Source organism: Paramormyrops kingsleyae, chromosome 22, assembly GCF_048594095.1.
Source record: "Paramormyrops kingsleyae isolate MSU_618 chromosome 22, PKINGS_0.4, whole genome shotgun sequence".
Classification (NCBI taxonomy): domain Eukaryota; kingdom Metazoa; phylum Chordata; class Actinopteri; order Osteoglossiformes; family Mormyridae; genus Paramormyrops; species Paramormyrops kingsleyae.
Window position 1 is genome coordinate 3,399,223 of NC_132818.1, and position 139,191 is coordinate 3,538,413.

General features: G+C 40.6%; 4 protein-coding genes and 1 long non-coding RNA gene across 11 annotated transcripts; 3 read left to right on the top strand and 2 right to left on the bottom strand.

The window, feature by feature from the left end:
* The first annotated feature begins 23,440 nt into the window (after window positions 1–23,440).
* LOC111859745 (oxysterol-binding protein-related protein 6-like) lies at window positions 23,441–44,990 on the top strand. 2 transcript variants are annotated; one of them, XM_023842714.2, is made up of 22 exons: window positions 23,441–23,763; window positions 31,853–31,970; window positions 32,930–33,070; window positions 33,150–33,203; window positions 33,340–33,453; window positions 33,722–33,898; window positions 33,985–34,099; window positions 34,252–34,367; window positions 35,740–35,814; window positions 36,301–36,451; window positions 36,553–36,686; window positions 37,125–37,217; window positions 37,355–37,523; window positions 37,648–37,934; window positions 38,699–38,836; window positions 40,825–40,888; window positions 40,979–41,057; window positions 41,203–41,347; window positions 41,764–41,914; window positions 42,692–42,818; window positions 43,310–43,432; window positions 44,105–44,990. In XM_023842714.2, the coding sequence occupies exons 2-22, from the start codon at window positions 31,884–31,886 to the stop codon at window positions 44,211–44,213; spliced, it is 2,649 nt and encodes an 882-aa protein (XP_023698482.2). In that variant the 5' UTR covers window positions 23,441–23,763; window positions 31,853–31,883; the 3' UTR covers window positions 44,214–44,990. The 2 variants fall into 2 exon arrangements, with proteins under 2 accessions (XP_023698482.2, XP_023698485.2); XM_023842717.2 differs by having other exon boundaries at window positions 23,442–23,763; window positions 36,379–36,451.
* An 8,376-nt stretch (window positions 44,991–53,366) lies between these two features.
* On the bottom strand, window positions 53,367–86,527 carry LOC111859761 (chromobox protein homolog 1). The gene is made up of 6 exons (XM_023842730.2): window positions 86,335–86,527; window positions 72,670–72,755; window positions 67,542–67,713; window positions 55,039–55,222; window positions 54,860–54,954; window positions 53,367–54,774 (listed from the first exon to the last, which is right to left on the bottom strand). Exons 2-6 carry the CDS (start codon window positions 72,701–72,703, stop codon window positions 54,630–54,632), a joined length of 630 nt encoding a protein of 209 aa, XP_023698498.1. The 5' UTR covers window positions 72,704–72,755; window positions 86,335–86,527; the 3' UTR covers window positions 53,367–54,629.
* A 12,059-nt stretch (window positions 86,528–98,586) lies between these two features.
* On the top strand, window positions 98,587–104,516 carry nr1d1 (nuclear receptor subfamily 1, group d, member 1). Its single transcript, XM_023842723.2, has 8 exons — window positions 98,587–98,985; window positions 101,234–101,542; window positions 101,714–101,802; window positions 101,895–102,039; window positions 102,124–102,752; window positions 102,896–103,081; window positions 103,227–103,437; window positions 103,563–104,516. The coding sequence occupies exons 1-8, from the start codon at window positions 98,928–98,930 to the stop codon at window positions 103,757–103,759; spliced, it is 1,824 nt and encodes a 607-aa protein (XP_023698491.1). The 5' UTR covers window positions 98,587–98,927; the 3' UTR covers window positions 103,760–104,516.
* A 1,478-nt stretch (window positions 104,517–105,994) lies between these two features.
* Window positions 105,995–115,207, bottom strand: si:dkey-225f5.4 (uncharacterized). The gene is made up of 10 exons (XM_023842724.1): window positions 115,059–115,207; window positions 114,777–114,885; window positions 113,951–114,074; window positions 113,611–113,768; window positions 113,327–113,383; window positions 112,821–112,972; window positions 108,497–108,671; window positions 106,794–106,933; window positions 106,424–106,586; window positions 105,995–106,182 (listed from the first exon to the last, which is right to left on the bottom strand). Exons 1-10 carry the CDS (start codon window positions 115,079–115,081, stop codon window positions 106,117–106,119), a joined length of 1,167 nt encoding a protein of 388 aa, XP_023698492.1. The 5' UTR covers window positions 115,082–115,207; the 3' UTR covers window positions 105,995–106,116.
* A 67-nt stretch (window positions 115,208–115,274) lies between these two features.
* Window positions 115,275–118,249, top strand: LOC111859757 (uncharacterized). 6 transcript variants are annotated; one of them, XR_011984751.1, is made up of 4 exons: window positions 115,353–115,549; window positions 116,431–116,786; window positions 116,874–116,929; window positions 117,243–117,816. It is a non-coding gene; the product is annotated as an uncharacterized lncRNA (long non-coding RNA). The 6 variants fall into 6 exon arrangements; XR_011984750.1 differs by having other exon boundaries at window positions 116,431–116,929; XR_002841888.2 differs by having other exon boundaries at window positions 116,874–117,816.
* The last annotated feature ends 20,942 nt before the right edge of the window (window positions 118,250–139,191 follow it).

Consider the following 139,191-nt stretch of genomic DNA (forward strand, 5'->3'; position numbering starts at 1 on the left):
AGTTTGGCCCTTTTCAAAGTTTCTCAGATCCATACGCTTGCCCATTTTTCCTGTTTCCAAAATCAACTTCATGAGTTGACTGTTCACTTGCTGCCTAATATATTACACCCCTTGACTGGTGCCATTTTAACAAGATAATGTTATTCACTTCACTTGTTAGTGGTTTCAATATTGTGGCTGATTGGTGTATGTACCATTACCTATTAAATGATTTATGCAATGAATTGCTCACCTTTATACCATCTCCAGCATACTGGATTCTAACTTTTGAGACTCCAGATTGATGACATGAAAGTAGTCCAAAAAGACAGTGAAGGCACCTGGGAAGTCATATAGCTGGTTCCCCTCAATGCTAATCATCCACTGGGTGGCAGACAAACTATTCCCTATAACAAAGGCATATTCATCTTATTTGCAGCGTGTCATGGAATACCACAACATACATTGCTTCTAAAATGTCCTCCTCTGCTTGAAACTATTTCTCGTACCTAGCATGATTGCCCTTGGTGTGGTGGGCAGTGTCACTTTCTGCTCAGTGAAAATATTTGTCGAGGATGCCTGAAAACCAAAAAAGAGAAGTCTCTCAGATATTGCAAGTACAGTGGTACTTCAGTTCTCTAACTCATTAGAACTCGACTTTCTTAAAAGTCGAACCAACCAGTTCGTAGACTTGTAGTCAAGACCGCCTACACCAAGACCAAGACCAAACCAATTAATTGGTTTTCCATTATTTCTTATGGGGAAAATTTGATCACAACTCGATTTTTTTAGGATTCAATCCGGAGTTCTGAACGGATTAAATTCGAGTTCTGAGGTACCACTGTATTTTCTATTTAATTGTATACACCCTTTGAAAAGAGAGGCTGACCTCAACTATGTCGACCTTTTAGTGATCAAGTTTTGGTTTTTCCCATGTTAATTATTATTCTTGGATTGGTCCTTGCTTTTGTACTTTGTTTCTGATCATTGCTGCTCATGTCTAGTTTTGTATAATAAAACATTTTATTTATATAGCGCTTTTACAAGAACTCAAAGACGCCTTACAGAGAAAGTTCACAGAAAACATATTACACATTATGCATAAGGAAAGTTAAATGCCTTAGCAAAAAGAAAGGTTTTTAGCTTGATTTTAAAATCTGAAACAGAGGTTGATAAACGGATGGCAGTAGGTAGTGAGTTCCAAAAGCGGGGAGCTAAACGGGAGAATGCACGGTCACTATAGCTATTAGGGATGAGCGAGTACAGCATTATCTGTATCTGTATCCGTATCTGTTAACCATATGAATTATCTGTATCTGTATCTGTACTCGGAATGGGCGGGACCTAACCCGGAAGTGGGCGGGGTTTGACCTGGAAGTGGGTCGGGTTGTCTTTAAATGGGTGGGGCTTTAACCGGTATGTTATTTTAAGCATGCAATTGATATGGGTTGATCAGAAATTGTTATATTTATTGCTGATTAGAAAACTATTTACATGACAGCATCAGCATTGAGCTTCAGATCAGTGGTTTTGATCACGATAACAAACGAACTATATACAGAACAAGTTTTGCAACAATGAATACAACACATGCGATTGCAATTATGAAGTAAAATGTAATGAACAAGAGTTTTCATCTCAACATAACTTTCTTTTTTTAACTTTTAATTTTTTTACGATCAGTGTGATTTCTTTTTTTTTGGTTCTTTTTTATTTTTTTTTATTTCCACACCAGGTATGTGTGAGTGTGTGTGAGTGAGTGAGTGAGTGAGTGAGTAAGAGAGAGACAGAGAGAGAGAGAAAGAGAGAGGGGGGGGAGTGTGTCTGTGTGTGTGTGTGTGTTTGTGTGTGTAGCTTAATTTGTAATATTAATTATACCACAACTACCTTTATTTTTTTTTATAAAATACAGCAAGAAAGTGTCAGACACTCAGTGCGTGAAGTAAAAAAAAAACTGGCTAGAGCCAGCTGACGGTTTAAAAAAGAAAAAAAAAACTCCGACAGGCAGAGACGCGAGACGCATTCTACAAACAAACCTGAAGCTGAAGAAACCCTAAACGTTAACGGAAAAAAACCCGCGATCCTGAGTGACTGAGGGAGCGACAGAGAGAGAGAGAGCGCTGTTCTCTTCTCTTCGCAGTGTTCTGTGTGTGAGTGAGCAGAGCGGGACACAGCAACACAATAAATCTGTATGTGTGTAGGGGAGGGGCGCTGTGACTAGTCTATCACAGAACGCAGACACAGTCAGCTACCCAATGAGAATTTTTATTCAATCCGAGCACAGATATTGACTTGTATTACTCGTATGATACTCGTACTCGTCAAAAGTGCGTTATCCGTACCGGATACTCGTTTCAGCCGAGTATCCGGCTCAACTCTAATAGCTATGTAATTTGGAAGGGGGGGTGAGGAGAGAGCCAGTAGAGGAAGATCTAAGACTGTGGGGAGGCTGGTAGGGTAGAAGCAAATCAATAAGATATGGAGGACCTTGATTATTAAGAGCTTTAAATGTCAGAAGCAGCATTTTGAAATGAATGCGCTCTTTTATGGGGAGCCAGTGCAGGCTCTGCAGAATGGGTGTGATGTGTTGATAGGAACGGGTGTGAGTAAGGAGGCAGGCAGCAGAGTTCTGCACTATCTGAAGTTTATGAAGAGATTTAGCGGAGATACCAGCAAGTAGTGAGTTGCAGTAGTCAAGACGGCTAGAGATAAAGGCCTGAATCAGGGACTCGGCAGCAGAGTTTGAGAGGTGTGGCCTGATACGGGCAATGTTACGGAGGTGAAAGTAAGCTGTTTTTACTATGGCACGAAGGTGTGCGTCAAATGAGAGGGTTGGGTCAAAGGTGACACCAACATTTCGGACCAGAGTAGATGGAGAGATGGTAGTGTGATCCAATTTGAGGGTTATTGGGCTAGTTTTGTGAAGTGTGGATTTTGTCCCAAAGACAATTAGTTCAGTCTTATCGCTATTAAGTTTAAATTTTTTTTGGCTCATCCATAATTTGGTTTCAGATAGGCAGGTTTCTATGTGTGCAAGTGGAAGGGTGTTTATGGAGCTGGAGCTAACATAGATCTGGGTGTCATTGGCATAAAGATGAAAATTTAGATTAAAGCGGCGAATGATCTGACCTAGAGGGTGAATGTAAATGATGAAGAAAAGTGGCCTCAGGACAGATCCCTGGGGAATGGCACATGTGACAGCTGATATGTCTGCTGTCTGACCGGATAGGGTAATAAAATGTTTTCTGTCTGTGAGATAGGAAATAAACCAGTTGAGCGCTGCCCCACAAACTCCTAGATTTTGGAGTCTCAAAGGCTGCGCTTAAATTGAGCAAAAGAAGGAGGCTTATGGCACCAGTATCAGTTGCAACTAGTAGATCATTTAAAACTTTAACTAAAGCGGTTTCTGTGCTGTTGAATTGGCGAAAACCAGACTGAAGTGGTTCAAGGAGACTATTGCTTTGCAAGAAGGAAAGGAGCAGAGAGTAAACTAAACGTTCTAGTGTTTTAGAGAAGAAAGGAAGAGTAGAGATCGGGCGATAGTTAGCAAGGTTAGATGGGTCAAGGCCGGGCTTTTTAAGCCCCTGGACATCAAGGTCCAGGCTATCACTTCCTTCCCTGTTCCCCAGTCGCCTCGCGAGTTACGACGATTCTTAGGAATGGCTGGTTATTACCGTTGTTTTTGTAAAAACTTCTCCGATGTTGTTGCACCCCTGACCCAGCTGTTACGAAAAGGGGTGCCTTTCGTTTGGTCCCCAGCCTGCCAAGCCGCCTTCGATTCCGTGAAGATGCTACTCAGCAGCTCCCCCGTCTTAGCGGCCCCAGACTTCTCTAAGCCTTTCAAACTGGAGGTGGATGCCAGTGGGATCGGTGCTGGTGCTGTCCTTTTGCAGGAGGACAACCGTGGACTCGACCACCCCGTTTGTTACTTTTCTCGGAAATTTGTGAAGCATCAATTAGCCTATAGTACCATCGAGAAGGAGGCCCTCGCTCTCTTATTTGCGTTGCAACATTTTGAGGTATATGTGGGGGAGACTCCCCAGCCGGTGATAGTCTACACTGATCATAATCCTTTGGTTTTCCTGTCCCGCATGTGTAATTCGAACCAGCGCCTCATGCGTTGGGCACTAATCGTACAAGCCTTCAATATAGAGATCAGGCATAAGAAAGGTGCTAGCAATCTTGTGGCCGATGCCCTCTCGAGATCCTGACTACTGTGGTTATGTGACATGTTCTGTTTGTTTTCTTATGTTTATTTTGTGGTTTTTGTTGTTTTCTATTTGGGATCTGTGTATATTGGTGACCCGTGTGGGTTCACTCTTGTGTGGGGGGGTGTTACGTGCCGTAAGTTTTGGTTACGTGCCGTAAGGGATATGTGCCGTAAGTTTCGGGTACGTGCCGTAAGTGTTACGTGCCGTAAGTTCAGGAGGATGCCTGCAGGTCCTTCGGACGTCCTGCCCACTCGCCGATTGGTCGCCCGCCCCCTCGACTCCGCCCTCAGGACCTGACCCCGCCTCCCTTGCCCTCGGAGCCGTTTCCGATTCGCCGGCTGAAGAGTTCGCCGCTTCGTCCCTTCGTCTGCCCGCTACTTGCTTCTCGCCTGCTAGCTCGCTCTCTGTTCGCTTTTGCTTTGTTTGATTGATCGTGTATGACTGTTTTGCCCTTGACTTCCGATTCTCGCCTCGCCCTTATTTGTACTTTCGCCTTGGTTTCTGATTGCTTGATTGGTTTTGGACTTTCGCCTGTGTTTCGACTTCGCCTCTCGGTTTTCCCTTTTGATACCTTTGCCTCGGCTTGGTGTTTCGTGTTTCACTAGGTGTGTAGGGAGTGTCTGCCTTTTTGTTTATTCGTTAACGTGGGGATTATTGTTTGTTTGGTCAGGGAGATAGATTAGGCATTGTTGTTTCGTTTCACCATTTTCTTTGTGTTCACTTAGGTAGCTCAGCTTGGGTTACTCGGTAGATGTGCTTTTGTTTGTTTCTTTGGCCTTTGTCACTCCTGACGTTCGTTACACCTAGTGTTTGTACTGTGTTTGTGAAAAACTATAAAAAAAACTATAAAAAAAGACTCCCTCTGTGTCCCGTGTTCCCTTCTCCTAGCCCTAGTTGTGCTGTCCTCCCCAATCCCTCCTTCCCTTTCACTTTGTTGCGGTCCAACCCTAGACTGGATCGTAACAGTGACTACTCAAGAACACTCACCTTTCTGTCCATGCTGAAGCATACAAAGAACATATGGCCTGTTACAAGGATGCCTTACAAAATGCTAAATTTGTTTACTATTCTAGTGTCATAAACAATAATAAGAACTCTCACATCCTGTTCTCTACTGTCAGAAGATTATTCAAGCCCCCTGGCCATAACATTTCTCCCACTACGGAAAGCTGCAATGCCTTCCTTCAATTTTTTGATACCAAAATTTCTGCTATTTATGCTTCTCTGGACAGAAACCATTCAGATGCTAATCCAGTCTTCTTTTCTCCTCCTAGTGTCCCAGCTCTAACTAGCTCTCTGACTAACTTTTCATCTATCAATGTGTCTGAGGTTCATGACATAATCTCTGCTGCTAATTCTGCCACTTGCTCACTAGACCCTCCTCCTACACCTCTTACTAGAAATGCCTCTTGGTTCTTGCTCCCTTCCTGACCACACTGTTCAATTTATCCCCAGCCCACAGTCAAGTTCCCACCGCTTTCAAAGTAGCGGTCATCACCCCTACCTTAACCCTTCCATGTCCAACTAATTTACCTAAATAACTTACGGCTGCCTGTTCGAACTCACATTTCTCTAGGTTGAGGACGAGCGAGGCGGTCTGCAAACGAATGAACACTTGTTCCAACAAGCAGATGTGCTGCTCCCAGGTGTCCGAGTAAATGACAACGTCGTCTAAATAGGTTTCACAATTGCTAACGTCACCGAGAACCCGATGCATCAGCCTCTGAAAGGTTGCCGGTGCATTACGCAAACCGAAGGACATTACTGTATACTGGAGGAAGGTATCAGGTGTGGCGAAAGCAGAGATTTCAGAGGCACGGGGAGTTAACGGTACTTGCCAGTAACCCTTCAATAGGTCTAACTTGGTCACGAACTTGGCAGAGCCAATGCGATCCACACAGTCTTCCATACGCGGCAGCGGGTATGCATCTGGCTTGGTCACCGCGTTGACTTTCCGATAATCGGTACAAAAACGAAACGTTCCGTCAGGCTTGGGAACCAAGAGGCACGGGGAACACCAAGGGCTGCTACTGGGCACCGCGAGACCGGTATCTAACAGGTAAGAGGTTTCACGAGCGAGCTGAGACCGTTTCTGTGGGTTTACCCTATACGGGTGCTGTTTAATGGGAGGGTGAGCACCGACGTCTATGTCGTGCTCAGCAGCAGGGGTGCGCGATGGGGTGTCCGAAAATAGGGACCGGAACCGACTCACCAGGGATGACAGGTCGGTTTGAGCAGACTGGGGCAGATGTCTGAGACGAGCCGAAAGGTTCTGCAGGGCCTCGGAGTTAGGAAGGCGAGCGCAAGGCAAACAGTTCCTACCAAGATGCAAGTCATCTGTCTCGGGCGAGTACGTGGTGACAGATGCGATGCCAACAGGAGCAGGCGGCTGATCCAAAGCGAGCGAGGGGCGAGGCACCGAACGTTCGAGGTAGGGTTTCAACATGTTCACATGACACATACGAGTCTTCCTTCTACGATCTGGGGTTGCCAATACATAGTTAGTAGGGCTCAGCTTTTCTTGGACCACATAAGGACCAGAGAAACGGGCACGGAGGGAGGAGCCTGGCAGTGGCAGAAGAACGAGCACCCGATCTCCGGCTTGAAACGATCGGTGTTGGGCGGAACTGTCAAAACGTCTCTTCATCCTGTCCTGAGAGACGCCCAGGGTTCTCCTGGCTAATGCTCTGACCGCGAACATGCGATCACGAAGAGCGCTAACATATTTACACACGTCATGGGTAGGGGGAAATACACAGGGAGACAGCCATTGTTCCTGCAACACTTTCAGAGGGCCTCGCACAGTATGGCCAAACACTAACTCGGCCGGACTAAACCCGGTTGATTCCTGCACAGTATCACGAATAGCAAAAAGGAGGAGAGGTACCCCCTCATCCCATTCCTTTCCTGCATCCAGGCAGAAGGTACGCAGCATATTTTTAAAGGTTTGATGGAACCTCTCCAGCGCCCCCTGACTCTCTGGGTGGTAGGCACTGGATACGGAGTGACGAACTCCCAATTCACGAATCACCTGGGCGAATAGTTTGGACGTGAAATTAGAACCTTGATCCGACTGTACATACTTTGGAAGCCCGAACGTAGTGAAGAATTTAATTAGGTTCTTCACAATCACCGGAGTCCGAAGACTACGTATGGGTATAGCTTCCGGGTAGCGAGTCGCAGCACACATCAAAGTGAATAAATAACAATTACCCGAGCGAGCCTTCGGCAACGGGCCGACACAGTCCATAATGACATGTTCAAAGGGTTCTCCGAATACAAGGATGGGACGTAACGGGGCAGGTGCAATTATCTGATTTGGCTTACCCACAGCCTGGCAGACATGACAAGTTTTACAGTAGTTTTTCACATCCGAATTAACTCCCGGCCAATAGAAATACTGCAACACACGGGACAACGTTTTCCGGATACCGAGGTGACCTGAACACGGGTGATCATGAGCTAAGGACAACACATAATCACGGTACAATCGCGGGACTACCACCTGGAACACCGTAGCCCACTCAAAAGGTGAGTCTGGTGGGGTCCACTGTCGCATAAGGATCCGATCGCGAAAGAAGTATGCTGTGGGGTGCTCCTTTACGTCAGGCTTGTCCATGGCAGAGGCACGACAGGGTTCCAATGAAGGGTCCTCTTTCTGAGCCGAGATCAGCGCGTCTCTAGTAGAGGGAACTTCAGGGGAGGGAACAGAGTGATTAGGATCCGGGGTCACAGACTCAACCTTCGAAGGTTTATCCAACACTGGCACGGAAATGAACGTGTCCTCGAGGTCAATGTCGGCAAGCTGGCGCCGCTGTGCACGAGTAAGCACACACGCAGGAAACACCGTCGGGTGTTCCACCGCTACATCATTTTCACACAGCACAGGGTCCAGAACGACTTCGGGTAGAGGAACGATTCTCTTCCCCGCTATGTCATTCCCAAGAATAAACGTAATGCCTGGGACAGGTAACTGGGGCTGGACAGCTACTCGCACGTATCCCGAGAAATCGGGAGTACACAAATAAACGGTGTGCAGGGGAACTCCAGCCACACACAAATCAATTCCCTGCACTAACACATCCGTACCACAGTACGTTTCGTCACATAGGGGAATAACTCCTTCCACCATGAAGGACTGAGCGGCTCCCGTATCCCGCAGGATGGTCACAGGGTGCCGAGCATCCATCTCACTGAGCGAAACCAAACCAGAGAATACAAACGGTTCGAAAGCAGCATCAACACGAGAGGAGGAGGACAAAGAACTGTCGGGGCAGGCAGCAACATTTACTTTCCTAGCTGCTGAACGAGCTTCCTTGCGCTTTAACACAGGACAAACAGATATAATATGGCCCACTTCGTGGCAATAGAAACACTCGCGTTTCTCCACGGGTGGTGGAGACGATGCTGACGAGGGGGAGGATACGACTGGACGAGTTTTACGTGGCAAAGGAATCGGAGTAAACACAGTTTTGTGGGTCAAAACGAACTCGTCAGCGAGGGTGGCAGCTTCAGTTAGCGAAGTGACCTTTTGCTCATTCAGGTACACTACCACTCGATCAGGAACACAGTTCTTAAATTCTTCTAACAAGACCAGTTCCTTAAGCTGGTCGAAGGTAAACACACCACTAGCGCCGCACCACTTATCAAACAAGACGGCTTTCTCGCGTGCGAACTCCACGTATGTTTGGCTGGCGGATTTGGGAAGCTTTCGAAAGTTCTGCCGATAAGCTTCCGGCACTAACTCATAAGCGCGAAGCACAGTAGCCTTCACAATGTCGTAATCTAGGCTCTGCTCTAACGCAAGAGCCGAACAAACCTCCTGTGCCTTACCCACAAGCTTACATTGCAGTAACAATGACCAAAGGTGTTTGGGCCAGTTCAATGTCATAGCAATGCGCTCGAAAATGGAAAAGTAGGCGTCTACCTCATTTTCCCGAAACACAGGAACAAGACCGATGTGTCGGCTCACATCAAAGCTCGATCTACCAATTTCCGGGGAGACAGGCGAGCTCAAGGGAGACCGGGGACGGGGTCTAGGAGCGTCTTGGCCGTCAGCCTGGTCTCGGGCGGAGCGAGCTGCGGGTGGAGGTGTACCTGGTGTGGGTACCTTACGCGGAAGAGGCATTGGTTTTTGGTCGCCCATGCTCATCCGACGTAACTCCAGCTCCTTCTCAGCCTCCATCTCCATAGCCCGGACACGGAGTAGCTGAGCCTGGTACTCCTGTCTCTTAATCTCAAGCTCTAACTCCCGTAACTTAATTGTCAGCAGTAGGTCCTCCCTGGTTGAGCGGGGATCTCCAAGATCCATGCGGTGTCCACTCCCTGGATCGTCGCTGCTGGCCTCCGCTACAGCAGACATCCGAACCGGGGTGGCAGCAACACTAGGGGATCCACCCAACTCAGGCAGTATACCTTGCTGAACCAATTCATCGAGCAAAAATTGCTTAACGACCCGCTTGGAAGCCTCAGCGGGAACCAAAATGTTAAAGAAGTCTGCTATCTGTAGCAGATCATCCTTGCGGCACACATCAAATTGTTCGAGTGTGGGGTAAAGGGTGAACGCAACAAGGTCGAATTGGGCCATCACGATTACTGCAATCACCACAACACCCCCCCACACAAAAAAAATCCGCCAGACAAGCACGAAAGGGAAAGAAGGAAAGGACGAGCCCCCAATTTTGTTACGATCCAGTCTAGGGTTGGACCGCAACAAAGTTAAAGGGAAGGAGGGATTGGGGAGGACAGCACAACTAGGGCTAGGAGAAGGGAACACGGGACACAGAGGGAGTCTTTTTTTATAGTTTTTTTTATAGTTTTTCACAAACACAGTACAAACACTAGGTGTAACGAACGTCAGGAGTGACAAAGGCCAAAGAAACAAACAAAAGCACATCTACCGAGTAACCCAAGCTGAGCTACCTAAGTGAACACAAAGAAAATGGTGAAACGAAACAACAATGCCTAAATCTATCTCCCTGACCAAACAAACAATAATCCCCACGTTAACGAATAAACAAAAAGGCAGACACTCCCTACACACCTAGTGAAACACGAAACACCAAGCCGAGGCAAAGGTATCAAAAGGGAAAACCGAGAGGCGAAGTCGAAACACAGGCGAAAGTCCAAAACCAATCAAGCAATCAGAAACCAAGGCGAAAGTACAAATAAGGGCGAGGCGAGAATCGGAAGTCAAGGGCAAAACAGTCATACACGATCAATCAAACAAAGCAAAAGCGAACAGAGAGCGAGCTAGCAGGCGAGAAGCAAGTAGCGGGCAGACGAAGGGACGAAGCGGCGAACTCTTCAGCCGGCGAACCGGAAACGGCTCCGAGGGCAAGGGAGGCGGGGTCAGGTCCTGAGGGCGGAGTCGAGGGGGCGGGCGACCAATCGGCGAGTGGGCAGGACGTCCGAAGGACCTGCAGGCATCCTCCTGAACTTACGGCATGTAACACTTACGGCACGTACCCGAAACTTACGGCACATATCCCTTACGGCACGTAACCAAAACTTACGGCACGTAACAGTCACTGAAGTTGCCGGCCTTTCTGTTTCATGCAATGAAGCTCAGGGGTATACCATGGAGCAGGGTTAGTAAAGGAGACCAGTTTGGTTTTCAAGGGAGCAACATGGTCTAATGAGTCAGATAGGATTGTGTTTAAAGTGGAGACAATATCATCAGGGGAGGAAGGGATACATTTAGTTGATAGAGCTGTAGAAATAACTTGGGACAGGACAGATGAGTCGACAGAGTTTGTGTTACGAAAAGATATACTCCGTTTATGAAGCTGGCGAGTAAATGGCAAGGGGAAAGAAAACCAAATGGTCTTGTGATCAGAGAGCGGGAAAACAGAGGAGCGAAGATTGGAAATAGACAAACCAGAGGAGCACAGCACGTCTAGTGTGTGGCCTTTACATTGAGTAGGGAAAGACACATGCTGTGTAGATATGATAAGGAGTTCAGACAGTTCAGAGAGAAATATGGAGCTACATTTTGGTGGACGGTAAATCAGCAGTACCATAACAGAACAGGGTAATCTAAACGCAAGATATTCAAACGATGTAACCATGATTAGATTAACTTCCGTGATTCTGACATTGTTATTATAAATAACAGCAAGACCCCCACCAGATGTAGCTAAAATTAGGGGGAGTGGATTGATTGAGTGCATAGAAATCGCCTGGTGGCTGCAGGTCTCAGTGAGAAAAAAGAGGTCAACATTGTTATCTATTATCAGTTCATGGAGTAGAGATGACTTAGTGGAAACAGAGCAAACATTCAAAAGTGCACAGTTTACAAGTTGTGGTTTGAATGAAATCTGGGGTAGAGTACGGAGATGGTTAAAATTAACAGCACGCTGGGTACAGGTAGTTGGTCGACACCGAGTTGTCCAGAACGTGCAGATGTTGGTATTGTCATAGCGGAGAAAAGTTCTATAGCGCCTCGAATCACGATGAATATAATGACGCCAGCGTAAAATACCTGCTTGGCAAGCAGTGGAGGCAGCTTCTCTAGGGAGTCGGTGGTTGAGGTCTGCGGCAGAGTACTTGTAAAATCGTGGAGCAACTCGGAGAAGTGCAGTTGGTAAGGAGATTAAGTAACCGATGCAGGCTGCGAATATTTGTGACTGGAGGAGTCCGGGCTGTAGCAACATTTCAAGTGGTACTGAATAGCAGGAGAAGCTAGGCCAATACACTCAGTTCATTTAGTGCTGATCTGCCCCCAATGTCGGAGCCAACTACCAGAAAAGCCAACAGCGTGCGGCGCTCAACACAGCAGACTGTTGTGTTTTGGTTCGCCATATTCCCAGTATTTCCTAGCATGTGACGTTCTTAGCGCTTGTTGATTATCCTCACCTGCTCCTCCTTGCCCCTAGTCTCTTATATTTGTTGTTGATTTGTAATAGCCCACACCTGTCCCTTGTTAGCCCCCATTATCTGTATATTTATGTACCTGCTGTTCCCTTGTGCTTCAGTTAGTCAGTGTGTTTGTTCGTGTGTGGTCCCTCCATGTGCCACTGTTCTACCAGTGGTGCCCTAATGGTTAGGGATGCACACTTGTAATTGAAAGATTGCTGATTTGAATCCTCAACCAGGAAAGTACCACTGAGGTACCCTGAGCAAGATACTGGCCCCAAACACTGCTCCCCGGGTGCTGAATTAGCTGCCCCCTTCTATATCACGATGTGACATATGGGTTAAATGTAGAGGACACATTTTGCTATAGTATGTCAACAATGAGAACTAATCACTTTCCCTTTCCCTGCCTTGCCTCATGAACCCTACATGGTTCCTTTTGTTTCTTGTTTGATGAGTCCAATGAAGTCCTTTGTTTTATAAGGTGTAATGTGGATTGTCCTTTTCACCATCCCCTGCTGCAACAATTATCTAGCCGATGGGCCGGCTACTTTGAGCAGTTGTTTAAAGCTGACCCTCCAGCTAGAATGTTAGACATCTCTGGGTCCACGGTTCTTGAAGCTGATCTTTCAATCAGCTGTGAACCACCCAATCTCACTGAGATTGCACAGGTGGTGAATCAGCTGGGCGTAGGGAAGGCTGCAGGGATCTGTGGTATCCGGGTTGAACTACTCCAGGCTGATGGTAAGGCTGTCCTCCTGGCATTGCATGCAATCTTTGCTTCTATTTTGGAGTCAGGCGTCATCCCAACTGACTGGAAAACGGGACTTGTAGTCCCTATCTGGAAATGGAAGGGTGATCGCCTGGATTGTGGCAATTTCAAGGGGATAACACTGCTTTCAGTGCCAGGTAAGGTCCTTGCTAGGGTCATCCTTAGCAGGATCTGTGAACACTAGCTTGCCTGTCAGAGACTGGAGCAGTCTGGTTTTATGCCTAAGTGGTCTACCATCGACCATATCCTAGTAGTGAAGGTTCTCATCAAGCGCAAGCACGAATATCAGCAGAGGTTCTTTGCAGCCTTTGTTGATTTTCGTAAAGCATTCAACTCAGTTAATTGAGCTGCCCTGTGAGACATCCTGAGACTTCGCGGGATCCCCCCGAAGTTGCTGGATGTCATGGCCACCCTGTATACTGGTACTGTGAGTGCTGTGCAGAGTGGAGGGACTTTGCCGACAATGTGGTGATCTTAGCGGAGTCAATGGAGGCTCTGATCGGGGCTCTTTAGTGACTGAGCGAGGAGTCTGAGTGTCTGGGATTGCGGGTGTCCTGGATAAAGATCAAGATCCAGGCATTTAATGAGTAACAGCAGTATGTTTGCAGGGAAAATGTCGACCTTCTCGAGTGATTTACCTATCTTGACAGTGACATTCATGTCTCTGGTGACTCCTCCTATGAAGTCAGCAGACAGATTAGAAGAGCATAGGGGTCATGAGGTCACTGGAAAGGGGTGTGTGGCGCTCCTGATATCTTTGCAAGAGGACAAAGGTCCAAATCTTTAGTGTCCTGGTGCTCCCTGTCTTGCTGTATGGCTGTGAGACATGGACACTATCCAGTGAGCTGAGACGAAGACTGGACTCATTTGGTACTTTGTCTCTTTGGAGAATCCTTGGGTACCGCTGGTTTTATTTTGTGTCTAATGAGTGTTTGCTAGAGGAGTCCCAAATGAGACACATTACCTGCATTGTGAGGGAGCATCAGTTACAGCACTATGGCCATGTGGTGCATTTTCCTGAGGGTGATCATTGCTTAGGACCTAAGCAGCTGGACCAGGCCAAGGAGATGTCCATGTAATACCTGGCTGTGGCAGATGAATGGCCATTTCTGGAGGGTGGGACTGCCTGGAGGATTGCCGGCTGGAATCCCAAGGAGTTTCGCCATGTGGTGGGTGCATCAATGCACCGAATCAGCACATGCTCTCCAACCTGACCTGACCTGTTGCAGTGAGTTGTGCCAACAAACCACTTGCTTTTGCTACTGTCTCTATAGAAACCAACATTTCACGGAGGCAAGGCATAGTGTGGATGGAGAAAGGAGGTGACAATCCACTTACGGCTCCACAAAACAACAGGGGTTTATTAAAAAAAAATGAGGACACAAGGAACACTACAAAACAAAATGGACCCCGAGAGGTCAAAACTAAAAAGGGGTACAAAGCAACTACCAGAATAAAATGATCTACAAAGGGGAACTGAATATACACGGAACAGGCAGGGAATGAAAAATAGCAAACCAAAACTAACATCACAGAACATTTTGAACAAGAACACTGTCAATGACTCCACACGGAAACTGAGCAGGATCAGGAAATTAAATACAGAGGCTAATAAGAATAACACAGGACAGGTAAACACAACCAAGGGCACAAAGCAAAAAAAGCAAAACACTATGCAAACCACAAAATCACAGGAACTAGAAAAACTGATACAACTGAAACACAAGGGAACAAAATCTACAAAATACCAAAACAGAGCAGGGTGGACACATGACTACAGTTTGCTAGCCGCACGCTCAGCAAATTCAGCTATGTGGCAGTCCAGGGAGTAGGGGAAACACACTAAAGACTTGGACAACGAGGAGGACAGGATGGCCAACAACATCTGCTGGCCAAACAAGGAGGAGACATGAAAGGCTGGAGCCGACACCTTATCGTGGTGGAGAGGTTTGCGTGTTCCAATGATCCCAGGAGCTACAGTAAGTTGCCCGGGGCTTTAAGCCCCTGGTAGGGTGACCCAAGGCAAACAGGTCCTGGGTGAGGAACCAGACGAAGTGCGGCTCACAAGACCCCTAATGATGAGTATAAACATTGATCCACGATTTCCCTTGCCTGGACGCGGGTCACCGGGGCCCCACCCTGGAGCAAGGCTGGGGGTGGGGCTCGATGGCGAGCGCCTGGTGGCCAGGCCTACACCCATGGGGCCTGGTCGGGCACAGTGGGGGGACGGGTCCTGACTGTTGTTTGCGCTTATGCGCTAAATGGCAGTTCAGAATACCCACCCTTTTTGGAGTCCTTGGAAGGGGTGTTGGAGAGCGCTCCCCCCGTGGACTCTCTTGTTCTGCTGGGGGACTTCAATGCTCACGTGGGCAATGACAGTGAGACCTGGAGTGGCGTGATTGGGAGGAACGCCCCCCCCCCCCGATCTGAACCCGAGTGGTGTTCTGTTGTTGGACTTCTGTGCTCGTCACGGATTGTCCATAATGAACATCATGTTCAGACATAAGGGTGTTCATATGTGCACTTGGCACCAGGACACCCCAGGCCGCAGTTCGATGATCGACTTTGTAGTCGTGTCATCGGACTTGCGGCCGCATGTCTTGGACACTCGGGTGAAGAGAGGGGCGGAGCTGTCAACTGATCACTACCTGGTGGTGGGTTGGCTCCGCTGGTGGGGGAGGAAGCCGGCCAGGCCTGGCAGGCCCAAGCGTATAGTGAGGGTCTGTTGGGTACGTCTGGTGGAATCCCCTGTCAGAGGGAGTTTCAACTCCTACCTCTGGCAGAACTTCTCCCATGTCCCGGGGGAGGCGGGGGACATCGAGTCCGAATGGGCCATGTTCCGCGCCTCCATTGTGGAGGCGGCTGACCGGAGCTGTGGTCGTAAGGTGGTCGGTGCCTGTTGCGGTGGTAATCCCTATACCTGCTGGTGGACACCGGCGGTGAGGGATGCTGTCAAGCTGAAGAAAGAGTCCTATTGGGCCTTTTTGGCCTATGGGACTCCAGAGGCAGCTCATGAGTACCGGCAGGCCAAGCGGAACGCGGCTTCAAAAACTCGTTTGGCGAGGCCATGGAGAATGACTTCCGGACGGCTTCGAGGAGATTCTGGTCCACCATCCGGCGTCTCAGGGCGGGAAAGCGGTGCAGCATCAACACTGTTTATGGTGGGGATGGTGCGCTGCTGGGACGTTGTGGGTCGGTGGAAGAAATACTTTGAAGACCTCCTCAATCCCACCGACATGCCTTCCAGTGAGGAAGCAGAGTCTGGGGACTTGGGGGTGGACTCACCTATCTCTGGGGCAGAGGTTGCTGAGGTGGTTAAAAAGCTCCTCGGTGGCTGGGCCCCGGGGGTGGATGAGATCCACCCGGAGATCCTCAAGGCTCTGAATGTTGCGGGGCTATATTGATTGACACGCATCTGCGGCATTCCGTGGACATCGGGGGCAGTGCCTCTGGATTGGCAGACCGGGGTGGTGGTCCCCATCTTCAAGAAGGGAGACCGGAGGGTGTGTTCCAACTATAGGGGGATCACACTCCTCAGCCTCCCTGGTAAGGTCTATTCGGGGGTGCTGGAGAGGAGGGTCCATCGGACAGTCGAACCTCGGATTCAGGAGCAGCAGTGTGGTTTTCGCCCTGGCCGTGGAACAGTGGACCAGCTCTATACTCTCGGCAGGGTCCTGGAGGGTGCGTGGGAGTTTGCCCAACCAGTCTACATGTGCTTTGTGGACTTGGAGAAGGCATTTGACCGCGTCTCTCGGGGAGTCCTGTGGGGAGTGCTCCGGGAGTACGGGGTGCCAGACTGCCTTATAAGGGCTGTTCGATCCCTGTACAACCGGTGTCAGAGCCTGGTCCGCATTGCCGGCAGTAAGTCGGACTCGTTCCCGGTGAGGGTTGGACTCCGCCAGGGCTGCCCTTTATCACCGATTCTGTTCATAACCTTTATGGACAGAATTTCTAGGTGCAGCCAGGGCGTTGAGGGTGTCCGGTTTGGTGACCTCAGGATTAGGTCTCTGCTTTTTGCAAATGATGTGGTTCTGTTGGCCTCATCAGACCGTGACCTTCGGCTCTCACTGGAACAGTTCGCAGCCGAGTGTGAAGCGGCTGGAATGAAAATCAGCACCTCCAAATCCGAGACCATGGTCCTCAGACGGAAAAGGGTGGAGTGCTCTCCCAAGTGGAGGAGTTTCTCGGGGTCTTGTTCACGAGTGAGGGAAGGATGGAGTGGGAGATCGACAGGCGGATTGGTGCGCCGTCAGCAGTGATGTGGGCGCTGCATTGGTCTGTTGTGGTGAAGAAGGAGCTGAGCCAAAAGGCAAAGCTCTCGATTTACCAGTCGATCTACGTTCCTACCCTCACCTATGGCCACGAGCTGTGGGTAGTGACCGAAAGAACGAGATCGCGAGTGATGAGTTTTCTCCGCAGGGTGGCTGGGCTCTCCCTTAGAGATAGGGTGAGGAGCTCGGTCATTCGGGAGAGACTCAGAGTAGAGCCGCTGCTCCTCCGCATTGAGAGGAGCCAGATGAGGTGGCTCGGGTATCTGCTTAGGATGCCTCCTGGACGCCTCCCTGGTGAGGTGTTCCGGGCATGTCCCACTGGGAGGAGGCCCCGGGGAAGACCCATGACATGCTGGAGGGACTATGTCTCTCGGCTGGCCTGGGAACGCCTCGGGATTCCCCCAGAGGAGCTGGAGGAAGTGGCCGGGGAGAGGGAAGTCTGGGTTTCCCTGCTGAGACTGCTGCCCCCGTGACCCGACCTCGGATAAGTGGAAGTAAATGGATGGATGGATGGAGGGTAATTATCGTTAGCAAAACAGTTCTCTAAACTGAAATAAAATAAGATAAATAATCCATCCATCCATTGTCCAACCCGCTTATCCTACTGGGTTGCGGGGGGTCCGGAGCCTATCCCGGAAGCTATTGACCTTAAATTGGGATAATGTCAGGCAATGGATGGAGTACTTTAAGGAACTCCAAAATCCCCCTTATATGCTTTCCTTTGCAGGAAATAGAGTTGGAAAACTCAGTGGAGGACTTACCCATCACTAGGGCTGAGGTCACTGAAGTAGTCAAAAAACTCACCCGGAGTTTCTGAATACTCTTGATGTTGTTGAGCTATCTTTGCTAAATACCTCTTTAACATTGTTTGGAGGTTGGAGACAGTGATGCATGCTGTGCAGCCATGTGATGGGATAGACCTGAGCAGGCTAAGATCTCAGGTCTTGGACGTCTTAATCCTCAGAGGCAAGCCAGGGCAGGTAGATGGACTGGAGCTTTCTCTCTGAGGAACAGAGCCAGGATCTTCATCCACTCCGTGCAGTGCTACCTCTCCTTCAGCTGTGCGCTTGAAGGTGGCAAGGTATGCCTTGATGTCGTCCATGTTGGTGAGCTTGGTGAGCACTTGGTGGGCCCCACACTGACCAGTGCCCTCAGTTCTGAGTGGGGGATTGCCAGTAAATTGCTGGTTAAGTGGCCCAAGATGGGTGATCAGCTCTTGGTCCTGCTGGAGGGACCCTTAAAATAGCTGCTGGAGCAGGTCCACCATGGTGAGGATCTTGCTGTCCACGTAGTGTAGGTCCTCATACTGGTCTTGACATGCCTGCATTCTCTACCACAGTCACAATGCGCAACCCTGGCTTCTGTGCGATTTAAATACTATTCGTGGCAGATTGCAAAGGGAGGGAAATATGACCAGCTGATTGTCAGCCAGTGCTTGGTTCACCTCCACATATTTCTTGCTGCAGCAGTCCATGGTACTGGAAACCCCAGGGGCAGAGGTTGAGAGTAGGAGGTTGCCCACCCCGCATCAATAAAAACTAAGTATATTTAAATTCTTTGAAGTAAAAACTAATTAAACCACGCCAAACTAAAACTAAACTAGATTTCAAATAAAATAAAAAGTAATATAAAACTAAATTATAAATAACACTGACACAAAAACATACACAGCGATATGGCATTGCAGTACAATTGTATTTAATTTTATATTTGTAATCATTTGAGAGTCTTTATAATCCTGTATCGAGGAATCATAAAAACGCTGGTATTTCTGGACTTTCTCAGTCAACCTATCTTCAAATCCACTAGCCATTTTTGTTATAATTTTGATCAAACAAGGTAAAAACTAAAAAGGTGTTTATATACAATTGTCTTGATTTTCCAGTGGTGTGCAACCTTTCACGCAGCTCCCTAAGCAATGTCCAAGGCTGGCCCCTATGACAAAAAAATTACGTCTGCATGAAGTTTTAACCAGCCTTTAGGATTAGTATGCAATTTAAATGCATTTTGATAGGCTTGGGCAATACTCTGGTATTTTGGGTTTACTAGTACAATACTAGAACTTCAGTGAACTTGGGGTACCTCACCCCCAGTCAGCTAATTTTATAGCCAGGATTTCAAAATACAGCGATATCCCCAAAATATATTAGAAAATACTGGAATAGCTTTGTACAAAGTACTGTACTTCCAGTCATTATTCTGTTGTGGAGTAAAATAACTCTGCACGAAGCTACATTTTCTGTCCATTGGTTTAGTCTCACACTCTAAATCAACTACACCTTTCTTCTCCTAATGGGAGAAGTGGTAGTTCTCAGCCCAGAGTGGAATGTGCAAGCAAAAGGAGAAGTAGTTCCTGTCTTAGCACTGACATTTATGTCCTGGTGTTAGTTCATGTCTTGGTCCCAGTAATAATGATGTAAATGTATTTAATGTACAGTAGTACCTTGGAAAACAAACGTAATTCATTCCAATTTGGTTGAAGTCCAAGTTGAATTTCCCTGTAAGAAATAATGTAAATGAACTTAATCCGTTCCAGACTCCCAAATCAGAATCAGAATCAGAATCAGAATCAGAAAAACTTTATTGATCCCGGAGGAAATTGCTCATGTTACTACTAAACGGTCAAGACAAGAACAGAAAAAATGTAAAAAATAAATATCAGATATAAGTATAAGAAACTGAAATAAAATGATAAAAGAGAGACTCTGCGCTATATACACCATGATATATACATAAGAGAAACAGAAATACGATATATATAAATAGAATAAATACTGTTAAGTGTAGTAAGTTGCCTATTTAAACTTGTACACCTACAGTAACTAATGATAAAAAGCATTGAAAATGAATATAAAACTAATTCACACATGAAAAAGCACACATTCAAAAGTGATAGACATGAAATAAACGTCAATCCCATACTCCGAAGTGAGAGCAGACACATGTGCACCACCTTAAAGTCTCGGTATAATTTCCTTTTTAAGTTCTACAGTTACTCTCACTACTTTCCTCTTTGGTTTGTTCACACCTCAGGTGGAACCCAGGTTCCACACCTTGCCCCCAAGTGACTCTAATGACCTGTTGGATAGCAGGGTGTGTCACTTTCAAGGTGACAACCCCACTAGAGGATAAATACCTGGAACTTCCCATCAGACTTTTGAGAACTGAAGAAGCCTTTTGGATGAGAGGTGAAACATCTTCAAGAAATTGAAAAAGACGCTCAGTTGCCTTCGATTCAAGCTCTTAAAACTAGTTTGTTTCTTTTCTTCTGTTGCTTACTGGTGTTTATTTACTATTCATGCATGCTATTATTATGAACTGGAACATCTACCCACAGTGTCATTTTTTGCCCGACAATCTCTTAGGGTTGTAGAATGGAAGGACAGCTTCAGGATGAGGTGTACAAGAAACAGACTTAAGTACAGAGCATTAGATAAAACCAGGGTCGCCAAGTATCACACATCACGCTTTTAAACTCTCACGCTCACGTAAGAAATCTTGCAACAAATCTATATGGTTGCATTATAAACCTAATATTAGCTGCATCAAAAGTGTTGGGGTAGATTGCAAACCCTGCAGATTATTTACAAGGCAATAAAAGTAGTAAATACATGTAAATGTGTGTGTCTTAATTTTAAAATCTCATTCCAGCCAGCTGACTAAAGTTGGCAACCCTGTAAAACTGGAACAGGAACCAGGACATAGGGACCAGAAAATGGGCCTGAAATACAAAAATAAGAAAACAGAGCCAGAATCACACTCTGGCCTTGCACCTTGACACAACAGCTGTTCAAATCCTGGCTCACTAACACCACAAATCTAGAAACAAGAAAAAAGCAAACATAAAAGCAAAGACAGTAAATCAAACAAAAACCCTGGCCTGAAACACAGATTCAAAAATAACCCAATAAATCCAGATAGCAAGACTCCACCCCTAAATGAATGCTGAGGCTTACATACAGAAAGTGTATGAAAACTTCAATTTTCTGAAGAAAACAACATATACCAGCATAGCATTCATCACATACTAGCTTAACTACTCCCTTTGTTGTACTTTTTAAGCTAGTTTTATTCTACAGCATTGGTGTAGTTTCGTAACCAGGCTAGACCTCTAGGATAGATAAAACCATGAAGAATGCAATAAGAAACGACAATGAAAAGGTCAAATTTTCATCAAGAAATCCATTCAAAGCTCAGTATTTCTTAAATTTACTTCTCTTTTCCATTTTCTTCCAAACCGTGCAAGGATGAGTGACATTTCATCATCAGGGGTTTGTGCCGAACAGTGCACATATGTAGCACAGATTTTTATGTCCAGCAGAAATCATGCACATCGACTGCGCATGTGCAAGGAAATTGACTAGATGTTTCCGGTAGGTGGCTTCCGGTAGGATTCAAACCAGCGACCTTCCAATTGCTATATTGGTATACTATATTACCTTAAAATACTACCCAAGGCTAGACTAACATCCATCCATCCACTTTCTGTAAGATTTATCACATTCAGTGTTATGGAGGGTCCAGAGCCTATCCCAGGGGCTATGCGCACAAGACTGGGAACAACCCAGTTTGGGACAGATTCACACACACATGTGTAACTAGGGACAGTTTTGGTAACTCGAATTAACCTCAGTATGTTTTTGGACTGTGGGGGAAAACTGGAGTACCAGGAGGAAACCCCACAATGACACGGAGAGAACATGCAAACCCCACACACATAGACCCAAAGATGACGACCTAATCCATATCAGGAGGGACACTACAAGCTATTTCAGGTTTTACAAACTACTTTAAAACAGAAAGGTTCCTGTGCTCGGCTGAATTGTTTGGTTTGTCGTGTACTTGTACTGGTTTGTTTCCTTGATTGAAAGACTCATCCAGCTGTGTCACATTAACATTAGTGGCTCATGCATGATTATAGGAGACTGACCAATCTGCACACAGCAACAACTCATTGCTTCAGTGAAATCTGGGTCCTTTTAATTGGAATGAATTAAATGGTAGTTTACAAACTTGTCGTAGCTCATAGTGTCCCTCCTGATATGGATTGGGTGGTCACCCATGGTGGACACTTGAATGCTAGTCCTAAAGGTGTGGCAATGGTGCTACCCACTGTGTCATCCCCTCTACACTTACAACTGTTCATAAAAATTTGACATATTTCACTACACTACTTGTATTTGCTGCAGAGCTGCCCTCTGCTGGTCTGATGGAATATTTCTACTTAATGCTTGCACTGTCCATAACATGCACCCATGGCCAAATGTATGGCTCATGATTTTTGTCCTATACTTTATGCTTGGCACTGGACCACAAAATATTCTGGTATGTTTGCACGTACTGGCAGTAAAGTGAGTTCTGATTCTGAAATGTACACTAGCGTCTGCGCACAACTGTGCATAGCCCGAAATTGCAGTTGGTAAAGTGAAGTATAAATTGGCCTTCATCTGGCACAGGCCTGCCAAAATTGTGCCAAGTGTGGCTTATGCATGGCAACAGGGGTGTCGGCAAAAGGAAGTGAAATGAACATGATGTCAAATTCCTAATTTACACAGTCCAATAGAGCATTTTAGCAGGAGTTCCCGGTACGTCACTGTTCTTTGCTTATCAAAGTTTAATTATTTCTACGATCTAATCGATAAAATAAAAAAAAAATCTGCCATAATTTAACCCATTAGTAATCTGCAGCCAGGGACATAGCTAGAAATTCTAAGCCAAAATTTTACCTTGGGGCCGCATGCTCATATAATTTTATATATTCAAGTGCTAGGTCCCCTGAATCTGTCATGGTATCCATGCCCCTAATGCAACCCTGCAACCACCTTAGGTCTTAGGACAAGAATTATGTTTATTAAATATATCTTTTACTGAATTTATTTATTTATTTATTTTTACTGAATCTTATTATTCGCCAAGTACAGAGAAGTACAAGGAATTTCTTTTGATGCAGGTGGTGTCATGACAGATCCCCATTTTTTCCCAATTTTTTGGAATCGGGGTGGCAAATCTGAAGAGTTTTACAGAATGATGTTGTGAGGGAGCAGGTTTATTTAGTGTCATCAAGTGACTGATTTGTATTGTTTTGTTGTGTCGTACCACCAGCAGCATGTGCATTCTGAAATAGCTCTGTCCCCTGTGAAAGATGAAAGAACCTGATGAGCAGGTGCTTTCAGCAGGGCATAGATACCATTTATAGCTACCCAAACACAGAGAATGCCAACCATAGTTTAGATAGCTGAGATCCTGTTCATTTCCCAGTGACACTCAGGAAGGAAGTATAAATTTAATTCTCTGCATACTTGTTTAGGGAGTGGTTGACCAATTCTTGACAGCAAACTCTATAAATTATTCTGAAGCAAGCTGAACGTTCATTTTTCTCCACATAGGAAAATTTACTGAGACGTATTAGTATGGTAAACTGATGAAAATGTTCCTTTACTGGCTTTTGATTTTTCTAATCAGGATCCTGTCAATTAGGAAGAATTAGGTATTTAACTGAGACAACAAGCCGGGCAACGCGGTATAGGTCGTATGCCGATACCGGCGTACCTGAGTGGGAGGTGAGATTCTCCAGGATTCTGTGACGCAACTTCGAAATTTGACAAATGGGGGAAAGAAACGAGTAGTTTCAATAGCAGCCAAAGCTATTCGAGAGTTGGCTACTCAACGGAAGGTAAGCATCAGTGAGATTTCTGTCGTAAGAACAGACGGTTTTTTATTTATTTATTTCGTGTTTTGATGATAATACAATACGACTATTTGCACTTTGCTTTGGTTCGATGACCGCATTGACCGGTTCAGTGAATGCTTAATTAACATTTTCCAGTGATTATTGTAAGTCTGGCACACCAGCATTGCATGAAATTAATGGTGGCTTACCTGTTTTCCAATAAATATAGGTAGTCTAAAAAGTTTACAAGCAGATAGTTTAAAATGGTCTAGTTTTAAACCTTTTGCTTCTTAAACTTATTTGAATTACTTTTTTGCTTCAGAATCATTTCTTTTTCTTTTTTCTTAAATCAGTCTTTTTACTGTTAAATAGGTGAGGTTGGCGTTGAATGAATTCCAGAAAATAACTCGTTTCCTTCAGAAACGTTTGTTTTTCCTGTTATACAGGTACGCATTCTGGCCACCTACTGCCGAGTAAGAACAATGCTTAGTTGCATCGCTATCCAAAAAAGTGTTTTGCATAGTCATTACAGAATTGTGCAGCAAAGGAATTGCGATTTTATTGATCAGTCACCGGGCAAGGTGAACTCGGGTGTGCTTTACAGTTTTAAATGTTATCAAGCTTGATCACACCGCGTCATAGAGAAGCGGTGTGAGTTTGTTCCCCCACGAATTTTTGGGTGGAAGAAATGAAAGGCTGCGTTTCATTAAGTTGTTTCGAAGTACGACGATTGTAAATTACTATTTATGCTTGGGTATAATATGATTCTTTCAGTCATTTGCTTTTACTTCCCGTTTTTATCACATCAGTGGAAATCTGGTTTCACCTGTCGGCATGTGCATTGGTTTATAGTTTAATATGTGGAAGTGTTTTATACGTACACGTTTATGTCTAGAAATCTTAATCCCTCCTTTTAGCAGGATGGCTGGAGATAACGAAAGCTATACGGTAAAGTTTATTCCCGTAATATCTCGAAGTAAGCTGTTTTGCTAACATTTCAATTTCCCTTTTCTCTGAAAATTCTATATTAAATAAAATACCTCGAAAGAGCCTGCTAAAGCAATGACTGTTATAAACCTGACAAGCAGGTTTATAACATTTTAACAATGTCATGCTTTGTTTGGAGGAGAGAAGTACTCTTTGGTACAAAGCCTAAGATTAAAACTGAAGGGATACAGGTAGGCCTATCGGTCGACTTGCGTTCGCATTTGGGACCGGGACCACCGGACGCAAGGCAGACCTGACCCGAAAGGTAATAGCCTATACAAATAATGTAAATATAACATCAAACTATTATAATTTTCGATGCACCCTTTAACGTCGTACTACATCAGCTTTCAGGCGTTTCGGTCATTTACCATGGATTAGTGTTGTGCGGGTCGCCTTTTTTTTTTTTTTTAAACACCTGCCCCAAACCGACCCGTCAGGAGATCCAAACCGCCCCGCCCAACCCGCAAAAATACGCGTGAATGACCCGACCCGAGGGAAAACTTAAAAAAAAAAACAAAAAAAACAGTGAGTCTGTATTGCCATGGAACCTACCAAAGAAGTGTCATTTGTGACACTGTAACCCATAGATGACATAGATTTGTGCTAGATTAGCATTGGACAGGGTTCCCCCAGTAATGGCAAAATAAATTTCCATGACTTTTCCAAAACTTTCAGTACCACAAGAAAACTTTCAAAAACCCACAAGTTTGTTTTGATTTGATGATCATGCAGTTTCACATAGTAATTGTCCTGCCCAGATCATCCGCTCCTTCCGTGTGCCACGCCCCCTCATTAACCTCGTGTTGGATTCCCGTGTGACCAGCTGTTTCTGGTTGTTGTCATTAGTTCTCTGTATTTAGTCCGCGTTTCAGTTTTTCCCCAGTCCGGTCATTGTAATATCACTGCATGTTTTCTTACCTGCCCCCCCCCACTTTTTTTTATTTATTAAAAAAAAAAACGTGTTCCCCGATTTCCTGACTGCCGCTCCTCTGTCTCCGCTCCGCGTCCCGCATACTGCACGACAGTAATACTACAATTTTCGGTACGATAGGCAATCAGTTTACCTAATAAACAAAGATGGTGGACAACTTTCGACAATGTGCAAATAGCGTTCAATTATTAAGAAAATTAATCCCAATTTTAAAATACGTTAATAGGCTATATGTACCTTATGATTGGTAGAGGCAAACGGAGTCAAAAACGGGAAGCTGTGATAAATTTTAAATATGTGCAAATAAATAAATAAAACCATAACTGGAATAGCGAGCAAAAAAATACGCGAAATCTGCGCGGAAACGGATGTTTACCAAGGTAGTTAACTATTGACTTCCACTTGTACATTTCTGTTAGCTCGTTGCGGAACGAAGCGGGAAACAAAAATGAACAAGGCTAGTTTCCATAACTCTTCCACTCCCATCAAATAATTCCAAAACTTATCCAGGGCCTGGAAAAAAATTATTTAAAAATTCCAAAACTTTTCCAGGTTTTCCATGACCGCGGGTACCCTAATTGAAGATGACAATTTTATGCAAGATTAACTGTGTACCAAGCAACAACAAAGAAACCGAAATATCGATTTTTACGTCGTTATTTATTGAAGGGTTGCGGAAAATTGCATGAAAGACATCTCTCTCGCACACCCACAAACACACACAAGCGCGCATGTATGCATGCAAAACACACTAGTTGTCAAAACTGTAACATCAGATCTGAGAACTCTATCAGATTTGAATGAACATCTTGTCCGACATCAACGTCAGAGGCGTGTTTCCGACGGTAAGTGACGCCCTTTTGTGACGTTTTCATCCGAGTTCCGACTTGGAGAGAAATAATCGAACACACCATTATCCTACAAATTTAAAAGTCCAAAATTGAAAAATTTCAACGACCCCGTTTACAGCACGTTTTGATTGATAATGAAATGCGTTTTGTAACCTTTTGACCCGCCGGCCTGCACCCACAATATTTTAAAAATGTCTGCCCTAAAACTGCCCGCACCTGCGGGTCACGGGTCGACCCGCGCATCACTACCATGGACGTTACTCAATAGGACGCAAGTAGATAGATACTTGTTTGTGAAAGCTGGCTGTTAGATTTAGAAAGTGGCTTAATGTAGAGTACCCACTGCGGTAAATGTGTGCAGGTTATATATAGGTGTATTTCTGAGGGCATCCCATTGATTTAAATTTTAATGTAGAAATGTGTTAACCACATTTTACATATCCAGGACTGCTTAGTCATTTCAAGTGTGCATTTTAAGAATTTTTAAAATATTGTAGCATTGTGCTTGTTGTTTCATAGTTTAGGCCTATTATTTTTTCTTAAAAAACTTTCCTTGAAAGTTTAGTCGAGACATTACCTGGGGAGGAGTAGCAGATGTACCTATGAAAAGCACATTTATGTAGCATGCTGTTCTATTCAAAGTGACTTAAAAGTGAGGCAGATAAAATATTTCAATATGATGATAACCAGATGTTGAGTTTATATATAAAGTTGAACACATTGAAATGGCATGAGGTGTCAGGGTTGCACCTGCAAGATGGATTTCAAGACCAGAGCAGCATGTTTTGACTGCAGAAAATGCAATAGAAGTTGGTTGTGCTTGTGTCCTTGTTTTGCATACAAATGTAACTGCTAACTTCTGTTCATAACAAATATAGCCTAATGGCAAGGTTAGTAGGCCTGTCACGATAATTGTTATGGAATAGTTGCACAATATATGGACACAACCTAGATATATTTTTCTGACCTCTATTGGTAAATTTACATAAGAATGAATGCCCCCAACATTTTGGTCAGTCACACTGCTTCTGCCCCCTCCTCAGCTCCCTGTATAGCAAACACTGCAACGCAGTGCCAAACCACAGTCCTGAATTGACAGTCCTCTTAATTAACGTTTATGAAGTGTGGTACGCAAGACAGGGTTATAATCGTTAACAAAAGCATTTCCATAAACCTAAATAAAAAAATACAGCTAAATGACAATTGGAAATATTGGTTCCACAATCAACTGAGGGAAAATAGAAACAAACGTCAAGAACTTCTTGCTACCTTTTTAAAATACTGTATAGCTTAAGTAATGATTTGTCTTTGGTTCTCTCCTACAATGAACTTGAACAATAGAAACAGCCAAATGCACTACATAGTGACATTTTGTAGGAACCCCACAACGTTTTCCATCTATAGAAATAAAATAACTATAATCTAAAGTAAAATATAACAACTAAATAGTTGCATCTTTAAACTGAACTACAACTAAAGCTGAACTAGATTTCAAATAAAAATAAAAACTTAAAAAAATCAATAGTAACAGTGACTCATAACACGTTTGTACTGCAACACCATATACCCATGTATTTTGAGTTTGTAGCCATGTGGCAGTCTTTAGGCGTAATTTTGTGTCGAGGAATCCTATAAATGCCATTATTTCTGGACTTTCTCAGTCAACCATTCTTCAAATCTATCCATTTTTATCATTCCTGAGCGAAGTCTCCGCAAAACTGGGTGCATGTATTATTGGCTGTAACGTAAAGAATGTGAAACTATACATAATGTGATTTTTGTAGGGATGCACCGATTGCAGTTTTCTTGGCCGATTCCGATTGCCGATTATTTTTTATTTTTTTTGGTATGTGCGATCAGCCGATACCGATTTTTGCCCTGAGAACAGCAAATGCATACAAAAATCACATTTTCTTCACCTCAACTTTTCACAACAAACTCTTATTAAACTTTACAAATCCAAATAAATTAAACTAATACAAACAAACCCCAACTACAACTAAACAATATATTCTTTAAAATAATAGGTGCAGCAAGTAAACGTGTGTGACATGACACTAGATTAAACAACTCCGGTAGCTCGACGTCCGAAAAGTAACGCCTACTCGGTATTTTGGGCTGAAGTAATTTACCAGATTTCTGAAGCCTCTATCCTCAACTACAGAAAACGGCTGGTCATCCAGTGCCATAATTTTCCTCGTAATTTTTTGCTTTCTTCACTGCTTATACCAACGAAAGAGAGCACAGACTGCTGGCTCTTAGATGGCTTCGAACATGCTTTGCTAGCAGTTTCGCTTTGCTAGCTTGTTCAAACTGAGCGACATGTTTTTAAATGTCTAATTAAATTTGTTGTGTTAAATGTCTTTGTGTGTACCCCACGGTGTACCTGGTCCTTACAATAGCTGCAGATAGCGAATTTTGCGTTCGCTTGGCTGACGCTGAAGAATTTCCAAATTACGGACATTTTTGCGTGTCTGAAAGTGCGCGCGACTGCGCATATGATTTATTGTGCATGCAAGACCGGTTTGTAATCGGAAATACGTGAGGCTGATAGGCCGATCACCTATCATGCTGAAAATCGGCCCATTCCGATCGATCGGTGCCCCCCTAGATTTTTGTTAACACAAGCAGAGTGTCCATCTTCTGTATGCAGGTTTGTCTCTACTTGGATTTGTTTTGTTTAAAATTTCTTGACATTCCAAAATAAATATCCTTTGTTAGAATATTCTTAATTAAAAGTTCGTTGTTTTGAAAGGCTGTACTTGCATTATTATGCTATTACACAAGCGGCATAAAATGATCTTAAAATGACACAAAAGCAGTAGTTATTATGACAGGCCTAAAGATTAGAAAAAAGTTTGGTAATTTAGCGTCTGTCGGTGGAGGGCTTCACATATCCAGGATTGTGGGTTTCCAACCTCCAGATCTATGTGAGGAGTTTGTATGTTCTCCATTTGTGCATCTTTATTCTGGGTTTCCTAACATGTCTAACATGCAATTAGGCTAATTAGCAGGGATGCACGTAACTGGTACAAGTACACATCTCACCGTAAAATGAGGTATACGAGTGGCAGTTCCTTGTCATAACTGGGCAAATGCATCCTTATTTTGTGCATTTGTGCTGTTATGACAAATTACCACACATTGCTTTATATGGTATGTATACTTGCATACCAATTATGTGCATCCCTGCTAATTAGCATCTCTGAATTGCTCTTTGGGTACCAGTGTGTGTGGGTGACACATGCCCTATAATGCACTGGTATCCCATTCATGGTGTTCCCTGTTTTGAGTTATCGGGCTGGACTCCATGTTTTCCATGACCACCTATAGCATAGCTGTTATGGAAAATATGCAGGTGAATAGGTAAACGGTGTGTGTATATACAATGGTGCTTGGAGTGATGTAAAGGAACAGTGTTTTTATTCATTTTTTCCCCCTCTTTTATTTAAATGTTTTTAAGTGCATTACAATTTGAAGTTCATACACCTTTTTCCTATGTGTGCTTGCTGTATTGTACACAGAATTTAATTTTATTTTTTTGACATTCACACCTGGGCTGTCTCATGTACAGGAACACTGATATTAAACAGATGTAAAGATAAAGCTCCTTACTGAATCGGCAAACATTTTTGCATTGTATTTGTCAATGTTATTTCACTAATGATCAAGCATTTTAAATGTAAAATATATTTGTCAGTATAACCTGGCCTCTAATTAGTTACACATTGCTTAATGAACACTGGCCAAACACTACTTTTGAATGTCTAAGGTTTTGTCAGCTGAGAATGTTTTTGAAATTTCAAACATGGGTAGACTGGCAAAATATTCTAATCACACTTCACTGACTGAAGTGTTTTCCCTGATTTATAATTCTACATAAAAGAACCTATGAGGACAAAGCAGTAACAGCACATGGTAAAATGCATTTGATGAAATTTACTGTAGTTTGCTTTAAGTTGCGTGATAGAAATGCAAAGTCTTATCTTGCAGGCTACTGAAATGTAACATTACTAAAACTGACATTTAATATTGGAAAAATAGTAGTCACCAAGTACCTATCATCATCTTTTCATTTACTTGCTTTTCTTTGTATTTGTGATGCATCTCATGCTGTTAAGCCCAATGGAAATGCTGTACTATATGGTTAGGTGTAGATGTATACCTAAATGAGGACACTGCATGCTTAAATCAATTTTTGGCTTAAATCAATTTTGGGCTGCCATCACATCCTGGGAGTCCCTTCCCTTATGTGCCATTGTCTGGGATGGGCCCTTAGATAAGTGATGTGGATGGATGCTTTGAATAAGTTTCTGCAGAAAGATGCCAGAAGTTACCTTGGGACCTGGCAGCAAAAACTCAAGTTCAGAATTTGACTAGTGCACCACAGGGCAAGCCATGCGTACAATATGTTAAGTATCTTAAATTAGTGTCTGTGAAAGTTGGTGTAATCTTTATTCCATTGTAACTGTTGGTCATATTTTTGTCATAACTGGTGCATTACATCAGTAATCTGTAACATCTCTGCATTCCACACTCTGTTCTGGGACCATGAGTCATAAATGTAATTCCTCTAACTTTGTCGTCCTTTCTGTTGTGGATGAAACAAAGGTGCAAAATAACTTGGCAAGTTAGTAGCTTGATTGACATACATCACTAAGTTGCTCTGTTGCATTCTTGTAGCAGAGCTAAAACAGGTTTGATCACTATCTTGTTTGTTCATCACTGCATTGGTCACATGGAGGTAACTCAAGTGCATTCAGGCTACTTGTACAAGTCATTTGGAACCAGTATGAGAGCCACATCTTTGGTTTATGAAATGGTACTTCACAGTCACTATTGTGACAAAATTAGGAGTTAAAATCCGTTGTGTTTGGGTGGAAAAAATTATTGGTAGCCTCTTTCTTAAACTGTAGTTTACAATGCAAACATGTATTCTTCAAATTGGATAATCCTTTACTTTGCATTGCATCTTTCTTTTAACTTTAAATCTCTATTTGATCAACTTATTTCCACCAACATCATGACTTGGAAGGCAAGGGGATTATTCCAATTAAGTCAGTTTTTGCTTTGACTCCAGGGGTAATCTGCCTACTATTAATTTACTGCTAGCAAAATGGAATATTACTTACAACTCAGAAGATATATATTTAATTTTCATAACTTAAATGTCTAAGACAACCGGTACACATTTTTAACAGCTGAACTTCTATGCTGTAGCTTTCTGTACTGTAGTTGTAGCAACTTCTTCTATTTGCACCTTTTGGTGATAAATGTGCCACATCTCCTAATACTCTTTGATGCTATGTTTTGGATTTAGGCAGAGCACGTTCACCAGCAGCCAGGCAGACATGAGTGGCCTGGAAAAGTCCCCTCCTGTGAGCGGTAAGCCCACCCACTCCAGGAACAGTAGCCACTCATCCCGCCACTCCCACCAGGTAAGGACCACAGTTTTGTGGTGGTAAATTCAACCAGGGAAATGAATCCTGCTTTCCTTATCACTCTTGTATCTTATGTTACTTCAGCATTAGTTCAAATACAAGAACTCGTGGCCATAGGTGGAAATTAGCGGGAGAACATTTCAAACTGGATTTAAGGAAGCACTTCTTTACACAGCGTGTAGTCAGAGTATGGAATAGTCTTCCTGATAACATAGTGCAAGCTGAATCCTTGGGTTCCTTTAAATCAGAGCTAGATAAGATTTTAACAACTCTGAGCTATTAGTTAAGTTCTCCCCAAGCGAGCTCGATGGGCCAAATGGCCTCCTCTCGTTTGTATAGTTCTTATGTTTTCTATGCCTTTTTATTTCCCAGTGTAAGTTTCACTTTCATATGAAACAGTTGTCACTGTACTGCTCTTGGTTAGATTTGTATTGGAAAATGTTATGTTGAATTTAGTCATTGAGGTTGTGTGTAGGTGTGGTGTTTTGAGAGGTGTGCGAATGCAGCGTCTAAAGCTCTCCTTATGTAGTGACTGGCATACAGTATGTCCACAATTTTCTGACTAAAGGGAATGTGTGTGTGTGTGCCCGTTGACTTAACTAATCTTTATTACATTTTTTTAGCATGCATTTAGTATAAAATGCAATTAAAACTGCTAACCATATTATAAATACTGGTTAGTAAACCCTATTTGCTAAACGAGTTACATTTTTAACGATGGGTAGCAATGTGGCAGTTTTTCAATAAGCAGATATTGGAGCATCGGCGCAGCCAATGTAATAACTGCCACTAACGTGAATATTTCTGTTCTTAATGCAATAAAAGTTAACTTGCCAATAAAATGTGAATCAAAAACATATTACATTATGCACAAAAAGTTATTACATTACTGGCTGCTGCAAGCCATTCATATAAAGGTGAGCTGGCTTTAAGGCTAACTGAGGCTTCCTTCACAGAACTCTCGCCATTGGGAAGTAGTGGAGGATATTGCAAGTGTGAGTGCAGGGGTGGAGTCTTTGCACGATGTGACTATTCCAGGCTTGTGTGAGGGTTTCCTCATGAAGAAGAAGAAGTGGCCCCTCACTGGCTGGCATAAGGTGGGCGCTGTGGTGCAGCAGACAAAACACACATTTGGTAGCTGTGCTGTGTGCTTGAGCTCATTTGATTTCATTTCAGAGGTATTTTGTGTTGGAGCAAGGGATCCTTCGATATGCCAAAACTCAACAAGATGTAAGTACTTAAATGTTGCCAAATTCTCCCCATAATTTGATCTATGGGCTATTTTTATCATTTGGCATTCATTATGTTCAATATTTACATGCTGTCTCTGCCTCCTCAAAAACTGAGTCTCCTACCTTTTCCCCAGATTTGTAAAGGGAAGCTGCATGGCTCTTTAGATGTCAGCCTAGCAGTGATGTCTGTGAACAAGAAATCCAAACGGATTGACTTGGATGCAGGGGATAATCTGTATCACATGAAGGTATTCTATTTATTAAGAAGTTAATCATCTTGGTGCCTTTTGAGGGAAAGGGTCTTGTTTTCCAAATTGCATTGTATGATGTTCAGATGAACTGGTCTAAAATTTGGGTTTTGATGTACTTGCAAGTATGTTTGCTTTAAATATGCGATTCTGAAAAATGTACTTAAATGTGAGACAGGTTATTGTGGGACACTTCCTATGTAGATTTGCATATGAAATATCAGGGTTGTAACAGTGTAGGATTTTAAACTCTATCCTTTGCCCACAGGCAAAAAGCCATGAAATCTTTTATATTTGGGTGACCAAGCTTTGTGCTCATCGAATTTTCAAAAAGAATGAAGCTGTGCGTATGCACCATGGCGTGCTGCGGGCTCTCTCAGTAGGTAGTAGTGGTCTCCCAACAATAGCTTGCCTTGCCCATCGAAACCAGGCCCTGCCAGATATGGTGAGTCTATATTTTTTAAAAAGGTGTATGGTCTCCCTTTAATAAGCTATGTTGTGTAACACCTTCCTTTGCCTTTTCCTGCTCAGTACCAGGGCAGCACATCTGGAGAAGCACCCCTTAAAGAAGACTATCCAACGGACCTAACCAGCAAAGTGTCATCCTGGCTGGAGCAGAATCATGAAGTTGGCTACTGCACTCAGGGTACTAGAACCGCAGATTTTGTTTTTTAAGCTTAACTACATTTTTGTGTGGTGTCTAGCTGGTTCCTGGGTTAAGGTTGACCTTGTATTTCAGTTCTCCCATGTTGAATTTCAAATTGGACTCAAACAAGCATGTGAACTCTACTCCCGCAGAGCTCACTCAGTGTCAGCTGGACTTGGTGGAGCTGAACCAGTTGGTCCAAAAGTTAAATCTTCTGCAGTCCTGGCCTGTTACTGACAATGACTTAGAACGTCGCATTAGTATGCAGGTGAGCTTACTGGAGTCTGGCACTGACCCTGATTGGGAATATCTGACAACCATTTTCATCCATCCATCCATTTTCCAGCTACTTATCTTGCACAGGGTATTGCAGACAAGGGATGTAAGGCAGGGTTACACCAGGGATAATAAACTTGTACACTTCAGAGCACATAATGACCCATAATGTGTGATTGTGTCCCATAATGCACACACAATCATGCAAAAAAAAAATTTAATTTAATCTCAATTAGGAATTTTAAGAGCCATCCATTGGGCTGCATTTGCTATATAATGTGTGGTTCTAAAAATCTTTTTGGTGCTTGCATTTGGGTCTAGTTGCCACCTGTCCTGTATCGAAAAAGTAAAATACTGTCTCCCGTTTTGAGCCAATATGGGATGTGATTTGTCCTGTATTTTGCAATTAGCCCCCCCCAGCTCAGGAACTCAGGGAAAGCATCCCATATTTTAGATTTAAATTTCTGTTGTCTGTGGCTGTAAGCACTTGCATTCTGTGTGTTCTGCTGGATAGCAGTGCTTCAAGTGGTGAAATGGGTTTGCAGTATTTTCAGTTTTGTTTGGCACTAGTTTTCAGCAGAGTTTCACACACAGCACAAGTCTATTGTGCTTGACATTACATTGCAAAGGCACCACCACACCAACGTCTCTCTCGCCTTGTTTATCCACAGATCTCCTTTTTTAAATGCCAAAGTGGCTGCTGAGCTTTCACTTTCTTTGCTGACGCTAGTAGTTTCCTCTGAGGGAGTCTCGCTGTGGTATCACTAAAACAATAGCATGTGGTGCTCCGCTAACTCAACCTTGCAGTACGTTAATTGGCAGCATTTAAGTGAGCACACACTGTCCATTAGGTGTTGCCAGGGCCGCATTAAGTGCCCCTGGGTAACAGCATTAATGTTATACCAGAAAGAAATGGAGCTAATCGGTGGCTCACAGAATTCAGAAACACAATCTAGTGTTTGTTTGTCAATAAGTGCCAAATTAAAAGGACAATATGTAATCGAATACACTGACCATTAAATCGCATTGAATTGTTAGACATTCATGAATGGGACCCGGAGGGTGGGGTTATGGGGGGGGGGTTGCTGTGCTAGGTGTCCCTGGGCACATACCCAAATGGCCATATGGTTAATCCATGCGAGGGTATTGCTATGGTGCCAAAAGGCTAGCATGCAAATCATTTTTTCAGTGTGTCAACGATTAGTTTTTACGATTCTTGTGTCCCCAACCCCCCGGATTGCAACCCATCCCGCAATGGGGTCATAACCCCCAGGGTAAAAATCATTGATCAGCTGATCTTGAATTATATGGAATTGATTTGGTTTGTTTTAGGCCTGGTTGATGTTTGCTGCATCTCATTTCAGAATCTTACTCTAGAGAAGCCCAAGAAGAAATCTGGCAAGATTTGGGGCCACACTCGCACCCTGTCTGGAGTAGAGGCAAGTCTCCACATAATTGGGTACTGTTAAATCAGGGGTCTCCACCCTTGTTTACAGTGAGAGCTACTTAAAGAAAATAATCTGAGGAGGTACGTGTTTTGATACAAAATTAGCCAGGGCTGGCAGCAATGATCAAGTGTCCTTCCATGCATGTCTACTTTGCAGCATGCAAAAATAAAATATAAATTTTTTGTTTTTCTTACCAATGAAGGGCATTTTATCTACCCTGGATCGTTCTCCTCAGTGTGTGTTAGTGTACATATATAATATACATACACACACCCATACATACATACATACATACATACATACATACATACATACATACATACATACATACATACATACATACATACATACATACATACATACATACATACATACATACATACATACATACATACATACATACATACATACATACATACATACATACATACATACATACATACATACATTCAGCTATAATTTTTTTCTACACCACAGTTCACCTCCAGCCATCTGAGCATTTCATCACACATGGGTGCATCAGTCCAGTCTATCCCTGACTACGTCTACTCTCAGCTGTCTACACAGAGTGCCATGTCTCCTGAGGGCAGGAAGATCCAGCAGGAAATCTGTGTTGTGTCTCAGCGACGTAAGCATGAATATCTTTCCTGAAAAATACTAGAAGGCATCAGAATCGCCAATTACATCAGTAGTACATTTTGTCTGATTCTTTTCTCCTCTTCCCTGAAGTGCATAACTCGCTCGCATCCGTGCATCAAGCCCTGGTGAGGGAGAGGGAGCGTCTCCAGCAGACCTGGGCAGGGCCGCATCTCCGAGAGGCTACATCCCACCAATTGGCCAGCCTGTGTACCACCCTCTCTGAGGTGAAGGGGTTTTTGGGGCCTGACACTTTCAAAAATGTTTACCTATTATGCATGCTCTTGTTTCCGTATTTTTGATTGTACTAGCATATGTTAAAGTAACCAGATCAGGGCACATGGAGATTCTTTTCCAATATGAGATGTACATCGAAAACAATGAAAGGGTTTTTAACATGAGTCTGTGGAAAGCAAGGAATTGTAAACAATGCTTGAATTCCATTAGGCTCCCTCTATCCCTTCAAAGTGCTGCTTCATTATATCGCGATACCAACACGGAACCAGCTGGACCAGATAAACTGGACCATGACTCAGCTGTGTTAGTGAAAGGTCACATTCCTAGCCATTGCAGGCTTTTTTCTGAATGTGTAAAAGCTTTTTTTTTTTTTTTTAAAACCTGGATTTATCCTTTGCTGTTTGGTCTATATCTGTGTCCCTTTACAGCTAGAAGTACAGTCCCGTCTGACCAAAGTCCATTCCTTGTCCTTGTCTTCTGATTCTACCGAGGAGTCCTTCTGTACTGTACGACAGGAACAGGTGTTACCAGTTTACAGTTCATATTACATTGTAACATCACTCCATGTTGCTCCACTCTAAGTTCCTCGATATCCTTTAGTCTGTCAAGTCTGTATCACTCTTCTCATGCTTCACCCTGCATTTTTTTCCTCTTACAGCCAGCATTCTTAGGACGTCACAGGCCCCCATCTGTGGCTGATTCGATGGCAGAGTACTTTGATGCTAGTGACGTCCTCAAACGTGAAAGCTCCTCAGAAAATGAAGCTTCTGATGAGTCAGGACTAAGTGATATCACCACCAGTAACTCGGAGCCTGAGGAGAGTCATGGTTGGTAGACTCTTTCCCCCCCCCCCCGCCCCCCCGCCCCTATTCGTGTTTAACTCACTTAGCGTCCCCCACCACCATTATTTGTTTTTAGGTGTTACCATCAACTTCTGGTTTTCCCCAACAGTGGTTTCCACCCAGACCTACCGTGCCAGTGTCTCAAGTGCCCCTGAAGTGTCCATTGTCCCCGAAGACACCGGCCGCCGCACCAGCCTTCCTGCCTCCTGCCCAGACAACAGCCACATTGGGCTGATGACCATCTTGTACAATAACATTGGAAAGGACTTGTCTCGAGTGTCCATGCCAGTTGCTCTCAATGAGCCCTTGTGTCTGATGCAGAGGCTATGTGAGGAGCTAGAGTATTCAGAGCTGCTTGACACTGCCAACCACACAGAGGACCCCTATCAGAGGATGGTAATGAGATTACATTATAAATCCAGTTACAATGTGCAACACATCTGATGCAAAGCTTGTGCAGTGACAATTCACATACAAACAGTGCAAGTTAATTTTTACTTAATGTAGTACATAGTGCTGAAATTCTTATTTAAATTTTTCAGTTTAATTTCTACCATGTACAGAATAATTACATGGTTTATCCAAATTCTGATTTAAATTTCAGGCTTCTAGCATAGCAGTAAAGGTCAGTTAGTGTGGAGTTTTGTTAATGTTAGTAATGGTATTTAAAGGCATAAGGCAGGCATGCACTCTGGATGGGATAGAGTCATGTACAAGGCCAAATGTCTGGCTTGATACACTTTTATTTGGGCAGTACTCATTTCTTTACTCGTACCACTTCCAGTTGTCTCTTAAGCCAGTTCATCCCCTGATTTCTGTAAATGAAATCATTGGGGGAAAAAAATGTGACTGATACTAGAAGAGTACAGTGCCCTAGCAGCTCCAAGGCTGTGGGCATAATTGGATGTTTGTTCTGTTTTTTTTTTTTTTTTTTTTTTTTTTTTTGAGGATGGATGGATTAAAAAAAAAATAATAATTCATGCAAGCTGCCATGTCTTGCCTTTCCACATTGAGGGATATCCCATTTTAAGACTACATATCGTAAATATGAACGTTGAGTGTGACTAAATTTATGCAGCACCTTTTGAGATCTACTACTTGGTGAAATAATGTTCTGAGTGGTGAAATATTGCTGAATGTTCTGTCTGCTTGCTTGTCAGGTCTATGTTGCTGCATTTGCTATCTCTGGCTATGCCTGGGCACGCTATCGCAACCGCTACAAGCCCTTCAACCCTGTGCTTGGGGAGACTTTTGAATGTGTGCGTGAAGACCGAGGTTTTTGCTACATCAGTGAGCAGGTGAGCACTTTTGAAATCAAAGCATTTTTACTTTGAATTTCCTTGTACTGTTTGGAGTGTCATGTTCTTCCCACCTTGCGTTGGCTGTCTCTTGCTCACCCAAGGCATACAGATATGGGGAAATGGAATCTTTGAAGTGGTGTGTATCTGTGTGTGTGATGGACTTGCATTCAGTGTAGTGCACCCCTCTCTTTTACTCCATTCAGTCTGGCATGGTCTCCAGACCCCTGGTTCTTTTCTCCTTTAGGCGTGGTTACCATTTTTCTGCCCCCCCTGAATCTGCCAGGGTATCCATGTCCCTACTACACTCCTGGATGGGATCTCGTTCAATTGCAGGATGTATGATGTATGCACACAGTGGATGTTGAAGAGTAGATGTTGCAACACTCATTGGCCTTAAAATGAAAGCTTACTCTTTCGGCTTCCTGGATCAATGACTTTGTCCGTAATCGCAGGCATTCCTCTCGGAAAGCTGAATAGTTGAAGTCCTCTAATGTGGAGGTTCATCTCTCTCATTTAAAGGAATTAATTGCTCACTTCATTTAATTCTGTGGTCAGGGATGCTAGAACAGCTTTCTTTTTCAACCCTATTTTGACTAACAGGCGAAATTCCTAAGTGTAAATTGACACACTTCATAATATTGTCTTACTGGCTCCCGCTAATATTCAGGTTTTTTCGAACAGTGATTGTGATAACCTACTTAAGCATTTTGTTGGTAGGGTTAGTGATGTCAGGGCTAATATAATTCCGGCTTCATGTTTCAATCACATTACTATACACATTACTCTTAATGTTTATGTTGGTCTTTCATCTTTCTGCCTTGATTAGAAAAATGAAACCCTCATGTCATCCTGATTTATGTACATTATTACTGTTAAAAGCTTTTGACTATTACGCACATTATAAATTGCTTCTTGAGGTCTGGCATTGTTTCATCGCATTTTAAGCTTGCAATAATTCAGGTGAAGAAACTAAACTAGATTTAGTGTGTTTCCTAACACTCATGCAGATGATATTCAGCTATACATTTCATTTAAACCTAATCAAATCAAAGCATCCATTCTGGTTGACTGCTTGCCACAGTTTAAAAAGTGGCTCTGCAATAATTGCCTGCAGTTGGATTCAGGAAAGACTGGGGTCCTAATTTTTGCACCCCTAACCTTCACTGCAAGATTAACCTTGCTTTTGTGTCTCCAGCTACCTAATCGAGATTGCGTTATATGTGGGTCATCGATTAGTCTAAGCCTAGATTTATATGTAAGATCAGTTACCCGCTCATGTTTCTTTTGTTTAAGAAACACTTCTAAACTGAGGACTGTCATTTCAAAATCAGAATTGGAGCTTCATGCTTTTCTCTTTGGATCTTGATTACTGTAATGCTTTCTACGTGTCTAACCAAAATTTCGCACTCTTGGCTACAGTTGGTTCAAAATACACCGGCTAAGCTATTAACTCGATCTAGCTGCAGAGCACACGTTACTCGCATTTTGCATTGACTTCCGGTTGAGTATAGAATCAGTTTTCAAATTTTGGTGTTCACCTATAGAACACTGCATGGGCAAGTGCCAGAATACATTACTGGTCTCTTGCACTGCTACACAGCTTGTCTGGCACTTAGGTCTGGACTGCGCGATCTGTCATTCCATGTACCTGGCTAAAGACATGCAAGGATTACGCTTCTCAGTATGTTGTACCAAGGCTTTGGAACAGTCTCCCGCCAGCATTGCGTTCAGCCGAGGTAGTTGATTGATTAAAAAAAGCAAGAAAAGACTTTTCAAGACATTTGAATATAGTTGTAATCTTTTTCCTGTATTTGGTTATTACTGCTACTGTAGTAGTGTTACTTTTTTCCTTGTTTTGTTTCATCTTAATGGTACTCTTAAGCGTTTTAGGCTGTACAGCACTTTGACTTCTTGTCTGTGATTAGCTGCTTTATAAAGAAATGTTACTTATTTAAAAGGCCTGGTGTCTGAATTACTATTCCTAGGTTAGTCATCACCCTCCCATCTCTGCCTGCCATGCGGAGTCTGAGAACTTCAAATTTTGGCAAGGTAGGGTTCCAAAGCAGCCTGATGTACTTCCTGAAATTATAGAATTAATCTCCCCGACTGAATCACAGGTAACTAAAAATCTGTTAACAGATCAGCGATGGAAAAACAAGTTTTGGGGCAAATCCCTGGAAATTATTCCTACAGGAATGGTAAATGTCATGCTTCCAAGGTGAGTGTTGATCCCTCTGTAGATGATGTGAGTTGGAATGAGGGCAGTAATTTTAATGATGGCACCACAGGGTGTGGCAGATCTCCGCAGAAGCTTTATAAGCTTTATAGTCTTAGCTGTAGATTAAACAGTGTCTGTTTTACAGGTTTGGTGATCATTATGAGTGGAACAAAGTGGTCACCTGCATCCACAATGTGCTCAGCCAGCAGCGTTGGCTAGAGCATTATGGTGAAGTTGTAATTCGCAACACCAACAGCAATGTCTGCACTTGCAAAATCACATTTGTGAAGGTCAGTTCTTTAATGCAGCTTCAAGGCACTCAGGTCTGAAGTGTTAGTCACTGAAGAGGCTGTGAATTTAAGCTCTAACTTTTTTTCAACATTTAAAATGATTTCCAGTCAATTTCGTTTTATTTAATTACCTTTTTTGGTGATCTTTTAGCATGCCATCCTGCATACAAAGATTACCATTGGTCCCAATGATGTAATATTGAATTACATTTAGAGGGGAACTTATCATTTCCAAAAATTTTGAAGTTTTCCTTCTGTTTGTATAATATATTTGCTACATATTCAGATGGTCTATTGTAAAATTATCTGTCTGAAGTTTTGGCAAATTGTGCGTGACTTAAAAAAAATGTGAAGGAAGCATTCATTGTTGCATAGGTAATCATATTGTCTTACGCAAAACTCTTCCTGAACCACAGTCTCGCTACTGGAGCACAGACAGCAACATTAACGAGGTACAAGGACAGGTATTGAATGAGTCTGGCGAAGTGGTCCACCGTTTTGGCGGCCTCTGGCACGAGGGGATTTTTTGTGACACCTTTCCTGTGCCAAAGTGTGTTTGGAAACCTAGTAAGTACCAATTACAGGTTAAACTCTATTTAAAGGAATGTATCCTCACAATCAGGCAAGCCATCTCCCAGCCTCTCCTTTCACAAGTTGCAGCTTGGGAGATTAAGATGCCTAAACCTTTGCATATCCTGTTACATTTTGATGATCAACACAGCTACATGATGAATAAAAAAAATGTTTTACAGGGCATCTTATCAATCACTTAAATGCCTGAAAAGACTAAAATATTCTCAATAAGCTGCATGGTGCTCTGCAACATGTTTTAATGGCTCTGTTGTTAAATGCCGGAAAAAGTGGAAATTCTTTAACCTCCTGAGACCCAAGGAAAAAAGTGTCCTTCAATTGTAGGTTATTTGTCTTTTCAATTGTGAGACATCTTACAATTTAGATTTTTTTCAAATTTATTCTTATTTTAATTTTGCAGCATGTCCTCTTTAGTGCACAACAAGAATAAATGTTTCCGAACATCAGTGAAAAAATAAATGCAAAAATACAATGTCCACTACAATGGACATAAATTAATAGGTTGGATCTCAGGAGGTTAATGTTTTAAATTTACTTGAATAATTTAAATTGTTTGGGACTCATGGCTTTATCAACCATAACCACTTATCCAGTACATGGTCAGTGAGTTTGAAGTCGCTACCCATCACGGCTTAATTTTCAGATTGAATGTTTAGGTTTTTTTTGATTTTCATTGTTTTTCATTGATTCGTCATAAGTTTTAAATATCTTTCAGGATAACTTGAATATCACTTACCTGCAAATGATTTTCAGATTCCCAGCCAGAGGACCACTTTAAATACTATGGCTTCTCGCGCTTTGCCATGGAAATGAATGAGCTGATTCCTGAAATGCTGCCTTTGCTTCCTCCAACTGACAGCCGCTTCCGCCCTGATCAGAGGTAGGTGCTGTCAAATACATGAGCAGATGGAGCTGTGTAGTTCCTCAGAAGCATCCAGCCTGTTAGATTTGTGGCTACCTTCATTTCTAATAAACAATTAGAAATTTTTATTTTTTAAGAATAGAATTTTGGGTCTAGGAGGCTCGATCCACAAGCTGTAAACCAGCACTATGGTTTTACATATAACAAATACTCAATGGTTTTGGGAGTAGGTGTTAATTATCAGCCTATTGATGTAACGCAGGGTTGGCCAATCTTATCCGCAAAGGGGCCGGTGTGTATGTGGGTTTTCGCTGCAACTCCCTAATTGGGTCATGAATTAGAGGACTGAATGGCTGAAGAGTCCTCACACCTGGGTTTGAACAGCTGACCTACAGGTTATCCCAAAAACCGGCCCTTTGCGGATAAGATTGCCCACCCCTGATGTAACGTGTAGCTTCACCACGTATATGGTAGGATTTTAGATGCATACTTTTTTGTTTGCTCCAAAGGCTTCTGGAAGAGGGTATGGTAAATGAGGCAGATAAACGCAAGGATGAAGTGGAGGAGAAGCAGAGGGAACGGAGGAAACTTCTGGCCAAGAAAGGCCAGGAACATGTACCCCGATTTTTCAGGTTTGCAGCTCTCCTCTTGTCTAAGTCAACAGTTAATGTTATAATGTTAAACTGATGGGCTGAGCCTTGTAAGAAACCCTGATTTTTCTTTTGCTCTGTTTGCATAACAAATTACAATAGGTGCTTTCCCACTATAGGAAGTTTTTTTTTTTTTTTTTTTTTTAAATATTTTCAGGAACCAGCAACTACTGTCGCTTTCCCACTGCAGGAACTATGTCTGATTATAGTTTTCCTATGAAGTAGTTCAAGAAACTTTTTTTTTTTTTTTTTTGTCCTTACTCAGGACTAGGTACTTCTGGTGTGAGCACAAACTACTGGGGTGTTCCTTTAGTGAAACCCACAAGCACTGACACTACTCAGAAGTGTGGGGAAAGGAGATGAAAGTAGTGGAGCAAAAAATCCCCCCCAACTAATGTATAGTAGAATAGAACATCCTTCATTGTTTCGTCTGCAATTGTGACGATTCAACCTATGAGCTTTTGCCCCTCCCATGCTTGTTTAGCATAAAGGTCATAGTCTCTGTTGTATGGTGGGAAACGACACCAAAATGTGGCGAATCTCTGAATCGGGAACTAGGTTCCTGAACTCTGGTGGGGAAAGTGCCTAATGCAAGTTTTTTTTTTTTTTTTTTTTGCCCCCCCCCCCCCATTCAAACCCCCTTTCCCTCTCTAGGAAAGCTTTGGATTCTTCTGGCAGGGAGGTATGGATCACTAATGACACCTACTGGAAGATCCGTGAGGATCCTGGATTTACCCACACGGACAATCTGGCACTGTGGTGAACCCATCAACAGTGTACACACTGGGGACTGAAGCTAGGCGCTTGTATAATTCAAATGTCACATAAGGCATATTCATGTCTACAGGGAGGGGTGGGGAGGAGGATTCTCTAGTGTTTGCTGCATATATGAACTACTCTATTATAGAGCAGGGATTATGCTTCTCTGCACCATCAATCTTATTCATGGATGTACCTGATAGTCTCAACCTTGTAAGCCATGATGGTGTACACCCAGTGAATTTTAGGTTTTTAAATAATGCTGACTAATTTGTCATGTAAAGAATGAGAAATCCGTTATTTGTTCTACCATGATGCACTTTGAAATAGGGTCGCTCACTTGTGGTGAAGTTTATAAAATGGATGTTTATGGGTTTGTATGTTTGCTCTCTTCTCCATTGTACAGTCTTATCTTTGCCTCGGGTATTTTTACTCTGTCACTGCATTTATCCTTGCCCAATCCTGCCAAGCTCATGCTTTTACTAGGTCTAAGTGTGAGTCGTCATATTTTAAACTGCCTTCTCTGCAGATTCATTCTGTTGATACAATGATGTATTATGGATGTTTCAACAGCTGGAAAAAACCAAAATGAGATGCTGTAAATGATTGGGAACATCTCACCATGTTAGTGTAAGACTTCCTGTAAGTAAATAAAACTGATTCTAAATATTCCATAAGGTCCTTTTAGAGGCATGAGGTATGACTATGATTGCCTTGTGGTGATTTATCGTTTTTTTTTGTTTGTGTTTTTTTTAATATTAAAAATTCCATGTTTACGTGATCTTCATTTTTCATTTGACACTTGTGCACCTAAGGGTGAGTCCTGGACTTCAACTCAAATAACCTACATCAACTGAAATAATGGTCGGCTGATCAAGCAATCTTGGTGCCCCCTCTCCCCCTTTTTTTTTTAAGAAGACAAACAGGGTTGGTAAATGACCGGCGCTGAAGAATCTGTAATGTGTAACAATGGATCAAGATTGGAATGTAGGTGGAGGTGTCCCTCTGCAATATGTGTGGAGGCAACCTCTGTAGGTGCCAATGGCAAGGGGGTAATGAACGGATGAGAAAAAGCATTTGACTCTATATTCAATATTATTGATGTAACCTCACAACAGATGTGAATAGAAGAACCGTTTTAAAATGGCATCTTGTAGGGCAGCTGTGTCCTAATCCTATCCACTACAACTTTTTTTTCCTGAACTGTTTTCAGATGAATGAGGAATAAAATGTCATATCAGCTGCTATGTTTGGGTAGTTATGAGAACTTGCCATTTTGTCTCTAACTGCTCTCTAAATGTCAAAGTATATTCTAACTTAGTTTCCATGATGTCTTGGCTCAAATTTTATTTTTATTTCGAAAGATTTTTTTGAGAAGCATCTTGCAAAAAATGTAAAACCAGCTCCCAGTTTTTTTTCCCTACTTTTTTGGTCTCAACATCTAGCAAAAAATCGCATTGTCATACAAAAACTTAAACTTGTATGAAGTCTCGTCGTCTTTCATTACTCATGAATGAATTTTATTTACAATGTGTGAAATGTTAAAGCAAGTCGGGTCCCCAGGTTGTCAACTAACTTTTCCATGAAAAAAATTTGAGATGCTTGATAGTTCCAAAAGTTGCATAATTTCCAGGAATTTGCATCTGCCTTCTTGAGGTTGTGAAAGTGCCCTCAATTTTCTTTTGAGTCATGTAAAATCTGACAGGACAAGCTCATTCAGTCGTGTTACCAGAAAAGGATGTTTGTTTAAAATTTCAAATGTACATATACAGTACAACATAAGCCTCTCATATTGTGAGAGAGTGTCATGTCCTTTATCACATGACTAGTAACTGCTGCACTGATTGTAACCTTAAAACTGAGGAGTGGCTAGAGATTTAGGATACGGCCAAGTGAAATACATGCAATCTGTTGGCCGGAATAGATATTTCTAGATAGAAATACTTATTGGGTAAATAGACAGAAATGTTACATGAAGTGGTTGTTTCAGTTAGGGTTTGTCCGCATTCTGTTGGAGCAAAAAAGAAATATTGAGTGATGCTGGTGTGAGTTCTTGTTTTGAATAAAACCTTTGGTTTATGTCTGCAATTTTTCATCTATGCTAAAACCTCTTGATAAACCTGTTTATTTTTTGGTCCTGTTGAATTTTTATAAATGTCCCATCATAACTCAATAACTTGTCAACCCTGTTTCTTGTATAAAATTCTAATATAAAAAAATGAAAACACTGTTCTAGAATCAATTTGTGTAAAAGAGATCAGTTGTCTGCCCTAAGAAATTGGGAGATTATTTTCATAACCTTTTCTTAAGAGATGTGGTAAACGTGTCAATTGTATATTAGCATATTTATCCATGGGGGGAAAAAAATGAATTCCTTAATATTCTCACGTTGAAGCCACATTCAATGTAACAAAGGGGATTTTCTTTCATGGTGTAACATTTGTTCTAAATATGGACTTAAAATCTTTACAATCAATACTTTACATGTCAGTAACAAGATGTTGATTATTTCTAAAAAATACATGTAAAAATAAGGTAGCCTGAGAGCGCACAGGATAACACTTTTTTTTTCCCCTCAGGTAAGGATATATGAATCAAAAAAGGGGCTTAAAGTATTTTAAAACCGTAATCTGAAATTCAAACATTACGAGTGGGAAGTGACATGTTTTTGCATGATTACCCTTCTGAGTTAACACTGCTGTTGTGGAATTGGCATTATGGTTAACAGCCAAGGATCCCTGCCATTACTGGAATTTCTCTTCACCACCACTACTACTATGCCAGGGGCAGAGGTGGACCATAGCCACCTTGTACTTGGTGGACCTGATTTATGTTCATCTGCTTACATTCCACTCTTTCACGAGAGTCCTCACATGGGTGCAATGATAAATGTAATGGTTGATGTCAGCAAACATCTGAATCCTGGTCAAGTCCCGGTCACATTTAACTAATCACTTCCAGATTGTCATTTGGTACAAGAAGAACTTAACTGACAAAGAATATCAAGTTCTTGCAATTATTAAGGCAACCATGGCTGCCATCTTGGGGGGAAATAATGGTGGCCATCTTGAATTTCAGGTGACCAACATGGGGCATCTGACTGGCAATTCCAAAGAATTTATGTATACCCAAAAAGTTTTAGATGTGTTCTATTGCAGTATTTCTCAAACCAGTTCTCAGGGAGCCCCAGACAGTACCTGTTTTTGCTCCCTCCCAGCTCACTGCCAGACATTTCACATTTGGGTCTGGGAGGAAGCAGAAATGTGGACTATCTGGGGGGGTCCCCAAGGACCTGGTTGATAAACGCTGGTCTATTTGACATTTTATTCCTCATCTACCTGAAAATGTTTCAGAAAATAGTTGTGACTGGTGGTCATTTTGGGAAATGGCTGCGATAACCCCCATGTTGAAAATTAGTGATCACCCAATATTCAAATGTTTATCGAAAGACCATATGAAAAATGTGTGCCATATGAAAAAGTTTGGTGCTTTTATCACAACGGCACAATTCTTACAGTGCCACTGGGTGGAAGCACAGGCTGGAAGGATTATATCCCCCAGATGGGGGAAATAAGCTAAGAAATCAGATATATTTTTGCACTGATATTTTACAATGTTTAGGGGTTGCATGATGGTTCCATGAGTAGATCTGTTTCCTTACATCTCCAGGTTTGGGTGTTGTGCATCCTGCCACTGCTGCGTGTGTGTGAAGTTTGTGTTCCCCCCCCCATGTAATGTGGGGTTCCTCCCATAGTCCTTATGTAGTTGTAGATGAACTGCTATCTCTAAATGGCACAGTGTGTGTACAATGCATTTAGATGGTTTTTGGACCCTTTCATGTTGTCATGTTTCAGACTCATCTTAAAATGGATTCAATTCATTTTTTAATTAATTCATATTTTGAGAGTACTCTGCTCTCTCTCTGGCAAACTCCCAGCAGACTGTCATGTGCCTTTTAGCCAGGAATGGCTTCCATCTGGCCAATCTACCATAAAGGCCTGACTGGTGGAATGCTGCACTGATTGTCTTTCGGTTAGGTTCTCCCATCTCCTCAAAGGATCTCTGGATCTCATTTATAGTGACCATTGGGTTCTTGGTTACCTGCCTGATCAATCCCCAGTTACTCAGTTTATGTGGGCGGTCACATCTAGTAAGACTGCGGTTCCAAATGTGTCCATTTCAGGGTCATAGAGGCAACTGTGCTTTTGGGCACTTTTAATACTGCAGACTTTTTTTGCATCCTTCACCAGATCTGTCTTGCTGCAATCGTGTCTCACAGGTCTACAGACCGGTCCCTTGACCTAATGGCTTGGTTTTCACTTTGACATACTCCATCAACTGTGTGGCCTTATATAGTCAGGTGTGTGCCCTTCTTAATTATGTCTAATGAATTCAATTCAGCATAGGTGGACTCTAGTGAAGTTGTTGAAGCATCTCAAGAACCATTGATAGAAATAGGATGCACCAGAGTCCAACTGCAAGTCTCATAACAATGGGTCTGAAATGGTATATTTCAGTTTTTTATTTTTTAATTAACAAAACACTCCAAAAATCTGTTTTTGCTTTCTTATTGTGGTATATTGTGTCCAGATTAGTATTTTTTAAAAATTATTGAATCCATTTTAAGATAAGTCTGAAACATAACAAAATGTGGTTTGAAAATTTTCTGTATGCACTGTATGTGTGCGAGTGCCCTGTAATGGACTGGCCCAAACACAGGCAATTACTAGGTTAAGAATGTCTGACTTATGGACAACTCGTATTTATGAATGGACTACCTGTTCTATTAAAAATTTGGGTTAAATACAATGGTTCATAACAACGAATGCACTCACTACTTTGTTACACTCATGAAAACATTGCAAGGCATCAGCGGTTTGTTGGCTTCATGTACAGTACCTATGTAGTTACTTTTATTATTACTGTATAATTATTATTATTTTGTACTGTATTATTTGTCTTAGGGCAGCATGGTGGCACAGTGATTAGCACTGCTGTCTCACAGCAAGAAGGTCCTGGGTTTGGTCCCAGGTCCTTTCTGTGTGGAGTTTGCATGCTTCAGTTTCCTCCCATGGTCCAAAAGTGTGCAGTATAGGGGGCTGTTCCACGAAGCGAGCTAACCTCAAAAGCCAGGCTTATTTCGACAATCCCGGCTTAATTTTTCCAAATTCGGTTCCACAAACGAGGCTTACCTTAAGCTCCGCTTAGTTACTATGTCAACATATGCTCTTGGACAAGCCTGCTCCTTGGCAGGTTAGCTATGAAGCTTAGCTTAGCTTGATGAATATGATTGGACAAGCCATGTGATGTCACAGCACGACATTCTGCGGGGCTGGGATTATTCTGCTGCTGTTCTCTCCCTCTTTCGCACACATCGACCCTCCAATATAAAATTATTACAGAGTACATGCAGGCGATTCCAATTATTCAGAAAGTATAAAATGACAAGGAGTGCATTGAAGGCTTTTACATGACTAACCATGGCGTGCCCGTTTATTCATAATCCAGTTGATGAGGGAGCGCGAGTCATTCATAGAGCTTTAAGGCAACAGGTTCCACAAGTACTTCAGCCCAGAATAGATCCGTTGCATTTTCCGGATGATTATTTGTACGAGCGCTATAAATTTAGTAGATGCAGTATTACATATTTGTGTCAGTTATTAGAACCTTACATTTCTAAAAACACACGTCGCTCTAAAGGCCTTACGGTTGCACAGTCTATGTGTATCACTTTGCGTTACTTTGCCAGTGGTTCATTTCTGTACAGTGTGGGAGATGCTGAACATTTAACCAAAGCTACAGTGTGCCATGAAATCAGGAAGGTTTACGTTGCATTAAAGTCCTTTTTAAATATATTCATTACCTTTCCTGGCCACAGAGGCATTCTTGGCATTAAGGAAGCTTTCTTTGGAATTAATGGTGCTTAATCTTTAAATATCTAGTCATTTACATTACAACACATAAATCATTACCTGTACACAGCAAATACTGCATGGGTTTATAATGAAGACAAATGTTATTCGCTGCAAAATAGTTTCAAGTTCATATGGCTAGCACTTCTAAGCAAACAGAAATTGTTTCCTCATCCAAAAGTGGGGAGAAAAAGTCACTGTGTCTTATGGTCCGAATATTGCTCTGCTCACATGCTTTAACCTTCTGGGGTCGAGTGCATTGTCGGCGACGCAGCGTACTTTTCGCGTCTATTTCGAATTATATCTCGCTGAAATCTTAATGTCGAAGCATGAAAAAACGCTGGGCTAAATCCGTAATCTGTCTTTTCAAAATTAGGTGAAATAAAAAAAAAAATCAAACCATGTCACCTTACTTTATTTTACCTTCATCGGGGGCGTGTAGTACCGTTGTCACCCGAAGATCACTCTTCACATTCTGTATTCAAATCGCATTCGCATGGTAATTTGCTGAACAACTCAGCGGTGAAACGCGATCCAGATACATCCCCATCAGCGCCATAAAAGGGGGGAGGGATGTGGTCAGGTAAGGATGGTTGACATAAAATATTTTAGGACACTATTTGGTTCAGAATCTTTTTGTTCTTTATTTCCCTCCCCTAAAACTAGGTGCGTGTTATGGTCCATATGGTCTTATGATCCGAAAAATACGGTACCTTTAACATATAATATTGCACATGACTGGAAGGAACAACGTCTGAGGATGTTCCTTCCTCAATCCCCTCAATAATAGGCCGTGTACGGTTCTGTGCAAGGGCCATCACCTCGGCTGGGGTACAGGCTGCTGGAGGTGGCCCCCCACCGGTTGCAGCAGCCGCAGCTCTCTTTTTGGTGACTAAATTATACAATGCAACGTGGGCTTTAAATGAATTTTTAAAAAATGTAGTCTTTGTAGTCCTCATAGGCTTGCAGTAATAATTCTTGCTCCGCTTGTGGAAAAAACGCAGCTCTTTCCTGTCCTTCCATTCTTACTCATCCACCATCGATTAAGAAGGCTGCCTTTTATATCGCGTGGACGCGCACGAGCCTTGCTTGTCAAGCTTGGCTTGAATTAGCAGAGATTAAATATACCTGAATTTTGTTCGTGGAACTCACTGAGCCTGAAGTAAACTGTTAGGCTAACTCAAGTGAGGCTATTACAAATAATCCTCGATTTTATAAGCTCGCTTCGTGGAACAACCCCTAGGTTGATTGGTAAATCTCAATTGGCCCTGTGAGTGTGTGTGACCTGCGGTGTGTTGGTGACTGCCCAGGGTTGGTTCCTGCCTGTTGCCTGTTGTTCCTGGGATAGGCTCCAGTCCCTCCATGACCCCAGTTGGGATTAAGTGGTTTCAGACAATGGATGGATAGACTATTTGTCTTACCTAAAAATTCAACCAAAGACAGGTAAGTCAGTTGAATGGTGTCATTGTTATTAACATGTAGGCCTAATATTGACAAAAGACTTGTGACAGGTGTTGCCACTGTATTTAGGTTATGTAACTGCATGTCCGTTATAGCCGAACAGAACTACAGCTAAAAGTGGCCCTGGGGACCAAATTGTTTCTACATTACAGTATAAGCGAAATTCCGTTATATGCGAGTCCGCTATATCCGATGCTTTTTCTGCATGTTCTTAAAGGCGCACGGCCGGGACCAGCGGACCTCATCCGTTATAGGCCTAGACGATATTCCGTTATAAGCGAGTCCACTATAACGGGATTTTACTGTAATTATTTTGGAATTAATTGGAATGCTAAGACGTGATTTTATAGGCTTTATTATATTGATTATGTAGCAATCTCAGCTCTGTTCTCCATATTATGGAAGTATCACGCAGAGCTTTACTTCAGAAAAGATGGTTTTTATTCTCTGCTTTCTCGTCTTGCTTTTACTCACTGCACTGACTACAGGGTTCCATTTTTTATATACGTATATACAAGACTCATTCTCAAACAAAATCATGTCATTTTGGTACACGTACTTACAGATTAACAAAAAAATTCAATCAGATAATGTAAAATATAATGTCAGATGAGGACATAATTCAACTGATTACATGACATGAATAGTAAGATCTCGGAATTTCGTCCGACGGAACGATCTTTTGGGAATCTGTTCCCACACGTCGTGCGTTCTTTGAGACAACGCTAAACTACGTGAGACAGTTAGCCTGGTGCAGACCAGGCTTGTTCGCAGGCCTAAATTACCGTGGTAATTCAGCGGGGATTCATTTAAGACACGTTGATGGAATGGAACTCTCACTTAAGTATGACTGACTTGTCGAAATAAGTCAGACTTTCCCTTAAGCCTGCTTCATGGAATACCCCCGTCTTTACTTTTTTCTTTTATCTTTCTCCCATTGTTGACTTCACCAGCCTCCTAATCCCGCCACTTCCAAAGATTCTACTTTGTTTCGCTGCCTCCCCTCCCTTTTGCCCTGTGCCTCTGATGGGTTGGGTCATCTGTTGCACCAGGGCGGCCCTCCAGGGGCCACTTTCCTGCCCGCTAACGACAAACCTTCATGCTCTGTTTCTTTTAATGCATCACACCAATGCAGCGCACTGCCTCCCACTTAAACAGGAAATGAGAAAACAAAAACAAACCAGGAGGATGAAAAAAACAAACAAACTCCATCCTAAAATACGGGGATAGCAGGTCATGTGGGGTTAGTCTGCCTAGGGTGGGGTTGCTCACATGTGCTCATGCACAACACACACTCACCATCAAGAGCAAAATATAGTGTGCAACCTCAACAGTTTACACCTTCACTGCATACTTTCATGTATTTTCAACAGTTCTTTCAATTATATTTTTTCCCCCCCGAGTTGAGCTGATTTTTATTATTTTCCCTTTCTTTCTTGTTTCATTTCCAATGATTTGATGTTACTTTGTTGTATGTTTTTGACCCTTTAATAAAGCTAGATGTGGAAAAAAAAGTAGAGAAAACGTGTATAAGAGGGTTCTGAAATAGAAAAACCACTAACAAGAATGTTTATAGGTCTACAGTTTAATGTGGCATACAAGCCCAATCTTGATGTTTTTGCCATTTAGAGAAAAAAATTCATTCACTAAACAGAAAATTATAGGTGTTTCTCTCATATAGCCTGGTGAACAGGTGTGTCCAGCCAAAAATATTGCACTTATTGTAGGATTGCTTTTCTGATAATTCAGTGTACAGGTCACATAAAACCATATTAGACAAAAGATGACACTTGAATGAAATGTTTAATATTCAATGACAAGAAAAAAATCATTTAACTCAAGCAACAACACTGTCAAGAAAAATTTACCATACATTGTACACACTACAAGAACAAAACCAGATACTAATGAGGAACCACGGGGAAAAAAAAATTAGTGCAAAACTCCTTTGAAGGTTAGTCGAACAGAAACGTTCTAATGAATTCCATTAGGCAGAAGTCTCAGATGTATGACATTAAACCCAAGTCAGGTATACCAAGCTGCTCATGATCACAAATTATCCTGAAAAGGTGTTTTTTTTTTTCAAAACCCATATGGACCTCAGCATTACTGGGCTAGTGAAGCAGTCACAGAGAAGGGACAAGGAACATTGGCTCAGAGGAACTTCAATTTCCTGTGATCTGTGGGGAGGTACCGATATCTGTGTGATACCTATTACGTATGCACACATCTGCTGCAAGTCACAAGTGGGTTATCATAAAAGATTTCCCACTTATGAAAATGTATACTTTTAGTACACCTTCCTGTGCTCTGTGCATGAATTCCATTATTAAAGACATGTTGTTTTTGTAAGCAAAAACTTATTCCTACATTTTCAAAGAACAAGTGGTATGAGGTATTGAGGTGAATGAATGATCATATCATTAGGAAAATGTATGGACATAAAATGTGTGACCAGTTCTCAGTTCTATCCATGCTGTTCCCAGGCCTTTTCAGGTAAGAATAAATTCTATTTATAGTAAATGTCAAAAATTCACAGTATTCCTTATTTATGCTGTTAAATTGCCCTTTAATAACCAAAATTAAAACCCACAGATCCTTGTAAAAATGGAAGCACCTCACATGTAGCCACAGTCCTCTTGAGATTTGACACATGACCTAAAATCAGTCCTTTTATACAGCCCTTCCAAACTCCATCTAAAATAAAACCCACACTCAGAATAAGACAACCCAAATGACCTGTCTGATGATTTTAGATAAAAATATATATTGTGCAACATGACTGGAGGAGGACCATTGATGGAAATGCAAGATCCAGTCGAAGGCAGGAGTGAAGAGAGATCTTTTTATTGTCTTTAAATTTGGTCCTAGCACTAATGAGACGCAAGACAGAATGAAGAAGGAATGCTGCATTCCATACACAAAAAACACAACTCTTCTGGTATTGTGTCTGGAAGGCCACTGCAACAGGTTTGAATTTGTATAAAACAATATATAGTAAGTAGAAACAAATCCACAAGAAAATCCCCTGATAAAATCCCCAATCCTTAATTTTTGTCCTCCTTTTTTCCCTCTTCCTCAGTGGGATAAGAGTGCCATGTTAGCCGTTCCTCGTAGAAGGAGATGACCACCTGGGGACATTTCACATTGGCCTCCTTGGCAGGCACCAAGTCTGCCTCATCAGAATTCTTCCTATGGGAGCAAAATCTCCATGTGAGGGACACATCTGTCAACATACCAGCACAAAAAAACTTATGTGCGATGTGGAGGAACATACCACTTCATAAGGAACATGAGTTCTCCACTGGAGTCAGTGGCCCCTATGATGCGCTCTGGTTCAAGTCCTCGAGCAAAACCCCTGGGCTTTTCCGACTAAAAGATAAAGTATGAAACTGTACCACATTATGAACATATTCAAAAAAGTGAAGTTTGACAGCAGTCTTCTTATCGTCTCACCTCGTCTTTTCTCTTCTTGGGCCGACTGTCCTCCCCAGTACCCTCTGTGTCGGATTCTGTGCTCTTCCTCTTTCCCCCGGCCTCCTCCTTCTCCTGATCATGGGTCACCTTCTGAGACTGCAGGTACTCTGCTATCAGGTCTGGGCAGTCCAGGTTGTCCTCTGGCTCCCATGTGTTGTCTTGACTGAGTCAAACATATACACACACAAATAAGCAAAGCATTCATATTATGCATACATAACACTGGCACTGACAAAAACACCTCATGCTCAGCAAAGCTAAACTTACAGCAGTGGTAATACATTGAGTTGCATACTGCTGCCTCCAAGCTTGCAATTAAACAATTTCCTTTGCTACTTTTTCACCAATATTTATTCAGTTACTATATCATGATCCATTGAAAAAGGGAGGTTAACGTGTAACATTTATTCAGAAGTGCGAACAAAAGTGAATTACTACATAACATACTAATTATCACATATCCCCATACATTCCATAAGCAACAGGATCAATTTTCTTTACCTCAACTGATAAGCATTTTGTATATAAGTAAAAAGGTGCTATTGCAGTATTCTAATGATTGGATTATGTGAGGTTACTGTTCAACTAATTCATAGAATTCCACAATTCAAAATCAGTACATGAAGAATACACATGCTAATGTTATACAATGTGTGCGAACAGGAGGGGGTGACACAGTATAACTATATAACCTTCTCGAAATGTATCCTTGCATGAAGGTTTTGATCCATGCATTTGCAAGTGGGATGATGATATGCTTTAAGGTTTTTGGGAAAAAATGGCAGTGTGGTTTTTTCCCACGGTAACAAAACACAGATTAAAGAGTTACTATGTCATACTACACACAGATGAGATAATTTGCCTGTAGGCATATATATGCATTATCAGACCATGCAAACCATTATATATTTAACATAGTTACCAGGTCCAGTGAACACAAAATACCAAAATCCATAAGCAAATTTTGTAGCAGGTATGATAAACTTTTCTGTGTACTCTCCAGTAAAAAACAAATCCATTGCTGTTTGTTGAAAAAGCAAATTAGCCGTCTACCCATAATATCTGGATGAATACCTTTACATACTGTACATTTGTACAATTTTTTTTCACTGTATAATTCATTACTTTACTTCAAGACTCAATTTTTAATAAATTCTGAATATTTTAAAAAGATGAAAAATTAAATGGACTAATCTAATTGTAATAAATTAAAGAAAAATACTTTTTTGTTGTAGGGCGTGACACCAACAATACACTTTGTTGCTAGGTGTATTTATTTGATTGCCTTACTGTTTGTTACAGGAAACAGATTTGACATTACTGATTAAAATTGTCATCCTTTCCCACAGTGAAAAAAAAGTGATATGTCTTGTATTACTTCAAATTGAAAGTGGAAATCCTCATTGCTAGTGTTTGTGACTGTAAGCACTTGCATTCTGTATGTTCTACTAGATGACACTGCTTGAAGTGGTAACGTAAGTTTGCATTATTTACAGTTTTAGATTTTGGTGTTTACAGTAGGTTACACAGCACCAGCCTATTTTGTGTCAGACATTAAAGTACAAAATGTACTGCCACAACACTAATGTATTTTTATCTTGTTTATCCACAATATTTCCTAAATAAAAGATGTTGTGGCTACAGAGCTGTCGTGTTCTTCAATGACAACTGAAGCTTCCCATGAGAGAGTGCTTCCTTCTTCCATATTACCAAAACAGTAGCATCCATACTCCAATAACTCAACCAACCTTGCTGTGTATAGGCTCTCCGCTCTTAAAAGACTGTCATATGATTGATTGGACGTTCTTTTCTGTGATTTGATAGGTTGATATCTTCTATTAAGCACTGTTCCTTACTGACAGTTTATCAAAGTTTCACATTTTCTTGTTTACATTTTTTTATGAGGATGTCAGTACATCGTTTAAAACGACCCAGTCCTATCCCCTCGGTAAATTTCGCCAACTGGGTAATTTTCCTTGACCGCGATTAGGTTTGTGTTCCTACAGTGGCTCATTATAGACCAAACTGTGTTTCCCGTCGGCTGAAAAACCATGCACTAAATACTTTAGCAAATGTGGTGTAACAGTACACGAAATTCACAGTTCGGTATGAACCACAGTTTTGGGTTCATACAGTAGTTCGATACAATTTTGGTACACCTCTATAGCCATTGTTATTCTTTTAGCCGGGTCTAAATTTTTCGGAAGGAGGCCATGGGAGACTAACGTGCAGAGGCAGATTCTGCTTTGCTCCAGTCATATACAGACTGGGATAATCGTCTCAAGTTAGTTAGCATGCTGGATGGGTTTCCAGCAACATTGCCAACAGACAGTCTTGGTCTTCGCAGTTCTTCTTTCTATGGTGTTAGTGTATTTTATTGCGAAATCAAAATGTTCCCGAACATTTATAACTGACTTCCCAGCAGTGTTCATTTTGACAGCAAATTTTTATTTAGTTTTAGTCATAGTCTTTTGACTAAAATGTTTCAGTCATACTTTAGTCATCTACATTATTTTAGTTTTAGTCGACTAAATATCATAAGATTACTGTTGACTAAAACTACAGTTGATTTAGTCAACTAAAATTAAAAGTGCAAAGTATAATGTTTAAAGTTTGCCTTCGATTTCCGAAAGTCATTATGTTTACCAAGATGAAATGAAACCAATGTTAAGGAATGGTATTAAGGTCTCACTGTGCAGTACACAAATACACAGATTTCACTCTTATTTGAAACACAAACATATGTTTATTTACCTGGAAACTGAGTACTGTAAAATCAGTAGTGCATTAGTGCAAAAATAAAATCACTTCAAAGAAAAAGTGCATAGGCTATAATGCCACCAGGCCTGCTCTCTCTGAATATTAAAATAAAAATATAAAAATAAATATTTGTAATAATTTTATTTGCTATTGTTTGCTGTTAAATGTTTCAGCTGAAATTCTCAAATATGTTCAAAGAAAAAGACCAATAATGGTCTCAGGGATTTATACCCATTATCAAGAAAAAAAAAATTCCAAATATAGAAAACATACTTCTCAATGGCTATCAGTAGCAGGAAGTGCAACCATTCTATTTTAGCATTTTCAACATCAAAATAATTACCCCAAGGCTACAATTCTATTAGGCATTTTTCCACCGCACCAGGTACCGTACTTTCGGTACTACCATAAAGTGCCGAAAGTTTGGTACTTCTTTCATGTCGGTTTTCCACTGGCGTAAAAAATGGTACCGGCGCCAACTGACATCATCAGTGACCACCCCTGACTGACAGCCCAAAATTAAAACTAACAGTTGAGGCTGGAAAATGCGGTTTATTGTTATGTCAGCTTCTATCACAGTATAAGATTCAGTAAAATCCAAATCATGCTACCATCAATTACGTTTACGTAGGTACACTTACTTTGGCTAAGCCGATCAAAGCAGTAAGAATTAGCTTACTGCTAATTCAGTCTTTTGAAAGCAAACAAATTAATTATGTTTTTTGATTTTCAAGCGGCATTGTTCTGTGTTTCGCGTCTGCCCCATTTCTTCCAAGCGGCTTGGTATTACGGTGTTCCGGGCAATTCAGTTTCCCTATGTTTCTCCTGTCTATCAGGAAATAATGTTTCCCCTAATATTAAAGCAAAGAGGTATGTGAAATGTCTGAAAATCACTCAGGTACATTATAACATGTGAATACAGTAGATCGTCACGCATAATATAGTCTTATAAGCAAGAAGTACCCCAACTGGTTTGGCACTTTCGGTTAACTTTCGGTACTGCTACTTGACCGGAAGTCAATGGAAAAGCGAAAGTACCAAAAGTACCGTACTTTGTGCGGTGGAAAAGCGTCAAAAGTGTATTTACACAGTTCAATACAAAAGCAGACTATTTACAGGGTAAGAACTGTTTCATTTGTGTGCAGATAACTCAAACTGAAAATCTCACTTCAGCCAGTTGGCCAAAGTTGGCAACCCCGCATTTTATTTGAAATGAAAAATAAAATGCAGTTTTCGCCTGAAATGGCTTGTCATTCCGTTTGTGTTGTTACTCCAACAAATATAAAGCTAATATGAGAAAAACATGTTACAGTACATTTTATATTGTTTCGAAACAATATGACTGCCCATATCCTACTCTAATAGCGATTGAAGTGATACGTTTGTATGTATTTATATTAAAACGAGACACTAATTTTATTACCGGCGTGGGATTATCGAAACCAATACTTGAATCCATTAACACTAAAATATATGACATAAAACGATTGTATTAAGGTTTTACAGTTTAAGTTAAGCACTTTATTTAAACATGCACAATTTTCACATTTTATTTTATCTTATTTTGAAATGTAGCCCTACTTTTAAAATGTCCCTTTAAAACTAGTAAATGAGAAAACATTATATATATCAGCACTCATACATACTGTATATGGTACATGTAGTAATCCAACTTTACCTGACCAGATGCGTGACTATTAATAATCCCGATTACATATTTGCGCTGGATATCACCGGCACGCCACGCGCCTTGTAGGCGGAACTGCATGTCCGTTATAGCCAAACAGAACTACAGCTAAAAGTGGCCCTGGGGACCAAATTGTTTCTACATTACAGTATAAGCGAAATTCCGTTATATGCGAGTTCGCTATATCCGATGCTTTTTCTGCATGTTCTTAAAGGCGCACGGCCGGGACCAGCGGACCTCGTCCGTTATAGGCCTAGACGATATTCCGTTATAAGCGAGTCCACTATAACGGGATTGTTCAGCTCTATGTCACTTGATAATAAATATTGTGAAAAAGTTTTTGAATTGTACTGAATTAATTTGATTTGACAGTCAGATATTGATTCCATGCAATGTTGATACAACTAATAGGCTACTTAAATATACACTGCTCAAAAAAATTAAAGGAACACTTTTTAATCAGAGTATAGCATTGAGTCAATTTAACTTCTGGGATATTGATCTAGTCCGTTAAGTAGCAATGGGGGTTGTTAATCAGTTTCAGTTGCTTTGGTGTTAACAACAGGTGCACTAGAGGGACAACAATGAGACGACCCCCAAAACAGGAATGGTTTAACAGGTGGAGGCCACTGACATTTTTCCCTCCTCATCTTTTCTGACAGTTTTTTTTCACTAATTTTGCATTTGGCTACAGTCAGTGTCACTACTGGTAGCATGAGGTGATACCTGGACCCTACAGAGGTTGCACAGGTAGTCCAACTGCTCCTGGATGGTGCATCAATATGTGCCATTGCCAGAAGGTTTACTGTGTTTCCCAGCCCAGTCTCAAGGCCATGGAGGACATTCCAGGAGATAGGCAGTTACTCTAGGAGAGATGGACAGGGCCGTAGAAGGTCCTTAACCCATAAGTAGGACCAGTATCTGCTTCTTTGTGCAAGGAGGAACAGGAAGAGCAGTGCCAGAGCCCTACAGAATGACCTCCAGCAGGCCACTGGTGTGCATGTGTCTGAGCAAACAATCAGAAACAGACTTCATGAGGGTGGCCTGAGGGCCCGACGTCCTCTAGTGGGCCCTGTGTTCACTGCCCAGGACCGTGGAGCTCGATGGGCATTTGTCATAGAATACCAGAATTGGCAGGTCCACCACTGGAGCCCTGTGCTTTTCACAGATGAGAGCAGGTTCACCCTGAGCACATGTGACATGTGGGTCTGGAGAAGCTGCGGAGAACATTATGCTGCCTGTGACATTGTTCAGCAAGACAGTTTTGGTGGTGGGTCAGTGATGGTCTGGGGAGGCATATCCATGGAGGGACACACAGACCTCTACAGGCTAGATAACGACACCTTGACTGCCATTAGGTATCAGGATGAAATCCTTGGACCAATTGTCAGACCCTACACTGGTGCAGTGGGTCCTGGGTTCTTCCTGGTGCACGACAATGCCCGGCCTCATGTGGCGAGAGTATGCAGGCAGTTCCTGGAGGATGAAGGAATGGATACCGTTGACTGGCCCCCCATGCTCGCCTGACCTAAATCCAATGGAACACCTCTGGGACATTATGTTTCGGTCCATCTGATGCCACCAGGTTGCACCTCAGTGATGCCCTGGTCCAGATCTGGGAGGAGATCCCCCAGGACACCATCCGGTGTCTCATTAGGAGGATGCCCCGACATTATCAGGCATGCCTACAAGCACGTGGGGGCCATGCAAACTACTGAGTACGATTTTGAGTTGCTGCAATGAAATTTCGGCAAAATGGACCAGCCTACCACATCATTTTTTCACTTTGATTTTTGGGGTGTCTTTGAATTCAGCCCTCTGTAGGTTTATCATTTTCATTTCCATCAAACAATGTGGCATCCTTTCGTTCCTAACACATTACCCAGTCCATATCAGTATAGATATACAGCATGAATTTTTCCCCCATTGAGATCTGATGTGTTTTCCAAGCGTTCCTTCAATTTTTTTGAGCAGTGTATATCACACTAAATACTTAGATATTATGATCTTCCAGACCTTTGCTTCAAGAAGATAAATATGTGTACCGCATCAGCCCTATTCAGACCTGTCAACTTTGATAAAAATCTTGGAGTACCACCTTATGCCCAAAAAAAATTCAGCTCATTTACAGTGGATATAAAAAAGTGTCAATTTTGGCTCAAACCCTGTGTCATAGATCCAAATCAACAAAAGGATAGCTTGAGCAGAAGAAAATGTAAAGTTTTGGAATGGCCCAGCCAGAGCCCAGGCCTAACTCCAACTGAAAGTCTGTAAGGAGACCTGAAGAGGGCCCTGCACAAGAGATACCCCTGCCATCTGACATATTTGCAGCCACTTTGCAAGGAAGAGTGGGCAAATATTGCCAAGTCAAAATGTGACATGCTGAAGGACTCCTACCCAGAAAGACTGAATGCTGTTTTTTAATTTTTATATTTTTCCCCCTAACATACTTTTTTTTTCGTCAATTGAATTGTACAGGTCACATTAAAGGTGGGTAAAGTTTTTAAATGATTTATCGTGGTCTAATTTTTTTACATCACAAAAACCTGACATTTTAACAGGGGTTTTTATATCCACTGTACATGTGTGCAGTCAAAAAGAGACATTTTGGATAGCCGACTCATTTGTTAATATCAGAAATCTAAATTCAAAATGAGCGTGTACCTGAGAAAACAACCAGTAGCTCAATATAATCTCTGGCAGGAAAAGTTTTAATGAATTAAATCGACTGTAAGCATGACATTGAGGAAAAAATTCTGACTGAGAATGCATTTGAACAAAAGGTGACCCATTTACAGTAGCTTAATATTAAGTCTGCCAGTTAAATGTTGAATGAATAAACAGATAAAATAAATAAATAGGCAAAGTAATGGCCTGATCAAGGAAGCTGGCTTTTCTCAGTTTAAAAAAAAATAACATTCTGTTGTATCATTCTGACATTTTCCACCCCACTGACACGTGGGTTTCAGTTAGAGATGCACCGATACCGATATTCGGATCGGTATCGGCGCCGATCCAGACCTATTTAACGGATCGGGTATCGGCCATGCGTGACCGATCCACGTCCTATACATACTTATTTAGTTTTTTTGCAATCGATCGCACGACAGCTCTTTCCCATTTTACATGTGTTTTTTTGCGGCATTCAAATCGGACGCTATCGCTGGCCCTAAATCTTTTTTTGCTACTCAGTGGGTGTGAGTACCGTGACTTCCGCCTGCTCTGACGTCACGCACATACCCTTCGCAGTACAAGGAGCGTAAGACGTGACGATCTCAGTTTAGTTTTCAGTTTTGTTTATTTGTGATATGCAAGTTAGCACAGGGTCAACATTGCAATGAAATGTGATTAACGAGAATAAACAAGTCTCTCAGCAATATATTACAGAGAAGTAAGACAACGTTCTACACATGAAATAAAGTGACAGACAATGGGTAAATGGTTGACAGTCAATGGTTAAAGGTGGCAGTCAAGTGCCAGTATTGCACATAAATAACGTTTTTGCTGAGATGACTCGGAGCTCTCGTCGGTGCGACCATCCCACAGCGCAACCGGAAGCCGAATCTGGGAGCATTTTACGCTTTTAACAGAAACCAGTAGCAGAGCGATTTGCAATCTATGTAAAATAAAGTTTTAAAGTGGGAATAGCGTTTAATTGAAAATCCCATTTAACAAAGCGCACGCAACTGCGAGACAAAACAAAGCAATGGATGATTTGGGAATCGCTAACTTAATTGGACTGTTTTGCGAACTCGCTGCAGCTTGTGAAACAAGAGGGGCTGCTATCGCAACAAAAGTGTAACTGTGTTGACGCCAATGGGAGAAAAACTGCTAAAATTTTAAGCATTCGCCACTTGTGTATACTTGCTTTGAAGATATTCATATTGAACTGCAAATGCCTCAAAAACGCTTAAAACAAACGAGGTGGAATAGTACGTTATGTATGTTTGTAGTAGCCTAATAAATATTTTTGTCATACATTTTTTCCATCTGTATTTACTAGCTTAAAAAAATAATATACAAAGTATAACAAAGTAAAAAGAGCTCTTGTATCGGAATCTGTATCGGTATCGGCAGTTGTGTATCGGAATCGGATCGGAACAGAAAAAATGTGGATCGCCCATCTCTAGTTTCAGTTGGTCATTTTTACTTAGCTGACACTAACAGAATTTTGATTTTAGTTGCATTTGCATTCTGCAACTTGGTCTTTTAACTTGGCCCTTAACATTATTGAAGTGTTACACTTAACCATCTGCAACACATGGACAATACAGCTTACTTTGCCAGCTTAAAAAACTGGTGAACAAATAAGCTAGCTTGCAAATACAAACCAGAGTTTGAAATTTGGCATGGAACTGGAGGTATTTTACTTATTCCCACGCAGTCTGCTGTCATAATGTGGGAATTTCCTGCTTTGTCTTGCTGTAGGGTGTTGAACATGCACAAACTAAGTATACAGTATGCATTCCAGCTATGCACTCAAGAAGCCTAACCAGTAGATGTGCTGCTATAATATAAAGAACTGCCAGTACTATCAGCCATCACTCTGCAACAGAAGTCACCATGGGAAGGTTAAAAAAATTCCCAGTGGGCCGCTCCTCAATTGGGCCACCAGGACTGTTTTTTCAACATCACAAAACCAGTTTAAATCCTGAGAGCAGCACTCCCCTGATACTAGTTACATCTCTGTTAGTATTAGAACTGACAAGAAGTTTAATATTGGACTTTCATGACACATTCGCAAGGAATCTTAATGTCATCATAAAGCACATCATTAATGTTCTGCACAAATACATTAAAACTTTAAGAGGTAAGTGATTTATTAAAGATGTTTTGTAATTTGCAGAGATCGTACGTATATTTGCACACTTCGACACTTCCTTGTTTGTTTATGACAAAAATTGACCCCCTTCCCATGTGCTAAGCATAAGGGGGGAATTCTCCCCCACTGCAAGAAATGAATTTCAAGCCCTGCATACATAACATTTTAATTCAGTTCACAATCTCAACTACTGCCCCCAGCCGATTTACCTTTGCAAAGGAGTTCAGAGAATGGTCCTCACTTGAGGAACCAGCCGGCCAGAGTGAGAAGGGAGAATGAGAGGGATAAAATGAAAGTCAATTTGCAGATCCAAGATACTTTCTCTTGAAATGACATTATGCATTTGTCAGTCACCCATGCTTGCAATTTGAATTTTTTTTTTTTTGGGGGGGGGGGGGGGGGTGTTGAATGAATCCTGAGCTATGATTGGTCGAACTTTTCTTCTTCTTCAAGGCAGGCTAGACCATAGACATAGGGAGACCTATTGCCCAGGCATAACTTGAGTACTGCACAACTGGTCATACTCACAAGTAGAGATGGAACTGCATGAAAATTTAATATGATTATAGTGACCAAAATGATCATAGTAATCAGTATTATAGCGGCATTGTAAAAATGTGCTGGGAAAAAAAAAAGTAGTGATACACAAAGTGAAATCATTTCGACAAGTTTTATATTGAAAACCAAATATACAATTAGCAGCACTATGCACTTTTTGCTTGCATATAAACATTAAAGCAATAACATAGCCTATATAGTAAAAATATGAAAATATGAAATGTACATTAACATAAAAAATCTGTAGAGCACTGTCACTGCCTTCTGCCATGTTTTCACTGACATAAAATAAAACCATGCTGCAACTGCGTCTGGGCGCCTGTTGCTAACACACTCATATAACACAACCACACCCATTCTCTAAACTATTGTATTGCATGAATGCATGTTTATCATCACCATATTTAGCCTGTTTAGTCATCCGTAGTTGTTTACTATTTTGTGTCTTCGGAACTGGTTGAATCACCTGTATTGCCACTTTAATTAAGCCTAGTGGCAGTAAGAATACAGTGATTTAACAGTTTTAAACATCCTAAATTTTGTAATTTTAATTCAAATTAAAAATCCTTAATTCATGTGCATTTTTATGAGACTGATTTAATGCAAGTTACCCACAGCATCTATACTGCTAAGTCCTTCTACTTCTATTTCTCCATCCTAAACACATAACTCATAGAATCATGAGCATTTAGTGTGACCCAAGACCCATACTAAAGCATTGGTACCTTAACAACAAAAATAATTTGACTTTCCCTCCCTTTTAAATAGTAATTTTACAATTTAGTTGTGTTAATTATGACACTGCTGTGCATTCATTATGGGAATCGATTCTACCATAATTAATACACGGCAAGCGCATCTACATGCTTTTTTGACGTGAGTGTATTTTCCCATTCACTATAGTGTGGGGTTTAAGCGCACCTGTGCAAATCACACAGTTTGGGCGGAGAAACACCAAAATATGCATCTGTTGCATGTAAATGACCCATAAACACATTCTGCCACTGACTTAAGTGCACTTAATTGCATTTTTCCCCACATGCTCTGCAGGGCTGAGTAAGTGTCTACATAGTCAATATTACAGTATTCAGAACTGCTGAACATGTAACAAAATGAAACTTTCCAACATGTATCATATGTTTAGAAACAGATATTACAATCCAAAACACGTGAATAATTTATATAATTATATAAGAATTATGTTACGCAACAGTATATAGAAATAAATGCAAAGTATATTACCATTATGTAGGATTCTGCCTTGTCAACATGCCTTGCAGGTGAATCAGTTAAGCTAAACAAATGGTCAATTTCATTTTAATTGAAAGAATTATTTTTTTTTATCAAAAATAGGTTCAAAAGAAGTACTGTGTCCTCCCAATCCTAAGCCGCAGGTGCATGTAGGCTACTTGTGCTGCAGCAGAGTGAGACAGTCGGAGATACCCTCATCATAACCATTATACGCTTAATGAGGTAGAGGTGTGGGCTTTTAGTGGCAGTGACTAGCAATTGGTTGGGAATAATACTTTGCCCCCTATACTGTAGTGTATGAACTTGATTTGACTGTGCAGTTGATTACATTATTATTTTATTCTAAACTTTCAGTCCATGCTACTAATAATACTAACATTTACATGATATCTATTAGGTATATTTGCTTGTTTACAGAATTGTTCTTAATGAAAAGGGGAAAAAAAAGCTGAAGTACATGCATTTTTTCTTAAACACAATGGGGCATTTTCAGAAACTCATTACCATAACATATAATTTTTTTAAAATTTTTTAAATTAGTCTGATGACATTATGTTATTGTCTAAAATGTCTATTTAATTGGTTGCAGAGAAACACAATTGACAATACAGTACAAAACAAAGAAATGAATACATATCTTGTTAAATTGTCTGTTGTAGGTTACTTGCAATGAAGTTAATAGATTTAAAAACATTTTATCTAGTTTTGATTTATTTGATCTTAAAAAAGCAACGGTAGTGCCTGTCGGGAAATGGATGAGGGATCATTAAATCAGAGCTATAAATAATTTTAATATACCTAATAAGGTAATACAAATTGCTTGGCACAAAATTGAAACACCATATTTCGCCATAACATTTAATTTTTCATCAAAGGATTCTTGTGTTTGTGAGAATGACCAAAGTGTAGGAGGCTACACCAAATTTTCATTTTCGAAATAATGGTTTCTGCAGATTTCAATTATGTTCGCAATGTAAATGAAATCGTCCAAATTTCGCATTTTGCTTGTTGTCAACATTATTTAAGGCCTAATCCCTTTCTCTTGTTTGATGAATAGTATATAGTACTTTGTGCATGGCCACATATTCTTTTTTGGATTAAGTACTGTCTGCACTGATATGGGGAACATACACATAACTCAAATGCATCTAACTCTTTAAACACTTTTTTGACTTGAGTGCTTGATGGAAATTTTTGGCATGTTGAACATCAGAAAAACAGACAACACAAGGGAGAAGTAGGAATGGATGAAATGTTTTCCCTACATTTTCTGTGTGTAATATGCAAAATTGTTCATTAGTAAACTTAAAAAAATGTACAGGTTTCTTAATGTTTGCCAGCTAGCGCAGATGAGCAAGTCTACTGAATCCTAATAAGTCAGTTTGCAGACGCACATTTACTCACTCAGAGAACCCCTTCCATTTAAGCAGATATTCCACTCTGCCCTTCACCACCCGCCGGTCCAAAACCTTCTCCACTACATACTCTTCCTCCACCTCCTCAACCACTTCTTCCACCTTCTTCTTGTTCTGCTTCTTTCCTGAAGTTGCCGCCAGTTTGACTTCTGCCTGGGGGGCTGCAGGGCATAGAACAGAGAAACATAATGCAACTGACACTAACCGACAACCTAAATCCCAGATTACGGTCATTTAAAAACACAATTTACTATCAAGATCAATTTCAGAATATCCATCCATCCATTATCGTGACCGCTTATTCCCCACTGGGGTCGCGGGGGGTCTATCCTATCCTGGGAACAACGGGCACAGGTGGGAACCAACACACCTCAGGGTGCACACACTCACACAGCCACATGCAGACTCACACAACTACAGGGCCAATTTAGACACGCCAATCAGCCTACCTTGCTGTGAGGCAGCAGTGCTAACCACTTAGCCACTGTGCTGCCCTTATTAAAGAAATACGTGTGACCTTTTTTGAAATGAATTTTGTAGTTCTTTGTGCCCATATAACCAACATTAAATTTCACATTACTTCAAGCAGCAATAAAATTTTCAGTACTCTCTTGGTTTTAGACTAAATTTTGGACCTAGTCAGTATCAGGCTGGATAAAATCAATTTAAGGAGTTGTGTAAAACTGCAAAGATAATCTTGTTTTAACCAGTGGATAGATCTTTTTGGTCAATAGATGTAGAAGAGGTCGTACCTCCTCTATTTCTGATATTAAATTATGAAAGAAGTAACTCTGAAATAACTCAAATTACTAAAATTTTATTGTCATTTAAAAACATTTAAATACACTATTGTTTTACTATAAAAATGTGTTACCTTCTTACCTTCTTTTTTAGCCACCGGCTGCTACTGATCTTTATATATTTCATCTGCGCAATGTAAATGCACTGGTTGTGGTATTTGTCGGCAGATATCCTAGACCACACTATGGGAGGACTGTACTGATCAGTAAAACCTGATGCAGAACAATCACTGTGTGCAACTAGCCATGTCATTTCACTTGTTTAATGCAGCTAAACAGTAGATGTCATAATGTAAATGGAACAGATGAATGGCTGAAGGTGAAAGTGATGTGGAAATGAAAAAAAATCCAGTTTAATTCCTTGTGCTGTATTTGAAGTTGGACTGGACTTTCTTCATAATTTGCAGGTGTTATTAAATGTTGCCACCAATGGAGATAATTGGTCTGTATTATTCATAACATTTTGTAATAAAATGCTAATTATTCCTGCTTCCATAAATCTTTCATTTCAATTTCAGGCTGAAGCCCCAAATGTAGGCACTAATTCCCACTGGCTAAAGCAGACTCACATAACCATCTACCTCAATAAAAGCATTTATGCAGCAATCAAAATTTCACCTGCCAAAAACCTGAAAACAGCAAATCCCCAGTTTTTCTGGCTCATCTTGCTTGATTTGTTTCTTTAGACATTTATGGATTTTCCAGATTATTTTGGATTTCTCCATGTGTATGATAATGAGGTGGGCAGTCCTAATTTTCTCTTTTGCTTGGTAAGACCCCACCTATAATATTGTGTGCAGGTTTGGTCACCTTACCTTAAAAAGGACATTGCTGCCTTAGAAAATGTTCAACGTAGGGCTACAAGAATGATTCCTGGTCTTAGAGGAATGTCTTACGAGGAGAGGTTAGCTGAGCTGAATCTGTTTAGCCTCGAGCAAAGGAGACTAAGGGGGGACATGATCCAGGTATATAAGATTCTAACGGGTCTGGATGCTGTTCAGCCAAATAGTTACTTCAATATTAGTTCAATTAAAAGAACTCGTGGCCATAGGTGGAAATTAGTGGGAGAACATTTTACACTGGATTTGAGAAAGCACTTCTTTAACAGCGCGTAGTTAGAGTATGGAATAGTTTTCCTATTAGTGTAGTGCAAGCTAAAACCTTGGGTTGCTTTAAATCAGAGCTAGAAAAGATTTTAACAACTCTGAGCTATTAGTTAAGTTCTCCCCAAAAGAGCTTGATGGGCGGAATGGCCTCCTCTGGTTTGTAAATTTCTTATGTTCTTATGTTCTCTATCCCTATACTTTAGATATGTTGTGGCCAGTCCAGCATTACAGCTGACACTACTTTGATTTATCTGATGGACAGAATTCCATCTTTTTCTGGGCAATTAATATGAGCGCTTTTCCTTCACTCTTCCAGCGGCCATAGGAGTCTTAGCTATGTCTGCCAGCAGTGCTGCAGTAGAATGTGTGTTCAGCCATGGTGACACCCTAATGTAACCCCATCATGCACAAATATCTGACAGACTTTTATCGTAAATGCTGGAGACAAGTTCATAGTACACTGACTAGTGTCACCAACTTTGGTCAGCTGGCTGGCGAGAGATTTTCAATTCAAGGCCTAGTCTGCACACTCATTTACATTTATGAAACAGTTCTATTAACTTGTAAATAGTCTGTAGGGTATTTTATGATACTTTGCCTCTTATTTTTAGAAACCTAAATCAAATTTTTTGTTAGAAATTTTGATTTAGGCTTCTAAAAATAAGAGGTAAGAGAAATAAATGTTTCTGTTTAGTGCAGTGATAACATGGATAAATATTTTTGTTTTACAGTATAATTATGCTATCAAGCTGACTTTCTTGTGCATTAATTTTTATTTTTACACTATATGTTCAGTTGCATTTGAATAAATAAGCGTATTTTTAAATGCAATTTCAGCATTTAATTGTTACTTGTAAAAAACAATATATTGTGTTTATATGTATATAACTTTGTTATGGCATTAAAAAAATGATTATATTCAGACTTTTATAGGACTGGTAGCTTAGAACTTAAGACTTTGTTTGGGTAAACCAAAACTGCTATTCCAAAAAAAGCAGAATTCCAAGGTTGCAAGGCAAATGGCAAAGAACTTTAAATCCCTGTTTCAAGATGACCGTGAGCAATCTGGAGTGGTGATTTCTGCCTGTACTATACGCCACACACTAAACCAAATAGGATTCCGTAGGCGAAGGCAAAGGAGGACACCACTATTAAAAGAATGGCACAAAAAGGCAAAACTTATGTTTGCAAAAACTCTTAGGTAAGCCACAATATTTCTGCAACAATGCTCTATGGACAAATGAAACCAAAGTAGAGCTCTTTGGGAATGTAGTGCAGCAGTTTGTTTATACACGACTGAATGACGCCCATATCGAAATGAACACCCTATCTGAAGTAAACATGGTAGACGTTCTATCATGTTATGGGGCCACTTTGCTACCTGTAGTACTGAAGGCACTGAATGTATCAAAGGAACGATGAAATCAGAAGATTATCAAGGCATTTTAGAGCAAAAAATGTTATCCAGTGTCTAAAAACTAGGTTTGAAGCAAAAGTCTTGGACCTTTCTGCAGGACAACGACCACAGCACACATCCAAAAGTACAAGAGAATAGTGGAAAAGGAAATACTGGACTGTTTTATACTGGCCCGCGAAGAGTCCTGACTTAAATCCCATTGAAAACCTTTGGAGAGAGCTGAAATCTGCCATTGCAAAAAGGACTCCTGCAAACTTAAGAGTCTAAATGCATAGCAATGGAAGAGTGGCAGAAACTACCAGCAGGTGCAGGCAAGAAGCATATAGATGCTACAAGAAACGTTTAGAAGCTGACACTGTTGCCAAACATTCTGCAACCAAGTATTAGTGAAGGGTGCCAAAAATTGTGCCCAGCATACATTTTATGGCTATACTTTTTATTTTACTATATGGAATATTTTTTTGTTGTCGTCGTTCAATAACTTTGGATGTTTTCTTAAATATTCTTATTACACAAAAATTGGCTCATTTGATTTATTTCTGAAGATATTCCACATTCTGTACTTGCAATTGAGGGGTGCCGATAATTCTGACCAGGACTGTAAGTATTTTGTAATTTGTCAAACCTACCCAAAAGTATAACTTCACAAGTTGATCCACATTCCTTGTTAACACAGGTAGAAGGCTGCTCTTCTGATATCTCTAAGTTATCACATGCTCTTCTGATATCTCTAAGTTATCACATGCTCTTCTGATATCTCTAAGTTATCACATGCTCTTCTGATATCTCTAAGTTATCACATGCTCTTCTGATATCTCTAAAATAACATGTAGAATAAAATTACTATTTAATTCTCATATTAAGACATTTTAAAATTAGAGCTTTTTCTCGTAATATTTTGACTTTATCCTTGAAATCTGATTTTTTTCCCCCTCAATGTGACCATAATACTCCATCATATTATTGAAAATAAAAAACAGATAAACGTTAATTATTTCACTTCAGTACTCTCAGTTCCACCTATGTAACATTTCCATTCCCTTGTTTTTTAGAACCGATTCTCTAAAGTCACCATGTGAGAACCAGCCCTGCACTGGCACCAGGTCCATGTTGATGGAAACAAGATATTTGTTCAACATGGAAACGGTGCACATGTATCTGCCCGTTGACACAATGATGAAAATGGGACTTACTGGACCAGGCGACCTTCTTCCACTGGTCTAAGGTCCAATCTGGATGACTGCGTGCCTATTGCAGGTACAGTACTTTGACCAGTAGAGAGGGACAACTATGGGCATCTAACTATATATATATTTTTAAATATGTATATATGAACTATGTGAGATATGTATATGTGTTTATCAGGCAATGTATCTAAGAAATGGTAGTTCTAGTAATGTTTACTTATTTTACTAGATGCAATTCCCTCATCAGATTTCAAGTATGATAAATGACAGAAACTGACAACAATGTACTACCAAAAACATCACACTTCAAGAATTTCCTGTACATACTGATTTTGAATTACAAAACAGATTACTGATGTATTTGTTTTTGCATCAAAGTCTACAAATCTATGAAGACTTATTCATAAAATCTACAATAATCTGATAGGTAAAACTGCGAAAAGAAAAAAAACTTGGTAACATTTTTCCAATGCACACACACACACACACACACAATATATACACCAACATTTTGTTCTAATTAAACATTTATATCTATTGCAAAAAATCAGATTTCTTATCAATATTACTGAAAACAGTATCTGCATAGAAGAAAGTAGCTAAAAACCTGCTTCGTTAGGGGGGTCAGAGGGCTGGCTCATACTTGGCTGGGAAGAGTCAGTGGAACCAGCAGGTTCCTTGTCAACGTCAGAGCTGAACAGGGTGAAAAGGCAGGAGGGGGGTTAGGGAATTCATTTTTCAACAGGGAGAAATAACAAGGGTTAAAGAATTGCATTTATCAAAACAAACACATGCGACTCCTGCTATAAAAGTGCAATGGGGTCCTAGAATGGCCAGTGATGTGCACCTGATGGTTAAACTGTATGCCTCCCAAGCAAGCTTTTTTTAATGCTACTTACTCATTAGGGGTGCTATGATCAGGATTTTTGGGCCCGATCACCGATCACTAGAAGCTGTATCGTCCAATACCGATACCGATCACCGATTACAGGGTCTACTTGAAGCCTTATCATGTAGCATTATTTATTAAACTATATCTAACAACAATGTAAACTAAGTATTGAAATTACAAGAAGAGGAAAATCATGAATTGACAACTGTATTTATTGGCAAGCAACATGTGCAACACGTCAACTTAAAACATAGCAGCCAGTGCTTGGTTAGTAATTGGGAACAGCTTGACAAAACTTTCCTGTAGATTGTATAAAATAAAAAAAAAATAACATACAGAACAAACAGAGTCTTTGACTTTGGCTTTAGGGTACTTTAACTTTAGGCTAAAAACTGCAACAAAAAAGGTTATAGTCAAAATTTTGTTTCAAGTCAGTTTTCCAAAGTAAGCACTCAGTTTTTCTAATAAGGACCACAGGTAATAAATTGCACAACAAAAATAAATAATAATAAAAAAACTACAAATAAAAAACTTGTATCTCATATACATCTCTATATCTGTTTCTATCCATCTGCAACTTCAATTCACTTCTCAGGGCAGGCCTAACAGGCCATTGCAAGTTCACATCTCTTGGGATGTCAAGAAGAAAGGCAGTTAACTAATAGAACCACAACTGCACTATCATGAATCAATGATAAAGTTACTTTTTTCTCTGAGAAGCTCAGGTAGATTTTGTGGGCATTTAGAGAGGTAGAGAGAGGGGCAGAGAGAGCAAGAGTGAGCTAGACAATGAGAAAGGGTGGATAAAGATTTGTAGCTTACTTCTTAAGCATCAAGGGCAGATTTTTCTTAATAAATATAAGCATCTCCACATTTTTGCCTGACAGCTTGTTGCACTTCTCAACTATAATATTTCCTACTGTGCTAAAAAGTCACTCACTATCAATACTTGTGCATGGGGCACAGAGGTAGGTTCGTGCTGCTTGTGCAAGAGCAGGAAAGCGGCTTTTATTGTTCTGCCAAAAAACAAGAGGCATATGAATTCTACTATTTTATCTGATATTTCTTTATGCTTCTTACTGTCCTTGCAGTAGGGTTGCTGTCTTTGAAATGTCTCTGTTACCGACGGCTGAGTGAGTGGCGCGCGAGTTGCTGAACTCTCCCGCTCTCTCTTAGCGCTAGCCAACTTTGAAAACTGCTCATGTTCCTTTACGTGACTAACCTTCAAATGTCTGATGAGGTTCGTGGTGTTAAAATGCTTTGGGTGCTTCCCGCCTCGTGGAATTGGCTTGTTACACAGGTTGCAGATTACTAATGTATTGTATTTTTCACACAACACCTAGAATTGCCAGACCGGTGAAGCCATTTTAGCAGCGCGCAAAAAAATTGTCTCGCAAGTTTTGCATCATCTGATCGGCTTTTCTATATCGGCCATTATAGAGACTGCCAATCAAACTTCCCAAAGCAATTATCGGCCGATTATGATCGGCGACCGATCAATCGGAGCACCCCTATTACTCATCTTAGCAAAGGCAGCATCCTAATAATGCGTGCCGAGGGTCTGTGTTGACAATGACAGCCAGAAAACATGGCCACACATCCCAACAGATATTTCAACATCTCAATTGCATTTTAATGATACAAATTTGAGGGCAGCACAGTAGTCCAGGACCTCTGAGGCTAAATTCTGCCCTAGCTCTGCCCATCAGCCTAAAAACTGGAGTCTCAAAATTGCTTAGTGTGTAACCGCTTGCATATCCTGTGATGGATGGACTTCCTGCCCAGGACACATGCTGGCTTGTGCCATGTGCTTCCTGTATAAGAAACGGTTATGAAAATTCTATTGAAGAAAACACTAGTACATATATCTGGAGTAACTTATGCAAACTGTTCATTTTGCACGTACAACAAGTGATAAAATACAATAAAGTAAAGCTAGATGGATGAACAAATATCACGTTAGCACCACTGGAGCAACACAGACAATATTTTAATTTACTTATAGCAAGCTAACTTATAATACAGACTAATATACTCAAAACTAATATACTCAAAAGTGATTACACTGTAGATAACTAGAGATGTTCTGGATCAACAAAACTATTTAATCTGAAGGGTCCACCTGCCTCCTCAGTCTCTTCCGGCTCAAAAGCTGGAAGCATCTGAAAGGGGTAAGACACCATCACATCAGGTGATGCAGCCTCTGAACTGTGTACGCCCTTTTCTACGTCTATGACCTACGTTCATCCAGCTCGCTTGACCTATCTGTTCTTCATTCTCCCCCCTCCCTGCTTGTGACATACTCACGGTCTTCCTAAATGGTGGATTAATTCTCTCCTTTAACTCCTTGTTGTGTTGGATGAGAGCTAGTTGCTCCTCAAGGTCGTGAACCTTGACCATGAATGAGTCCACTAACATTGCTCGCAGATGAAGTCTGACTGGACGCAAGCATCCAGAAGGACAAACATCTTGCAAACAACACTAAGCTGGCCCCATAATTACCTAACTCACTATGAGCCCATCCTTTACTGCCAACCCAGTATATTAATATAGCATGTTTACCTTTTAGTTGATCTAAGAGAAGCATGCAATACAAGAAAGATTTTCAAAAAAAAAAAAAAAAATGAAGATTTCATCATTTAAAATGAGACTATAACTATTTAGATTCCACAACTAAACGTAAGTTACAAAAGAATAACTGCATATGATATCACATGATAAAACTGTCTGACAGGATACAGGGCTACAGTCTTTGTTAGGTATATATGCTATCCTCACGTTCTGCATGTGCAGTGGCTTCAATAATGGACGCGTTCATAATGAAAAATAAGGAACATTCTCTAAATTCATCTTTATCTGTTTCATCTGTATCGACAAAAATACGCAAGAGCGAACATTAGGGGTGTCTGTACTTCGGCATTTTAAAATAGCCTATGACACGCAACAGATTGCAATACACCAATCAAAGCTGAAAACTTGTGCCAACTAAAACTGGAAATGCTACGAATTTTAGCAAGCACTTACAGTCACAGGCACCCGCAAGCCAGAGAAAAAACCCAATAAACCGTACTGTGGGTATATTACTAGCCTATGGAGCCCCACTGTATGACTTATTTATGAATATTAGATTTCAATTTGCAGTACATTAAATTTGCCATCTTTTTCATGTTCTGTTTAAGGGGAATCCTAAGGAATTTTAAGTGTAAATGGAGCCTTGAAGTAAAATAATGATTTATTACTGAAATGACGAATGACAATTACACTGCTATGCATGATTATCTGGTGTTTTGCAAAAAGCATGTTTTTCTACTTAGTTTAGGATTTGCCAATTTCAGTTTTCTGTATCACATATGGTTTACTTGATATTTGCTGAACCTGTCATGCAAAATTTTTCCATATAATATGCTCTACCAAATCGCCAGGGCTAGATTTTTATGTTTTCTATGAGATATTAACATTAATGCTGGCTGCAACTTAAACTGTAGTGCATTGGTTATTTTAAAGATAAGTACCATGGCAGCGCATGTAATGATGAAAAGCTGTTCAACTAAAAGAAGTTTTGTTATTTCCCCTGATTCATTGTCCTACATATGTGGAAGCTACACTCCATAGGGACAAAGACAAAAGACAACTGATTTTGTGAAGAAAGTTTACCACATGTACTTTAGCATGACACTTGGGAACCAAGAGAAGCTGTAAGCACCTCATACACTATGCAAGACATGCGAGGAGGGTCACAGAAACTGGAGCAAGGGTGTGAAAAAAACCACTTGGTTTTGGAATTCCAATGGTCTGGCGTGAACCCAAAAATCATGTTGACGATTTTTACTTTTGCAAGGGAAATACTCAATACGATTCAATTTATTTTTATATAGTGCCTTTTATGGCGTCACATTAGAGTCAAAACTCACATGCGTAAATATGCCAGTCGCGAGCGTAAAAGTGAAACTCGCGAGCACAGGACGGAGAGCTGCGTGCGCGTTCATCATAATATCACCTTCTCTAATGTATTCTTCTCCCCCCAATGTCATGGTGCGCTCGCACGCAAAGCGCATTTCCTTCGGCCGCTCTCTGCGCTCGAGGGAAATTTCTGCACTAGCGTTCTGCCGGGGGGAGGTTTTCATTTTTTTGTTTTCATTACAAAGTCCTTGAGTCCATTATCAGAATTAAGCATGTACTGTAATTGAAAAGACATTTGGATTGCTGAAAATGTGCTTCAGATATTTAGAAGGTCAGGTGGAACATTACAATGCAGCCCTCAGAAAGTCGCGGCACTCATTGTAATATATTGTATGTTGCGTAACATTGCCATGTGTGATGGATGTCTGGTGAGGACACATTAGAGGACTTTACAAGGCGTGTTACTGAACTGCATGTGCCGATGCCAACAAAGGAGTCTATGCTGGCAGCAGTGCGGGCAAGGAGGGATCAGCTGGCAGAAGAGCTGAATCATCCACAGCCCAGTAAGGAATATAAATTGCTTTCAATTTGAACATTTTAAGACACCTTAAAAACTAAGTTCCATTTAGTTTGAACAAAGATCACACTTATTTATATATTGTGAACTGCAGACCCAAAATTAAAATAAAACATACGAGCATAATTAACTCCCTGTTCCCAGCCACTACTCTCATTTAGCAGCATCCCCATCATGACATCATTGTACCGCTTTCGGCACTGCGCTGGTGATCTAATGATGCCAAAAAACAAGGACACACTCACTGCTACTTCAACCCAGGCCTCCTTCACATCTAAAGGCTTGGGGCTCCCAAGATGACGTGCTCACGCCTTTTCGCCTCACGCACTAGCACGTCTTTTTCCTCGGCCAAAGAGCTGTTTGCCCGGGAAACGTGACAATGGCACAGTAATCTGTAGTAGATCATGTACCACTGGCTTTTAAAGGTGAGGTGATGCGTCATTCCTATTGGTTCATTGCTTGTTACACACAAATCACTCCCATGAATGAATAAGAGTGTTAGGACAACCTTTTCACGCCTTGCATTTTTCCGTCGTCTAAACAGCAAAATGGATTTGGACATGGCCAGAGCGTCAAGTGTCTTCATTTTTGGGCAATTAGTCTGAAAATACGGTAATATCACAGTGATATTATATCGCACATGCGCAATAATCACAAGGGCTTCAGATTGGGCTTGATGCCGGCTTTTCAGTACTATACAGATTAGGAGTGTAACTGTACAAATATTCATACTGAAAGTTCTCTTGGTTCGGTATGCATATGTTCCAAATGAATGCAGCAAATGCTTTCACTCGGAAAGGGATGGATGAAGCCATGCTACTACGCATTCATGTGTACGTCCTAATGTGAAGCTGTTACTTGTTAATGTGAACACAAATACAGCACAGGTATTTTTTAAAATGTTACACCATAATGGATATTTATTTTGTTATGCTTTGTATTTTTTCAGACAATATTTGTGTTGCACAGTTGTAGGATGAAGCTGAAACCTGCTAATGTGAATACAGTACAGATCAGGTACAGTTCATCTTTAAGGTGCACAAAAATTATTTTACTCTTATTTACTTCAGAGTAGAGCTTGGCGATATGTCCTAAAAATAAATCTCCGATTTTTTCCCACAATAAATCCGATTTTTGATTTTAATTGATTTTCCCCTCCACTACTCAAAATCAAACTACAGATGACAAATAAATGGTTCAAAACAAGTTTTACCTTTTTTTTTTTTTTACTTTAGTGTTAAAGTGCAATCTGACAAGCCAAAAAAGATGCTTGTAAGTTAGATGGCAGACCACGCCATTGTAAACACTTTTAGAAACTTGTAAAAACTTTTAGCATGTTAATGAATCCTGACTTTTCCACAGTATGTATGGGCACCATGTCTTTTGCAATATACTGTACATCGCGACAGCGTTTGTTATCGCCTTCCATCATGCCCCATTCTTATCATATGGCACACAGTTCGAAAACGTGTCAGGGACGGTTGCTTGCTTAACTTTGGATGTTGTGCTGGTGCTGCGGGTATTTTCATTTCGCTGGGAGCTGCACTTCTCCCACTCCGCTGTGTGCCTCTGCTTTAGGTGCTGGAATAAATTTGTCGTGCTGCTTCCTTTGGTTGCAACAGTTTTTAAACAGACTTTGCAACGAGGACTTGTTTGGTCTGTGTCCGACGGCACAAAACCGAACCATTGCCGTGTTGTTTCTGAACCCGCTAGAGTGTTTGGGTGCGCCACTCTAATTTACCCGTGAAGAACGGTGCGTCGCATTAGTTCGGCTTTTGGCGCTCGCGTGTAAAATAGGCAATAAAATCGATTTTCATAAAAACACATCGTCCTGAACTATAAATTAGAATTAATCGCTAAAATCGATTTATCACCCACCTCTACTTCAGAGAATATTTATTTTTATTTATTTTCAAGTAAATTTTAGTTTTTTATTAGTAGGTTGCAGCAGAATTGACAGACTTTATTTAAGAAATAAATAAGAAGAAAATTATGTTTTGGTTCTTTTTTAATATTTAGTGATCAGTGATCATTGTTGACACACCACAGCGCACAACAACAAAATGTGTTCTCTGCATTTAATCCATATGTGATGTTGTGACATAGCAGGGGGCAGCTATCTCAGCTCCCGGGGAGCAGTGCTTGGCGGTGGTACCTTGCTCAGGGTACTTCAGTGGTGCCTTGCTGGTCGGGGATTCCAACCTGTAATCTTTCAATTACAAGTTTGCTTCCCTAACTATTAAGCCACCACTGCCCACCACTGTATCGAAAACGTACTGAACCGTAACTTCAAAACCAAGGTATACGTACCAAACCATAGTTTGTTAAGCAGATAAGTAGTACAGCTAAAATATTAGTGAGATGCGTTTTGTGACACCCAAAAGTTAGTAATCTGTAAGAGCTTGGCGTGTCTTTATCTTAATTCACTCTCTGAAGCAAAAAATTCAGTGCCATTAAACAAAATAAGTAAACAAGACATAATAGCATATTAATAGACCTGCCTTTTGCTATATAAAAATGACTCCCAGGTTACCTGACAGACAAATTTTATCCGATTACAGTAAGTCCCCAAGATACAAACCAGTTTCATTCCGAAAGCAGGTTCGCAAGTCCAAAAATTTGCAAATCCAATAAAATTAGCATAAGTCATCCAGCCCCAACCACCAACTCTTATCGAAACATGTACATGTACAGCTATTTGTATGTAAAAAATGCTTTTAAAAGCTTTTTTTAAAAAAAAAAAAAAAAAAAAAACCTTTATTTTACCAGGCAAAGCATTAAGAACAGTTTGTTGTTTACAATGACAGCCTGGCAAGTGCCAGAAAGCACTTGTAAAATAAAACAAAGTGAATATTTGTTCACTTTGCCTACCTCTCTCTACACAGCTCCTATAGAAAATATTTTCATAAGAAAATGCTTTTAAAAGTTAATATTCGTGTTTTTGTTATTGATTTTTGGTGTATTTTAACAACCAGCAACTGAGAGTTCTTTTTCCATTGTTTTCAGTCCATTGATCTTACTTACCACTAGTGAGTGAGCCTACGTTACTGTATCAGGAACACATATGCACACCTACCTCTCTCTCCTCCCAACCCTCAACTCCTATCGAAAACATACTAATTCTACTATAAAGAAGAAAAATGCTTTTGGAAATGAATGGATTTGTATCTTTTATTGAATTTGGGTGCATTCTGGGTGCTTTTCCACCGCACCAGGCACCGTACTTTTGGTACTTTGAGAAAGTACTTCATGGTGTTGGATTTCCACTGGCATAAAAACTGGTGCCAGCGCCAAATGACATCACAACTCAGGTGGGATATTTTGTACTGTATTAGAAAAATCATTGTAGCATATTATTCAGTATGGACAGAGAACGTTTGGGGATGGATGGCAAGGGAAGTTTACAAAAACGGACGTCAGTTCCAGACTGTGAAGCCGCCTTCATCACATGGAGCAACGTTCCCACCGGACTCCTGGAGGCACTCTCATCAAGCATGCCTCAATGAATTTTTGAAGTGATTAACAAGAACGGTGAGGCTACTCACTACAGAGTCCTTTTTTGACAAGTTTACTTCTGTTTTTGGGTTTTTTTGGGCTACTGTCTTAAACTTTTGATAAGCTGATAAACAGCCTCTTTGAGTTTAAATGCAGTTTTCAATAAATTGCCTACTCCCTATTTTTTATCTCTTGCTCATGTTTCTTATTTTTGTATTTTGAAGCTCTAATTACAACCTGGTTACAAACCACCAGTGTGTAATGCGAATACTTTTTCCCCTGGTCTTAAGATTTTGTTTAGGACTGTATTGGATATGCACGTTCGCATTTTTGAAAGTTTGCATCTTCATTCGTATGTAGAGGATTTTCTGTACTCTTCACTCATGACTTAAAAAAGGTCAGTATGTAGGTAATAGAAATATGAAAGCCTGTTAAAACACTGCCCTTCTCATCAGAGTGCAGAGGGACCTAGACTAGAGATTACAAAGTTGAAACAAAGCCGTGATCTCAAATATATCTCTTGGTTTCCTGTATTTTGGAAAGACACTACACAGTGGGAATAGTAATGAAGTCACTGGGAAATTTTTCATTTGCCAGTCACAGGCACTGGAAGCACTTAACAAAAAGTCAAAAAGGTCCAGTAAATATAAACCCTTAGCTGATATAAAATTAAAAATTAAAGAAATAAACATGGAATATTACATTATGATTATTTTGCTGAATTAACTAGGAATCGGCTGATCCACGTTTTTAATACAAGTTAATACAAACGAAAAAATGTATCCCAAATTTTTTTTAATTAAGCTATTAGAAACACACATAACATACTATTCTACCTTATTTGTACTGTATCTTGTTTTAAGCATTTTTGAGGCATTTACAGTTCAATCTGAATATCTTCCGAGACAATATACGCAAGTAGTAAATGCTTAAAATGCCCCACAATTTTTCAGAACAGCCCAAGCTAGCAAGCCCCAAATCATCCATTGCTTTTTTCATATTACTTGCATTGCCTCACACAAATGCGTGCACTTTGTTTATTGGGATTTTACACTAAATGCTATTTCCACCACTCAAAACTTTGTTTTTAAAAATATTGTAAAAGGCTGTGTGTTGTTAAAAGTGTACAATACTTTCAGATCGTCACCCTGTTATCTAATGTTCTTACGCTCCTCCTGCTGACGTCACAGCACATGACGTCACAGCACATGACGTCACAGCAGGCAGGGCTTCACATGGCAACTAAAATGGTTGCCAATGCGACTAGATTTTTTATTTTGCTGGTTAACTTACATATGAGTTTTTATATGTATTTCTTAATAATTGTATAGTGTTCATTCACCACCAGTGACTTTAAGCAAAAACTGAAAAATATAACAAACAGTGAAAGATATTACAGCCGTAAAACTGCATATAAAGCTAACTGCGGTGTTGCTGTTAAGGTTTAAACTCTGACCTGCTTTCTGGAATATCTCATTATATATCCGCATATCCCCACATACATCATCAAGCGAGAATACTAGGGAGGTATACCTGAAAGTATAACACCAGAGTAAAGTTAGCATTATATTCACCTTTCCAGCTGTAATATCTTTCAGCCAAAGCAAGCAACACTCCTTGGTTTTCCAGATTTCTTCACAGACAAATATAAATTGATATTTCAATGTGTGTGCACTTCACATTCAACAGCCCAGCTGTCTTGCTTATATATTGCATATTACATACTACATTTATTATTATGTTATTTTGTATAAGAATGCACAAGGCAATAGTAAGCAGATCAAATAGGAGAAAGAAGAAGTGTAAGGTACACTGGAGACAAAATGTGCCATGTAAGTATTTTTTTTTTACTTATTTCACATTTGGCATATGATGGAGATTATAGCTCCTAAACAAAGAATTTGGCTTCTAAATAGAGCCGACCAGCTCTTGCTTGACTGGCAGCTATGACTGTGCATGTGTGCCTCGTAGGGTTCACAGACATAGACATCGTACAAGAACTAGACAGGAAAGTGCAAATGCACAGAAATCATGTGCAAGAAAGGAAGCCCTAGTAATTGAAAACAAGAGTAAATGGTCTGAAATACAGATATCACTATATTTTGAAGAACACAGATAAGAATGGAAATTGCATCATGACTCATTTACTTCATCTATTCTTTTTAAATTGAAATATGAAATATGAATTGAAGCAACTGCCATGTGATTGGTTGATTAGATAATTGCATTAATGAGAAATTGAACAGGTGTTCCTAATAATCCTTTAGGTGAGTGTATATATATATATATGTGTGTGTGTGTGTGTGTGTGTGTGTGTGTGTACTAAGCCTACTTGTAAACTAAACATTGACCCTTTACTTGCCATCCTTCATGAGATATGCACCCCAAAAGTGTACAAGTTTCTTAAAAATGCTATTTCATGAAACACTCAGAATTGTCATGTTTTTTGTTACCTGCAGTTAGTCACAATATACTCGCAATCATATGGCACAAGTGCAGTAATCACCAAGGCTTTATATGATGGGCATAAACATTTATCCAGATGCCAGCTTTTCGGTACTACGCAGACGTTTACTAACAGCCACAGTTTGGTAAGCAGATTAGTAGGACACCTAAAATATTTAAGAGAGGCATATTGTGATGCCCAATATTTAATAATATGTATAAATTTGTTGTATCCTTATATTTATTAAATTCAGTTATCAGAACCCACCAAATACTACTGTTTTGGTAAATCATGGAAGCGATTTATAAGCACTGAACTGGCGGTGAAGAAAGGGACAGCCGAACAGCCACGACATCTTTGGAAAGATGAGACATTGTGGATAAACAAAAAGTCGCTGGTGTAGCAGTACTTTTTAGAGTTTAAAGTTCAACACATTTATTAAACATAAGGATACTCCAAATTAATACAGACTAACTTTTGGGCATCACAATATGGCTTTTAGTAATAGTTTAGGAATACTACTAATCTACTTACCAAACTGACATCAGTAAACACCTGTATAGACCCAAAAAGCTGGCGTTTGGTCAAATGTTTCGTATAAAGCTCTTATGATTACTGTGTGTGCACCATATGATCACGATTATATCATGACAGCCCTACTTGCAGTGTATAAAAAAGGCACTAAATCTCAAAGGAATTTCTTTTATAAAAAATATTTTTGAACTCAGCAAAAATTATAATTAACATGCCAAATTTCACCAAAATTAAAAATGGTGATGCAAAAACTTTTGGAAATGTGTTGAATTAAAATGGAATGACCCAATAATTAACATTAACAGATATTTACCCATATCCCACTAAAAGCTTAACTTAAAAATAAAATCTAATTGTAAAATTTCCAGCAAATAAATATAAAAGCCATGTTTTCCCCAAAAATAAGCACATGTATAACATATGTATTTCACATATTATATACATGAAGACAGAATAAGTGGTTATGGAAAATGGATGAACAGGTATTGTACTGCACTAGAACTGTACTATGAAATATTTTCACTTTCTATTTTTTAATATTAGGCTAAAAAAATCACATCACCACCATAAATGTTTGCACTCCTGATGAAATCGATCAATTTTAAATCGGTGAGTATATAAAGCACTGGGTTTGTAATGAAGTAATTAACAAATGAATAGGCCAAGTGGAGTCCTCTGCTATAGATTATACAGCACATGATCTGGCAAAAGTGTTAGTTCGAAATTATCATTATATTATTATTATTATTATTATTATTATTATTATTGATGTCGACTGATCAGACAGGCAGACAAAAAAAAATTGTCCGATTTTTAAGCATTTTATGACAAGCGGCATTGGCCGATTAATCAGACCACATGGCCGACCAATAGTGATGGGTGCGTGTGGCTGCATGTGATTGACCAACAGCCACGCGGAGCACTCACGTCGGCAGTGTTGTAGCGTGCCTTATCCTCACCAACAGCAGTGAGCCTGCACGACAACCAAAGGTAAGAGTTCTAAATTCCTCCCACCTTCACCAGTTTCCCTTGATGAATAACACGAATCACCACAAAGCTGAATAAATCTCAGTTTTCAACATAATATTTGCTACTTTAGTCAGAAAGTTAAAGTATTGTTATTGCTTTTATTTTCTATATATTAAAATGCTGCATGCACTGGTTTAAAATTATTAATACCTAGAATTATTATCACTTTTCTATGTTATAAATTTTAAGTATATATTTAAAGTCAAGTAATCGTGTTACTCATTTGTTATTTTTCTACTTAAAAATACTTTAAAAATCGGCCTAGTCTTGCCTTGTTATTGAATGATTGTTTCATCCCCTCATCACATGCTGCTCTCATTTTATTCATGGCACACACTGTCACTTTTCATAACCAATTGCACTAATAATCTGTCATTTTATTATATCTGTTATAGTAGTCTGTTACTTTATTAGATTTATTTTGTTATCCTGTTTGCACTATTACTACTGTTCTTTGTAAGCTCTTTACCGTGTTATCTTTATTCCTCTTGTTGCACTGAGCATGTTTATGACAAAAGAATTTCCCTCGGGAGAAATAAAGTTGTTTTTTTCTTATCTTATCCCCCACCCCATTAAAAAAAAAATCAGTGCTGAAAAGCCCATATCGGTCCGACCCGTAATAATAAGAATGAGCACAAACCATGTATAAAACGTGAAGAAGGTGTCACAGACGACATTGCTGGTCCAAGGTGATTCATGCTGCACGGTAACGCGTTCCCATAGATACTAGTAACTATCATCCTCACTGAACACATTCCACGCAAACCTTGTGGACCCATTCAATAAAATGATCTGTCCAAGCAAATAACATTTTAATTAAATGAACAGAAAATTCTGCAATGGGTTGGCACCCCAACCTGGGACCCACCGCGACACTTAACAGGATAGGTGATTTCAGAAAATGGATGGATAAACAGAAAATTAGGACTATCCACAAATAAAAATAAATCACCCACCCCCTTTTTTAACGAAGTGCGAAGGTAAACAGCGTAATGGAGGCACTTCATTAAAATCTTGAAAAATCTACTTTTGCTATGCCCTAAGGTGCAGACACGTGTTGATTTTTTTAACCAGTTTGGTCTTTCGATCGCTGTTTTGACGAACTATTGATGGGTTCCCACTACTGATTTCTAGGCTCTACCCGGCTCCTCCATGTTGACAAGAATCACACGCCGTTCTGCACAAACCCTGAGCACATATTAACGAAGCAAACCAGCTAATCATGCGCGCGATAAGTTGACTCGATAAAGTGAATCATGCAGATTTGTCGTTAGCACGTTACACGTTAGCAGAAAGCGGCTGACTTTTGTGCATGGACGGGACCGTTGTCCAAAACCCACTTAAAAAACACCACTGCAAAAGCAGGATGATTTTTCAAATGAAGTAAAATCTAACTTACCCTTAGGAAGAAAGAAAAATGGTCTAAACGTATCCTGTGGCTGCAGTGTATTTCAAACGCTGATCCTTTAAATATATGTGAAAAGCTTTAATAGTTACCTAAAAATAATTATATGCTTAGTTTTATGCACCCGGATCACTACAGGTCCGACAGCAAGACAAAAGCCAAACAGCTCTTGCTCGACTGGCAGCTATGATTGCGCATGCGTGTGCCTCGTAGGGTTCACGGGCATAGAAATCGTACAAGAACTAGGAGAAGAAGAAAAGAGAAGAGAAGAGAGCAAGAGCGCAGAAATCATATACTAGAAAGAAAGCCCTAGTAATTGAAAACAAGAATAAATGGGCTGAAATAGAGACATATCACTATATTTTGAAAAACACTGATAACAAAAATGGAAATTGTAGACTCATTTCCTTCGCTTATTATTTGCCCATGTCATCTAGGTGTATTAAAAAAATAAATCGATTAAAATTCAACTTTATTTGGAAAAACATGTATAAGAAATGGGGATTTCGTAAAAGATTACAAAGAAGGGGTTGATTTTGATGTGATGAATGGGGTAATTAAAATTAATTGGCTCCAGTTTATTATACGGAATAGTAATCTACCATGGTTTTCATGTTCCTCAGCACTTTCGACAGGTTACGTGATATTGACCTTTTACTGATCTGTGATTTTGAATGGTCTAGGTTACCTGTTAAGCTTTCGAATTTTCACCAGAAGGTGTTATATTGGAGATTACTTTATAAGCACCATAATAGCCAACATAATGTTCCAATATGGAGCAATCGAGTGATTTTAAGTATAGGGAGATTTGTGAAGAAAAGAGGTATATAGTCAGTGATTCATCTAATGGGTGAAGGAGGTAAGTTACTGAGACATAAGGATCTTAATAAAAAATATAATCTAAATTGTTCCTTAGCTGAATTTCCTAGCATACTATACAGTTATTCCAATAAGTCTTTAAATAAGTGCAAAAATACTGTAGGTCTACTATCAAAGTCAGGAGGAAAAGGGCTCTCTTCTACAAATGGAAAATAACTAATAATTTCAAAATAAAGCAGGAGTATCTAAGTCTACAGGTTGAGTTAAAAAATAACATTAGACTCGCTAAGAGGAATGTAGAAAGGAAGATTGCATTGGAGGCTGAGGATGACATTAAAAGTTTCTTCCAAAAGAACTCTAAAAGCCGAAATCACTAATTTGCATGATAGTAAGAGCCTTATAATTGAAATTGATATAGTAAATGAGTTTAAAGATTTACATGGGTGTTCATAGTAGAGCCGTGTTTCCCAACCCAGCCCTCGGGGAACCCCGGACAGTCCAATCTATTGCTGCTAAGGTTTTGATACCACAGCACACCTTCACAGCTTTTGTGGAGTCCATGACTCAACAGGTCAGAGCTGTTTTTGGTGGAACAATAGGGACCTACATAATATTAGGTAGGTGGTTTTAATGTTATGGTTGATCGGTGTATATGTATCGGTATATACGTATGTATGAATGCGACTGAGTATTTTTGAAAAGAACCATTCAAAACATGGTTTAACCATATTCTTTAACCATTCAAAACATGAATCAAGCATGATAAAGACATTTGTTCGCCAAAGTTCCTTGCTTTTTTGTGAACAATGAATTGGTATACTCAAAAGGACTGAGCCAAGAGTTAAAATACTTGAGGACAGACAACACTGTCCTTTGCACCAGTCTTCTGGTGCAAAGGAAACAATCTGTTTCTGAACATGGATACGATGAAAGAAGTGATTGTTGACTTGAAGAAGACCCATGCTGTCAACTCCCCACTGTACATTAAGGGCTCAGAGGTGGAGACCATCAGGAGCATTACATTTTTTGGTGTTCACCTGACGGATGATCTCAGCTGGACCATCAACACCACCTCTCTAACCAAGAAAGCACAAGAGCGACTGCATTTTTTTACAGCAGCTGAAGAAGGCAGGCCTCCCTCCCCTCATCCACCCCACATTCTACAGGGGAACCATTGAGAGTGTCCTGACCAGCTGAATCACTAAGTGGTTTAGGAACTGCAACGTCTATCACCGCAAGTCCCTGCAGAGGATAGTGAATACAGTGATAAAAATCATCAGGTCCTCTTTCCTCTTTCCTCCCACAAACTGTAAGACTCCTGTACTCCCTGCAGTCCCTCAACAAGTGAGCAGCACCAACTCTTCACTCCACCAGTCACTTTAACTTTCACTAACTGGCATGTTTGTACTTTTTGTTATCTGCTGCTACCTTACCTGCTGCTCTACTACACTATATCATACTATATTACATACAGGTAGCTTACATACCACATTTCTATTTATATTACATAGTTTACATACTTTATATAATGTACAGAAAGTTTATATTCAGTATTGTTATGTACAGATAATCACATCATTCTATTCATGTTAGATTTTATAATACAATTTTTTTTTATATACTGTACGGTATTCAAATTCTGCTGTTACACTCCTGCTGCAATATTATGCACACTCTATTCAAGTATATACTGTTCCAACCAACAAAAAGTTGTCGAAAAGATGTTGAAAAGACTACTTTGTCAGACGTCTCGAAAACCCTGAGATTTGGTAGAAAAGTGAAAGGTAAAAAAGCCGTCTTTTTCGGGTCGTTGAAAAGACGTCTATAAAAAACTGTCTCTATGGCTTTATTATTATTGTAATATATGAATACTGCATGTATATATATTTTCATATTATATTCATTGTATTATATTAATAATACACAACTCACAAAATAATAATGGCACTTACAAAACTGACAAAAGAGTACCAATAAAACATTTATTTATTCGACATCTCAGGGTCATGTTATTAAATGGAAAAACTTGATAAAAATACTTTTAAAATGGTGTCCTTTAATTATGTGAGGTACGGTAGCCTCCATCGCCAGAATGCCCAGGAGTATGCTTTAGGTGGCCTGCCACAGCACAGGATACATCATAATCGGAGGCACTGCAGTTCCACTTTTTGACAGCAAATACTGAAACTGCAAATTTTTTTTTTTTATGCTCAATTTGAATTTGATGCCAGCCAGCAACATGTTTCAAAATAAAGAAACAAAGAAAAACATTTAATTAACCTTTGCTGAATCCTATTACAGAATACAGTCAATGGCAGTAATATCATAGACAAGGTATATCGCACACCCCAGTTGTTCTGGCTGTTGTGTTGATGTTATTCGCTCCTGGTATGTAGGGGGAGCTGTTAATTGTGTTGATCCTTAGCACCACTTCTGTTTGAAAGAGCTACTTCTCTTTGAGTGAAGTTAGTTCAGTGCAAGATAAATGGATATATTGTACACAAAGCTGTCAAAGGGTGCATTTAAGTTTATCCGGCAAGCAATTACGTTTTGGTGCAGCATCTGTAAGTACAATTGGATATAAATCTTATTTGACCGCATTTTATGCTTATTCGGATTACAGAGAGGTTATAATAATATTTAAATTGCCATTTTTTTTTCTGATTTGCGATGCTGCAGTACCTTGTTTAATCTATTTTAAATGCTTATTATATCACTGTGACATATACGTATTTTCCATATACTTACTGCATTTATTATTGTGTTTTAGTTTTACTTGGCTTCTGACGCACTGTCTAAGCGAATGACTGCCTTTAATAAAGCCGTTCAAACACTGGAGTGCGCGGACGAGTTATCTGTCTGCTTAGCCGAAGAAAGCGCAGGAAACTCTGAAGTGAGGACACAATACCTATCGTGTACTCGTATCCTGCAGCCTTTGACACGGTCAACCACCAGATCCTCCTGGATACTCTCTCCAGCCTTGGGATTTCAGGTACAGTCTGGCAATGGTTTGCATCTTACCTTGATAACCAGACATTTCAGGCAGCATGGCAAGGCTCCCAATCAGCCCCATGAAGGCTGGCCACTGGTGTTCCTCAGGGCTCAGTCCTAAGACCCCTTCTCTTCTCCTTATACACGGGTTCTCTTGGGAATGTCATATCTCTCCTACCACTGTTATGCATTTGACACTCAACTCTTTCTTTCCTTTCCACCTGATGACCATCAGTCTCAACTCGAGTCTCAGGCTGCCTAACTGATATCTGTTTTTTGGATGACATCCCACCACCTCAAGTTAAACCCCAGTAAGACTGAACTGCTGTACATCAAAGGTTTGTGATCAGAAGGTTGCAGGTCTGAGCTCTGGCCCCAGCAGAATAGTCACATGTCCATAGGCCCTTCAGCAAGACCCTTAACCCCTAGCTCCAGTGGTGCTGCATGCTGGCTGATCCTGGCTGCAACCCCAAGCTTGCTCTCACCTGATATGTGTCTTTTGGAGAGTTAGATGGGATAGATGGGGGAAAAAATCCCCACAGGGATTAATAATGTATCACTATTCCATCATGAAATGTGATACATTGTGATATATCAGTATTACAGAACTTATAGGTCACAAATTTAACAGAAGTTACACTGTTTATTTTAATAATGTAAATAACTGTCATATTCCACTGTTAGTATGAATGTATGCAGCAAGTAACTTAAAGTTATTTACTGATACTGTTGTCCTAAGAGATGCATTCTACAATGAAAAGAACAGAAGAACATGCCATATGAAAATTAGCAGAGACTTTTTAATTTCCAGGAAACGTAAAAGATATTACAAGAAATTTTCAACAAAAGAAGTTACAAAAATAATGTGCAAATGTAAAAAGCAAGCAATTTATTGCATTTTACTAGGGCAGTTAATCACAATAGATTCAATATTATTAACAAGGTACATGCAGTTCAAACTTTAATAAAGTGTACTCTTTTGTTGATTGTGCTGTACTCAGGACTGGCTCCTGCAGTGATATACCCTGCAGAGCAGCCAGGGTATAGATGATGGACTGACCAAAGCTAAAACAGAAACACAAGAACAATTTGCATCTGACTGCACATGACATCACACAACATCACATTAAAAACACAGCTACAAACAACTATGAAGAAGACAATAGGGGAACTCCACCAATATGGTAAAAACTGTCAACTAATATACACCATATAGCTTCTTCTACATAGCACAACTAGAGAAGTCTTGGAGTAGCAGGCAAAGCTCAGTGCCAACTGTTTTGCAATGGGCTTAGCTTCTGGTTCCTATTTATCATGTTTGCTTTGTGTTCTCTGTATAGTCTCCTCATTGAATCACCCTTCCCAGTTAGTGTTCTGGATTCTACCTGCTTTATTTTGACCCCTTGTGGGCCTTGATGTGCCATGGTATGCACAATGTGACATGCAAACATGTACTGGAAACAACCTAATGGATCACAGGAGCTCATTTTATTTGCTGCTAATGAGTTTATTTTACACACACACACACACACACACATGTAGGGTAAACATATCTTTATGGGGACCGCTCATTCATTTCAATGGGAAAAATGCTAACGCTAACTATGACAACCTTAACCCCTACCCTGCCCTAACCATAACCATAAGTAACCAAACAAAATACAACAGTTTTTGCATTTTTTGTTTTTTCATAGTAGTCACCGATTTTTATAAAATAGAGTTTTCCCTTATGGGGACCAGGAAACCGGTCCCCATAAGGGAAAAAAACAGATATTTATCACGTTATGGGGACATTGTGTCCCCATAAGGATAGGTAAACCCCCTCACACACACACACACACACATATATACACTCACCTAAAGGATTATTAGGAACACCATACTAATACGGTGTTTGACCCCCTTTCGCCTTCAGAACTGCCTTAATTCTACGTGGCATTGATTCAACAAGGTGCTGAAAGCATTCTTTACAAATGTTGGCCCATATTGATAGGATAGCATCTTGCAGTTGATGGAGATTTGTGGGATGCACATAAGAACATAAGAACATAAGAAATATACAAACGAGAGGAGGCCATTCGGCCCATCGAGCTCGCTTGGGGAGAACTTAACTAATAGCTCAGAGTTGTTAAAATCTTATCTAGCTCTGATTTAAAGGAACCCAAGGATTCAGCTTGCACTACGTTATCAGGAAGACTATTCCATACTCTGACTACACGCTGTGTAAAGAAGTGCTTCCTTAAATCCAGTTTGAAATGTTCTCCCGCTAATTTCCACCTATGGCCACGAGTTCTTGTATTTGAACTAATGCTGAAGTAACTATTCGGTTGAACAGCATCCAAACCTGTTAGAATCTTATAGACCTGGATCATGTCCCCCCTCAGTCTCCTTTGCTTGAGGCTGAACAGATTTAGCTCAAATAACCTTTCCTCGTATGACATTCCTCTAAGACCAGGAATCATTCTTGTGGCCCTACGCTGCACCTTTTCTAAGGCCGCTATGTCCTTTTTAAGATATGGTGACCAAACCTGTACACAATATTCTAGGTGAGGTCTCACCAAGGAATTGTATAATCTTAGCATGACCTCCCTTGACTTAAACTCCACACACCTGGAGATATACCCCAACATCCTATTGGCCTTTTTTATTGCTTCCCCGCACTGGCGAGAATGAGACATGGAAGCATCAACATACACACCAAGGTCTTTCTCATAATCAGCTACCTTTATTTCAGTAGGTCCCATAAAATACCTGTACTTTATATTTCTGCTCCCTACATGGAGTACCTTACATTTGTCTATGTTAAATTTCATCTGCCAGGTGTCAGCCCAGTCACTAATTAAATTAAGATCCCGCTGTAGCTGCTGAGCCGCTAGCTCAGTATCTGCTACACCACCCACCTTGATGTCATCTGCAAATTTCACCAGTTTACTGTATATATTGGTGTCTATATCATTTATGTAAATAAGGAACAAAAGTGGTCCTAAAATTGAACCCTGCGGTACCCCACTATGAACGCAGGCCCACTGTGATATTGTACCTCTAATAACTACTCGCTGCTTCCTATCCGTTAACCAGTTATCAATCCAAGTCGCTACAGTTCCTAAAATACCTGTCGCTTTGAGTTTAAGTGAGAGCCTCTTGTGGGGAACAACATCAAAAGCCTTTTGGAAATCTAAATAGATGACATCATAGGCCTTCTTATCATCAACTTCCTGAGTTGCTTCCTCAAAAAACTCCAACAGATTTGTTAAACAGGATCTACCTCTCCTAAATCCATGCTGACTATCCCTCAAAATGTTATTTGAGTCCAGGTAATCTACGATTTTCTCTTTGATTATAGCCTCCATAACTTTACCAGTTATACAAGTTAGACTGATTGGCCTATAGTTTGACAAATTACTTCTATCCCCTTTTTTGAAAATGGGCGTTATGTTGGCATGCTTCCAATCAGAAGGTACCACACCTTCAGATAAGGATTTTTGAAACAGTAATGTTAAGGGTTGGCAAATAATATCCCTCATCTCTTTTAACACTATAGGTAAGATGCCATCAGGGCCCTGTGATTTATTTATTTTGAGCTTAGCTAGGCTTTGCAAAACATCAGCTTCAGTTATATATATATTAGTTATAGACGATGTTGGATTAGTAATAAGAACTGGTAAGTTACTAGTGTCCTCAACAGTGAATACCCGTGCAAAACTATCATTGAACTCATTTACTATGTCAATGTCGTTTTCAATTATAAGACCCTTACTATCCTGCAGATTAGTGATTTCAGCCAGGGCACGAAGCTCCCGTTCCACCACATCCCAAAGATGCTCTATTGGGTTGAGATCTGGTGACTGTGGGGGCCATTGTAGTACAGTGAACTCATTGTCATGTTCAAGAAACCAATGAAATGATTCGAGCTTTGTGACATGGTGCCATTCCATTATCCTGCTGGAAGTAGCCATCAGAGGATGGGTACATGGTGGTCATAAAGGGATGGACATGGTCAGAAACAATGCTCAGGTAGGCCGTGGCATTTAAACGATGCCCAATTGGCACTAAGGGGCCTAAAGTGTGCCAAGAAAACATCCCCCACACCATTACACCACCACCACCAGCCTGCACAGTGGTAACAAGGCATGATGGATCCATGTTCTCATTCTGTTTACGCCAAATTCTGACTCTACCATTTGAATGTCTCAACAGAAATCGAGACTCATCAGACCAGGCAACATTTTTCCAGTCTTCAACTGTCCAATTTTGGTGAGCTCATGCAAATTGTAGCCTCTTTTTCCTATTTGTAGTGGAGATGAGTGGTACCCGGTGGGGTCTTCTGCTGTTGTAGCCCATCCACCTCAAGGTTGTGCGTGTTGTGGCTTCACAAATGCTTTGCTGCATACCTCGGTTGTAACGAGTGGTTATTTCAGTCAAAGTTGCTCTTCTATCAGCTTGAATCAGTCGGCCCATTCTCCTCTGACCTCTAGCATCAACAAGGCATTTTCGCCCACAGGACTGCCGCATACTGGATGTTTTTCCCTTTGCACACCATTCTTTGTAAACCCTAGAAATGGTTGTGCGTGAAAATCCCAGTAACTGAGTAGATTGTGAAATACTCAGACCGGCCCGTCTGGCACCAACAACCATGCCACGCTCAAAATTGCTTAAATCACCTTTCTTTCCCATTCTGACATTCAGTTTGGAGTTCAGGAGATTGTCTTGACCAGGACCACACCCCTAAATGCATTGAAGCAACTGCCATGTGATTGGTTGATTAGATAATTGCATTAATGAGAAATTGAACAGGTGTTCCTAATAATCCTTTAGGTGAGTGTATATATACGGTTACAAACTTCAGTGAGCTGCCTGGCACAAGATTTTCAATTCAAGACAAGTCTGCACACTCATTTATATGTATCCAACAGTTTTAGTACCTTGTAAATAGTCTGTAGGTTTTGCAACCTACCCCAACGCTTTTGATGTAGCTAATTTTAGATTTATAATAGAATAATATAGATTTGCTGTAACATTTTTTTTTTGTGTGTGAGTGTGTCAGAAAGTGTGAGTGTTATGTCAGATGCATGAGACTTACAACCCTGATATACTGTATACTGTCTTTTGGTTCCAGATGGTTATGTGTAATATATGATGGAGACCAAGGTTCTAGAATTCAGAAGATAAAATGAGCACTGAAATTGTTTATGTGTGCGATAAAATGATATGAATTATACAAATAAAGTAATTACATATATATCTCTTCACCAATGGTAGGCAGGGTTCTGTTAATATAAGCTAACTTTCTTTCTTAGCAGATTAGCATTGCCGCTAACTTTGAAAACTGTTAGTGGACCAATTAGCTTCCACTAAACGTTAAATTAATAAAGTTTAACTTTAAACATTTGTAAACCCTACAATCATACATATCTGTTCCTGTCTGTTGTGAGTGTATCTGTAACTGTCTATTTGGCATGCTGTTGACTGACTACATGTACACAGAAGATGTGATTAGTTGATAACTTGTCAGATTTAAGGTAGTCTGGACTAAATGTAAGTGAAGGCAGATAAAGTTAATTTAAACTAGTGTACCAGGAAGTAAACATAGAACAGAGGCCTTTATCATGGATAATTTGTTAGATTTAAGGTACTCTAGTTTAAATGGACTTTATCTTCATTTACTTTAGCCCAGACTTACCTCATCCAGCAAGTTATCTGGCTGTCCGAGATAAGGTGGTGAAGAAAGAAACATCTTGGAAAATGCGCCAAAATCTGACTCAGACTGAGAAATCGACCATACCAACCTCCACTTCCCAGCATTTTATTCATTAATGTTCAGTCGCTGGAAAACAAACTGAACGACTTCATGGTCAGAGTTAAGTTCCAGTGCAACATCAGGGACTGTAATCTTCTTTGTTTCTCTGAAACATGGACCACCCCTGTGGTCCCGGATCACACTCGTGCCGTCTGAATCTTTCTCCATGTTCCAAGCGGACAGAACAACTGAGGCTGGAAAATTCAAAGGTGGTGGAGTTTGTTTCGTTACCAACAACAGATGGTGTGATCCTCAGAACGTAACAACCCTCTCCTGTTCCTGTTCACTGCACCGCAGCACTGGAGGTCTTCAGAGGATGCCACCTCACACATTGTGCACACCACCATCACTCACATGAAAAGTAAGAAAGGGAATTATGTGACACTGCTGTTCATAAATTACAGCTCAACTTTTAATACCACAATCCCGTTCAGACTGACCACTAAACTTAGGGATTTAGGACTGAACACTCAGCTGTGCAGCTGGGTGCTGGACTTCCTTACAGGTAGACCCCAAGTAGAGTGGGTAGATGTGTGTTCAGTACCATCACCCTTAGTACTGAAATTCCTCAAGGATGCATCTTGAGCCCCCTGCTGTTCACTCTCTACACTTACAATTGTGTAACCACTGACAGCACCAATTGCACTGTAAAATTTGTTGACGACACTGTAGTGCTCGGACTTATCTCCAACAACGATGAGATGACCTACATGATGGGAGTGGAGAACCTAATGAGGTAGTGCCAGGCAAATAGTCTCTGGTTTTGTTCAGAACGGATACATTATCTTTTATGTGTTCCTCAACTAACAAAAATGTAAAACAAAGGAGATGGTGGTGGATTACAGCAGGAAACAGCAGCGCTGCCACTCTCCCCTCTATATCAATGACGTTCCAGTACCCCATACCTTGGGGTTCAGCTCACAAATGATCATACCTGGTCCACACACATACAAACTCAGATTACTAGGGCAAGGCAGAGACTCTATCACCTGAGGCAGCTAAGGAGGTTTAAAGTATTTTCTGTGATCCTAATGACCTTCTACACAGTTACTGCTGAGAGCATCCTGACTATGAACATCACAGTGTTGTTTGGTATCTGCTCCATCCAAGACCGCAAAGCGCTGCAGAAAATGATCAAAGCAGCAGTGTACTGTTGCAAATCTGACCTACCCTCCCTGCAGAACATCTACACCAGGTGCTGCAGGACCAGAGCAATCAAGATCAAAACCTCCTACCCCAGTAACTGTCTGTTTCACTTGCAGAACCTAGGTAAATGGTTCCACAGCCTCACAACAAGAATAAAGAGACTCAGGAGGAGCTTTTACCCTCTGCTCATATGGCTCTTCAATCAAGACATGCCAACTTTCACAAGGAATTAAAAATTACAGATGCATTGAGATCACTGCAGACTATTTGGGAATGATTAAAAGGAAGTCTGAGTGGGTACATCAATGGCTATTCTTGGCACATTTCTTGGCACTATTTGCGTAGCTATTTGATTATTTGTGGAAGTTTACCGAATTGCTTAGAATTAAGTAATTATTGATATTAATTAAAACAATGAACAATGCATTACCCATTTTATTCAGAATGGAAACCTTACATTTTATTTATCTTTTATGTGTTCAGATATTGGAACAGAACACTGCATACTGAAGAGTCAGTCAAGTCTTTGTTGTAGGGCAGGGCCAGTACTGAAATGTGACCTATAGTGAAAGATCCCTAATGTATGAAGTAGTACAATTTCTAATTGTTATAGTGGTTGTGTATCTGCTTCAGCTGTGACTTATCCAGCTGGTGTGTGTGTAAATATAAAGTTTTATTTTTACCCTATTTTGCACAGGTAGCTAAAAAGTTGTCACTTGTTGGGCCACTTACTTTTAAGTATTTATAATTATATGGATGTGTGTGTGTGTGTGTGTATATATATATATATATATATATATATATGTATATGTGTGTGTGTGTGTGTGTGTGTGTTTATAATTAGAGATGTTCTGATCCACTTTTTTGGTACACCGGTCCGACACCAAGTCCGGGAGGTTCTTTTAATATTTAAATATACATGCACATGCAGTAGGTGTCTGTGGTACCATTTGTCTGTGGTAGCCGATACAGATCATTTAAAAATTGGGTTGTCATCACTGTCAATGATGAGTTAATGGTGAATAATAAGAATTATATATAAATAATATATTCATCATGCAGTGTCTGAAGCCTGTCCCGGAAACAACAAAGCCATCACAGATTAAAAAATACACACACACACACACACACACAGTCAGCATACAGACCCCTTATGGGGACTCTATTAATTTCTACGGGGATAACCCTAATCCTGACTATGACAACTTTAACCCCTACCCAGCCACAACCTTAACCATAAGTAACCTTTCGCATTTTTCGTTTTTCAATTGCATTGAAATGTTTGTGGGGGCTGAAAAAATATCCCTTCAGGGTAAAAAGTTACAGATTTTACCACATTTACATACACGCACACTGTATATGCCGAATTAAACAAAGTCGGAAATACTTCTGAAAAAGTGTGTCACTGGGCCACGAGGCACTCTCCGAGGTCACATGGTCCCGTTTTTAGCCTCGTGCCGCAAGTTAAGCAACTACTGCGCATGTGTCGTTGGTGCTTCCTTGCATTCCGCACGAAGAGCTATATCGAGCAGAACCTGGTAGAACTGAAACCTGCAAACCAGACTGATAGCGATAGACAAAGTGTCAGTACCGCGAACACAATATCTTAATTATTGAGAATATTTCAGAGAAGCTTATACGACATCCGTGAAATGATGCCAACATAATTACTCGTAGGACTACAGCAGAACAATTTTAAGGACTGAAAATAAAATGTCATTTTTCTAGCGTATATTTACTCTTAAGAAATTATTTAACATAAAAGAAATACACAGCTTTCAGACATATTGCTATGTTTTTGTGTTAGTGGTGTCATTTTATCCCCAATATCTGTATGACTGTTTTGGAGCTCAAGATGACAACGACAATGGATACAAACAACAATGATACAGGTAAATATCATATATATGCGACTTCGATTAGTGTAAGTGAATATTGCAAGGAAAAGGTAAGTGTTTGTTTCGTTGTACTTCAAATACACTTTTACAACAAATTCATTGTTATCTTGAAGGCTACGGTGCTACACGGTTTCGGTTCAAAAAGAGTTTATTGCTTGTTTATTATGTTGTTGGAACTTTAATATTATCAATTCTCTACCATCAACGCCGTGATGTGCGAACATTGTAATTTGCGTAATGTGAGTATTCAAAAATGATTGAGTTTTTGAAATGAGTTATGAATCCCACTAAACTACGTGCTAAGTAGGTCAACGTCGTAAAGTCAGGTGTTCAGATATTTATCTGATGCTGGTAAAGCTGATGCTGTCATCCTATTCACATGGACCGTCAAGGCTAACCATGTGCGTTTTGTTTTCATTCAGTCCTCTTCTTTTCCTATTGGCAGTGCGCTACCTCATTACATAATTGTTTGCGGCCTCTTTGACCACGCCCGTTGATGACGAATGTATTATAGTTACCATTGATTGGATAGCGGGAAGAGAAATAACCCGAAGTGTGTTTGGCACAACCCATTCCCGTGTCGTTCCTTCAGGAAAAAATAGAGTTTTAAAATGTCAATCGTTCTTTAAAAGCATTTAGAGAAAACATATTACTGAATTTATTGTCATATACACGGTCAGAGCTTGTCTGTAAAACGTTTTTAATAGTCCTAACTGAAAAATAAAATATTTTTCTTAAACGACTAAAAGGAAATAAAAGAGAGCTCGGATCGTTTCCGGACTGCTTGCTTATGGATTTACAGTTCTACAGTACAAAGACGTGCAATAGCAGGGATCTTGTTAATATGAGACAGTGAGTAGGCGGTGCGAGCAGCTTGCCTGCTACTAGCTGGTCTGGTTGACGAGCCTGTGGTCTGGGGCGCACGTGTATGGAGGGCGTGATTCAAGACGATCCACGTTGCGCACATGGCTGGTCAGGTGGACACGGATTTGCTGCTTCCTGCAGCTGTTCTTCTGGTGTTATACTTAGTGAATTGGACTTTGGTAATATTTTATATCAGAATCAAAAACAGTAAAACTTTGGTTTTGAAACAGTAATACATAATATACATTTTAAATAATATGGAATTTAAACACAGTGATAGATGTATAGATGATAGTATTACTTATATGTAGCTTCAGGGATGCACAGGGGGTGGGGGACTGTGAGCACCTAGCCCTTTTGCCTAAATGATTGAAAGTGCACCAGATTTGAGTGGCCCTTTTCAATCAGTAGCGATTTATTGATGGAGACCCCTGTCTGCAAAATATACCAACCACCAAACCCCCAAGTCGATCACCTGCCCTGTTTGGTATTTTTAGATCTATCATCCATTTAATAAACAATTGTTAAGAGCAGAGTCACGGGGAAGCCTGGGGGATCTCTCAAGCATCACAGGACTGAGGTACATCCTGGAACGGGTTCCAGTCCATCACAGGGCAAATACACACACACACACACACAAATGTGCACACATGCACAGAGTCATAGAATATGGGCTATTTATACATTCTTGTTACCTTATTAGCATAATTTTAGACTCCAGGAGGAAACAGTTATATAATGTGTCAAGAAGATTGCAATTAGTAATACTAAAATAACAGTGCAGACAATTTTCACGTGTACTTCCAAATCACAAAATGATTAAATCTTAAAAAATATTAGTATTAAACACAAAAATATTTTCACATTTCTTTAGTATTACTTTATTTTACAAGGGCATCCTCTGTTTGTTTTTTCAATGCTGTTATACAAAGCAATTATATAGAGATTTTTTATTTTTATATTTTTATTAATTATGAAAAAGTTTAATAACAAGATGGTACAAAATGAATACAAATGTCATAGCTGTTGTAAACATCAGTCATAATTAATATGTTTAAGCATTTAAACTGAAATAAAGATTTCCCAGTTCCTATTTGTATAGCCTGTAACCCAAGAGAGTGTTTTCCAGTTGTCAAAGTTTTGAAAGCACCGAGTCACAATATACAACGAGGCAGAGGTTTTTCTTTGGAGACAGAGAAACTGTCATAGAGGCAAAGTCATTAGAAATTGCCTTAAAGCAGCATTGTGTACTGAAAGCTTTTCTCTAAAGATGCACAAAAGCCTATATATTTCACAAGACATACTTTGCTTTATGTACATCTAATAGATGTAAATTGAACTAATGCTGACATGAGTTTTTTTTTTTTCACTTCAACAGGGGGTGTGATCTCCTACATCGGTTCATCCAGTGCTTCCCCAAACTGCACCAGCCCTATGTCTATGTACAGTGAAAACTCGAATAGTAGTTTCCAGTCACTGGCCTTTTCACAGAACTCTTTTGGCTGCTCATTTCCACCCTCACCCAGTGGATCCCAGGATTCTACTCGTATCTATCTGAGTAGTAGCAGCTCCAGTGTGGGATCTGGGGAGGATGGCAATTCATCCAGCTCTGGGGGATCATCTTATGGACACGACGAGAGCAGCGGTTCTGGTTCCTCTCCCAGCAAGTCTGTAGTCAGCCTTACTAGTAAGTACAAGCTTACAGCTAGCAGATGAGGCTTATAATACAGACTGTGCATAAGCACTTGTCAAAGTTGCAGCTATACTTTATTATGGCTGTTTTATTTGTTTAAGAAGCTTTTGCTAAAGGAATTTGCCCAGATGCCAATTCATCCTCTATGGCTGGTTGCTTCACCAGAGTTGAATGGGATGGTGCTTCTGTGCAAAGTGTGTGGCGACGTAGCCTCTGGCTTCCACTACGGTGTTCATGCCTGTGAAGGATGCAAGGTAAGCTCTGTGTCCTGTGCATACAGGCTCTGCCAGCTGGTCTGTATGGCTAAGAGCAGAAAGGAGTGCTGACCCCTGGCTTCTGTCTGCAGGGATTCTTTCGCCGTAGCATCCAGCAAAACATCCAATATAAGAAGTGCCTGAAGAATGAGACATGCACCATCATAAGAATTAACCGCAACCGCTGCCAGCAGTGCCGCTTCAAGAAGTGTCTGTCTGTAGGCATGTCCCGTGACGGTGAGTTCTGCGTCTTTGCCTCCCGTCAGCCGCGAGTTACACCTTAGCGACATGAGATGTCACCTTCCTTTGTTTCCTTCGCAGCTGTGCGTTTCGGGCGCATCCCGAAACGGGAGAAGCAGCGCATGCTAGCAGAGATGCAGAGTGCTATGAACAACGTGGTAAATAACCAAGCAGTTGGCCTGACTTCCCCCTCTTTCCCAGGCCATGCCGTTGCCCCACAGCCCCCCCCAGCCCAGACCATGGCTCCGCCCCCTTCTCCACCTGCCACTATGTCTGCTTCTCCCCTGCCAGCCCTTCCCAACCAGAGCCCACGTCCACCCCCACCTGCTGCTTCCCCACCACTGTGCCCTAGCCCCAGTGTAGAACATACCATCTCAATAGTTTCCCGGGCCCATCGTGAGACCTTTGTCTATGCCTATGACAAGCTAGGCAAAGGCTTGTACTTCCGCAATGGTGGGGAGCTCAACAAATATGAGGCAAACTGCTGCCCCAGCGGTTACCACCTCAACAGCCTCAACAGCATCTTTCATCATGACAACAATGTATCGACATATAATTCTACGCCAGAGCATGGTTTGGCTCACCAGAACAATGGTTATCGGCTTTGCCTAAGCAACACCAATATGTTTGGGAACCACTATGGATCTGGGGTCAATGTTGCTCCCCAGGACCGCAACTGCCCCTGGAAGGAACGAAAAGAGATCTTATTAGTGAGTATGCCAGCTAATCTGTACACCTGTTTTCAAAACAAGTCACTTTACATGCATCATTTAAAACATCTTTGCACCTTAGTTGTTGCTGTGATGGACCAGAGATGTTTCCACTATATCCTCTCCTACTTATATTTCCCCAGGCTTGCCCGATGAACATGTGCCCACAGTCTGACCCCAGCAAATCTGCACAGGAGATCTGGGAGGACTTTTCACTCAGCTTCACACCAGCAGTGCGTGAAGTGGTGGAGTTTGCTAAGCACATCCCTGGCTTCAGTGAGCTTTCGCAGCATGACCAGGTCACTTTGCTGAAGGCCGGTACCTTTGAGGTAGGTTTTAAAAACAAAGTCAGTCAGATGGTTTTAACTTCCTACTAAAATACAAGTAAAACTATTACCAGCTGTCAGAACAGGCAGTACCTCAATGCTGTATGTAACTACATGTGCAGTAATATATCTTTATTCTTCCCTACAGGTGCTGATGGTGCGTTTTTCCTCCCTGTTCAATGTGAAAGAACAGACTGTGACCTTTGTTTCTGGCGCCACCTACAGTCTGGAAGCCCTTCATGACATGGGCATGGGAGACCTGCTAGGCACTATGTTTGATTTCAGTGAAAAGCTCAGTGGACTGAAGCTGTCAGCAGAAGAGCTGGGCCTGTTCACTGCTGTGGTGCTGATTTCGGCAGGTAGGTTTTTTAAGAACCAGAAACCAGTGTTAACTTTGATAATGACCCTATTCCTGTATTTGACAATTATGCAAATGATGACAGTCCAATGACGGCCGGTGCCTTGCTTTTTTCCTTTTTCCTAGATCGCTCTGGGATCGAAAATGTCAACTCCGTGGAGCTACTCCAGGACAGCCTGATTCGAGCGCTGCGTACCCTCGTGAACAAGAACGATCCCGGTGACAGCTCACGCTTCACTAAGCTGCTGCTCAAGCTGCCCGATTTGCGCACTCTCAACAATATGCACTCAGAAAAGCTGCTGTCCTTCCGCATTGATGCTTGAAATCCTGTTGTCTGCTGCTTTGAGGGAGTCTCAGTGTGGGACAGGAAGTGAGGATGGAGAGAATTCTTTTAGGCCTTCCGTGGAGCCTGTTTGATTCCTCCTATGTTCTATTACACAGAGAATGATAACTAGGATCCATTTGAGAATCATCCTATAAGATACCAAAATTACAAATAAAAGACCACAAGAAAGATTACTGAGCAAGAGACAGGTGCTGATTGATGTAGCCTTCAGGGTTGACTCTACATAAGAGCTGCCCAGCACAGGTACAGAGACAGAACAGACACCCTGCACAGTGAGACAGAACAGACAGTGACCAGGGCAGATGTCCCTTCCTCTACACCAGGGGTGTCAAACTCCAGTCCTGGAGGGCCGGAGCCCTACACAGTTTTTGGTTCACCCTCATTTAACACACCTGATTCAACTCCTTGTGCTAATTACCACAAAGCTCATAAGCTAAATCATTTGTGGTGGAACAGGGAAAGAGCTAAGCTACACAGGCCTCTGGCCCCCCAGGACTGGAGTTTGACACCCCTGCTCTACACTGACAACACTACCAGCTCCAAGGTTCTTCTTTCCTAAACCCAGGCCAGTCTTGGGTACATTCAAGCACCTGTTATATGTATACAATTTATATTATGTGTTTTACATATGCTGATGTGTGCAGTATTGCACAGGCATGTACATTAAAATGTGACTTTGTAAATACTGATAAACCATGCAAATATCTATAAATATATGAAAACTTGTTTGAAAATTGCAATTTTTTATTATATGAAATTTAAATGTAAATGAGCTAACAGAAACATACTTTTCTGGTTTCATTTTTACAAGTAGCACTTGAATGTTAGGGTGGCTAAGGGGTCCAAACTGTAGCATCATTCTCTGGATGTGGAGTTCGCATGTTCTGGTGGTGTTGGCATAGGCCCAAAACCTAAATACGTGCAGTTTAGGGACACAGTTACTCAAAAACATCCATAATGTCTAATGTGATGGGTAAGCTACACAGTGGCCCGGCACCCTATCCTGAACATGCCCTGCCTTGTGCTTATGCTTCCTAGAGGAAGGTCTAATTTATCATGTCCTTGTATTGGTTCCTCTTTTGTGTGTCTTCAGTGAGGACTAGCAACTTGTTTCCCCTGCGTTTTGGTGAAGGCTCCATATGCTTCTCAGAGTCTGTATAATTACTGTTTATCAGTGAAACTGGAGTGCTGGCCTGGTACAAGTAGAAATCTGTAGAAGCATCATTGTCACAAAATAGACCTTAAAATTTAACATTAATTAAATCAAAAAAATTTTAACTATAAAAATAAAGTGAAGAAATATATAAATATTTACAAAATATAAATACTCAAAATGACAAGAACAGATTTGAATGAATCAGACTCTGAATTAATCGGTCAAAAAGGTATTCTATCAATTAGGAATTGTGTGGAAGATCACAGATAAATTGAAAATGAAGTGTCCAAAATGTAATGAAGCAGTAAAAAGGAAAAGTCCTAAACCAACCACTCTCACTCATCCAAAAGGCATAATCTGGACTACTGATAAATTATTAGTTTAGGCAACGGTGTGGAGAAGGGACCTGTCAACGTCTTGAAAATACCTCATCTGTGAAGTACGGCAGAGGGAGAGTAAGGCGCACGTGAGGTAGGTTCCGGACCAGGAGACTTGGTATTTATTAATGACTGTTGATGGTTCTTGTTATGAATGCAAATCTTCATAAAAAGACAAGTGAATAAGTCCACACAAATGGTCCAAAACTATGTGGCTGTGTGCATGTCCTGCAGAACGCACAGAAATAAATAAACAAGACTGGAATTTTTTCTGTGCCGATTAAAGCACCAAAAAAACTTCAGCAGCAATGTCTCATTAGAAATTATGACCCAGTCACTGTACACACCAATGATATCAATGCACAGAAAATTTAGCTGGGGTGCTTGTATCTTCCGCACAGTGATGTCAGTTTTATGGGAAAAAAAAGACATGACTACATTTTCTGTGAGCAATTTTACTTTAAGTTTACAGTTTATTATGATATGAATTTCAGTTTCAGTTAATATCACTGTGACAGTTTTTTCTAATATATACAAATGAATGTCATGTAGTTACCTTGCAATATGGCTACTGTCCAGAGCATAATCATAATTTTAATTATGTACATTAAATGAAGCAGCTATTTGCTGTAATATATATATAACTGGAACTAGCACTGATGCTGCACAAAACAGGTAATTAATATATTCAAAACATTTTAATGTTATGGGGGTATTTAGCTCAGTCATAACTGATGCAAATGATACACTCAATGCATACGCTCTTGCAATAATTTTTATGAGCATGATTTGTACAGTTGGTCAAATATGCAGACAGCTGCTAAGGTATTCCAGCCACTCCGTCAGGGAGGGATTTTCCTGTGGGGGCTAAACAAAAGGTATCAGGTTAGCTTCACAGAAACTCCCTCCTGCACTTCCAGTATGCTGTGCAAAGCCCAACAATTAGTAAATACAAATACGATTGATAAAATCTCATCAATTGATTGTGAGTTTGTAAATATTTCATATTTTAAATCGTGAATTCTGCTTTATTATAGCCTTCAACCAGTGGAGCAATAATTCTTTTTTGGGTTGTTTAGGTCACATAAATTCAAGAGCAGAGCCTTACCTGCAGAGCGGCAATGCCGACGGGGCCCTTCTCTCCACGTACAGACATAAGGGTAATGCTCCCAGTGCGTGGGTAGCCAGCATCAACACGGAAGCAGCACACAACCGACGCCGACTTCAGGAAAACCAGCTCTTGCTGTGCCGGCTGCCAGTCTATGGCAAACCTATAAAGCCCCAGGCAACAGGAAAGCTGGTCACTGGATCAATCTAATGCTAGGTCCTACAAGTGTGCAGCATATTACAATAATCTGCAGTTATATGGATTTATATACAACAGCTGGTTGTTACTAAGAAAAAATAACCATCAGAGCAAGCACCACAAAACTTAGATGATGGCTCACACAATTCAATGCAAGTCATTTTCCACTTACCTGGTGTGGAGGTTCTGAATCTCAGCAAGCATTTCACCTTGGCTCAGGTAGCGGTGCATAAGCTCAAGCAGGACAGTGCTGACATGGGAAATGGGACCATGTACGGACTCGGGGATAACTCCCACAGTGCCATGTAACACCTGAAAGTAGGTGCAAGTAGGATTAGGGGTCAAATATACAAATTTCCAATTTTGCTAAAATTCCATTCCTTTTCACACTATTCCATCAGACTTGACAGACTTATAGTACTGATCCATTGTCCTGTGCAACATCTTACAGCTGCTCTTATAAGAACATAAATTTACAAATGAGAGGAGGCTATTTGGTCCATCAAGCTTGTTTGGAGAGAACTCAACTAATAGCTCAGAGCTGTTAAAATCTTATCTAGCTCTTATTTAAAGGAACCTAAGGTTTTAGCTTGTACTACACTAACAGGAAGACTATTCCATACTCTGACTACATGCTGTGAAAGAAGTGCTTTTGCAAAATTTTAAAATGTTCTCCCGCTAATTTCCACCTATGGCCACCAGTTCTTGTAACTGAACTAATATTGAAGTAATTACTTGGTTGAACAGCATCCAGACCTGTTAGAATCTTATATACCTGGATCATGTCCCCCCCTTAGTCTCCTTTGCTTGAGGCTGAACTAGAGGTGGGCGATAAATCGAGTTTATCGATTAATTCGAATTTACAGTTCAGGACCATGTGTTTTTATGAAAATCGATTTTATTACTTATTTTACACGCGAGCGCCAAAAGCGGAACTAATGCGATGCACCGCTCTTCACGGGTAAATTAGCGCGGCGCACCCAAACACTGTAGCGGATTCGCAAACATGGCAATGGTTCGTTTTTGCGCCGTCGGACACAGACCAAACAAGTCCTCGTTGCAAAGTCTGTTTAAAAACTGTTGCAATCAAAGGAAGCAGCACGACAAATTTATTCCAGCACCTAAAGCAGAGGCACACAGCGCAGTGGGAGAAGTGCAGCTCCCAGCGAAATGAAAATACCCGCAGCACCAGCACAGCATTTAAGCAAGCAACCGTCCCTGACACGTTTTCTAACTGTGTGGCATATGATAAGAATGGGGCACGGTGGAAGGCGATAACAAACGCTGTCGCGATGTATTTTGCAATAGGCATGGTGCCCATACATACTGTGGAAAAGTCGGGATTCATTAACATGTTAAAACTTTTTTACAAGTTTCTAAAAGTGTTTACAATGGCGTGGTCTGCCATCTCACAAGCATCTTTTTTGGCTTGTCAGATTGCACTTTAACTCTAAAGGAAAAAAATAAACAAAATAAAGTTAAAACTTGTTTTGAACCATTTGTCATCTGTAGTTTTATTTTGAGTAGGTGAGGGGGAAATGGATTAAATTCGAAAATATTTTGGATTACAGAGATGACACTGAGAAAAAGCGCAAGTGATTTTTCAGCACTGCCTTGTCTGTACAACTCGTGAAAACAGCACCAATTTGTTTGACAGACTATTGGTAGATATGCTCCATTTCTGCTGTACTTTTTTTTTTTTTTTTTAATTCTTGAGATTTATAAATATTGCAAAATATATAAAATCAAATCACAACATCTGAAACTTTCCCAATAATATGCAGCCCTAATTCTAATCATGACTGCAGAGGTATTCTATTTAATTGAAAAATGGGTAGTTAGTGATTTATTATTAATTAAAAGCAAAGTGGTTACCTCCAAGTCAAACATTCCATCAGTGTTCCAGGTGAGTGAGAGAGAGAGTGGCTCCAGATGTCCCAGGGATGGCCGGCATGCTTGGGGTGACAGCTCTATGTGAAGCTTCTTCTCCCCCACCCATTGCAGCTTGTAGCCGGTCAAGGCCAGTGTAGCCTGCACTGATCGCTCCAGCCTGGAAGTGATGAATAAGAAACCACATTACATGATGGCAAGTCTCTGTAGTGCCAAGCTTCACAAGATTGACTAATGTCAGCTCATCTGTGAAGTCATCGTGGTTAAGAATATTTCTAAATGGAACTGCAGCACATCATTCTGATAATAAAAAATAAAAAAAAACAACTCATTAGCTTATGCATTACAGAAAATTCAGTCTGATGTTAGAGTTACTGGAAAAAGCTTCACCTTTAGAACAACATACACCCATCAGCCTTAACACTGAGACCACCTGCCTGCCTAATATTGTGTAGGTTCCCTTCATGCTGCCAAAACAGCTCTGACCTATCAAGGCAAGGACTCAAGACCTCTGAAGGTGTCCTCTGGTATCTGGCACTAAGACCTTAGAAGCCGATCCTTTAAGTCCTGTAAGTTGCATGAATCAGATTTGAGGCACTTTTGAAGTGAAGTCCAGGAAACCAGATTCTGGTTACGAGTTCCTGGCCTATTTCAACCCAGAACCTTAGTAGTTCCTGCCCACTTTCACATGTCACTTTCCCACTGTACAACGTTTAAGCTAAATAAGCATGGGAGACGCAAAAAGCTTGTTGGTCAACCGATTAGCAAGTTTATTGCTATAAGCCCCACCCCAGTAGACTGTGGTTGAAAGAAAAGTACCTAGTCCAGAGTAGGGGTTAAAAAAAAGGTTCCAGTACCAACTCTGAGGAACAAGAAGCAGACCAAGTTTCTGCGGTGGGAATGCAACAGAAGTTTCTGGTTCCTGAAAAAAGTCCTAGTTCCAGAAAAAAAATCCAATGGCAGGGCTCATTACCCTGCTGAAAGAGGCCATCACCATCAGGAAATACATTGCCATGAAGGGGTGTACTTGGTCCGAAACAATGTTTAGGTGGGTGGTATGAGTCAAAGTAACATCTTGCCTTCTTCCCATAGTGCATCCTGTTACCATCTCTTCCACAAGTAAATAATGCACATGCACCCATCCATCCATGTGATGCAACAGAAAACAAGACTCATCAGTCCAGGCCTTTTTCATCCATTCCTCCATGGCCCATTTCTAACGCTCATATGCCCCTTGCAGGTGCTTTCAGGGGTAGACAAGGGTTAGCATGGACATTCTGATTGGTCTGCGGCTACGCAGTCCCATATGCAGCAAGCTGAGATACACTGTGTGTTGACACCTTTCCATTATAGCCAGCATTAACCTTTTCAGCCATTGCTGCTATAGTAGTTCTCCTGTGGGTCACTCAAATATTTGGTATCGTCCACTCTTGACTGTCTCAGAATTGAACCATTTTGTGGCAATTTGTTTGTCCCTAGGCTAATATGAAAAATCCAAAATTTCCCTGGCCTAGATCATATAGTTTAAGAGTTACACTGGCTTGAAATCTATCAATGAGACTTCTCCTTTGTTTGCTTGGTCGGCCATTTTCAGATGGCTGTATCTGCAACGGTAAAACCTAGGCAATTGTGGATATACAAGTCTGTGTATTTAAGCTTGTAGCATGTACCCTGCTTAAGATTAAAAAAAAAATAAAAAATAAATTTCTCTAATCTGTCAGAGGCCCTGAATCTCAAGGGGTAGAGAAAATATTGCCACTTTCACTGTCATTTGAAAATTCCAGATTCCCATTATAATATATTTTTTAAAAAACAGAATGTTTTCTGTCTGAGCATCAAATTGTCAATAAAACCCTTACAACAAAAACTAAACCCTTAAACTCAATAAAACCCCATTCTGTTTTTTGTATGCAGTAAAGACAACCTTTCCCTATATCATTTGAAAGTTCTAGATTCCCTTCACAACATAAGAAAAACGTTTGATAAGTTATTTTAGCTAGGCTAAAGAAATTTTGGATGTTTCATATTGGCCCAAGGGTAAACAAAAAACAACAAAATGGTTCAATTCTGAGATGGTTCAGCTTGGACCATCTGTTGAGTTGAGCCAGAATGACCCCTGTGGGATCAAACCAGATGGGTTAATCTTTGAAACTGATTTTCATGTTGGTGTAATACCATATGTGTCAGCTTCACCAATTCAAGACAAGAAAAAAAAGTTTCAGGAAATTGGTATTTAGCGAGTTTTAATACCTTTTAAAAAAAAAAAAAAAAAAAAAAAAAGCCTAGCAACTATTTGAGTGATTTTTCAGAGTTTGAGTCACTATCAAAGGCTCATGTGAGAGCTGATTTATATGCCATCTGAGGCAGAGCAGCATTAACCAACAATGGCAGGTCTGAGACACTGAGAGGCAGTGTTCCCAAATACCCACCCCTCCGCCACCGAAACTACCCACTAGTGTTGTAGTCAAGACCGCCTAAACCGAGACCAAGACATTGCCGAGACCGGAGGGTATCAAGACCAAGACACTGCCGAGACTTGAGGGTACCAAGACCAAGACCAAGTCCAAGACCAAGACCAAGACACACTAAGGCGAGACCAAGATCAAGACTGGTCGAGACCAAGACCAAGACCGAAAACAGACTAGGGCTAGAATCGACATCACATTACCCAGATCAACTGTAGAGAAAAAAGGCATTGCTGTAAAGTGTCATTACTCGTTAAATCAAATTCATGTTATCTTTTCAATTATATTGTCCGTATGTCCATATGTCTCTCATTTAAAATCTCCCAGATTTGTCATAGTTATGAGACCTGATGAAAAATTATATTCTCAGCAATCCTCTCCTATAACCATTTTATCAGACCTCGTCAAGGGAAAGAGATGGGATGTACCAGAAAGATGTTCATATTAAGTCTCTTATACCAGGGACAGAGGTCTCGGGTAAGCTATGAATACAGCTATGTAATGATCCTTTGCTTTGAATTGAAGAGAATGAGCCTCCAGATTGACTTGCACCTCCAAGACCGTGCTTTCTAATCAATGTAAAATACCTAATTTATTTTAATTATAACTATGCTATAGACTTCGCGGACATTTTCGGACATTTTTTTGCCGATGTATGATACGATGTGAATGATGTTTGTGGACTGTGAAGCACTGGCAGTGTCCGTGGAGAAAATGTATAAAATGTAACGTTTTTGAAATGGATGCATCTGACTGGTTGCATTTGAATTGAGGCGCGTAATAAATAATGATACTGTTCTGTGAGGATGTGCAGTTCTCTTTTTTTCCCCATCCCATCGAGACCGCTATGTCCGAGACCAAGACAAGACCGAGACCAAATAGAGTCGAGACCAAGACAAGACCGAGACCAAATACAGTCGAGACCAAGACAAGACCGAGACCACAAAAAAAAACACTACTACCCACTCAGATAATCATGAGACCCCCAACATTTCAAAGCTGGAACCAGATCTGCTCACCAAGCTAAAATGATCCGTCTACTGTCTGCTTACAATATAGCATCTGTACTATTAGTGAAACAACCATTTTTTAACACTGAAATATAAATATAGATTTGTAGGGTTTTCCGTACCATAGAAGTCAGCAAATACATACACAGCCAACCATATCAGAATCATAGAAAATATGACATACACTTTTTATTAAAATCATTTGAACATTATAAAAACCGTATGTTGAACTAAATGGGATTTTTTTTTTACCGCGGTATTGAACTTGGTATATTGAGAATTGTGCAATTTCTCTGGTATTTGCACAGACTATTAAAATTCTGGTACTGTGACATCCCTACCTGTAACTACTAAGCAAGAAACAGAATGTTGGACTACAAATTATTTGTTTGAAGATTTAATAAAGCCAACAAAAGGTAAGAAATTGCAGTGTTCAATATCAAGGGCTGTGATATTTGCAGTTAAACGTTATAAATCAAATTCTCTCTCCTATGACTTTTGATTTCCTTTTCAAAATTTTTCAACATCCCTAACACCCACCCCCTAGCTAGAACCTAGGGAAAACCCATTCAGTGCTCAATGTTGAAAAGATCCCATGGTTGTCAGATTACACAAAAGCCAATTAAAATCTAGAGCTGCATAATAGTTCTGTTACTTGTACTGAATTAAAAAAATCAATAGACAAATATCCAACATTATATTCTTATGCAACTAATATAGTTTGAAAGTTTTGAGCTAGATATACTGGTTTGGTACATCTTTACTGTCACTCTTTAAAACAAAGCCATTGCCTTTCATCTGCACATTCTTGGCTATCCACACTGCAGCACTTACTGGTCTTTGTGTAGCACCAAGTTGTCCAGGAGAGCACTGCAAGACGATATCTTGGCCTCGAGATTTGCAATCCTCCGCTCGGTCACTCGCAGAGCTTCCTGGCGAGCCTCCTGGGCAGACTGCACCTCCTGCAGTTTCACACTGGCCTCTCTCTGAAGAGCAAGGCACAAGGTAAAAAGCAAATTCTCAGGTCACTTACAATAATCCAAGTTAAGAACAGATAGAGTAAAACCTAGAAAAATACATTATTGCTAATTATATACCCAAAAAATGAGGGGAAGAAAACTTTATTGAATGTTTGATCTATATAGGTAATAGATAACTTAATAGAAAATCAATTTGATAATTTATTTTTCATGCTAATATGGGACTGCCTCTGGCATAATAAAATATACAGATTGCCATCCTGTCCAGAGAGCACCCGAGCCATGTGCCCCAAGCTGATCATGTGACCTAATGTGACCCTGACTGAGATAAGCTATTAGAAAGGTATAGAAAACACCTACCTCAGTCTTTCTGTCCATTTTCATTTTTTGTTTTGCCTTTTCCTTTGCTTCTGCAATCTATTTAGAAGACAATTAATTGATTGATTAAAAACAGATATGAGGATGGGCAATGTGCACTTTCAGGAAGTTAATTTGAAGGAATGGAACAGACAGAAATTCAAGACATAAAAAGCAAAACATTACAGAATGGCTGGATCAATTAAAATGACATTTTTATGCCTCTACAATAAGTGCTATATAACCCAAAATTCAGGCTGATAAGAAAATTATGCTCTAATTATTACCTTTCTCTCCAAAGTAACCAGCATCTGGGCAATCATCTCTCTCTTTTCATTTGCCTGCTCCATTTTTTTCTGTAGACTCATGATGCAGTCTTGCACACCCTGTATGCCCTCTCGGTGCTGATTCTTCAGAGCTTTCCACTGAGTGTAGGCAAAGTCATCTGCAACATTTCATGGAGAGGTTAGCAATAAAATCCAATGGCATTCTTTCGTTGCTTCAGATCAAATAGGTGTCCTGTATTAAATGGGAAAGGATCTTCTGTAAGCACCCCCATTTGGAATTTATGTCCATGCATGAGTGTGAGTAAATGTGTGGTGACATGCACTGTTGTATGGTTCTTGCCTATGTCCTTAGGACAAGAGCTGTTCAGCAGCTCCTCTGGTGACTCCAGATTTTCCAGAAGTTTGAGCATGTTGTCCAGCACACACAGCTGCTGGCTCATTACTTTCAGCTTCCTCCTGCTATCCTTAAGAGAGAGATGTGCAGAAACACAGTCCAGTCAGTTTGGCTATACATGTTTGTTCTCCACCAAGGAAACATCAGCCAAAATTACTAACATAAACCATAAATACAGGATTTTAAAATGCTTTGTTCCTTTACCATAATTTTGTCAGGGGGAGCTATATTCACAATACACCCTCAGGTTTCACAGGTCACATAAAAGTACAATCTCAGCTGTACTGTTAACCTATTTTCCACCATGAACTATAATATAGTATTATACAATTAGGGAAAAAAAAAAAGTTAAAATGTTCACAGCATAAGAATTTCCTTCCCCTTCACAATCTTGTGCCAAACACTAATTTTCTTTTACAAAGTCAAAGGAAGCAAGAAGTGGAATTTAAGCATCCCAGGGATAGCTTAATGGGCAAACCACTCCATGCTGACATTCATTTTTTCATGTGTTCAGTACCATACATTTTCAAAAAATAAGGCTGCTCAGGCAAGACTTACAGAAATACAAGCTATTTTGACCATACCACATAGAAATATCTCAAATAAAACCCAAACTAGATTACAATGGACATCTGAAAATTGAAAACATTCATCTGTTTTGGTGATGAAGATGAAAATCTCCAAGTAGGTCACTTAATTGTGTATATGTGACACATGGTGTGATTTGTGGAGGTACAGGATGGGTTTTTTTGTATATGTGACAGATACTCACAATTAGAAAGGGCACCATTGCTTTGGCCGGAAGCTCCACTTCCCCAGCCATTTGAGCATCCTCTACATTCAAAAGATTTCTTCGAGCAGCTTCCCATTGCTGCTCCAACCTAGAGGACCACACATCATTTAACTTAACGAATACTCTGTAAATGCCGTTCCTATATACAATACCGAACAACTACCAAACGACATCGAGGACATCATATAATAATTTTCTAAAGATCATAAGATTATTATATATACTAATCGATTATCGGGAAAAGAGGGATGAACCACTTACACAACAACCCTTTCTGTCGCCATTTCTGTTTTTCAAAAAGAGCCGCAAAAGAGCTTTTATATCTTATTGGCCAAAGGAAGCGACACGTCATCTAATTTAAAAAAAAATACGGGCCTATCCCAAACCGAACCCTGCACACTCCCACCTTCGTTTACGCCGAGCGTGCTCGGCTAAGGGGGAGTGGCCCATGATGAAGTGAGTCAGGAGCGACAGAAATATTTTGTCTACGTTGATTCAAAGCTCCGCTAGAAGAACCAATCAAATTTCACAATATTACACGGATCGCTCTGCTGACGAGCCAATCAAGTTTCAACTTCACCTTTAATCGCGCCCACGAAGTAATGCCGCTCAACGCGTTTACATGCACAATAAATAGTCACGTTTATAGCTCGACTATGCCATTGAATCGGACTACTGTTCTTGTCCCAGTATACGTACACGGGAAGGGAATCAATTTATTGATCGAAGCATGTCTGACTTCGCTGCAGTAGGTGAGAATATGGCTCATTTCAGCTGGTTAGTTTTGGGCTTCCACTTGACCCATTACGTCACAGACGTAAAAATAATAAAAGCAATAACAATGGATGCGTGGACAAGTAAAATGACACAAGGGGGCTGTTCCACGAAGCCAGCTTATAAAATCGAGGATTATTTGTAATAGCCTCGCTTGAGTTAGCCTAACAGTTCACTTCAGGCTCATTGAGTTCCACGAACAAAATTCAGGCGTATTTAATCTCCGGTAATTCAAGCCAAGCTTGATAAGCGAGGCTCGTGCGCGTCCGCTTGATATAAAAGGCAGCCTTGTTAATCGATGCTGGATAAGTAAGAATGGAAACTAAGGAAAGAGCTGCGTTTCCCCCCCAGGCAGAGCACGAATTATTATTACAAGCCTATGAGGACTACAACGATATAATAACTAATAACTTATCAAAGCTCGTGAGGCTACATGGCAGAAAATAGCTGACAGGTTAAATGCGTAAGAATATGATTTAAGTAACCTTTGTGTTAAGGATGTCAAACTATTTAACTAAATGAGAACAGTGTCAAGCCTTCAAAATGTATAGTCATTAAAATTTCCTTTTACATATGCATTTTGTTACCAGTTGTAAGGTACTTTAAGGTTATTTTAACACATTGATAAACAGGACAGCATGTTAATTATATGGGTCCATCTTGGATAAAAAGTGATATATAATTGTAATTATTAATAATGCTTGGTTTCAGGAGCAACATGAGTGGAATGAAAAGGTCTTGGTAGCAAGTGAAGATTAAATACAAAAATATTCTTCAGAATGGTAAAAAGTAAATCTCTAATTAGAACTACATTTTTAAAGAATTAATTTAAAGGCTACTTTTGCGTTGTATAATTTAGCCACCAAAAAGAGAGCTGCGGCTGCTGCAACTGGTGGGGGCCCACCGCCAACAGCCTGTACCCCAGCCGAGGTGATGGCCCACCGCCAACAGCCTGTACCCCAGCCGAGGTGATGGCCCACCGCCAACAGCCTGTACCCCAGCCGAGGTGATGGCCCACCGCCAACAGCCTGTACCCCAGCCGAGGTGATGGCCCACCGCCAACAGCCTGTACCCCAGCCGAGGTGATGGCCCACCGCCAACAGCCTGTACCCCAGCCGAGGTGATGGCCCTTGCACAGAACCGTGCACGGCCTATTATTGAGGGGATTGAGGGAGGAACATCCTCAGATGTTGTTCTTTCTAGTAATGTGCAAAGGTATGTTAAAGGTATGGTAGGTCTTTACTCTTTCTCCTCTCTGCCTTGCTTTCTGTTAAATGTCTTAAATATTCTAATGCATTACAGTAGTGGATGGTGTCTTGACCTTCTTGGATCCTGAACAACAGTCTTTAGAATCTGTTGTGAGTATTGTATTTAATCATATACTTTAATATACTGCAATAACTGTGGGTTTTGTATTTAATGTTCCAGTCCAATGCCTTTATCTGCTGCTAATTCTGTCATGTATTGTGGTTTTTGTTCACTTAAGTTAATTCTATAAGTTAAGTCCCGCTTCTAATGGAAATAGCTTTACTTGTACTGTTAATACTTGTAGTCAGGCATTGTACAGCAATAAGCATACCACTGCATGTCGTACTTTGTATGTGACAAAAGTTGAATTTGATTGCATTGTGGCCATGGTAAATATAACCAACAAATGTTCCCTTTTTGCAGATCGCGGGGCCATCCACGACACAGGAGGATGAGGAAACTGTTTCTGTTTGCTCTGAAATGCTAGCCGTATGAACTTGAAACTATTTTGCAGCGAATAACATTTGTCTCTCCCTTATAAACCCATGCAGTATTTGCTGTGTACAGGAGTCTGAAGACCCAGGTGGGCAATGTTCTCAGCCCTCATCAGCACAGCCCACATGTACTCAAAGACCGTCAAAGGAAGAAGGTAAGTAATAAACTGTTTAATGTAATAAGAATGAATGAATAATTATTTTTTCCTTCTAATGAGACAGATATCCGTGCTATTTACAAGAGGTATTTGATCCAGGAAATAGAAGTCCGAAAAGCAGACCTCGAATATAGACAACTGAAAATAAAAAAAACTGAAGCTTGAAATTAAAAAATTGGAGAGAGATGTAAGTGGTTAACATCACTTTATTGTCTACATTTAGTGTTCACTGTTGTAAATGCTTCCCCTTTCCCCCAACAGGATATGAAAGATTAAATAAAAATGAAGAAATTTCTCTAATTGTTCTTTGTTGGGGGGGGGAAATAAATGAAATTTGCAACAGAATCAACCAAAATATGTGTTTGCGTACACATCTCTCACAGCTCTACCGTCCATGTGGTCTTCCACTGCTAGGCCCTCTTCCCATTGCTCATCCTGCATCAATATTGGCATACGCTCCTGCTGCAGTATTGCCACATTATGCAAAACTGCACAGGCTACTACAATGTCACACGCCCTGTCTGGTGTAACTCTGAGATTCCGCAGGCAGTTAAACCTGGATTTTAACTGTCCAAATGTCATTTCAATGCATGCCCTTGTCTTACAATGGGCATGGTTGAAATGTCTCTCTGCTTGTGTTGCAGGATCTGTATATGGTGTGAGAAGAAACGGTAGACATGGGTATCCTCTGTCACCAAGCAGCACACCAGGAAAAATTCCTATAATAGAAAGTAGACACATTAGACTGTAGTATAATAAACTATAGCATATTTGTGAATTTTAGTTGACTTGCTTTGTCTGAGGCTTTGAGCCAGTGAAGACTCGTGAAAAATTCTGGCATCATGTACTGATCCTGACCATTTTACCACAATGTTTGAAATTAGATGTTCACCAGTGCATACCATCTGAAACATTTTAGGAAATGGTAATGACATACATTGCTAATGTTGGACAACTACACTTTCACCTCTCATATATAAATGTGAGGTATTATCAGTACTTACCTGTACATTAATACTGTGATATGATTTGCAGTTTATGTAATCAGGCTCTGTTGGACCTGCTGGAGCCTTTATCCTCACGTGTGTACAGTCAATGGCTCCAATGACGTTAAGAAAGCCTGACACATTAAATTCAGTTACTTATCAGGTAATGATTTATGTGTTGTAAATGAATAGATGTTTAAAGATTAAGCACCATTAATTCCAAAGAAAGTTTCCTTAATGGCAAGAATTCCTCGGTGGCCAGGAAAGGTAATGAATATATTTAAAAAGGACTTTAATGCAACGTAAACCTTCCTGATTTCACGGCACACTGTAGCTTTGCTTAAATGTTCAGCATCCCCCACACTGTACAGAAATGAACCACTCGCAAAATAACGCAAAGCGATACACAAAGACTGTGCAACCGTAAGGGCTTTAGAGCGACGTGTGTTCTTAGAAATGTAAGGTTCCAATAACTGACAAATATGCAATACTGTGTCTACTAAATCTATAGCGCTCGTATAAATAATCATCCGGAAAATGCAACGGATCCATCCTGGGCCGAAGTAATTGTGGAACCTGTTGCCTTAAAGCTCTACGAATGAGCCTCACTCCCTCATCAACTGGATTATGAATAAATGGGCACGCCATGGTTATTCATGTAAAAGCCTTCAATGCATTCCTTGTCATTTTATACTTTCTGAGTAATTGGAATCGCTTGCATGTAATCTGTAATAATTTTATATTGGAGGGTCAATGTGTGCGAAAGAAGTAGAGAACAGCAGCAGAATAATCACAGCCCCGCAGAATGTCGTGCTGTGACATCACATGGCTTGTCCAATCATATTCATCAAGCTAAGCTAAGCTTCACAGCTAACCTGGGGTGCGTTTCTCGAAACCATCGTTGCTACCTACGTTAGCAACTTGCGTGGTTCAAACTATGTAAGTACGACGCAGGTGTTTCTCGAAACCATAGTTCGAACTACATAGGTAACGATACTGCGGACTTACGTGGTGCGATGTATCGTTGAACGACGCAGGTGTTTCTCGAAACCATAGTTCGAACGAACGTTCGCAAACACTGTCGTTAAGTTGTGTAGTTCGAACTACAGCTCACGAGCTGTAGTTAGAAGCGTAGTTATATGTAAATTCGTCAGTGATGGTGGAAAATACAGTGCAATAAGGGTATAGTCACCGTGTAAGTAAGAAATTTAATAATCTTTAATACCTAATAAGAAATAATTTAGCTCTACGATCACATATAATGTGAAGTTGTCTGAAAATGTAGTTTGAAACGTAATTGTTGTGTGGGTCTCTGGTCATAAGTACGGTAACTGTCTAGTGAGCAAATCTCAGACTGCAAAGTATTAATTAGCACAGGGGTGGGTAATGTTAGCAGAATGACACTACAGCAGCCAGATACGAATCCATGCCTTTGTTCTCGGGAAATTACGTCTGTAATGTTTGGTTATTACACACACCTGTGTATTCCAGTCAGCCAGTATAACAATATTCTGTAAGCGACAACGTCGGAATAAAAATTATTCTGTTTATCACTCCAAGGAGCGTCGCATTATTTTTCCGCGATTGCTAATTTTCATTTTATTGGCGTTATGTGACTGACAGAAATTGATGTCACAAATAAATATACATGTGTGTGTGTGTGTGTGATTATTATATATTTTACACAGTTCGCGAGTGTTTGTAAGCGACCGGCTGTGAAAGTGCGTTGTTAGTTGTTGCGCACGACTTGCCGTGAGTCTGACCAATCAGCGCTGGAACCATTGTGGTTTAAACTACGGTAGGTTAGCCGTGAGTCTGACCAATCAGCGCTGGAACCACTGTAGTTCCAACTACATAAGTCCTAACTAACTAAGTAACTAACGTGGTTCGGACAACTGTGGTACGACGGTTTCGAGAAACAGTCGTTGGTCGGATGTTGGTTAGTTTGAACTACCATAGTACGATGCATCGTTAATGCTAACTTTCGTCGTTGTTCGAGAAACGCACCCCTGTCACGGAGCAGGCTTGTCCAAGAGCATATGTTGACATAGTAAGTAAGCGGAGCTTCAGGTTAGCCTCGTTCGTGGAACCGAATTTGGAAAAATTAAGCCGGGATTGTCGAAATAAGCCTGGATTTTGAGGTTAGCTCGCTTCGTGGAACAGCCCCAAGGCTTCTTCTGTTAGTTCCGGATCAAAGTCCGGAGGGGGTATAGAGAGACTGTGAAGCATGCGTAGAGCACCTAGGCCAGATTGAGTCCGACTGAAAATGTACATGCAGGAGCAAATCGACTCGCAATCGCATTATCTGGGTGTCTTATTCGGACTTCGAGAAATTCTGTTTAGTACGACTAAGTTGTACTTTCTTGTTTACATGCACTTTAAAACTCCGGTTTTAGTCGGACTACAATAATAAAAATTTCTTAGTTTGCATTTAAACTTACTGAGGGAAAAGTCATTCTCGAACAGAAAAAAGGCAGGAGTATTATGTTAATAATAATCATACAATTTTTGTTCTGACAAAAATATAATCTGCGCAGACAATATTTCTTGTAATTATGTTTTAATGTTAAGATCATGCTGACCATGACCCTAAACCTTTGAAATATTCCTAAGCGAAGAAATCAAGGAATAATTGTAATATTTGTGTACTATGGATTGTAAAACACAAATCAGAAAAAAATATAATACGGGAGATAGTTATAATTTGGCTGAAGCAACAATACATTATATATAATAGAAATAACTAAAATATTTTATAATAAATCAAACAGGAATATAATCATGTTCAATTCATTTTTATATAGCACCTTTCACAACAAAGTCAGCCCAAGTCGCTTTACATCAGTGTGTTGTGATATATTACATCATCAAGATGGAATAATACAATAACAGGGAAAAGGGAAGACAAATGAAAAGAAAGTCAGGTCACAACAGTGAACAGAAACCAAAAACTCCCAAGTAGGGAGAAAAAAAAAACTCAGGGGTCCAAGGTGAACTGGCTGGGCACGCAAGCATTACTAAAAAAAGAAAGAGTGGGCTTGCTTGCTAGAAGCAAGGTGTGAACTGTGAACAAAGCCAAAGTCCTTCAATGAATCATTTCTCCATGCTGGTCTGTGTAGGGTTGGAGATTGAAGTCTGCGTCCACGATGTTACAGTTCGCAAGTCACATCTGTAATGTCAGCCTTCCATGGGATAGATCCACGACTCCTACTCAAACTGTGCACACCTGGGCACCATTTAGACATGTGGGAAGGAAGGCAGAGAGTATGGGTGGTCAGAACATGCATAGACACATTAATAAAAAAGCGAAATGGCATATACAGCAGAACCAACAGCCATAGTTACAGTGTTATGTAAGTAGCGGGTAAGCTCAACTGAAGTAATAGGTCTTCAGTCAAGTGAACATACTTTTCTGTTAAAATTCTCAGCAGATATTTACTTCATCCCATTTGCAAGTAATATAAACATAACATGTTACTTTTGTTCTCTTTACTTTTGTTAAATCACATTTATGAATAGAAATGCAACTCTTTTGTTTTTTTTTATTAAAATATAACAAAATAAGGAAATGAATCAAAAAACAGGCATAATTGGAAAATAATGAACAAATGTACAAATTAAGCAAGATTTTCCAAAACTATAGTGTATTATTTATTTGAATTTCATTAGAAATTTAACCTACTCTGGTTAGTTTACACAACATCTGTCTGAACAACACATTAGTCCCATTGAATATGGCTATTTTCATGCCAGACTATACCACACATGAGGGGCAGAGTTTAAGTGTGTGTATTGCAAATGTACTTCTTGAACTGGGTGCATGTATATTGTGTTTTTCTTTCCATCTTGGGTCCACACACTTCACAGCGCTTCTTTTTGTTGCCGGCCACAATCTATATGAAAAGATAAGGATCTTTACTAACACTTTACTCCTCTTTCTCAGAAACATAAATTATTATACTGCACCAGCATCAAACACTTACTTCCAGGGTCTGCAGATGATGGTTCTGTAATTTGGCAGGATGTGGCACCATCATCTTCCTCCTGAATCCTCCTCACAATGGCTGCAGGGGTTCTTGGAAGATGTTGCCTTCTTCCAATTTGAGGTCTCACCAGTGTTTTCCCCAATTCCTCAAGAAAGAGGCGCCACTTCTGCAGCTTTCCCCTATTCCACTCTGGGCTCAGTGACATCCAAATGACAAAGGCGTTGTACGCGGAGATATCCAGCATGTCAAAAAATATCACCACAGGCCATCGTAGGATCTTCCTTTTGCAGCTGTTAGTAGTCACCAGCTTATCGAAGGTTGCCTCCTTTTGTGGCATTATAGTCCATGATCATTTCGGGCTCCTGGCCACAGATTCTCCCATCCCTGTGCAGTGTACTCATGAGCAGCACATTTTTCCCTTTCTTTGGTACATACGATACCAGGGTCGTGTCAGCCGTGTACGCAAGCTTTGATGACTGGACAGGCCTGTCCTCTGTTTTCAGCAACTGGGGAGGGAGCTCAGACTTGTTTTTGCGTACTGTTCCCACCACAGTCAGCTTCCGCTTTAGCAGCTGCTGTCCCAGCTTGTGCGATGTGAAAAAATTGTCGCATGTGATGTTGTGTCCAGAAAGTCCCTGAGCCATATCGAGGACCACTCTCATGCCTTGATTTTTCTCAGGGGATCCTCCATTGTGCTTCCCTTTGTAGACCTGCAAGTTCCATGCATAAGAGGAAGCAGCATCACAGGCAGCCCAGATCTTTATACCATACTTAGCAGGCTTAGATGGTATATACTGCCGAAATGGGCAGCGGCCGCGAAATGGCATCAGCTGCTCATCAACGGTGACATTGGGGCCAGGGTTGTAAAACAGGGGGAGACCGGCCACCCACTTGTCCCACACCGTTCTGATGGCAGCTAGCTTGTCTCTCTGCCGTCGAGCTGGTCTATCATCACGGTCATCAAAACGGATGGTCCTGGAAATTATTTTGAAAGTTTTCAGAGACATCGTTGACCGGAAAAGATCTCTGCCAGTTTCTTCATCCCACAGGGATTCTGTGGCCTCCCCTTTGGACCTGAAAACACCAGCAAGGAGAAGAACCCCAAAGTAAGCATCCAAATCGGTTTCGTCCAAACCTTCCACGTCTCTCCAAAAACGCTGCTTCCTTCTAAATTGGTGCAATCCAGGATGATTTTCTTGATAGGGTATGGCATGAAGAGGTCAAAAAAAGACTTGATGTCTTGTGCATGAGTGACTGCCAAGCGTGTAGGTCCTGGTATCATCCGAATCACATTGGCAGCCATGCAGGTGGGTTCATTTCTTGAGCACGAAGACCATTCAATTTTGCCATCTTTTGACATCCATACGTTATTTGCAAGCTGCTGACAGTCTGACCCTATAGCTGGCTGCTCACTGACTGGTGCTGTGGCTTGCTGCTCACCTGCTGGTCTTGGGGCTGGTCCCGAGGTTGAGGTTCGCTTGCGTTTTGAAGCTGGCTGACGGGCTGGTCCTGAGGCTCTTTTACACTTAAGAGCTGGCTGATGCTCATCATCCTCTTCAAACTCAGTGTCAGACCCTGAATTTTCAGAAATGTGATCCTCACTTTCTGAAACTTTTTCCTCTCCATCACCATCAAAACCCTCTCTCTCTTCCAATATCAACTGTAAGGCAGTCTGAACCGAGAATTGCTTTGCCATCTTGATCAGTTGTGGTATGACAATGACAGAGATATTTATAGTGTCAGGTCCCCAAGATTCATTCCCGCAAGACAGAGGGTGAAATGTGTGGGAATGTGGGTGCAGACAGTGTTGGATGCTCCAATTTTGCAACAATCCAGGCTCACACCTGGGTCCATTCACCAGCTTTACTTTCTCCTTCTCTCTCTCTCTCACTCTCTCTCTCTCTCTCTCACACACACACACAGGCCCAGAGAGGAGGAAGGGAAAATGAGGGTAGACAGGACCTATGATTTCCACACTTTCACTAGCCCCGGGTCCAGAAGACCTTGTATGTAATACAAATGTGAAGGGGGGGGGGACACGGGGGGAGGTCAATGTGAATGTTTTCTGATTTATGTTCCTCACAGAAAATGAGCCAATGCCAATGAATCTGTTTGAAAAAATAATTATTTCTATAATTTTTCTTAAGCTAAAAACTGAAAACGCTGAATACCTTATAAGGGTAAAAGACTTGATACTGATCTGGCATCCCAAACATAGGCTGGCAAACCATTCCACAATATAGGGACCCTGTAACATAATTCTTTACTGCCACCTGTCACTTTATTATATGTGGAATGACAAGAAAACATGCATTCTGTGATTTGATTGGATGATGTGTAAACTTGAAGTAATTCTGTTAAAAGGTCCAACACCTGCCTACCTAAGTTCCTTATATGTAAGTAGGAGAACTCTGAAGTCAGTCCAGAGCCAGTGCAGAGAACTACGAGCAGGGGTTATGTTTTCAATCTTCCTGCTCCTGGTGAGAATTTGAATAACAGAGCATTACAGTAACCTACTGTATGCAATGGCATGTATCAATTTCTCAGTGTCTTGAATAGTGAACCATAATTTGGCAATGTTACGCAACTGTAGGAAGCACACCTTTGATACAGCATCCACATGAGTTTTGAATGAGAGGCTTATATCTAAGATGATAGCTGGGTTATGGGCTGAGCTGCTGAGGGAAAGGTTCAGCCCCTTAGAGTAGGGTGCAGAGATTATATCATTCCTATCTGCAGACTTGCCTCCGAACAAAAGTTGCATATGCCAACGACAAGTTCATTAAAGGTAGATAAGCCACGTGTGAAAACTCCGACCAAGAATGACATAAAATGACACACCTAATCAGGCGGTTTGTATTTACTATTTTCTCAATGGCATGCTTTCATTTTTCACCTAAGTTCAATTATTTCCCAGCAGCAGTGATGAAATTAATTCATCCTCTGATGAAGATTGTGAGAGCTATGAGGATTGTTATAAGAATTGCTGTCCTGGACTGCAAAGCTCTGCTGAACACATCAATACGGTTTATCTGCCCTCATTGCAAGACTTTTACTTCAGACCTTGCAGGACCAGTAATGCAAAGGGGACACAACCTACCTAAAACCAGCACTCCATTAGGCTGAGAGCCGGTAAATGCCACTGTAGTCTCTCAATGAGAACTGAGAGGTTCAGTAGGAGTTTCTACCCCCATGCCGTTAGATCACTTAAATTATTCAAGTTGTTAGTTATAAGTTAATACTCGTTCCTTTCTCATACAGTACGCAGTTCAAATAAAGTACAGTCGATCCTTCTGCATTGTGACGTTCCCCATCGTGGCTTCGATATATCATGGGGTGAGAGAAGTAAGGAGGTTGCACTGATTACAGCACGTTGCCGCACCCACCACACGACAAACCACCTCAGGGATGAGAACCTGAGTGCAGCCATATGGTGGACCAGTGTGAGGTTTTTTCCAGTGGCTGGAGTGCCAATTCTGCCACCAACCCCCAAGGTATTCCCTGTAAGTTGGAGGACCTCTTTATAAGCCTGGGTGTAGATTAACATCATACCCAGGATCAAACAATTGCAGGTTAAGGGCCTTGCTCAAGGGCCCAACAGAGTAGAATCACTCTGTGCATTCACAGGATTTGAAGCACAACCTTCCAGTTGCTGGCACAGATCCCTAGCCTCAGAGTAGGACTGGACGATATGGCAAAAATTTATATCACGATATATTTCTTAATTTTGGTCGATACGATATAATTCCGATATCGATATGGACAATATTAAAAAGTCTCAGGAAAAAACTGCCGAGGACACACACAATGGATGTCTGCAAACTGAATTTGCAAAGTCTATAATACCTCCAGGCTCCTCCTATTAAAATTATATAATTTTTTTTTTTTTTAAATAAAAACAGGACAAAAAAAAAGGTTCACTTTTTATTTGTATTTAGCCTTTACAAACAAGAAATGTGAAATAAACTATCAAATAAATAAAACTCTCAGACTCAGCTTATTAACAATAACATATTTCCATTTAAACTAGAACAGGCTGATTATTCATATACAGTCGAACCCGGTTATGTCGCCGGCCTAGGGGGTTGCCAAAAAGCGTCGAGATAACTGATGATCGAGATAACCGAAAACCAATATGGCAGCAATATATTAACATGTGCTTGAAATTTATTTATGTGCGTTAATAACTGAGAATGTACATGCACGGGGTTTTTGGTGTTTTTGGCATTGCCGCGATTTGTTTGACGCGATCGGCATGCTATAAATATGTACATACATCGGGGCTGGTTCTAGACATGCATATATGAGGGGGCAGACAGAAATGTGAAGGGGGCACATGGTGGCGACAAAGGCGGGAAAGGGGTGGGGTGGTGCTCTGGATAACTGTTTTTGTCATGTAATTGGATTGCACTTTGTCAGGCCTCTACCCTAAGACCTGTCCAACTTGGGGGTCCCACCTGAAGGCTAAGCTTCTGCTGGTGTAGCTCTTAGGGTCACTGAGGCACGCAAAGCCCCTGACCCCAGGTGGCAATCCCTCAGGGGGAAAACTGAAAAGTAAAACAACAAAAAATAAAATATCAGACATCAGATTAAAACAAGTAAAAACATCACGTTTACCTTAATTGGAAGGCCTATATCAAACATATTTGAACCCAACAAAACACTTTTCACTATTGCCAATATTACCAAAACTAAAAAGGGTAGGCTAAATTATGAAAAAGAAAAAATCAATTCACCGAGTCTTGAAATATAAAACTGAAAAATAGGATCGGTCAGGGTTCATTTCACTACATGTTGTACTTGTTTTAACTATGTATGTGATGAATAAAGAATCTTGAAATCACAACGAACAAGTCGCTCAATGAGAATGAATGACGTAACCGACTGGCTAAGCTGCTTCTAGCGCCGAGGTGGTTAAAATGGTACGGTCCACACTAGGGGTGTCTGAAATAGTTTTACATAAAATTTTCCTACAAGGTGAGGTTCTCTTTCTTTAAAAAAAAAAAAAAACACTAAAGAAAAATGTTAAGATCCCCCCCCCCCCAAACTGCTATTTTTGTCTATTTGGGGGGGGGGGGGTCTTGAAAAATGTTAAGACCCCCCCCAAATAGACAAAAATAATTTGAACCATGATCTCACGAGTCGCTATGATTTTGACGAGAGAGATTGCTGCTTCCTCTAAACCTCCCGCAATCGCGCAGCTCATTTCGCTCTGCCCTGCCTACTGAGAAACTGGCTCATTTGCATACTAACAGTGATTGGATGTTTAGCTGGGGGGAGGGTGAGTGGGGGATCTGCCGAGTGCTGCGTGAGCCCGCGCACAAACAGAACGCAGAGGGAAAGAGCGAACAAGAAGTGAAACTTCTCGTTTGTGCCTTTTTCAGTGGATTTTTCAGCTACTGTAGTAAATCTTGTCCATATTCAGTTTGTGGGTAATTATTATTTTCTTCCTCAACTTCTAAAACTTTGATTTAAGGGGGCAGGACGTTTGCTTAATGGGGCGTTGCCCCCTCTTGCCCCAGCGTAGAGCCGGCCCCGACATACATGTTGGCTAACAAAAGGCATACCACCAACTAACAGCAGAGATTTACCAGTATACAATAAAAACCACTGTCGTTTCTCGATACAAACCTTTAATTATAATTATATATATTCAAAGGTATATCGAAATATCGGAAATGTGTTTAAAAATCGTATCACCGTTATTGAAAAGAATTCCATCGCGATATATATTGATATCGAATTATTGTCCAGCCCTACCTCAGAGCCACTACTCCATCCCATGGGTTCAGCATAAGAAATTAAATGACAATTTAGGAGTTTTCCAAAAGCCACAGATGACAAGCAAAGCCCAGCAGACACAAAAATCTAGTAACTCATAAATGCATTAAACAAATGTACAGTGTTGGTTTGGAGGATGCCAAGCATTTTTACAGCAGCCAGGCATCTCGCAGTATGTCACATTTCTCGTATTTTTTCACTTTGCTGTGCTTGCATGCTCATTTTGCTCGGGGGGGCAAAAATATTTTACACTTTTTTTTAGACTGAGGGGACCCTGCATCCCTAATCCCATCTATGTGGAAGGGTCAATTGCACAACATACTCCTCCAGTCATTTTTATCAGAGTACCTTTCTGATCCTTATTTATTATGTGTTTATTATATTGGAACTTATGTCTATTGCATTCTATATAATTATTATGGTGGAGCTGACAACGCTTCATTTCACTGCAGGTTACAGCTTGCATATGACAAATAAAATCCTTGAATCCTTGACAGAACTCTGAGAAAAGGTTCCTGAGAAATATATCACATGAATAAAGACATGTACTCAGTCCTCACCTTCATTGAAAGTGCATAACAGCTAAGCTGTTTAAAATGCAGTCCCCTTTGCCTCCTACAGGTACCACCACCTATAAAAGCAAAAGCGTAGATAAAAAGAAAAATTAACAAGTCAACCTTACAGCAAAAGACAGAAAGGACTGCACAGGTACACATGAAACAGTCTGCCTTAGGCATATCTCTATGCAACACTAAACATCTACATATTAAAAGATCATACACCTATGTCCTAATGTCTGCATTTTTACAACACCATCAATATTCAAAAAACAAGTATTGCTTCTTGTGCACAAAAATCTAATGGCAAACCTGTGAACTATAACAAGGACATATCCTGCCACTTCACTGGGCCATTACAGGGCTTACTGAGTAATATTTTGAGTGTACAACATGTTCAGAAGGTTTTATTTGCACAGACCCAAATTACATGTACCCAGTGGTGATCTACAAACCATATAGTAGCTGACATCAGTTAACGGGCCCAATATCTACTGACTTTAATGACTCTAGTTGTCACAACATAGGTTTCATTACATCTTCAAACTCAGCAACTGAAAGCATTATAAATTATGGCATCCAAGAGTTAGTCTCAGGAAAATAATTTATTTGCATCACACAAATGTCAGCGTGGTGCATGATTTCTCCTCATTGACTGACTTGGATGCACGTTTGAATATACACTGGATGAGCCAAACACTATGTCCACTTCCAGAATAAGTGAATAATGTTGGCTATCTAGTAAAAATGGTGCATGTCAAGGTCTGAGATGAAACAATCAAGCTTACTCGGTTCACAGGATGTGATCATAATGTTTTGGCTCATTGGTGCACATATTAAAGCTCTAACAGTACACATATTCATTGTGTGCCATACGGCACATTATTTTCAGTTCGGTACATAGAGTGAAACTGCACATTTACTGACATACATTTATTGACACTGGTGGAACCTAAATTTAGAGGTAGGTGTTTACTACAAAACATTATACTAATTGTGGCTAAAATGGAGCAGAAATAAGAACTCCACCGTCAAGTCTGCTGCAGTACAATTAATTCTGTATCAGTGATCTAAGATTATTAAAAACACTCACAAAATCATGAAGGGCGATTTAATACAGTGTTTCTCAACCAGGTTCTCGGAGCGAAAATGTGTAGTCCCCAACCATATTTGGCATGTCACTGTAAGACTCCCACACTTTACTTGTCATCTCCAGCTTCAGAATGGCAGAATCCTCAGAGGAGTCCAAAATCCTGCAGCATGAGGAAAATAATTACAGTTCCTATATCATTACTGCCTAACCATTTAATTCCAACTTCCAAGTTCAGTCAGAAAACTGATTCAGCCATTACAAATCTGCAACACCCAACAACTAGAATAAATGGACAAAACAAAATAAATTAGGGCCTTCTGAATCACTTCAACTTTTGCCAAGTAGAATACCTTAAGCTGCAATGAACATCAGCGTCCACTGAAACTTTTTTTCTGAGGCGGTTAACTGAAATCCACTAACTACACCAATCATAATGGACCTAGAAAATTTATATCCCATTTCTCATTTGCATTCTGACCAACATTTTCCATGACATAACAGTGAAAACTGTAACAGGTACACTAATGATATAAATGGAGCGGGCCATATGAACATTTAACTCATTTACATTTAGCTTAGTAAAGGGCTCAAGTCAGTCTCAGGAACATGATTATAGAACATCACTAACATCAGAGTGGTGCATGATGTTTCTTCATTGACCGACTTGTCAGTATTTTATAAAACAAATTTAACAAGAGTTAATAGTCCCCAGCTTTGTAGTTTCTGCTTGTTGTTCTTGCTAACTTTACCAATGGTCTCCATTCCACCGTAAGAGCTTTGGGGGAACTTATATTAAGTAAATTGTGCATGTGTGTGGGGGCGTGTGTACGTGTATGTCTGTATTTATGTGACTGACACAGAGAGCGAGAGACTCACACACACGCAAGCATGTAGTACCAAAATGCATTTGTATGTATTTCCTTATGCAAGTTGTTTTCAAAACACATTTAAGGTAGGTTTTCTTACCAATTTCTCCAAGGCAAAAATAATAAAACCATAAATGAATATAACACATTAGAATTTGTTTTAAATGCAACTTTTTAAAAATAGGTTCTTTTTATTGATGCAGTCCTGGAACACTACTTTTGTACGGTTACTATAATACTGACTTTCAATAAAAAGTTCAGCTATTAAAATTGGTTGCACTGATATTGTACGTTAAGTGTAACATTAATTTGAAAAAGTGACATTGCTGCGGGTTCCTCAGTTATTCCATAAACGCTATTCAACTAAATTACATTTTAGCAGTTGTACTTGGCATTTAGTTAAAATTACTCATCCATCATATTTAAAAATTTCAGGTTGCTTTACGGTCAGTGAAACGGTACTTGTTCACTATTATTATGTAAAAAATAATAAACAAGTTTTAAGTTCTTAGTGTGATAACCAAAGCACCAATGCCCGGAAATGTTTGCGAAACCAATATCTAATAGTCCAGGACTCCCAACGTGCCAGAGACTAGCGGCCCCCTATTTTCGACGTTCCCCTCGGTTGATTTCAGCGGTTACAACGCGTACTACTTTTGTGGGAAATGTCTGAGATCGTTCGCATAAAAAAACAGTTCGCAGAAAAAATTTGTTCTAATGTACTATTCAATATTAATCTAAGATTTATCTGCAACATTTACATCAAGTTTCAGAATATAATAAAGATAAATACCAGAGTATTTATTTCTTCGAACGAACTTTGGACAAAGACTTTCTGGTTATTAAACAAACGATAAAACATTTGTACTTTTACAACACATCGGTGACCTACCACGTGGTGGGTTTTATCAAGTGAGGCTTAAAAGTATCATACTAGAAACCATAAAACAACGGCAAAGCATTACTGCGCAGAAGATCTTGTGTATTATTAAAATATGTTATACCACACATAACAACTTGAAGCTTGATTATAACAAATATAGTTTACGCGGGAAGCGGAAAGCAAAGCAATACCTACCACCACGGAGGCTTCTAGGAGAAGGACAGAGCCGCTTGCGTTCCTCGCAGTCATCTCCTGTGGGTTTATGGGTATTAGGCACCGAATGAAAAGTGCATACGCCATCTACCGGCCGATGGTAAACGTAAACTCCACCCATGCGAAAACGTCCTGGGAATCGTTTGGAAAACCAAAATGCACATCCAAGTAATACACACCCTCAGTAGATCCAGCGAATGTTCCATGAATTTGAAGGAAAAAAAAAATGTGTGTGTGTGTGTGTGTCTGGGGTTCTGTGAACACAAACTTTATAACTCACAAAAGTTACCTGTGGAACGGGATTTTTGCACTCATGTAATGAGGGTCAGTGTGGGTCTCTCAAGGGCAATAGGCCATGTCCAGAGACAAAGACAGATATTAAGGGGGGTCTGTGGAAGAGTTAGGCTGTTGTTCTTAGTTCTAATGGAAATAGACCTACTCTTCCCTGTAGCAGGGGAACTGGGTGGATTGTGGCTTTCTTACTTTTCCCCTTCACACTTTGTTTGATGTGTGATTGGACTTCACATAAGTGGAGGGTTATAATGAAAACTGATTGATGAAACACTATTTTGGACCCAGCAATGCCCTGGACCCTTGCATTCCTGTGTTTTGTTTTGATTTCCCCTGGAGTACACAGAGGGGTATCGTTTGCCCAGACCCAGGGGAGTAATTTTTAACTTTGTGTCTGTGGTGCATGTGTGTGTGTTTGGATGTTGTGTATGTTTATTTTTAAGGTGTACAGCTACCATGGGAGTGAAGGGCACTGTGTGAAATCCATCCACATATGAGCGAATACTATGGGTTTTATGGTCGCTCAAATCTTTATAAGAAGACAAAATATGTCTTCCATTTCAACGCAAGAATGATTTTCTATATCTGATAAGTAGGCACACAAAAGGTGTTTGTGTGGTGGCCCGGGGTAAAAGACCCCAACAGCTATTTATTTTGGTTTTACGCTTAAGTTTGTTTTAACCCCTTTTGGATCTCCTGGAGCACGGTCAACAGAGAAGAAACAATCACAGGTAGTAGTGAGGTTTGTTACAAACACATTTATTGAATACACAAAGGTATTGCTTCTCGGCCCGGATGCAATCCTCTCTGGTCTGGACCCCCCCTCCCAACACACCAGTGATCGACACAGCAGCCTCGTTTAAACCACAGCACCACACCAATATACACAGCAATTAGTACTTTACACTCAGCACTACACCCTCCGTGAAAGCACAGTACACCTAAGATTTCACTATGGGATGGGGGAGACACTACAAGAGGCACATCACCAGACAAGGAAAAAAGGAAAAAACACCCTCATTCAATAAATAGTGTACAAAATTAAGACATAAATAATAACAAACTTAATAGCCAGGGGCCTCTGCGCCCTCACCGCGAGGCCCTCGCTAGACCAAAATAAATCACCAAACTAACAAATTTTCCAACAGCACTCCACGCCCTTAGTACTCCATTGCTCAATCCTGAGTTACTGGAATCCCGATTTGCCAGCTTGGCCCACTTCACGTCGGCGCCGCCCCCAGCGCCCCGGTGCTGGCGTCTTCCTTCCACCCAGTCCGTACCGGTCACTGCTTCACATCGCCGGCGGCCCCTCGCCACTGCCATCTTTAAAAGTCCCAAGTCCCGCCCCGCCAGCTCGTTGTCATGGAGCCGGCCAATCGATTGCCTAAAGGCAGAGCTACCCCGGACCCACATAGCTGTTCAGGGTGCTGCCAGAACAAAACCAATTTAGGGAAAAAAAACAAACACAAACACAAACACAAAATAGTGCTCCTTACACCAGGGCACAACATTTGCACATCACCGTAACTTTTTTCTGGAACCAAAACCTTTCTCCAGACCATAGGACTTTTGTCGTGTTCACACTGCAGGAACTTGATCCGATTGTAGCTTCTCGGAGGCAGTTCCAGAACCCTTTTTTAGTACTTACTTCAGACTAGGTATTTTTCCTTTGAACACAAATTACTGGAAAGGCGCTTACAGTGACAGCTTTCTGGTTGGTTGACCGCACGCACCAGCACTAATTTGGAAGCTACACAGAAGTGTTGGATAAAAGGTAGAATAGCCTGTCCCCGTCTCCCTCTTCTGGAGACAGACACCCAACCTGCTCCTCGTATAGGTCCTCAATTGCCCAGGGACCACACCAAGACCTGGAACTGGGTTGGTTCTTGCGTAGGGCTGATCAACAAGACCTCATGGGACAGTGTGGCACCTCCTGGAGGCCATTGGGGACGATAAGGGTGACCATGGAGATGAGGCACCGATGAGGAGACAAGACAGGAACTGACACGATGGCAGGCGATAGTGAGGCAGGAATGTTGATTATATAACCAATCGATAAACCCAGGAATGTGCTGGTCCATGTGCCAACATGACGGCTGGCACCAGGGCAGAGACAGGACGGTCAGGCAGACATGGTGGGCAGGACATGACAGCCTGTTGTATTCTGTTTCAGAGTCAGGCTATTTGTATAACAAATTGACAATGTAAGTCTCATCCCAAAGTCTTGAAGTATCAAAAAAATAGCCAAGCTGCTTCGGTACTTTGGGTACTGGAACTCCACAAATCAACCTGGTCAACATGAGCCTAGTTTGGTCCTTCTGGGTCACTTTTTGGGGGTGGGGTGGGGATTTGGCCATTGGTCTGTGATGTAGCCCATATATTGCCATGGTATGTGGCCCCAGCTGGTTGGACCCTTTCAGTACTGGAACTTTTGGTACTGATACTCGACCGGAAGTCAAATGGAAAGCGAACATATCGAAAATATGGGGTGGAAAAGCACTGCCTGCTGAAAGTCAGCGTCGTGACACCATTTATCACAGGTTCAATTTTTGTGTTTTAGTTGAGCTGGAGCCCCTGCTGTTATTGCTGTGTGTGCTATGCTGCACAACATTACGGTATTTATTTTATAAAATGTAATTTTAGGGCCACCTCCCTAATAAGTTGTTAAACGTTTCTTTTGAAAAGTGTTTTTACTATTGTTGCTCACCATTGTTATTTTTTACAATGAAGTAACATTACATTTTGAGCCCATTTATAGGCCTATATTTTCTACAAAATAGGTTATTTTGGTCTTCATTTTGTGTCCTTTTGCATGTTTTTATTGATTTTTTTTAAATGAATTATATTTGTTTGTTTTGATATGTCTGATGTGACAGTAATATAACGTATTTTTGAACACTGAAATATGTAGGATCGATGTTTCTGTTATTGAGAGTGTGTGCCTTTCTCACGTGGAGGGTGGGGAGGGGGCAACAGAGAAGTACTTTATTCACTAAGATCGATTGTTATTGGGAAATGCATCCCTGAGCAACGCATAGTCAATACAAATTAACACTCGCTGAGATATGCCTAATAACTATTTATTATCGGACATTTCTCGTTCTTTAAACATAAATGTGTTGATCGCGCAATGGACAGCTAATAGAGCCAGTGTTCTGTCGAGTTGAGCTACTTTGTTGAGTTAGGCTACCGTAGTGCTAATCGATAGCCCTAACCATTACCCCTAACCCTAACCCTAACCCCCAAAAAACCTCTAAAACCCTTACCCTAACTCAAACCTCTAAAACCTAACCCTAACCCCCAAACGGTGGAACTGCACATGCGCAAAAAGGCTTGATAGGTAGCTCAACTCATCAGAACACTGGCAGTAAAAAAAAATATTATAAATTAGACATGACTTCAATCACTACAAAATTCAGCCACATGGAATGGCTTATTATTATCTTTAGCTACCCTGCTTTTGTAAAGCCACTCTAAGGATGTTTATGGTCAGACGTGCCTTCTCAACAAAGACTTCATGGAGATCTCCCACCTAGACAATTATACCTGGGTAGTTAAGATCAAAGGCCAATACAGCAGTGCAATCACATAGATAATAATCGCCAACAGCGGAGGGAATCATGAGGAATAGCGAATGCATTGGATAGATGATTCCTTGTATGCAAATGCTCTGCTATAACTGTAACTCAGTATGCCCTCAGTTCAGTTTAGGGATCTCAGTAAACAGTCTATACATTTTAAAAACTCGCACTTGATTGCAAAAGGTGGTAATGCTATATCCAATACTGCCAAGATGTTTTGGCGACTACATGAGCAGTAGGCCTATTTGTGGAAATTTAAAGAACTCTTTTTAAAATAACGGGCTCTGAAGAACTTATCAGACAGCAAATGACTGACATATATGATACATCAAGTATTCCACAACACTGCATATTACTTGATATCTCCTGGATATGTTCTTTAACAACAAGGAAGGGGTGATTTATTTTAATTCTCCACAACAAAGGTACAAAGAGCAGTCTGGGACCAAAGACGATTTAACACTTCCTTTTTTAAAGAGACCGGGCGGCGCCATGGTGGAACGACAGCGTCTGTCATTAGGAAAGATGGGACAGATTGAGAGATATAAAAGAGGCGAAGAGAGAGAGAGAGAGAGAGAGAGAGAGAATGGGTGAAGGTAAATCTGAAGTTAAGTTTTCTGACTTGGAAAAAGTGTAACGAGGAATAGCCTAATATTTGCTTCTGTTTTTAAACTAGGTCTATGCTATAGGTTCCATAGACTGGTAACATTGCCCTTTGTTGACCTGCAAGTATACAAAAAGCGATTGTTAATGGATAAAGTCATCCATTCAAAAATGCGTAAGTATCCATTTAGTTACCATGTATACTTCAAACTAATAATGATAATAATGATAATAATAATAATATATTTAAGTAGTTAGTAATTCTTGGCAAATGCACCGCTGCAATCTTGAAGTAATGTACGGAGCTTTTCCACACGTGTTGTGTAATCGAACTTGAGCATTGAAATGTATCATTGTAATATTGCTAACATTGATGACAATAATATAGATACTCCTCACTTTACTATGGTGCGATAGCGATGCACATTCAGTAGTCATCAAACTTTTAATTTTGATCTTTTCCCGGCGTTAGCAATATGTGGTGTGATACTTGACTGATGCTGGCGATGGCAACATCCACCCATCCAGTCTAACTATGGTCGCGAGCGTAATCATCTAATACAGTGCTTACCGCCATATCGTAATAAGGTCGATTTAACGATAGGATAAACGTATGTTCATTTATTTTCTGATATTGATAACACTTTATTGACGGTGCACAAATAATGTAGTTTTAAGCTATAATGTAATAATTAACCGCAAAGTTTTAGTTACATACTGATTTCATGTTAATTCATCATTAATGAATCGTGACGTCTGTTTTATCTCAAGTAGTTACTGTATTTGTTACCTGATCTGCTAATTCAGTAAATCTTTGTCAACTACCTCAATCCATGAATAACATGTTAAATGTTGATCTCATGTTTGTTCATCATTAATGAATCATGATGCATCTTTTATCCAAAGCAGTTTGTTACTATTTCTGTTAATTCTGTAAACCTTTGTGGACTACTGAAGGAACAAGCAATGAATAACACAAGTGAAATACTGATCTCGTTTGTTCATCATTTCATGATTTGTTCATGATTGGCACTTCAGTAGGAAATGAGTAATTACTAAGTAGGCCCTATTTGTGCTCTGTCAAGTGTTACCCTAGTATCTATCTATCTATCTATCTATCTATCTATCTATCTATCTATCTATCTATCTAGATCTATCTATCTATCTATCTATCTACTGTATCTGTCAATCTGTCTGATATCCATATATAATTACTTATGACATCATACACTTACAGTACTATTTTCCAACTTATGATGGGTTAATTGGAACGTAACCCCTTCAAAAGTCGAGAAGTATATGCTATATGCTAAATATATACACTATAATAGTATGGTTTGATAGAAGTTCTGTATAGCATCTCATTAGAGTATAATAACAATTGTAAATATGAATGAAAAACATTTGGCATTCCATACTACTATCCTGAAGTTTAAAATTAAGTCATTCTAAAGACATGTAGAGTTAACGGATCAATGGTAGTTCTAAAAACTTCTAAAAATCATACTTATTTTAAAAACGACAAACACGGAAGTATTAACCCTTTCAGGCTCAAATTAAGTTTTAGTAATGACAGGACAACCAAGTCCTGCAGTGGTACTTCTGAGTAAAAAAACTCATAAAATATGTATGTGGGGTAATAAGGTAGTTAGTTTTTAACTGTTGCAAATCAGCAACGCCTGCCTTGAGAGGGTTAAGTTAAAAGTCTTGTAATGGTAAGATCTGAAATAAATGTTCATCCAGAGACCAAGCAAGAGAAGGCGGAACCGTCCCCCATCAGCCCACAGGGGAACAGAGCCGATCAGAGTCGGAGGCATCGGACCGCGTTCACTCGAGAACAAATATTGCAGCTGGAAGGGGAGTACTGCAAGGAAAACTACGTGTCAAAATCCAGAAGATGCGAGTTAGCTTCAGTCCTCAATTTACCCGAGACCACTATTAAGGTACATAACAAACAAAATTCCCAAATAATTTAATCTGACATATATACAATAAATAAAATGTAGATAATATTAAAGTTACTATTGTGTACATTCCAGACTGTAACTGGGTTTATTTTTATTTTAGTATTTAATAATATTAAGAGCTACTTTTTATTGATCCCTGTAGGGAAATTCTCTTCTCACCTTCCACATCTTACTCTTCATTAGAGCAGGCTTGGTCATGAAGGACAGGCAGCCTCACCAGGTCCTTACTCAAGCACCCACAGATGTGCCAAGAACAGGCTTGAACCAGCAACCTTCTGATCACAGGCACAGAGGCTTAGCCCACTGAGCCACACACATGGCTTATGAATAATCTCTTTAGTCACTCATAACATTAGGAAAGCAAACTCCAAAGTAGATATAAGCCTAGATGGCATACAGTATGAAATGTGTAATATAATGTAGTAATTTCTTTCTCTCCATTGTGAATTTGTGAACTCAGGTATGGTTCCAAAACAGGAGGATGAAAGACAAACGGCAAAGACAAACGCTGAGCTGGCCCCATCCCCTGGACCCCAGTGTGTATGCCTATGTGATGGGCCAGGCTGCACTCACTTTGCCTCATCCCCTTTTACCCCACGTTCCCCTGAATCTTTACCAAGGTCTCTGCGGATATGCAATAAACCACAGCTCCTTTAGGACTCTGGATCCCCTCCAAATGACTCCCTCCCCTTATTGCAGGCGTGAGCTCCTGGGGAGTTTTTCACAGCCCACCGTCTATCCGCAACACATACATGATGCATCTCTCTGCTATTTCATTCCAATGGAGACTGGAGCAGCACCACAGAGCCAGGCGGGACACTCTTAATATGAGGCTGTCTGCTACCATAAGCCATTAGAATAATTTTTATTTTTAGCATTCCTCCAACAATGTAGTTTCACTAATGTGCTGTGC

Bases quoted from the DNA above. Each gene is read 5' to 3' on its own strand.
- LOC111859745 (XM_023842714.2), top strand. From the start codon at position 31,884: ATGAGTGGCCTGGAAAAGTCCCCTCCTGTGAGCGGTAAGCCCACCCAC. The intron at 31,971-32,929 runs GTAAGGACCACA...CTTCCTTCACAG, and splicing joins CATCCCGCCACTCCCACCAG to AACTCTCGCCATTGGGAAGT. The intron at 37,935-38,698 runs GTAATGAGATTA...CTTGCTTGTCAG, and splicing joins AGGACCCCTATCAGAGGATG to GTCTATGTTGCTGCATTTGC.
- LOC111859761 (XM_023842730.2), bottom strand. From the start codon at position 72,703: ATGAGCCAGCCCTCTGACCCCCCTAACGAAGCAG. The intron at 55,223-67,541 runs GTGAGTAAATGT...TGTTTGACTCAG, and splicing joins AAATGGAAGGGGTTCTCTGA to TCAAGACAACACATGGGAGC. The intron at 54,955-55,038 runs GTGAGACGATAA...TTTATCTTTTAG, and splicing joins CCAAGAAGAGAAAAGACGAG to TCGGAAAAGCCCAGGGGTTT.
- nr1d1 (XM_023842723.2), top strand. From the start codon at position 98,928: ATGACTGTTTTGGAGCTCAAGATGACAACGACAATGGATACAAACAAC. The intron at 98,986-101,233 runs GTAAATATCATA...TCACTTCAACAG, and splicing joins TACAAACAACAATGATACAG to GGGGTGTGATCTCCTACATC. The intron at 102,040-102,123 runs GTGAGTTCTGCG...TTTCCTTCGCAG, and splicing joins TGTAGGCATGTCCCGTGACG to CTGTGCGTTTCGGGCGCATC.
- si:dkey-225f5.4 (XM_023842724.1), bottom strand. From the start codon at position 115,081: ATGGCGACAGAAAGGGTTGTTGT. The intron at 113,384-113,610 runs GTAATAATTAGA...TCTTCTAAATAG, and splicing joins TGGTTACTTTGGAGAGAAAG to ATTGCAGAAGCAAAGGAAAA. The intron at 106,183-106,423 runs GTAAGGCTCTGC...CCTTTTGTTTAG, and splicing joins TCGGCATTGCCGCTCTGCAG to CCCCCACAGGAAAATCCCTC.